Source organism: Pezoporus flaviventris, unplaced genomic scaffold (assembly GCF_033815535.1).
Source record: "Pezoporus flaviventris isolate CSIRO_AGI_PZ_B2104156 unplaced genomic scaffold, CSIRO_AGI_Pfla_v1 ptg000140l, whole genome shotgun sequence".
In the NCBI taxonomy this organism is placed as follows: domain Eukaryota; kingdom Metazoa; phylum Chordata; class Aves; order Psittaciformes; family Psittacidae; genus Pezoporus; species Pezoporus flaviventris.
Genome location: NW_026892688.1, coordinates 699,547 through 803,536, shown reverse-complemented (window position 1 = coordinate 803,536; position 103,990 = coordinate 699,547). Strand labels below are relative to the sequence as shown.

General features: G+C 39.9%; 3 protein-coding genes across 13 annotated transcripts; 1 reads left to right on the top strand and 2 right to left on the bottom strand.

Moving 5' to 3' along the window:
• Positions 1 to 16,257: 16,257 nt before the first annotated feature.
• Positions 16,258 to 22,096, bottom strand: MACIR (macrophage immunometabolism regulator). 3 transcript variants are annotated; one of them, XM_061479050.1, is made up of 2 exons: positions 22,062 to 22,096; positions 16,258 to 18,634 (listed from the first exon to the last, which is right to left on the bottom strand). In XM_061479050.1, the coding sequence occupies exon 2, from the start codon at positions 18,611 to 18,613 to the stop codon at positions 17,990 to 17,992; it is 624 nt and encodes a 207-aa protein (XP_061335034.1). In that variant the 5' UTR covers positions 18,614 to 18,634; positions 22,062 to 22,096; the 3' UTR covers positions 16,258 to 17,989. The 3 variants fall into 3 exon arrangements, with proteins under 3 accessions (XP_061335034.1, XP_061335036.1, XP_061335037.1); XM_061479052.1 differs by lacking the exon at positions 22,062 to 22,096 and adding an exon at positions 21,654 to 21,713; XM_061479053.1 differs by lacking the exon at positions 22,062 to 22,096 and adding an exon at positions 19,579 to 19,657 and having other exon boundaries at positions 16,258 to 18,631.
• Positions 22,097 to 28,313: 6,217 nt separating this feature from the next.
• PPIP5K2 (diphosphoinositol pentakisphosphate kinase 2) lies at positions 28,314 to 77,175 on the bottom strand. Of its 8 annotated transcripts, none has more exons than XM_061479042.1 (31): positions 77,081 to 77,175; positions 64,830 to 65,228; positions 63,228 to 63,423; positions 62,412 to 62,502; positions 61,479 to 61,564; positions 59,981 to 60,135; positions 59,492 to 59,593; positions 58,043 to 58,204; positions 56,821 to 56,942; positions 55,162 to 55,263; positions 54,533 to 54,619; positions 53,536 to 53,615; positions 53,349 to 53,454; positions 52,189 to 52,274; positions 51,408 to 51,533; positions 51,179 to 51,300; positions 49,579 to 49,761; positions 47,859 to 48,000; positions 46,547 to 46,770; positions 45,048 to 45,175; positions 44,742 to 44,856; positions 43,311 to 43,418; positions 43,108 to 43,224; positions 42,211 to 42,384; positions 39,695 to 39,868; positions 38,391 to 38,463; positions 36,275 to 36,394; positions 35,346 to 35,408; positions 31,342 to 31,473; positions 29,845 to 29,973; positions 28,314 to 29,135 (listed from the first exon to the last, which is right to left on the bottom strand). In XM_061479042.1, exons 2-31 carry the CDS (start codon positions 64,971 to 64,973, stop codon positions 29,032 to 29,034), a joined length of 3,753 nt encoding a protein of 1,250 aa, XP_061335026.1. In that variant the 5' UTR covers positions 64,974 to 65,228; positions 77,081 to 77,175; the 3' UTR covers positions 28,314 to 29,031. The 8 variants fall into 8 exon arrangements, with proteins under 8 accessions (XP_061335026.1, XP_061335027.1, XP_061335028.1 ...); XM_061479043.1 differs by lacking the exon at positions 77,081 to 77,175 and adding an exon at positions 76,528 to 76,551; XM_061479044.1 differs by lacking the exon at positions 35,346 to 35,408.
• Positions 77,176 to 81,870: 4,695 nt separating this feature from the next.
• On the top strand, positions 81,871 to 92,742 carry GIN1 (gypsy retrotransposon integrase 1). 2 transcript variants are annotated; one of them, XM_061479057.1, is made up of 8 exons: positions 81,871 to 82,014; positions 82,246 to 82,391; positions 83,256 to 83,449; positions 84,525 to 84,830; positions 85,564 to 85,752; positions 85,849 to 86,016; positions 86,614 to 86,902; positions 87,278 to 87,967. In XM_061479057.1, coding segments are annotated over exons 1-8 (1,353 nt in total). In that variant the 5' UTR covers positions 81,871 to 82,012; the 3' UTR covers positions 87,337 to 87,967. The 2 variants fall into 2 exon arrangements, with proteins under 2 accessions (XP_061335041.1, XP_061335040.1); XM_061479056.1 differs by lacking the exon at positions 87,278 to 87,967 and adding an exon at positions 91,628 to 92,742 and having other exon boundaries at positions 81,872 to 82,014.
• Positions 92,743 to 103,990: the final 11,248 nt, after the last annotated feature.

Genomic DNA, 103,990 nt, shown 5'->3' with positions numbered 1-103,990 from the left:
TCACTGACAGCTTGTATCATTTTGCTGTAGATCTCACAGCTACCATGTGGCCCAGCATGTGTCCCTCATGTCACCATGTTCCCTGTGCAGGAGAGGATGCAATGTCACATGAGCCACTTTCCTGTTGTCTCCCTGTTACGAGCACAGACCACAGAACTGCACTGTCAACACTTCCCACACAAGGCTTACATGCTGAGGAGGTACAGCAGGAACATCTTCCCTGCACTAAGAAAAGCTGTCAAGTTACCCTTCCTTACCATGCATCCCACCAAAAGGCACGCAGTGACCTTCTCACATTTGCACTGATAACAGCAAAGCTGTAAGTGGTTAAATTAGCTGTAAAGGACTTCAGGGGTGTGCTTGCTTAGGCATTCAGACATAGCATAGCAACACAGCTATGAAGCTGTGCAAAAAAGCTATGCCCAGGGCACAAAAGCAAAGAGCATGGCCCCTGGGTAGCGACTTCTTGTTTCTGCCTGGAGAAGGGAGAAGATGTTAAATTCAGTGGTAAATCTTTCCTCCACTTTATACCAGCAAAGAAAAGACTTCAGTTATGAAGACCACAATTCTGTGTCTAATGGCACCTGACACTTACCTACCTCAAGTAATAATTACACAGAGAACTCTAATTACATCTTTGGAGACATAATTGGCCTAAAAATAATGGTGCTATTTCAGCTGGAAGAAATGCTAAATCAAAGCAGCCAAATTAGTTGTGGTTTTACAGATGATTAGTTGTGAGAGAAGGAGTAAATTTGAGCATACCATTTTATGCAATGTATCCGGTAAAGACACTGTAACACTGAGCATGAGTAATTACACAGCAGCCTTAAGCAATAAATGATCAGGGAAATAATCTAAAAGATTACAGTGCTGTGGGAGAAAGAGTGATATTTATTACAAGATGAAATCATTCCTTTTGGCTATTTTAAATTTAACTCACTTATTATTTACCATATGAGGATTTTAATTCTGTTCATGCATGTATCTTCTGTTTGTTAAAAAAGAAATCAAAAAAGAAGTGTGACAAATGAGATAGAAAGCATTACTAGGAAGCTGTTGAAAACAAAAATTCTGATTTCTGATATCCAGGCCTAAAGACTTCAGGCCTTTCTAGCGGACCAAACTTTTCTTCACATCTAATCAGTCAAAATAATCTTGACCTTACTTGTATGTTTCCTTAATGCTCCTGATTTCTAGATTAGACAGATAGAAAAGAAAGTTGAGAATCCATCTCTGGTATCTAAGATGTTAAGAAAGTCAACTTCCTACTGCCTAGCCAAGCCACAGAGTCTGGGTTCCCCCTCCCTCCACAGTTTTAAGAACAGAAATACATTCATATCAGGAATTCTCCAGCCTTCATTAAATATTCTGCATTCAACCCCCAATATCCAGGAAAAACATTTCAGTTGGTGACCAGTAGTTCATTTAACAATCCCACCACAGCACTATACCAGCTACGAGGAAGAAAACTAACTCTATGCCAACTAAAACCAGGACAAATTCTATTAATTCTTCATTGCCCTATATATGAAACTTGGATGCATGCTACATCCAAGACAGAGATTGTTTTAGTTGAGTTTAGATTCAATTGAGAAATAGCTATATTGTTCTGATAATAGCTATACGTTTGAATATATCATTTTGATGTACAGCTCCTTCTTGGTTTGGAGCATGAATGCTATGATTTTAATTCCACAAAGAGAGCTGATATGGGTTGTTATTAAAACTAAATAACACTATAACAGACAATGCTGACATTTCTGACATTTCTGGTGAATGAAGTTGCCAAACCATTATCTATCATATTTAAGAAGTTGTGGCAGTCAGATGAAGCTCCTGCTGACTGGGAAAGGGGAAATATAACCCCCATGTTTAAAAAGGAAGACCTGGAAAGCTACAGACCAGTCAGTTTCACCTCAGTGCCCAGCGAAATCATGGAGCAGATCCTCCCAGGAACTCTGCTAAGGCACATGGACAATAAGGGAGTGGTTGGTGACAGACAGCATGGCTTCACTAAGGGCAAATCATGCCTGAACAATTTGGTGGCCTTCTATGATAGGGCAGAATGACTGATATCATCTATCTGGACTCATTTGACTCTGTCCTGCATTATATCCTTGTCTCTAAACTGGAGAGGCATGGATTTGATGGATGGACCACTTGGTAGATAAAGAATCGGCTGGATGGTCACATTCAAAGAGTTGTGGCCAATGGATCAATGTCCAAGTGGAGATCAATGATGAGTGGTGTTCCTTCAGGATTTGTATTAGGACTGGTGCTGTTCAACGTCTTTGTCAGTAACATGGACAGTGCTATTGATGCACCCTCAGCAAGTCTGCCAACAACGCCTAGGTGTGTGGTTTGGTTGATACACTGGAGGGAAGGAATGCCATCCAGAGGGACCTCGACATGCTTGAGACATGGCCAATGCCATCTTCATGGAGTTCAACCAAGCCAAGTGCAAGGTCCTACGCCTGAGGTGGAGTAATGTCAAGCACAGATACAGGCTGGGTGGAGAGTGGATTGAGAGCACTCCTGAGGAGAAGGACTTGGGGGTGTTGGCTGACGAGAAGCTCAACAAGAGCTGGCAATATGCACTCACAGCCCAAGAAGCCATCTGTATGCTGGGCTGCATCAAAAGCAGTGTGACCAGAAGGTCAAAGGAGGTTCTCCCTCTCTAATCCAGGGCTAAATACTTCAATTTTCAGTCTGAGTTCAGTTTTGCTAGAAATTCTAAGGAAGAGACTATTTTCCTCAGACTGAGGTACAATTCCCCTTTTCTATGCCAGGGAGATTTGATTCTGTCCCTCAAAGTACCCTCACCATCAGAAATGAGAATGCTACAGTTCTGATATAGAAAGAATGCAAAATACCCCAAATACATAATCTCAGCTCAGGTGTAAATTAAAAGATTTGATTAACTAATTACAACACCTAAGAGGAAAAACAGACTCAAAAAAAAACCCCAACCCAGCCCAACCCAAACCAACACCAAAATCAAAAACAGAAACAAAAAAACCCATGAACAAATGAAATTAACTTTCTAGAAACCTACAACAGAAGAGGTGCTGTACAAACATGTCAAAAGAGATAATCCCCTTAACCAAAACAGAGGTTATAACTGCAGTGAAAAAGAACAAAAAGAGAAATAAAGCCACAGAATATGCTTGCAGATGACAAGAGAAGTAAACTGGCTCTGCTGACCTTTGCATGGGCAAGATTTGGAATAATTAACTACATGTGATCTCACTCAAGCTCAGAAAAAATAGTACGGCTGCGTTCATCAGCTACCTTAGTAGGACTTGTTATTTCAAGCACAGAATTGGAACAGAGTGGTTAGGTTCACATTTGGTGTACATATCAGGATGATATCATAGTAATCCATCACACTTCTGTTTCACACCTCTCCTGTCAACAAGTGACATGATTTCTGCAAGACTATGTAGGTGATAGGGTCATAGGCAGAAAAAGAATGCATGCAGCTCTGCAAGATGCCTCTCCAGATCATTGCTAGCTAGTTCTAGAAATTCAGTTACATTGACACTCAAACCACACTTTTGGGGAAGTACCAGAGAAAACTTACGATTACGTTTCTTCATTGTGAGCCTCTTTATCTGTTGTGCTGACACCTGCTCACTCTGAGTACCATTTTAAAATTTAGAACACACATGGAAACATCACTTAAGCTCAGTCAATTTTGTTGGGGTTTTTTTGTGCCTTAATAAGCTTAATGGAGCTGTTCAGTAGCATGACACAGCAAAAGGAACTTTCACAACAAGGTGTGTTTTAGCCTGCATTATTGCAAAAAACAGGGAGGGAGGATAGCATCTAACAAAGAGACAAGTTTCATACCATCAAAGCAGAGAAACTATCCAACAAAATTGCAATTATCAAAAATCATGCCTGCTTTGGCCTGCTTCTTGGTAGCTATCCCTAAATATTATTTGCTCTTAATATCCAAATAATTTACAAATTTACTGGAATAACTGAACACACTATCTAAAGGAGGGAATGTTATCATAACTCTATGCCTTCTTATAAACCTTTCTATACAAAAGCCCTAGGGTGCTTTTTTTTTACGTTAATTAAGCTCCCATTCTGATGGTTGGTACATTAAATATGACACTAGTTCTTTATTTATTTACTTTGTAGATTTACTTGTGTTAAATATTTACTTAAATATAGCACTGAGAATCAAGGTATGTTGTGAAGAGTTTAAAATTCAGGCTCTGATCCTGCAAGATCACCCTGTCTCTCTTAAGGAACTTGTTAGTGGGTGAAAACAGAGCACTTCTTCCTTCATTTTTGTAAGAGATCACTTTCAGCAATGTTTTAATTTAAAACTGGTAAATTCAGGCTGAGCTAGCAATTAGTTTGGAGAATGCCTAAAGGCAATTACCAGTTTGGTTTAAATTTTTTGAATAATCATTTCTTGTCCTTAATTTCTCTTCAGAAAAATGTTCCTTTATTTTATAAACCTCAACCACCATGCCAAAAAGCAAGGAAAAAATACCTCCAGTGAGTGGGTTTGGGGGCATCTGTATGGTTCCAAAACATAAGGAGAACCTGGGACTCCAACTTTGCTCTGAAAGATCAGTTTTTCAGCTCAAGTCAATTACAGTTTTTAGACATGAATGGCTAAAATCACCTGATTTGCACCCATTCTTTGTATTTGGACCTGCTAGTTTTAGTGGGAACAGAAGGAATTCATATCTTTTAACGACAATCATTTACATACAGGAGTAATGGCTAATTTCACATACATTTGAAATGCTGGCACTTATCTTCAAAGAGATTTTTTTTTTTTTCATAGGATTTGGAGGAAATGACTGAAAGCAAAGCAATTATTTCAGCAATTATTTACAGAAATTATTGTGACATTTAATTTCCACAGAAAGTAGAATAAATTGTAATATCCTCTGAAACCAAGCAGGGCGGTTGCTAAGGCTGCACTGAAAATAGCAGGCTTTTTCAAGTTCCCTCTTGATTTAATTTTGTCAACCAAGAAAACACTGGTCTGTCAATAAAATTGTATCAAATAGCTCATTTCTACAAGTTTCACGGTAAAAAATATTTTGTTCTTTTTTTGTGAAAAATTATCATCAGTAAGCACAATTTTTATTAAAAGGACCAGAAATATGAGCAGAAAATTCTTGCAAATGTGCTTTAAAATGAATAGTAACCAGATGTCAAATAGAATAATTGAAAGCAAACTCATTGCATTGATTGCAGTCTCTCTCTTTTTGTTATGAATAGGTGGAATACTGTATTCTTTCCATAGCTACTGGAGTGAAAATCTATGAAATTGTTATGTTCCTGTTCTTTTTTTTACTTTGGATTCCTATGAAATCAGGCTGAATTATAATATGAAACAGGACCACAGAGCTCAACATTTTCCAGCTATTTTATTCTGCTTAAAGCATTTCTGCTGTCAGCAGGTGTAAAATCTGCTGCCACAGAAAAGCATGGAAAAGTTAAACATGATTTTCTAAGATTTAACATAACTTGCATGTAAATGAGGCCGTATCTTGTGAAGACCTCTCTGTGCAAGCAGGGCTCAAACACCCGCCATGCATTGTGTCCACAAAAAACAGGCTGGAAGTGGAGTGCCACTTTTCATCCCTTTGTTCAGCAAGAAAAACAAGAGAAGACAGAAAGGAAGGAAGAAAAAATGAAAAAGCCCTCTGACTTAATAAATTCTTATACTCAGCATTCACATGATGCTAGTTACCCTAGCAACTGCCGTATCATGTGGGACTCCAGTTTGCCTCCAGGCTCCACAGCAGATTACAGAAATTTACTGGCTTTTGATCTTGAGAAATAGTTTACGTTCACACAAGACAGACACACATATACATCAGAAGATTGATACTCATGCAAGGAGAATGTTTATATTTCTAAGTAATTATCTGTGTACTTTCTAATTTTACTACTTAGTTCTGAAACCCTATCTGAGAGTTGACTGTCTTATTTGTTAACTCTGAATTTGAGATTAACTTAGTGCTCTCTTGATGAAGAGAAAAATAGCACTAATTGAGATCATCAGGGTAATGGGAAAACAGGAATTCCAAATAAACCATGGAAATAATATGTACAGAGCTGTTGCAGAGTACAAATATATGAGAGTGCCACCTGGTCCAAAAGATTTTTTCCATAAATCCATGTTTCCCCATATAGTTCTATCTAATTACTGTAAGTGATCAAAAATTTACAGTATAAAATCAATACTAGGTTTTCACTAACTTTTTAAAAATACTCCTTTTTATTTACAATTTTGTTGCTATTAAACTTACTGTTCTTCACTTATATGGCAACAGCTAAGACTGCACAGACATAACTTTACATCTATCTCCTCCACTTACTCCTGCCTGGCAAAGCAAATTTTTTAAGATACTTAACCACATCAGACAACTTTGAAAAAAATGCTTTTACTGATCTCCTTTCCTTCATTTCTGCATTTGTCTTTCATGTGATACAGATGTATTGACAGTACTCTGAAATTATTAACTTACATTAGGTCATGTTCCATAGATGCATTCACCAACTTTTTGTAGCTTATATATTGCTGATAAGGGAGTCTGAGTATCGTCTGCCTTCATCTAGACACAACCTAATTGCAGAATCTAATGAAACCAAAAGCAGAGCAATTGTAGAACCCATAAAATTAATTTCCACTCTTTTTTTTTTTTACACAAATTTGACATTAAATTTGAAACATTTATAAAATCTGAGAACAGTTTAATGTGGTACATAGAACATCCAGAATCTACACTGAAATTAAAGGAAGTGGTGATGGTGGTGAAGTCCCCTATAATAAACTCACAAAAAGATGACTACTTAATCTAAATATATGTTTGAATAAATATAAAATATAATTCAACTTCATTTGACTTTTTATTCAGTGCAACCACATTTCATTATTAATACATTTTTTCCTCTGTGTGTTAGAGGTAACAAAATCAATTTATTTAATGATATGGAAGAAAATAGAGTAGATTACACTTACTTGCAGTCCAACACTAACCAAAATCCACTAGCATCTTTGCTAGTAGCAACTTTGCTATTATTTGCATAGCAAACTTTTCTGACCTTGTCTCATAAAGCATTTCCAAATTCTTTCTTCAGGGATTAAATATCAAAGAGAAAATAATATTAAACCAGAAGTCGTGAAAGTGCCTCGCAGCAAGGATTAAGTAATAGAAACACAGCTACTAAAGTACTAGAGGCAGTTTTTAAGGTCATCAAAGCTAAAAGAGTGAAATGATAAATGAGGCATCAGAACAGCAGCTACATGTAGCAGGGGCCATGAGTTTCAGAATCTGGGGTTCCTGGCAATAACTGCTATGCAGTGACGTGGACAGCTGGACTGACCTGACAGCTTGCTGCTGCTGAAAGCCCCCGTTTCCCCCTCCCAGCTCCCTTTGTTTTTTCACTAGCTCTCACTGGACTCCACTGCTACCTGATCTAAGCCACCACAACTGCAGGAAATGTGCTATTTTTATTCCTGGATCTATTTTGTGTCATTCTAGCAGGACACAGCAACTCATAGGTGATGGAGCAGCGTGACGGCTCACAGAGAATGAGCAGTGGGAACATAATGAAAGTGCCAGTGAGTTCAAATCTTAATCCATGAGACATGCTAATCCAAAATAAATAGCAAAACTCGCAATTTTCATCATTTTGGTAGCATAGAACACCAAAACTTTTGTGTTCTAAAAATATTTTTAAGCAGATAGGTGTAAAAACCAACCAAACAACTTTTTAAATTTAGAGTTAGCAGATTAGTGCTCACTTTCATTTGTAGGTGTTCAGTCCAAATATAAATTAACACAGGATACACAATGAAACAGTATGTCACACAGGAAATGTTCTTTAAAATATTGCTGCCTCCTCCCCATAAGCAGAATGTGAGCTTGGAAGTAATTATTACATGAGAATTAGCCAGAAGAGACTGTCTTTAATCTTAAATTTCATCCTTAAGTCTATGCTGTCACAGTAGTTTCTATATAATGGGAACAAGTTGTTTCTGAACAAGGAACCATGCCTCTAGCCATTTAGTATGCAGACTGCACTACCATGTAGCAAGCTCTTGGCTACATCTTGTTCTGCATAAATATCAGCGCAATGATTCAAAGAAAACTAAGTAAACTAGACCATGTGCAGTCCCCTGTTCAGTCTATGCTGCATGAGTCTAAGAAGGCACAAGGGCACAATGGTTAAACATTTAGTTCAGCTGAACATGCATCTCGATCAGAAGTTATGGATCTGATACAGATATTACTGGGTGATATATTAAATTCAGAGTGGACGTTCTAATGGTCTCTCACATTCTGAAGTCCTTAAACTTGAGAACTGGGAAACAGCAAATGTGATCTTGAAAGTTACCTTTCTAGGCTGTCTCAGAGAAATTGCCCTGTAATACAAGACTTCAATTATTTCTTGTATCTTTATAAAAGCCTTCTCCTTTTCAGGATCATCCAATTGATTTCTACCTTTTGCTTATTCTTTACATATTGGGAACATAAAAAGAAAAACAAACACAATATTAATTTTCCAAAACCTGACCATAGACTTCGCTTTCTATCAGCTTATATTCACACTGAGCAGCCAAGTCACATACACCCTTCATGGATAGCTACCAAAAAAAAGTATTTGCTTCTAATAATTACAGTTAAGAGTGGCCAAATTTAGCATAAAGTTTCCAGTCATAATTACTTTTGGACTGGTAACAGGACAAGATGAATTGCAGTACAAGAGAGAAAAAATCTAACTAGGAAAGGAAGAAATAAATCATTTTTTACCAAAAGAAGTTTTACCAACCCAAGATTCAAGCCAATAGAAAACACATTTCAACCCACAAACATATCTTTAAAGTCAATCAAGAACATTATAAAGTGTTGCAAACCGCAGATTTACTTTCAACAGGCCAGCTTGCATTAACATGTTTTATCCAATATGTGTAATAACAATTATTAGTTGTTCTCTCAAGAATATTTCCTGCATCTTCATTCACTACCAGAGTTCAAGGTGCTAAGTGCAAGTAAAGCTTCAGGATGTTGAAAATAATTTGACTGGTTAAATCTGACATGAGAAAAAAGGCACAGACTAGGAGCTTTGTTTGTCATTTTCCATCATAACCTCCAAATTGCACCTGACATTAACAATTACCTTTTTCTCATAAATTGTTATCATATCATTACAAACATTCCCAAAAAGATTTCTTTTTTTCAGCTATAGAATTTAGTCATGGTTCATGTTAATTAGAGATGATCACAGAATTATACAACTTTTTAGTTTTCCAATTTCAGGACCAGGTTTGCATTTGATAGTGGGCATTTAATCTTTCAGACATCTTATAGCATCCTGGTGATACCACCTTATCTGGATGATTAAGGACATATTTCATCTTCTGAACAGTCTCAATGGGAGCTCAGTCTCAATGGGAGCTTTAACTGGAACAACAACTGGCTGTGTTGAAATTGAACAAAGTGAACAGCTTGCTGACCTTCCTTCTGCAGGAAATTTAAGCTTTTAGCAATTCATCAGTCAGAATTACTACCATTTCACTCCAGATGAGGATCAAATATGAGCTTCTCAGATCAAAGGTACAAGAAAACTTCTCGTTTGTGCAAGTAGAATATTACAGATAGATACTCCTTTTGGTTTATTTTCCTCAGTGGTCTTTGAAAGATACCTTGGGTATGTCCTGTGGTTTCAACTACTATCTGGAGTCGTTGCCATCTCTCCTCTGATTAATCACATACACAATTACTGCTTTTTTTTTTTTTCCTGGCAGAATGTTTATAAATTAGTATTAAGCATTAACTGCTGTCAGACTAAGGGCTTGTCGTCTTCTCATGGCTCATTGTCAAATAATAATAAAAAGCCACCAGCCCCTTCAAAATTATTTCCCTTGAGCTCGGCAAATCTCAACTGAGAATGTTTTCCAAACACATTCGCCAAATAAGCCTTTTCTTCTTGAAAACTGCCCACTTGAGACAATCTCTTCATTCCAAAATTGTCTTGATTTCTTTAGTTCCCCTGAATTAATCAGTGAAAACTCCACATAAGTGGAGATGGGGAAGCAGGTGACTGATTGAAGGTTTGACATCAAAATTAACTGTTACAGCTTTTTTTTTATGAAGTCCAGCTCCTCTGTCATTAAAACCAGTGGCTATTATCCCATTGACTTGAAGGCTAAATCATACAAACAGGGAACATGCCATCATTTACATGCATTAAAAAAAAATAAATCTTTTTGAGGCCACTGCAACAGTGGTTTCAATATTGATCAACATTTTGGATTACTCTGCCTTTGGAGATATAAAGCATATATTGTATTTCAAGAGTGGGTAAGAATAAGGTTTTTTTCTCTTTAAGTTTTTCAAAGTCTAGAGCTAAGAAGACAGAAAAAGAGTCATATCAAGTGCATCTCTGGTCTTCTAAAACTGGAAGGCAGATATAAACAGCCAAGTATTGTAAAAATGAGACCAGCATTTTAATAATAGTTTGCATTGGTAATGTCTGGTTTTCCGCAGACATTTTTGAACTTAGCCACATAATCCAGTACAACAAGGGTAACCCTGAAAAATACAGTATGGGATCCTCAGTGAAATTTTGTGTTATGATTTGCTAGTGGCATTTAGGTGCCAATGTCATCATTCAAGGGTGTAACTAGTGCCAATGGGAACAGCTGTTTGCTTCACCATCAATAGTACTGCCTGCAAGACTTGGGACTTCTCTGGAAGCTACTGAGAAAAATGAAGACTTGGTTAGATTTGTAACATCAGTTTAAGAAAGAATAAATTCAGGCCTTAGGTTGTTTGTTTTTTTTTCATTCCATTACAATTCTGAATATTCATTCTTCAAAATTACATTCCAAGATAAAGCATCCTAAAATTCATACCTCTGAGCAGTTATTACAAATCCCACAATTCACCATGAAAATTCCTCATTTATGCTCCTTTCCCTTCACAGCCAGATATTTACCCCCCTATGGCGGCTGAAACACCCCAGGTACTATCAGAATACCTTGGGATGTAAGCATGTGACAACTGATCTAACTGATTTCATAAGAAGGAAATCTTGAAAGCGCTAAGCATCCCTATGTTTTGAGAGATGAGCCAGCAAGAGAAAAGACTGGCCTTGTTTAACAGACAGCTTCAGCTGGAACTCAGGAAAAAATGTGAGTTTATGACTTTGCAAGAAGGGGCAAGCTATTCCGAGAGGACTACAAGAATGCTGCGAAGTTATTCAGGGAGAAAATTAGAAGGCCCAAAGCCCAACTAGAATTAATTTGGCTACTGCCATAAAAGACAATAAGAAGTGTTTCTATAAATACATTAACAACAGAAGGAAGGCTAAGGAGAATGTCTGTCCTAACCTGGGAGGTCCTGGTTGACTGAGTGTTAGCAAATGTGATGCTCATCTATAAGAGGGGCTAGAAGGAGGATGGGGGAACTACAGGGCTGTCCCTCTCTCCTCACTGTAAGGGAAGATTATGGAGCAGATTATCTTGAAAGCAAATGCGTGGCACATACAGGACTACCACGTGATCAGGTCCAGTGAGCAGGGGTTTGTGAAAGGCAGGTCCTGCTTAACTAACGTGATCTCATGCTATGTCAAAGTGACCTGCTTCTTGGATGAGGAAGAGGGTGTGGATGTTGGAGAAAGTGGCTGCTCACATCTTCAATAGCTTTACTGTTCTCTGGATAGAAACCTGTCTGGGTGGCCAGGCCCAGAGAGTGCTGGTGAATGGAATGAAATCTAGTTGGTGGCCAGTCACAAGTGGTGTTCCCCAGGGCTCAGAATTGGGGCTGTTTAATATCTGTATCAATGACCTGAATGAGGGGATCGAGTGCACCCTCAGTAAATCTGCAGATGACACCATGTTGTCTGGGAGTGAGTGTTGATCTGCTTGAGGGTAGGAAGGCTCTGCAGAAGAATCTAGACAGGTTGAATCAATAGGCTGAAGACAGAGGTGTGAGGTTCAACAAGGCAAAGTGCCGGGTCCTGCACTTGGGTCACAACAACCCCCTGCAATGCTCCAAGCTTGGGGAAGAGCAGCTGGAAAGCTGCTTGGCAGAAAAGGACCTGGGGGTGCTGACTGATGGCTGCTGAACATGAACCAGCTTGTGCCCCAGGTGGCCAAGAAGGCCAACAGCATCCTGGCCTGTATCAGCAGTAGTGAGCCCAGCAGGATCAGGGCAGTGATCATCCCCTGTGCTGGGCACTGGTGAGGTCACACCTCAAATCCTGTGTTCAGTTCTGGGCCCCTCACTACAAGAGAGACATTGAGGTGCTGGAGCGAGTCCAGAGGAAGGCAATGGAGCTGGTGAAGGGCCTGGAGCACACGTCTCATGAGGAACAGCTGAGGGACCTGGGGGTGTTCAGTCTGGAGAAGAGAGGGCTCAGGGGGGACCTTATTGCTCTCTACAACTGCCTGAAAGGAGGTTGGAGTGAGGTGGGGGTCGGTCTCTTCTCCCAAGTAACAAGCGATAGGATAAGAAGAAACAGCCTCAAGTTGTGCCAGGGGAGGTTTAGACTGGATATTAGGGACATGGAAAGATTTATCAAGCACTGGAACAGGCTGCCCAGGGATGTGGTAGTCACCACCCCTAGTGGTATTTAAAAGACACATAGAACATAGAATTATTTAAGCTGGAAAAGACCTTTAAGATCATCAAGTCTTCGGGAGTGTCACATCCTTAAAAAAAAAAAGTGCTGGGGACATGGTTTAGTGGTGGACTTGGCAGTGCTGGTTATACTTGATCTTAAAGGTCTTTCCCAGCCTAAATGATTCTGATTCTATAAGAAGCAAGTAGTCCAGCCTTCTAAAAATACCACTGAAATGTTAAGTTTTGTTAAACACTTGACTACATCTGAAACATGGCTGCACCTCACAGATTGGAACAGTCTTTAGAAATCGTCTTGTCCCACCTCTGCTCTCTGGAGTGATGAATGAATATTTTGCTGTTTACAGTTCTACTTCAAATCTTCTCAATCAATAGGACTCCCACTGTTTACATGGAAGTTTTCCTACTATTTTAGCTGATAGCCCCCACCAGCATTTCCTCCTCTGATACTTTTTTCTCCAATTATCTCTTCACCAAAAGTAATTCTGAAATATCAGTTACACATTGAAGCACTAATAAAATTTAAAGATGATTATATTTTACAGAAAACATTAATGTAGATGGATAGGTAGATATCTTGGACAGAGTCAGTTGCTTGGAGCTGCAGCTATTCTGGGTATCTCTCAATTTCCCTTCATAACAATTGGAAAATGTTTGACCCAATTAAAATAAAAAGTTGAAATCATTGAGCTAAGGCAGAAACAAAATAAATCTTACATTTAATGCATTTTTCTCTCCACTGTATCCCATTCATTCATCTTAAAATGTTGGTATTCTGCCATCCAATATTCCAGTGCACTCACCCTTTGTAGCTTTATCCAATTCCAGACGGTAGGTCACACTGTGAACTACACTACACTATTTCTGGCCCAAAACAGACTTCTAAAAGCATCTCAGTACCTAAGGCTTTTGACATTTTTTGAGTTTCTGAAAAGTAGGTTAATGTAAAGCACTACAGCAAATCATGGCTTGCTCTATTTTTCATAGGGTCCAAGCTGTTGATGCTGTTCTCAAAGTTCTTGCATGTTTTAGCACTTCTGTCTCCTTCACCTTCACAGAAAGGTCATCTGGAGCTTCAGCAGGCTAGCAAAATGCCAATAACAAATGGGGCAATAATCCTACCAGACACCACGACATCATAGTTGGCATTTATAACAGAAAAAAATAAAGAAGCTTGAAGATTTTTTTTTTTTTTTAAACTGAAAATAGTATTAAGGAAACATCACAGACAAAAGTTTTCTTCTTGTTCAGGCAGCCTCCTAAAACTTTGCTTTGTCAAAGAACTGTGAAATCGCACCATCTACCTATTGTCACTGTGTAGAGCTGCATAACATCACAGAAACACCAAAGGATTTTATTCCCTCCAAACGCTCTTCTAAACTTAGATTTCATCTAGGTTTGGGATTATGAAAAGTGTATATACCCAGCCTTGGGCTCCTCCTTTCTACCTTCACTGCAGCCAAGCTCTGGTCATACATACTGCTAAAATGTCCCATCACCCTCCCTAATCATTCAGAAATATGGACAGCTGCTTTCTAGAAAGATTTGAGACAGCACACCATCTCCTTCCATGACTTTTCTTGTTTTGACACTGAAACCATACAGTATTTCACTCTTCCTACTCTTGCAGCACTGCCCCTCTGGAGTTTTCCAATTATTTCGCCAGCCTTTTCCCTCATATGTTCTGGTGAATTCTTTCTGCCCACTCTCCACAGAAATAAAAGCACTGTGGAAAGCCCTTCTTTTCTGTCCTCTCCCCGTTTTCACTCCCAACCAACTATTTGATAGCTAAGATCAAGCACATGCAGAGAACAAGTCTCCTAAAATTGGATGGAATGTGGTCATTTAATATCCTTACCTTCCCTTTTGAGTGCATGTCAATCAATCCTGGATTTTTCCCCACAGGCTGAGTCTTCTTTCCTTATCTATTCTAATGTGGCCTAGATAGTTGCTCTGTAGGTTTGTCTTGATGTCATCCTCTACCACTAAACTACTGAAGCTAAGCCTAAGTTAAGGAGGATGTTAGACAGACTAGGTATTGAAACATTAGGGTAACATTTCCTCTCTTGAGGCATCCCACACAAATGCACAAGATCAGGTTTAGCACTTAGCCCACTGGAGCAGTAGCACTGAATCTTGACTACTGCCATCCAGAAGTAGCCAAACACAGCAACCAAAGGCATCTTCTGAGGGAGTACCATCATTAAGAATGACCCCACATTACAGAGGGGGAAAGGAAGGTGTCTTTAATATTAGCATTGTAACAAATCTACCTTTTCAATTTTAGATCTGCATTCTTCCTACAACAGCTTAACAACTTACATTTCTGCAATGTACCTCCACTATAAAATTAGTGTTCCTCACAATTTTTTTCTATTTTTTTTTTTTTTTTTATGCTTACATTCTCCCTGAAGATCCTTTCTTCCTATTGCTTACTTTTAGTACTGTCCTGGGTTTAGCAGTAGCAGTCAATTTTTCTCCTTCTTGGTAGCTGGTGCAGCACTGTGTTTTGACTTTCAGCCTGGAAACAGTGCTGATAATACCAATGTTTTCAGTTGTTGCTAAGTAATGTTTACCCTGACCAAGGACTTTGTGAGGCTCATGTTCTGCCAGGGAGAAGGGGAAGCCAGGAGGAAGCAGAGAGGACACCTGACCCAAACGGACCAAAGAGGTATTCCATACCACAGCACGTCATGCCCAGGGGGGGTAACTGGGAGTTACCTGGAAGGACACGGGGTCTTCTGGGTTGGACTCGTTTCTTGGGGGGTGCTATTGTATTCTCTTCCCTTGTTATTTTCCCTTACCATTGTTGTTGGTGGTAGCAGTGGTGATTTGTGTTGTACATTGGTTGCTGGACTGTTCTTGTCTCAACCCGTAGGAGTTGCACTCTTTCGATCCTTCTCCCCCTCCCTCTGGGAGCAGGGAAGGGGAAAGCCCACGAAGGGGGGGGGGGGGGGGAGCCTCGATTGCTTCCAGCCTGGCACCACTCACTGGGAGTGAGTGAACAAGCTGTCTGGCTAGGGTTTAAACCATGACAAGTACACATTCCTCTTTAAGATGAAGTTTAACACTAATAACTTGACTCCAGAGAGACCACCCCCCCCAAACATCCACAACATCAAAATTTCATTATGTTGGATAATTTGTTTCAGGTTCTTTGGAACCACCAAAAGAGTAAGAAACAAGTTATGTTATCAATTAACAATTCTTTGCTTAGTCTGTTATAAGTAGTATAGCATAAGTAGCATTTCCCATATGCTATGAGAGCTGCAAGTGTGTATGAGTTACGCAAACAATATCACCATGTGTAAGCACCTTCATGAGCAAACCACCAAAGAGATGAAGTACCAACACACATTTTATGTTTGAACTTTGCTAGCTATCAGTCTCTCTATTGGTGTAGCTTTTCAATTATGACACAGGATGGCCCTAGAAACATGCACAAAATATTAGTAACTGCATGCCTCATTTCCTGAAACAAAATAACAAACTTAAGCATCTATTTCATAGACACCCAAGATCTCCACTTTAAAGTTGTTTTTAAATGATGCCTGGTCTAGAGTTGTATTTTTTAAATGTCCTCTCCCTCCTGCACAGCAAAACATTCCACAACAACAGGTATTTATACCACCCTTTTTATTTTTCAGCCAGAAACGCAGTTTTACAGGGTATTTCGTTAAACATTGGAGTTTATTTCTTAAAGAAAATCCCCATCTCTTTGGCATCTGACCATAATCTGTTTTTCAAACTAAAGACTATATAAGAAGATTTTACTTTCAAAATCATTGTTCAATACATTGAGTTTACACTTGTGTTGTTAGCTTTTAAAAAAACACATAGGTTTGTTGCAATGATTTAAAAAACCTAAAAAAAAAGATAATCAAACTAGCAAAATGCAGACTAATGGGCTGCCTTCATTTACCAGCTGTGGAATGACAGAATGAGGACTCCACAGTGCATGCACTAAGTAGTGCTTTCTATTCATTCTGAATGATAAACAAACAAATATTAATTCTACCAGAAACAACTGATCAAACAATTTATGTTTCAAAAAATGTGATCTTATTTTTAAACTACTTCTGAGAGGTCATCAGCCAAAAGCTGCACACTGATTCAAGTAAAAGATTGCACCTAAAATTAAAAACCCCTCTAAAAACTATTGCTCCTTTTTAAAGTTACTACGATGTTTTAAATACATCTACGAATACAGCTGCCAAACTGAGTTTTACATCATGACTGGATAAAAAATTCTTAAGTAACATAAGTAAGCCAGTGTATTCAATCTACTGAGATAAATAATCCAGGATTATCTCTTAAAAAAAAGCAAACAACAAAAAGTAAATCAAAATCGGCTTTCCAGATCTCTAGTGTTCAGTGCTTCAAATCAACTGCACTTCCAAAATAATGAAGTTATTTAACATCTCCTGTTACCATGCATGATACTGAAATCACAGGTTAAAAATCAAAACCATTACTGACATATCAAAGCAGACATTCCAGTTTATTTACTGGAATCTGCAGTGAATCATTTTTTGTGCCATAACAATGTGAAAAAAAAATCCCACTTACAAAAAAAAATCTTTACTCCCCAAAAGATTTTTTTCTAATGACTCAAATACTTATCCTGAACAAGTTTTATATAGAACAGAGGAGGCAAAGCAACTACTTCCACACAGAAACAAAAAAAAAAAAAAAAAAAATCATTTAATAGGATTCAAGTAGCAAAGGTTTGCTCTGAGTTAATCTCACCCTCATCACCATTGTAAGTGCAGTCTGAAAATGTTTGAACTTAATTGCTTAAACAGAAGTGATCTTATTTAACCAAGCTCACTTTCCTCTCCATGTGAAAAGAAAAAATAAATACGTATGTTTTACTGTAGAATACAGGAACAGAAAGTCAAACCAAAAAACCTCCTAAACTTAAGCACTTTTCCAAGAGCAGTTTCTAACATCAGGCCAAAATCAGCAACAACCAAGCAGACATCACCATTTTTTCAGTGTTAAATTACTGGAAATACCAGCTCAAACTGTTAAAAAAAAAAAAACCAATCCCAAACCCCACAATCAAAAGGTGGTGTTTTTTTTTTTTTTGTTAAAAGGTGTTCAAAGAAAATATCCACCAGTTGAAGTCAAATTTGCATCAGAAGCTGCTTTCTTAGGAAAGATTTCTCCCTCCACGTATTTTTAACACATTGCCATTTCCAAGATTCTATTCAAATATATTACTTTCTGATAACATTTAGCTGATACAACCACATACAATGTGGATAGTCATGTACACAGTACAACAGTGGATTTTTGCAGCAACAGAAATAACAAGAAATCGGTTCTAAATTCAAGTTGATGGTAGCTCATGTGCTATTTCTTGCAAACACACGGTCCCCTCTGAGGTTGAGGTGTTGGAGCTGGTATTGTAGCACTTCCGTGTCAGCAGGTTCCTTAATGCTCATTTTGTCTAAATTGAGGTAGTCCAGGGATTTCGAATGAGCCCATTTACCTTTTAAAAGGCAAAGAGGCAGGGGACCATGAAGTGCCTTGTAAGGTTCATATGGTAAAGCCTTAGTGCATTTATCCCCTGAGCTCGGCATCCTTCTCCTCCTCCTTCCATTTACTGCTGGGATCTCATATGGCTGATAGTACCTACTTCTAGTTTTGTACAAACGGGAGGAACGTGTAAGTCCTGAATCAAGCTGTTTGGAGTGCAAGTTTGGCCCAGATTCCCCTTTATTCTCTTCACTTCCTGTACACTTCTGGGCTAATTTTAGCAGCTCCTCTCCAGTTGTGAAGCCGACCAGGTAGTTAGAATCCATGTGCAGGATTTGATATCCCGCAACTGTCCGTCGCATTGGTGAGCAGGGGGTACTGGAACAGCGTGGCTTCTCTGCTTCCATCCTGCCCACAGGACTCACTTCTGCAAGAGGCACAGGAAGGGTGGATATGGTAGTTCTGGACTCTCCACTTATGTCAACTTCCATTTTAAACACAATGCTATCCTCCTAAAAATAAAACAGATCTTGATCAGAAATAAAGCTTTTATGCAACACAAGGACTTGAGAGAGGACTGCAGAAATGAGATTTTGTATTACCCAGAAGTTATGACTGATACTTTTCTATCCAGCCTTGCTTTATGTTCTACAGGTTGATAGCAAAACTGACAACAGCTTTTTATCTTAGGTGTTTTAATAAAAGAAACCATAAATATGTTCCCGATATTCTCAAACATTAAAATTGTTCTCGAGTAGTACTGTACCCAAAAAAGAAGCTTCTTCCCACTCGATTCCTTATAGCCCCTCACTATAATAGCAATTTCTGTGTAATCAACTGTGTATTTTTGCTATTGACAATAGTTTCAGTAAAAAGAGCTTTCAATAAATGTGTTTAAAAGCTACTACCTCAGTCAGGCACAACCACAGACCAGACCTGATGCTCACCTCTTACAGATGTGAAGAAAGCTTGCTTTATATTCCAAAAATGGCATCCTGGCTGTTCAACACCTGTCCTTATAGGTCATCAGCAAATTCCCCTTTCCCTCATCCTATTTTTTTAGTCACAATTAACCAAAAGCACGCACACTATTTTATTCTAATGTATTTCTAACACAGGAAACAGCATACTGGTAGTGTTTAATGAATAAAGCATAATATTCTTATAAACATCTTAAGAATAACCAGTCTTCTGAATCCTATGGTTTTCTATTTCTTTTGGAAACAGACTATTTTGCCAGGACCTCATAGCTTTGTACTTCCTCACAACTCTTCCAAATACATTGTCTTGTGCCTTTACAGATACAACTGTCTGCCACAAAATATTACCACCTCTAAATGGGAAAGGTCAGGTCACTATCTCAGCAAGTATATACCAGTGGATGCCAGAACACAGACAATGCTTAATTATTTTCCTTTTCTTGTTTTCAGCATCATCTACACCATTTCAGTGACACAGCCTACATCACAGAAGAGTCATGGGGCAGTGCTGTCATGGAGCAGGATCATCACAGATAGAGCAGGGTTGACACAGACAGGTAGAGCGGGGTTGCCATAGGACACATGCTTGGTAGCATCCTATACTGCCATGTCTGAAAAGACAGCTCTGCAGGTACTATTTTGAAACTATTAACCTAAATAATAACAAAATTATACTCAGCCTTTGACTAAGGACAGCTATTAAAAGAAAGACAGTGGTTAAAAAAAAGACCTACTCCAAGATATCAGGAAAAATAATCAATGCAGCTTAAGTTTTTTGGGTTTCTTTTTTAACTGAAGCACTTTAAATGACTAGCTCTTTGTCTCAATGCAATCGGCAGCAGGTATTTGGGTGTTTGAAGGAAAGGTGTCTCATTCACTAACACCATCCACATTGCCGACGGTCAAACTTACAAGAGTTATGCATATAATGGCATTAAAGTTGTGTTCTCTGCTGCTTTCTCAAATGCTCCTTCCCATACTTAAATACTAAAATGAGTGTTTAAGTGTAACACAACTACAGAATAAAAATTAATAAAAGCCAAACAGCACATGCAGGTACAGTAAAACTGAGTTAAATTTACAACTAGTGAGAACAGAAAACTTTGTTCTGGAATACTCAGTTCATGTGACTTTACCATAACATACTGCATTTGCATGTGATTATGCATGCCTCATGGCAAAGCCAACAGCATAAGGCTGGTCTAAAATGAGCAGATTATGAAGAAAGCCATACTACAAAGTAAGCACTGTTATGCAAGAACTTAATTTCAGCAACTGTGCTGCCACTGCCTTTGTTTCAAAGACAGTGTGAGAATCACCCTCTTCTGTCTTCATTATTCTAACAAGTCTTATTTTTTTCCCTTGAGGAAGAGTGCAAACACACCACGTCAGGCAGAATATGGTTCAAAATACACCAACAGCAGCAGGGTGGTGGGAGGAGCAGTTTTCAGTAATGGACGCGACTAGGAAAAAGGATGAAGAATAGACTGGGAAACAGGAAGATGAATCAGTGCTGCTCACTTCTACTCCCTGTGGTAAAACAAGGCATCAAGTGTTCAGTCTTCACTACACTCCTCCTGGAAATGCTCTAAGGACTCTTACTGTATTCAGGACAAGCTCTGTCAGAAGTCGGCCAATGACTGGCACAAGCATTGAATGCTCTTCCACACCACAGACTCTCCTCCATCACTCCCACTGAAGTCTGCGCAACTTCAGGCTTCTGCCATCAATTCATTTCCACATGTAGCTATACAAGTATGTGCAGTGGCTTATTGCCCCACTCTAGTAAGCACACTAACAAGGAAAGACAGAATCATGTTCATAGGAAATACCTACCAATGCACATAATTGGCTACTTCCTTTGAAATAGGTACATACAGACTCACACTTAGGCCAGCTAAATTCCCTATGTAAACCAGCATGCATAACTTACATAGAAAGAAGTTAGGACTCAAGACTGTTTTCCTATGCATCTGTAAACTACTCAAAACAGCACCCCAGCTGTTCAGATACATTCCCCAACTACCTTAATATGCAGAGACAAAACTGGCAAAACACACCTGCCAATAAACCAAAGCAGCTTAGGAAGCATCTTACTCAAGACAGTAACACTAATGCAGTCAATGTATATCATACATACTACAATCTCCATTTAAACAGAACCTTCAGCTTCTCTTTACCCTTCACTAAAAGCAAGATTTATTACAGAGAAATACAAAGCCACCCCTACAAAGCTGGGCACTAGTTTGTTACCATCAGACAAGTGCAGTAATAGCATATTCACGTTTAGTACTTGCCTCAGAGTACCAAGAACGGCATGGCCACTGTTCGTGATTATAACCTGTAACTGAAGAGAGAGCTATGAACGACTGCGCACCCAGTTGCTAGCGGCGCACCGTTACTAGCGGCTAGCACGGCAAGCGCCCCTGAGCAGCCCCACTGCAGGCCCCGCATGACAATTCCACTAGCTTCCTTCCGCGGGCGGGTACCAGCGCGAACGCCCCGAGTCCCTCCTGGCCCTGCCCGAACAGCTCCACCACCGTCAACTTACCCGCACTGCCTCCTCAGCCGCTACCGACCAAGGGGCCCTGCGCCCCGCGAGGCGGGTAGAAAGGAGCTCTGCGCCAGGGCCTCCGCGCTGCGCTCGTGGGGGAAGCCCCTTCCCATGAGCCCTGCCGCGGCCGCGGACTCGCAGCCCAGTCGAGAACGGCCCCGCACCGCTACGCGGGGCGAGGAGAGGCCCCGCCACCCGCGGCAAGGCCGGGTCGGGCTGCTCCCCGTGACCCCCACCCCGGGCCCCGCTAAAGGTGCCGGCCGCACCGCTCCCACCGTGGAGCCAGGGCCGGCCCGGCTCCCCCCACCCTGCCCTACGGGCACCGCTGGACGCACCCGCCGTCCCTGTTCAGGTGCCCGCTCCGTGAGGCGCGGACAGACCCAAGGCGCCATCCCCGCCTCCTACCTGCGGCGCGGACGGAGCAGGAGAGCACCTAGTGCCGCCCTTCACTTCCCTTTCCTTCCCTTCCCGGCCCGGCCCGGCCCACGCGCTGGGCTGGGGCACGTCCCAACGGCAGCGACAACCCCTCCTCTCCGAGGGCCGACCCCTCTCGGGTGGGACCGCCCCTCGCGTGATGGTGGCTGGGAGGAGGAGGCCGAGGCCGAGGCCGCGGTGGCGGTCGGGACGGGACGGGACGGGACGGGACGGAACGGAACGGAGCGGAGCAGAGCAGACCAGGGCCGTAAGGGGAACGGCTCAGAAGCAGAGTTTAGGATTGCTCGGGATGTCGGTGTTCACTGCTCTGTGAATGTTGTGGGTTTTCCTCATTTCTCTTGTAATACTTTCAAACTTATGGCGGTAGAATCAACACAGAATGGTTGAATGGTCTGGGCTGGATGGGTCCTTAAAACTCATCCAGTTCCAATCCCCTGCCACAGACAGGGACACCTTCCACTAGAACCGGTTGCTCCAAGCCCCATCCAACCTGGCCTTGAACACTGCCAGGGATGGGGCAGCCACAGCTTCCTCTTCCTGGGCAGCCTGTGCCAGCGCCTCAGCACCCTCACAGGGAAGAGCTGCCTAAGAGCTCATCTCAAACTACGTAATATCCAATATCTAGTCTAACCCCCAGGAGCAGGACAGGGGCCTGGTGTCTCCACACACCTCTGTGTTTTCCTGTGCTTGGCTGGGGCCAGGGCTGCACTGGAAGAGGCAGGAGACTGTAGGTGTCTGGAGCAAGTGGTGGACATTGTCTACCTGAATTTGTCCAGGGTTTTTGATTCAGTGTCTCACAGCCTCCTCCTAGAGAAACTGACACATTACGGTGTTGACAAGCGGTCTGTATGGTGGTGAGGGAAATGGTGACAAGCAATACCCCAGGGGCAACCTGTTACTGGTGGGTCCCCCAAGGGTTGATAGCGAACCAAATACTGTTCAGTATCTTCATAAGTGATCTGGATGATGAGATCAAATTGTAATCTGATGAAGTTTCCCAACGGTACCAAAGTGAGTGGGGAAGTGTGCACTTTGGAAGGGAGAGTCAACCTGGAGGTTGAGCTGGATAGGCTGGAATAGTGAGCTGACACGAACCTTATGAAGTTCAACAAGGTCAAATGTAGAATCTTGCAGATGGGTAAACATAATCCAGAAGTGAAGCACAGACTGCGACCTACTTGGGTGGGATTCATTTCTGTAGAAAGGGACCTGGGGGTCCTGGTGGACAAAAAGCTCAATGGGAGTTAATGTGTGCACCTGCAGCAAAGAAAGCCAACAGGATTCTGGGGAACAAGGGCATCAGAGATAAAGAAGTCATTATCTCACTCTACTCGGCGTTTGTCAGTCCGTGCCTGGAATACCGTGTTCAGTTTTGGTCCCCACTGTACAAAAAAGATGCGGATAGGCTGAAGGGGGTCCAGAGAAGGGCCACTAAGATGATTAAAGGACTGGGAAGCCTGCTATATGAGGAAAGGCTGAGAACTGGGTAGGTTCAGTCTTGAGAAAAGAAGGCTCAGGGGAGACCTTGTTACCATGGTCCAGTATTTAAACGCTGGCTACGAAGAGGATGGAGACTCCCTTTTTACAAGGAGTCATGTGGAAAAGATGAGGAGTAATGGGCACAAGTTAATCCTGGGGAGATTCCAACTGGACATAAGAGGAAACGTTTTCACAGTGAGAACAACCATCCATTGGAATAGTCTCTCCAGGGAACTGGTGGTTTCCCCAGCATTGAATACTTTTAAGATTCAGCTGTACAGGGTGCTAGGACATCTCATCTAGGTTATGTTTTGCCAATAAAGGTTGGACCAGATGATCCTTGAGGTCTCTTCCAACCTGGTGTTCAAAGCTGCGCCTTGAGAGTTCAAGTCTTTCTGGATCCCTGTGCAGAGGTGACTTTCTGGAGTGCCAGGCAGTGAGCCTTGTTGGCACAAATATCGTCTTAACAACCATTCCACCCAATCTGATACTCTCTGGTTTAATAGTCTCACATGTTTGTTCACTTTGCATGCAACTACAAGAAAGTAACAGTAATATCTCTTGGTGACTTTCTCTTCACTGAAATACCATCTATCTCTATCCATATCCTCTGTGGCATTTCCACATCTACAGAGTTTGGACACTGACTAGATACAAACCTTTAGTAATGGTTTTGCCAACAACCAGTTAGATCACTTCCCTGTTTTATTTTGCTTCTTGAAGATTGTGCAGAAGTGCTATTACTGCACCGAACTTTGCAAACAATTGCCTAACTTCCCTCCTGCAAGTAAAAATAAAAAGGAAGAGAAAGTGCAACATCATAGCCCCTGTTTTTTTCCTCTCTCAAGAATAGTTTATTGTGAGCTGAACCACACAGCTGGTATTTCTAATCCCCCTGCAGTAGAGTTGAGCCAGCTTTTGTTCCCGAGTCTTTAAAGACTCATTCTTAAATATATAGCTAAAGTTTATTACCTTCCTTGGAAATGTGTAGATGTCCTCTGTACACAGACCATGCTCTGGCCTCCCTCTGGTCCTAGTGCCCCAGAAGGCTGCAGGTCACCTTGGTCCTGACCTGCAGTAAAGGGTGTCAGTATTAAGTATGCACCCACACTAGCCAGACTAGCTGCTCACTGTGCATCCAGATGCACCCAGAATTTGCATTTCTTGGAGATTCTCAGCCAGAACAAGCAGAAACAAAGAACAAGGGTTGTTTAAGGAATTTTAACTACAGTCTCTTTAGCTCTGCAAGCCCTTGAGAGTTATTGGTTTTGCAAGTTCATTAAAGTGTTTTAAGAACTGAATTAGTAGGCCTGGTACAGAAAGTGGAGAATCTTCCCCCCACAACTTCTCCATCTTGTTGTTAACTGAGTTGTCAGTCAGTCTCTGAGATGGATTTTCAAGCTTGACCTTGACGGAGTGGAGGGACAGGCAGCAGTGGTGAGTAATTTCAGGAGGTAACAGATGCTTGGGGGGGGGATATAATGTGTTCTAGGTAAGTAACCGGTTAAAACATACTAAAACATGGTTTACAGGTTAGTGATTCCCCACTCACAAATTAGGTAACTTAAATTTAATGAACTGTAATAACAGCATTTAATAAACTGTAATAACATTTATTGCACTGACAGAATTAATGTGGTGCAAAATTGTCTTAAATTTCCATGCATCAAAAGAAAGGCAGATCCTGAAGACTTTTCCCAAATATACTATTCAGACACCACAACAAATATTTGAAAATAAGCCTAGATCTCCCTAAAACCATTTATGTTTTCCATGCAATAAGTAATGTCATCAAGATTTTCCCAAAACTGACTACTGGATTTCACTATTTTTCGCTGTGCTTTTAAAGTCATGCAAGATGTTACATGCCTAACAAAGGTACTTTTTTTTTCTTCTTTAGCAAGATTTTATCAAAAGACTTATTTTCCTTGGTTTTATATATTCCAGGCTTGAACAGTGGAAACTGCTAGGATAATTTAAAGCATTAATGAAGTCATTAAATCACAAGGGCTGAAAGCTGAGCAATTTAAACATTCTTTACTCAGTGCATTTAATTCCTCCATTTTGCGCACATGGATTTAATTCCAAAGCCTAATGAGACAAAAAAGATTTATTAAATACTCAGTTTCTTTTCCGTTATTATCTAATCCCTTATTAAGGATTAGAGCCATTATTCTGTAAATCTCTATTTTACTGCAAATCCATAACTGCATTCAGAATAAAATATGAAGTATGCATTGGGGTGGATGTATGGCCCTGTATGGATATATGGTGGGTGTATGGGGTGAAGTAGTAGCATAACTTTCACACTGAGAAAAAAAATAAGACTGGAATATTTTTATGTTAAAATACATAAATTGCCATTCACCTTAGCAACTTTTGCCAGCCAAACCAAATAGCTTAGTAATTTTTAAGATACCTTTAGAAGCTATTTGGCTAAATTAAAAGAAAATACAGTGAAAATTTATTTAAAACCTGAACAAAATGTCTGAAGTAGACCATTTACTAAAATCCCACCTTTATTTTTTTATATAGCAAGTTTAAAAAAATTATTTTAGTGAGTGCAGAAAGTATGCCTTAATTTTCTTTTTGGGCCAAATTCACTTTTTGCCTAATTAAGCTGATTTCAGTAGGAATTACAGCTACTTAAGCAAGGCTGAGTCTGTGTCCAGATAGAGTTAGTAAGCACAGGAAAAAATGTGAAAAAGATGATGGTTTTAGAGCTTTGTGTGTTGTGCAAATGTTCAGGTAGTACCAACTCTGATTCTGACCACCTGTTGTCAATGACTTTTGTCCCTTTTACTGAATAGAATGGAGATCTGTAAGTTTGGTGGAGAAAATAGCTTTGATGGTATTTCTATTCTACCTGGACATCAGGTTACATAGATCAAAAATGATGCACAGGAAGTGAATTTCTCAAGAACATGTTGGATAGAACATGCATCCAGGCGAAATAGCCTAAAATACCTCCCTTTTAGGCTATCTTGAGATACTCATGTAAAATATCAGAATTTCCTTTCTTTCACTTCTCATTTATCACTTGTTTAAAACCAAAGAATTTATCACTGTCAAACACACAATCCCTTTTAGATCAGAGCAATTATCACCAAATTAGGCTCTTTTAAGAGAATACACCACGAGACATAGTAATTTCCACACAGAAGTTTGTTTCCCTTTTCCAGCAACTTTATCATAGAAAAATATGCACTGATCTCAGTGTAGCTTGGATGAAGACAAAGAATAATTTCTAGTCAAGTTCAGTTTTGTTTCAGAAATTTGATTCTTCCACTGGTAGGAGATCACATGAAAATTTGCAACTTTTAGAAATTTGGACTACAAGGCTCTTTCCCCACCCATGGCAGGGGATTGGAACTAAGCAATTTTTCAAGCCCTTGCCAACTCCAACCATTCTTTGAATCTATGATTCAGCATATTACATTCATACATTATGTGGAATAGTGACAATTTTTTTCATCCATTCTTTCTTTTTTCCACGGCAAGTACATGTTAGAAGTGTGTTTTTTGTATCAGTGCAGACTTCAAGCTTCTTGTAAGGTCTTTGCCACAATAGCTTCTATCTCATATTTAGTGCATACACCTCCTCAAAGGCCCAAATTTCATGCCACTTACACACACTTTGATCTCTTAACGTATTTTTCTACAGTGTGAACTGCAAACAGAATTTAGCATATTTGCATATTAATGCCTTATTTATAAGTTGTTTTCCACTGAGATGACTGAGTCAACTACCCTGTACTTCACATATAAACTTAAAAGAGAACAAAATGGAGAGAAGTTGCCAGTGATTTTGGTTTTATTTAGGAGCACATGAAAAAAAAGTTATGCCACAGCTTTGGTTGACTGGAATGATACGCATACTTAAATTTTTACAGTATTTTCTTAAAAATGGTAAACAAGTGTACATTCAGTTGTGTGTAAGACCAACACTGTCAATAACACAATTACATTGCAGAAAATGAAATGTTTTAAGTATATAGCTGTGAAACCCTTCATATTTTTGGTATTTAACCAGCATTCTTAGAATTAGTCTGCTGAATCCATTTCACATGTGGTAAACACTGAAAAAACAGGCCCTGTGGCAAAGTAAGTGTAATTAAGAATTGCACTGGCTCTGGAAATGAGGAAGAGCCCTATTTAAAAATATTACTCAGAAGCTACAACTTGTGCAACTTACATGTGAAAGGAATTATATAACTTGCAGTTTATTACGTCCATTACTAATAACCAGCCACTTGAACTTGACAAAACTGGACAATATTTTCATACATTTGGGATAATTATAATAATTCAGTATTTTTTCATGCCACGGATAACAACAAGATCTGCTCAGACTGGATCATTACATAACCCAATAACTCAAAGTTCCGCTGACTTACTACTGCTTCTCACAGCTCTTATTTTTTTTTTTTTTAAATGGGAGCTGTTGTTAACCACCTAGATTGCAAGGCAGAAGTATGAAAATCCCCAGGCCATGAGGAATCCTGAGTATTTTGCAACAGTAAGTACTGAGGTCTGTTACACCATAGTCTCTCTCTACTCTGAAGGGATGATAACAGAGCATAGATGGAAGATTTACTATTTTTCATTATAAACTTACTAGAAGACCAGCTGTAACCATTTCTCTTTTTACAAAACCTGCTTTTTAATCAGTATTTTGCAGAAAGACATGGCAAAGCAGATAAAACTGTCTTTTTTAGTAAACATCAGAAGGACATGATAAAAACATATAAAAGACAGTTTTATCTGCTGGATGATATACAGGTACCCGTATACAAGCATGTATACTAAACAAGAAAAGAGAAAGTATATTTGAACGTTACAGGTCTGATGTAAACACAGAATAAAAATAAGGAGAGTGGAAAGTGACAACGCATTAACGCACTCCATCATGCCTAATTATTGCAGCATATATGATATAAAATAAGTAAAATGCAGAAAACATCTGCTTGACTTCAAAACCAGACAAAACAGATCTCTTTGGAAACACAAATAAAAAAAAGCTTCTAGCAAAGATGTGTGTTACATTTCAGTCCACAAAAGAAACTCAACAGGGAGATTATAAACTCCTGAAAATAGAAGTTTATAATGATAACAGGCAATGCCTTTATTACCGTGACATCAACAGAGCCACTGTAACACATACCACTGCATTGGTATTGTACAGGTTTACAGTAAATATCTGAAGACACTGAGAATGTTCATGTGCAGCATTTCCAGTAAAGGTGTGAAGTTCAAACTGATAAATAAACATTCTTGAAATGTTTTGAAAAATGAGAAAAGACATTTGACCTAAATATGTAGTGTGCACACTAGTTAACCATGTATAGCTTCTTAGGTGCACTTTGAACTACAGACATGACTAGCTTTTTAAATCTCAGTAATTTAGTTGAACTCACACTAAATTGTTTAAAAAGATGGTTCCAGTTTTGTCTTATCAACATCATTTCTTCTCAAAAAGAGTTTCACAACTAAGTTCCAGATCTAGCGAGGTCTCTTCAAGAGTTAGCTTAACATTAGGTACATGAACAGAAGATCCAGAGGAAGCTGTACAGATAAAGAAGAAAAGAGTTAGGTTTTACACCTAAGAATACCCATGCTGAAAAGCATCAAACCCAAGAAAAGTAAAAGTTACCTAACAGAGGAACATACACAAAGCCACAATGTATCTAATGAACCAGACATGCAATTGGATTTTGTTCTAGAGGCCCACTGGCCAGCACAAGCTTCCAAAAGCAGACAGTGTAGCCTGCCACTAGTATATTCATATTTAATATATATACAAGTGATTGTATATATATATACACAAGTGATTGAATACATCATTACGTTATTGGCAGCTTTAATCAGAACCTGCTTATAGAGCTCTATGGTAAATGCCCAGAAAACATCTTGGAAATTCAGGAATTTAAACAAATTTCCTGTTCTTGATTCACTTGGAGACAGCTGGAAATACTGTTGTACTTCAAAACAAAACAAAAAGCCATCCATTTTCAGGCCACAGAAATTCTCCCAGATACCTCGGAGGATAAAAGAAAGTAACTATTAACGCAGTTTTACTACTACAACTAATTGTGCAACACTGTTAAGTTCTCTGTGACCCGTAAAGTGATCCCATTTACATATACACAGAATTTTAAGAAATACCTGCCCTAAGAAATTATGTAATATATATATATATATATATGAAAGAATCCTACTGCTGGAAATAATTTAATCAAGTTAGACCACTGTGCCTCTGACAGAAGTTACTTACATAAGGTCAGTTTCTCTACTGCTTGCCTTTCAGGCACAGTTTCAAGTGGTGTTGGTTGAATTTTTGCAGGGGTGTATGTATTTAAAGGAATTTTTCTTCCTGAAACTGGAATCATGTAAGTTGGAGAAGCTGAAAAGTGAAAAAAAAAAAAAAGATACACATCATTAATAATGAAAATATTCTCACCTGAGCAAAATGTTTAAGATAGCAGCCACAGAACTGTTATCTGTCCACCCATACAGACGCTACAGTTACACACCCTGCAGCTCAGCCACCAATTTTTGACTCTAGGGTCAGAACTTCACAGCATGAAAGACAAATCTAACTATCTCCATTTTAGCTCATAAAGTGACACAAGAAATTCATGCTGGTAAGGCAGCTAAGCTGAATTTCAGTACAGCTGGCAAAATCACTAGTGCTACTTCTCATATGTTGAGGGCTGCACAGGAATAGGCATTTGGACTAAACTGGCATTTAAGTCCAAAATGCCTTTGAAAAGTGTATAAAATACATTAGTCTCCAGTGAACTTCCAAATGTTATAGGAAAGAAGAAGGAGAGCAGAGCACTTATGGCCTCAATTCTATCAGGTCTAATTTCCAACCACTCCTTTGTAGAAAGGTGACAACCAAACCACCGCAGAGGAATGAAGTATTTTTTTTGTCTTGTGCTCTCAACCGCTTGGAAGAGACACAAGCTTCCTAACAAGTGTAACAAAGCATTTTAAATTTAAACTTCAAAATACCTGTAGGCCTCCCTGGTTTCTTTAACATCAGTTTTCTTAAATTGCTTACCTGTCTTCTCAGAAATAGGAGGCCTGATTAAAATCTAAGATGTATAAAACTAAAGTAACAGAAAAAACAAAACCTCTAACATCTAGACAGATAACCTTTTTATCAAAACTATCAAGTACAAATTTTCTGATCAAAATTCACAGTGGAAAGTCATCTTCCCAGACATGCACATGGGTAGAACTCAGTTTGCCTTTAATTTCAGTATCACTTAAACATTAACCATACAGCACAAACTACTAAGAAACTAAGTGACTGCAAGGTGCACATCACAAGGTGAAACCCCGTCTAATATTCCAAGAAACAGGAAATAACAGTTTTAGGATGTAAAAGGCTTGTAAAAGGCAACACTACTCTGCTGAGGTTAGTGACACTACAATGGTACAGTATAAAGCAGGAAATACTGTATTCTCACTAAGAAGCATTACTGCAATGCAGCTGACAGGGTGGACAGTACAGAGAAAGTCTTAATATGAGGAAATAAACCAATTATGATTTCATTAAACCCTTATTTTACTATCCCAGTCAACAGAGACATTAATTAATTATAACACTATCCAGGCCACAAAAAATTAAAATTATGGTTTATGCACATATTTTATTTTTTAAAGCAGTATTCTTAGTTTACTTGTTAGCTGTAAGATACTGGAAAGATTAAGCAATATTTAACAGTTTAAAAGGAACATAATTACAAACTAAAATCAGTACATGTCTCCTGTAGATTTTCTCTTGATGGAGCAGCAACAGAGGCAAGAAATTCATCCACCTGCTTCAGAGACAAGGAGTTGTGTAGGGTTTCCAAAGGGCAAATAGAAGGCACCATGGAATACAATTCAAAGCCTGAAGGAAATATAATAAAAAAAACGGATTTCCAAACATAAGACACAATTTAAGCTACTGCACAGGCAAGTATCAATGTACAATAAAAAGTACTTATTTTAAATCAGCACATGCAGACACAGTACTCTTTGAAATCATGGACACTAAATTATAGGAGTTGGAACAAGATGTGCCAGTTTCCAGGACATACTAAAATAAAGCTACCATGTAACATAAAGTGGGATACAAATCTCATGTACACACGAAGTGTCTCCAAACATTACAACTGTGCTCCTCTCCCAAATCAGTTCAAAAAAGGTAACCTTCCTCTAAGACGGACTTAGTAAATTAGTAAGAAAAGAATAGGCAGGAAATGGTAGTAATTCTTGCACTCATTCTCATATCTGGCACAGCACTAAATAGGTAACTCATTCATGCAAGTAAAATAGGATGGCTGTGTTGTCAACTGTTAGCAGAAAAGAGCTAAAAATGCTACAACTTCCAAAAAATGAATTTGTAGAATTCACGTTCTATCATCTTCAGTATTCTGTGAAAACAAACTGTTGCCTTCAGTATCAAAGGAAAAACCACTGTTAGCACTTCTATACCTTGATGTTACATGTTTTAACTTTGTAAGACAGATTTACACCTACCTTTATCCATTTAAAAACAGTACTTAAAGGACTAGAAGTTTCATATATTAGAACAGGTAAGTATAGCAACCTAAAATCTAAAAACTTATTGGACTTCACTTTTCTAAATTAGTACTCATCATACAACAACCATGCATATCCATATTGCTAACATACTAAAAAAGTATTTAAACATTTCAGAAAAAAACGCTGAAGTTCTTTAAAGTGATGCAAGTTTGATAACTCAATGAATAACTCTTCATTCAACTGCATTTCAGAACAGAAAAATATGCCCATTAGTGTTTTCAACATACAGCTGTAACATTACAGATTTGCAATTCAGCATTGTAAATTTACAGTTGCCACATTTCTTTTAAGATATTTAAATGAAGAAACAATTGTGAATGAAATAATATTTAGAATTTCAGTTTAAAGCACATTTATTAGAGATAGCATTACAACTGTGAACTGTTCCCTCCCTAAAATTATAAGCATCAATATTCTTGTGATAACAAGTATTCCTCATTCACTTCCCATTTATGCTTTCCACAGAGGAGTAACTCAACAAAATTTCAACCCCCAAATGTCTGTATTTATATTTGGATCCACACTGGCCATACTCAAATGTGAGGGACAGTCACTTTAAATATAAAATCAACTGAAGTGTAGTTATGAGAGGTTCACTTGTATTACAAATAAAAAGTTGCATTTCATGGAAGCTTGTTTTCATGTACAAAAGAAACACCACCATAAACTTAATTTCTGTTTTTCTATAAAGGCAGTAGCTAAGCTTCAGTGTAAGCACTAAGATGTTTGGCATACATATTGATATCCTAAATAAGTAAGCATGCATGCAAAACGCAAACCCTTTCTTTGCATTATAGTAAAATGCAAGATTTCTCTTTACCCTTATAGAGAAGTCCCTATCATTTGAATGGGAAGTTATTTCTTCGATTTTGCAAAGAACGTAGTGGGATAATGTCAGATTAGCTTTTTAATAACTATTACTCTTATAGTGCAGGATTACAGAAAACCGGAAATTTCAAAATGCACCTATGCCCTTTAAGAAAAAAGAAGGGATGGGGGGGGAGAATTTTCTTCTTTCTGGAATTTCCCCTCCACGGGTTTTCATTCAATTTTGACAATTCCAATTCTGCTATCAGACAGCAGCAGCAGCAAAATACCAGCATGTTTGTATCTTCACATCTAAATGATACGACTTAAAAGATACCCTGGAAATCTACCTGTGATGTTTTATTTGAATATTTTAAGATAAATATTTTATGATCATGTATGAGAAATAAATTTGAATTTCAATGATGAGCTGCCTGACAGTATCCCTTTAAAAAAGCAATTTCCTGTAAAGTAACAGCCTTTGAGCTTTGGCTGTGTTTATTCTTAAAGCATTGTTCCTGTCAAAAGGCAAGACAATGAAAGGGTTAACGCAGCATCTCAAAAAGCCACCCTGCTATCTTACATTTAAAAGCTATAGAGACATACCACTGGAGCCTAGAAATTCCACAGAGGAAAGGGACCAGCACCTAAAGAGGTGTGGGTGTTCTGCACAGAGGCCCAGAAAATAAGGTAAAGCACTGTCAGAAGATACTTGTTTCATCATGTTCCTTGAACTAAAGATGAGGGAAGTAGTCTGAAATGAGTTAAGAGGGTGTGATAATAACACAGAAATAAGAAAAAATGGAGTGAAAGGGATAAGGAGAACAAAAATGATAATCCAGAGGACAGACAAAACAACATGAATATGTTTTTATGTTAATAAGAACTCTTTGAAACCTGCAATATAATTAGGTTTCATGGGAGCTTACACAGCATGCATTAATCTTGTAAAAGATGTGTGGTAGAACTACTGTATTAAACTCATCAGAATAATCAATGCATTCATTACAAGCAATTTAGATCCTTTTTTTAAAGAATGCAGTCACAAACAGTGCTTAATGGAACAGAAAGTAATCTTTACTAGACACGGATACTCAAATGTAGTTCTTACTTTCTGACTTTCGGATGTTTTGGAAATACTATTGAACTCAAATGGTTTGAGTCTAAAAATAAAAAATGGATTCCCATCTTTCTTATTAGAAATAGGATACTAGAACTGGCCTTTTAGATCAAACATAGTCTTAACTGTATTAATTCAGCGTTACCATAGCAGTTTCCCTTCAAGAAACACTGCAGTGCAAAAAGTCACTGTAAATTGCAAATGAACTTAATAAAAGGACTACTATGCCTCTCTGTAAAGCCAAACAAAAACCCAGTGTCTTTTTTTTTAATTTTGCTTCTAAAAGAAAGTATTTTTAATCTAACATGAAAATACTGATGATTTCCACCAGTTTCAGTAATACCACTAACACTGTAGTCAGCCCGCAGTCATGCACACATTAAAACTGCCATAAAGAAATCTGGAAAAGCTACATTAAGATCTGGTGGATGCTGAAGACAGAGTCTAGTTTTCATGAATGAGCCTATTTAATTGCATAGAAAGATAGGCATGAAATATTTTGCTGAGGAAGAGAAAGACATACCTCTGTCCTACATGTTCAATCAGACTTCTATTTGTAACTATGGTAGACTGAAGAGAAGTTGACTCTCACTCTTGAAGCACAAGAGGTCAATGTAAACAAGAGGCAGCTCTGTTGCTGTGATTTTTAGTGCTTAAATAATTTGTACATCTGATGAGCAGAGAAGTATGACAAGGTAAAGTAAATTTTTGATTGATGATAAATACAGCAATTTAGCAGGAATGGAACCAGAGCTTCTGCTTTAGCTTTTTAATTTATTACTATCTTCTTGAAGTGATGCCAAAACTCCAGTTGCCAATTCAGTGATTTACTTTAGAATCAGGAGACTCAGGGAAACAGCTCAGTGGGAGAAAGACAAAGAAGCAACAGCTATCAAGAAGTGTATGCCCAATAAAGATCAAGTTTAATCCTGTTTTTATCTTGTACCATATAGTCTGATCACACAAGAAATTGGGGGGAATAATTACAGAGATCATGATTAACAGCAGCTCTTCAGTTTTTTCAATGATTTTTTTAAGGAATGATTTTTGATGTATTTATACTAATGAATGGTAAAGAAGGGATTTAGGGTAGCTAATGATTACAAATATATTTGGAGTTGTGCTGGAAGTTAGGAAAAACAGACAGCTGGATGATACTGTACACCCCATATTTGAAATAAAAGTAGAAGGGATGAAGCAAGGAAACTTTTGATTTTTTTTGTTTTTAAAATAAAAGCAAAACGTACCATTGGTTGGGTGTCGAGCAAATGAGATAGAAAACCTTTTAACAGCAGAACCGCGTGTGGTGTCTGAGAAAGAGAAAAACAGGTACCTGAAATTTGTAACAGCTACCAAAAGAGGGAGATTTCAAAAAAAGGAAAGGAAGAAGAAAAAAAGATGAGAAGGTATTAGAACTGAGTGGCATGCAGAAAGGACCAAGGAAAAGGGCTAAAATCTAAAAAGATGTTAAAAAGAAGAAAATTTGGATTGTTGGCAACTACAAGATGTGTAATGAAGTGTATGAAAACAAGCAGAATGAGCTGGTGATTCTGGCATACAAGGTTATATCAAGGTTAAAGTCGAACACTGAGTAGTGAATTGCGGGGAAAACAGCATGAATACTGGAATACTGTTTCACCTCAGACTTTTAAAGGTCTACTTTGGCATCTTTACATTCTGAAATCTAATGAGAATTTCTTTTCTACCCCAGATTATCCAAAACTGAAAATCTCCTGCTCCTCTGCAATCCAAACCCCACCAGAAAAAAAAGATCAGGAATCCTAAAATTTTCACCATCAGTATTTAACTTATCATTTCTTTCATTCCTTGCATATGCTCCAAGTAATTTCATTTCGAGATCAATAAGTAATCATAGAAACCAAAGTTTAAAATAAGAATTTAAACCCCAAAATTTTAGTTTACTAAACGAAAAAATGCACTTGCTGAAATCTCCTGGCACACATTACAAGTCTGTGGGCTAGTGTTTAATTCAAGGCAGAAACAAGAATTAACTATGCTATTAAGTTAAACATATGCACGCTGTGGGCAATAAAGAAGCAATAAAAACTCATACAAATTAATACTAAGGCAAAGGATTCTAGGATTCCATTAAAATCTTTAGAAGTTCAATATGGCACATGGGTTTGTGCGTGCATGTGCGAGAGTGTGCACATACCATCTATGAAGCCAGAAGAAGTCAGCTTTTTACGATGAGTACGAGCATAATCCTGTAGGTTAGGTGCACTTGAAGAACCCCCGAGCACTGAGGTGCTAAACAGGCCCGCACAGTGAGACCCTGATGGGAGTTAGAGAAAATACATACAACAACCAGGTGTTTGTCCATTCACATTGGGGATGCATGCAGCATGCAAGGATATGGCTCTTACCACACAAAAGGCAGCTTTTTGGCAGTGCCTTGGACAGGTTCACAATATGCTTGTAATGTCAGAGTGGTACTTGTAGGCTGAAACTATCTTAATTTATTGTGCTTCTACTCATGACACAGCACTCTCTGCTATATGCAAAAAGAGAGGACTGGCTTTAACAAAGTGAGTTCTTGTTCTGTTTTCACTTTTGGTAAAGAAGAGTTACCAGTTAGCATCAATTGAAAAAATAACCAAAACAACAAAAGAATAAACAAGATGATGATGATAATGATGATGATAATGTGAAAGTTGTTGTGGTTTTAAGAGCTGCAGTTCTGAAACAAATATAAACTGGAAAAATACTGCTCATTGCATTCATCCAAATCAACCTTCGAGATGACAGGCTGCAATGAAGTCCTTATGCATTTCCACAGACTTAATATGGAAATGTTTCCCTTCTACCCCCTGCAAAATGTTAACCAATTTGGAAATACTCTATTCATATTTCAGCTGCCATCACTGACAATGCTGCAAACTGAAAATACCTAGAAGCTGATCATGTTTAGCTTGACTTCTTTTCCCATGAAGACTTGCATACATCTCCATGCAAGTGAGAGTACTTTTGTTACAACTCATACATTCCTGCCACTAGGATGGGAGTTTTAACAAATCACTGACGGACATAGACAGAAATATAAAAATAACTTTTACAGTCAACAGCCATAAATGAAATCTACCTAAAACGATGATCAAAATGGAAAAAAATGTTGCAACTTTTTTCCTTCAGCTTTTACTGCTAGTTGAAAGAAGTCATTTTTCACTCAGAACTTATCTTTTACAGTTTAATAAGTAGCAGCAGATTTTTTTTGAAAACCAACTATCTACCCAGTGATACTTCCTTTCACTACTTTTAACAAGGAGAAACATTACTAGCACATGTGACCAATCACAGCCAAATAAACTGGCACCTCGTCTGTGGCAAAAGCCTTCCACACCAAATGTATACCTTAATCTATGCACAGAAATACATCAACTTCCACAAGCCATACTGTGTCACACATTGGCAAAAGAAAAGTTGTTTAATTGTAGCAAGCACACAACAGAGAACGTGAAAAATATAATGAAAATCTACATGAAAAATATAATAGGGAGAAAAGTATCACAATGATTAGATGTACAAAAAATACAGATCTTTACAAAGAAATGAAAAAATACTTCTAAGTTTATGTATATAGCTTATGCTTTTTCTACACTTCATTTTTCCCATTAAAAGACACTTGCAGAAAAAAATGCAGTATTGATTTACAGTAGTGCACGATTTCATATTTTTGCATGAGTCATATATATGCCTATTTCAAAGAAGCAAGAGAAAATCACCACTTGAATTAAAAAAATTTTAAACAAATAATTCACTTATAGCAAGATTCATTCTTATGCTGAAAGGAAGAAATTGATTTTAGGAGAGGAAATGTATGCGCCCTCCTAGCCCCTCTCCCTGCCCCGATATTATCAAGAACCTTGACATTTCTTCCCCATCCCCTCCCCTGAATCAAACACCTTCAATCCATCAATTACCCACAGTAGGAAACATTAGTGTTCAAGAAAAGTGTTTTAACTGCTTCCAGTGCAGGCCATTTCTATCCAAAAGATTCTTGCAAAACCCCCAAAATTATCCTGTGTATCTGTTGCGAGTAGTACAGTCAGCAGTGTGAACAGTATCAATCAATTTGCTCTTTTCAGTTATAATTTTTTATAAAAAACTTGCTGCAGGAAAAAAAGTCCAGTTCATAGGCAGACACTCAGCATATAACAAATACTATTAGGTCCTGTTAACAAAAATGCTGTTCAAAGAATGTACAACTGTACAGAACAACAGGCAGATGAAAAGCTGCTAATACCGAACAAACTTCAATTGTAGGCACATACCTAGACCACTCTCTCGCTTTTGTTCCAGAATAGTTCTTGGTGTTCGCAAGTTACTACTGCTTTCTGATAAGACCTGCGCATAAAAAACAGAAAAATAAGGGAAAGTAGAACAGCAGTATGAAATATCCATTTAACTTGATACAGCAGCCTGTTTCAGACAGACAAGTGAAGTGTTAATAAGCTGTATGATAAGTATTAGTAAAAATATGTAAAGGAAACATGAAGGATCATGCAATGTCCCCTTCTGAAGGGAGTCCATTTCACATGAGTTCCTTGCAATGAAGTGGTGCAAAGCAAGCATTCAGAATGAGGAAAGGACACAGACCAAAACCAATATGAGAACAGACATTTGAGACGTTTTATTTCATTTTACCAAAAGCACTCTCCTAAACTGCGCCTGTATTGAAAAAAGGAGGGGAGGGAAAGAAAGACAGACAAGCCATTGAGGACACCATACAATCACTGATCCATGCATGGGCTCAATCAGTGTAATCTTCAGACGCCCACAGCCTTTACTGATACAAACTTTTCCTTTGTAAATAATTTTAGAATTTTCCACAATAAAAAGAAATTATGAAATTTTCCAAAGAAAAAGGATATGTTTTACAGAACACCATCCACTGCATACACGTAAACAATACATTGACATACTAAACTTTAGATCTTCACTGATACTTCAAAAACATTGAAGTTTCTCATTTTCCTGCCTTTCCCACCCAGGCATTTAGAAAAAAGATCTTCAAAATATTGTTCAAGTCAATGGATGATGTACTGCATTGGGAGTTTCAGATACCTCCGGATACAGATGGCAAGAATTATTAGTGCTACAGGTTTTTTCCCTGCAATAGTTAATACCAGGCCACTGAAAATATGATATATGAAAAACAAGTTTTGAATAGCAACATGATGTACCAAAGTATTTTAAATGGTATTGGTTGCAATTATTAAAAAAAATTATTTTCAATTTACCTACCACCAAATTAAGCAATGCTGTTTTTAAAGTCTTAAAGGACAACTAAACCAAAGCAGAAATCCGTTTCATTAGGCAGTAGACTAAGACTTTTTTTACTGTGGTAACATTTGCCATTCCTATAAAGAAACCAAATTTTTAGGAAAACGTGTGACACATTCAGTGGAAAAACATGCACTTGCTCTTTTTCCCCCAAACATTCTCAGAAAGTAATTTTAAGAAGTGGAAGAATTTGCTTCAAACGTAATCCATAACAAGGGATTAGATGTCCTTAAAGACAGTTGGTTGTTGCTTGTTAAACATAATAATGTTTAATGAAGTAAAGTTTAAAAACCTGTTGCCATGAGCCAAAAATACTGGATGTGAAAGCCAATGATTTAGGGGAGACAGGGGAAGAAGTGATTTGTTCCCCTGATCTGCGTCTTCGACGCCCAGTACCCACACCACTGGTGTAATGCAGCCAGGTACCAATACACTCTGGGCTAGACACACTCAGGGGGCTCTCTTCCTGGAAGTGAGAAAGGGGGCAAAAAACAGCAAAGCATGCAAAGTTAGATTCAACAGAGCCAAATGAACAGAAAAGAAAAAAAAACAATTTGCTTGCACCCTTTTATATACTGCTTTGAAAACTATTAAACAGCGAATAGGGAAGAGTACTATTACAGTATTAGGAAGCTATCAGTTCTACTTATGCATTTTCATCCAATTATATCTTTTAATGCAACCTTTATATCAAATTTCTGGTAGACTGATTATTAGATATGAGAGAAAAGTAACTGTTATAAATACGTGATTCAGACTTTTAAGAATTTCCCACGTTGGAAACAGAACATCTGTTATCCTTGACATACTGTTTAACAGTATTCCCCCCCTTCTAGGTACATTAAACTTTCCTATTTATTATTTAATAGTTTTCATTTTTAATCTATAACCTTATCTAGGAGATTTTGATTTTCAGCATTGCCTCTGAGACTCTACAGCTGACCCACTAGTAGCAGTGCCAACCTGACTAGTAGTTTTCCAACATTAAGAGCCCTAAAAATTATCTGATGGTGGATGCCTGTTGAAACTCCAAGGGAGGACATTGTCAGGCTGAGTCCCCCATGCCCTACGTCACTATGTGTTGTTAGCAATCAACATTATAGCAATACAGAATTCAATTTCCAATGCTGAACGAGCCTTACTCTTGTTTTTCTGTTACAACTGTGGTCTGTTTTCATGAATCAACCCCAGCTGCAGTCCTACTGTAAATATTGTTGACTATACCCCTGATGAAAACTTCCATACAATCTCACACCTGACAGTGTCCTTTCAAATTAACAGACATAGGTGAAGAGAGAATTGTCTGGTAGTAAAAAAACAAAACAAACCAAAAACAAGCCAAAAGGTTCAAGGCAGTTGAAGCTGCAATGGCTTTTTTTTAAACACTTCAAAATACCATTTGGTTTAAATATTTCAAATACAGGTTTTGCAGATTTCAGTAGGCCAGATGAAACTTCCAGTTTTACTTTTTTTCAAAACTAGTTTCTTAGTTTTTTATTTATATCTGCTCTTTTCTTCTGGCAAGTAAACAAGCATTGAATGCTGAAACATATTCCATCTGAACATGTATTATCTGAGTAGTCAAAATTTAGCAGTTTATGTTATTAGCACCTTCTGAAATTAACTTTTATATAATTTATAAAAATGGTTAAAAGCTTGAAGTTACAGACTATTAAGTTGTGTGTATGTGAACTCGTAACGAGGAGGGGAGTTTGCATGATCATAGTGAAAACAGCTTTTAAAAATCCAAGATACTGATGTTGTGAGCATTTGTTTATGATAAAACTTGGAAATAGAAAATGTAAGACATTCACATTTATTATCTCTGTTAATTTATGGAAGTCATGTGAGTTATACATATATCCTTACAGAAGGGAATCATGCATCTTTTTCTGTCCACATTACCAATAACCAAGTTACTTGCAAATTTCTAATGCTTTCATTGCATACAAAGAGCCCATTCCCAACACAAACAGGGAAGGAAAAGCTTTTGGTATGAATTTTCATTTCTGATGGTTTTAAGCAACTGCGAATGAGGTAATAAGAAACTGTTAGTCTGCTTCTAGCATTATTATCAAAGAGGTGCCACTATGCACCATGTGAAGCTTTGCTGCTCAATGTACAAATGGCACTGGTGATACTGCCATATGTCCCTGCACCTCTGTGACATTAAGGCCGTAACTGTGAAGCACATCTAGATGTTATGGCCTTCAGGACAGGAATTTAGACTGTTCAAGATGTTATCTAAAGAATTTATAACACGCAAACCCCACCCACTTAAAAAAAAATAAACAACCACCTTCCAGTTTATTATCTTACCTTAAAATTCTTGACAAGTGGAGTCACTTTCACCCCACATGAAAACAAATACAACACACAACATGTCTCACCTCCTGCACCTCCCCTACCACCCCCAATCCCTTTGATTTCCCTTTCAGCATGATCAGCCTGAAATTTTGCTTAATTCCTAATAGCAGCTGCCTTGGGATGAATACAAAAGCAATGTATGTTAGTCTGAAGATGTAGACTGACAAGTCTTCTTTTTCACATGCCAAATCTTCTAAAATGGCTTAAAAAGAAAAAAAAGGGAATAAATCCTACTGCAAACCAGTAATTTATTTTAAAAAATCTGTCATAAAAATTACTGCCATGGAGGATTTCCCTTAGAATAAGAGCAACCCTTTTGTGAGACAAAACATAATACTGGTTCTGTGTAATCAAAATCAGAACTACATTTGGTTTTGCGCTGTTAAAAATAAGCAAAAGTTAATTTCTGTGAAAGATATTATCTGGAACATAAACACTTACTTCAACAGAACCAATCTTCCTGGATCTTGGAAGGGGTGACTTTCTGTGTATGTGAATGGGGTCTGATACCATTGGCTTGAACATCATGACTGACCGATCTACTTCATCTCTTTTAGGAGCATGTACCTCCTCATCGCTATCGTTTTTATGAGAGGTTTTCTTCAAGCCTTCATTCTACAACCAATATAGAAATAATTTTCAATTTAGTTGTACAATTTGCAACATGTAGACACAAGTGGCTGTTAAATTAATCTTCTGCATAAACATAAAGCAAGCAGATTTAAAAAATACAGGTTGCAAATTATTTACTATTGAACAAATTGTTCTAGACTTTAATAATCTGTATTTGCTCCTAACCAGCCACTACCTATGATAGTGTGGTCCTAATTAACCTCACCGTTCAGACAACATATTTTACTCCAACATTCTGTTGGCCTAGTAATAAAATGAAGAATTCCAGCTCAGTTTTGCTTTCAATCATGTCTCAAAAAGCAGGTGGTAACTACAGACTTTCCCATACATCTCTGAAAATATAAATCCTTTCTCAACAATCTGAATTCATAAACATGCCAAACTACCTTATTTTGTTAAATATTCCTTTTAGTGACCAGAGTATCAGCTGGTGTGATGCTGATGTTGGCATTGCTTTTCTTACAATGTGTATTTTGTATTTCTAACACGAATTCTGGCAAAGCCACGGAAGGTCCAAATTACCAGTGTCCATTACCTCAGTGTATTTTCAACATGCAGTAATACACTGGGACTGCCTACATTTTATTGATATTTTTCTACCAAAATACGTATTTGCATTTCACCTAACAATCTCCCAATGTTTATTTTAGGTATGTCTGCATCCAGAAAAGCTAACTTTTGCTTTAAAGAATGTGTAACTGTTACCTCTCTGGAGGCAGGTCTGTATCCATATCCAGCTGGTAAATTTTTATCTTCCTCACAGCCTTTGGCTCCTGGACTGAAGTGCAGCTCTACATGAAAACGTTCTTCCGAAGATAGTTCCTGAAGGAAAATGATTAAATAGGTTTACAGTTTAATACTTAGCTTAGCACTTCTTGTTTTTGAAGATATTTATCCATTTTAAATACCTTGTTTGGATCTTCATAAAGCATGATAACAATCTGTGTCATGTAATTGAGTTCATTGACAACATTTAAATAATCCATAGCTCGTTTCCACTGTTCATCTTTTGATTCCTTATGAAGGAAGGAAAAAATATTAACAAATAAAAAACAGCTATTTTCTTTAAGAAGACTGATTTCCCTTTTCCCCCATTTACATGGATTTTACATTCACAGCAGAAGTACGACGCTTTTCACAGCTAAGATTAAAAAAAAAAAAGAAGAGATACAACCAGGGGACGAAAACACCAAACAGACAAATAAGCAGGAACTTAAAATTACTCATCAAATGAAAAGTGGAAGTCAGAACTTTTTGTATTTTACTTCAGTGTATCTTTCACGTTCTTTTGCCAATGATGATATATGTCTTGTAGACAGAGGCACTGTTTTAAACTCTCCTGATGTGAATTGTTAATTTTGCAATAAATTTATTTCAACTAGTATATTATAGAAAATGTTTCTAGATATCACTCTACCAAACAGAGTAAATGCAACCTTTTAGTATATAAAACATCCTAAGTTATATAAAATGAATATTCACCTTTTTCATACTCTAGAAAAATATATATTTAATAATTAACTTTAAAGAAAATTTAAAAAGTTTATCAGTCTAAAACTAGGAGTTTATCTGTTGTAGCATATGTCACAGAGGTCTGGGATTAAAAATGCTTTTGCCATTAGTGAGTTCAGTCATCCATTACCAGAAGCAAGTATGTCAATAGAACCACTTCAGAAGTTAGTATGTTAATCAAGCTTTATTTTAGAAGCAACTGTTTAGGCTTTGTGGTGCTGCACTTATCCTCTCCAAGATTTCAGTTAGGTTATTTCTGAATCTGGAGACCTTGTCTTTTTTAGTCCTTGTTTTCAAAGCCAATCATAATGCACCACCTTCAAGGTATTCTACAACAGTATAGGAAAGTAAGACAACCTACTTAACAGCAGAAACTTTGCACTACATTGAGCGTTATTTAAGTCAAGTAGGGAGGTCTTGACAATATTCCAGTGGTCAAAAAGAATAAGCCAGTTCAAGAGTGATTTCAAGAGAACCCTGAATGATAACTTGAAGGAAGTAACTGGAAGAATTATAGGTGCCAATATAAGACAAAAAAAAAAAAAAAAGCATTATCTGCCCTTTTCAAATCTCTTTGCGACCATAACATACACAGCCAATGGAACTCAGCATTACTTAAAGGACATGCTGATTTCCACCAATGTGCACATCAGCAATCTGAAATGTCTCTGCATATATAAAAAATAAAATGTTTGAAGAAGTGTGATAAATTTTGAAAGCACTTAAGAAAATTAAGCTTTCAGGGCATACAATCTTAGTAAGATTGAGTCCTTTTGTTTCCTCTCAAAATGTCAGAGCTTTAACAGAAAAAAAAATGCTCAACTTACATCACATAAGGCACCGTAACGAAGGGTGGATAACAGGGAGTGGACATGACTCTCGCTAGTGAAATACAGCCGTGTACGAACATGGCGTTCAGGGGACATAACACCCCTGGAATAACTTGAAAATAAAAAGAATCTTGTTAGACCATACCAAGATGTGTCCCTGTTTTAGAAATAGCTGTCAACAAATAAACTGTGCTTCTTAAATTATGAACTGGTAAGACACTTCAAATATAAAAGCTACAGAGTATCTATATTAACTCTTGCATAAACTAATGTAACCATGTAAAAAAAAAACCCAAAACTTACAGAGGGTGAAGCTTATTTACAGTATCATCATCTTGAGTTCTCTGAAGGTCAGAACGGATTTTTCTGACTAGAGGAGTGCAGTAACCTTTGGCAATCTCTAGTTTCTCAGCCTTAGAAATGCCGTATTCCTGTAAGAATGTAAGAACAAACTGACTTTTAAAATTCAGTTAAAGATTAAAATGCCTTTCCTGCTCAAAGGCTTGTGTAATAAATTTGATTAGTCATCTACTTGCCCTGGCTGCAAACTGTTTTGCTTAACATTTTTATTACACTTGATTAGTGACACCCCTTCAAGTAACAAGCAGTTTGCCTTTTTGCTGTTTGATTTGACACTTTTTTTACTAAGACACAGAAACAGGTTTTTCATTCACTAGTTAAAACCACAAAAGTGGATTCACTTTCTGGTATGATGGAACTCTCTTAAACAGAACATCTAGGGAATTATTCCTCCTCCCTGTGAGCTTCATGCTCTGTGCTGCACATAATATGAAAGTGCTCACAGAATTTTGATTGATCTGGTTACCCTAGAAGGCAAAAGAAGTACTTTCCCTTTGCATTTTGTAGGCTTATTAAGTTTTTTTCTGTTTGTCTTTCTTCACTATGTCCTCATTTTTACCCACTCCAACACTCTATTCAAAATTTAAGCTTAGCAGGTCTCCGTAACACAACACATTCTTTACTGCATTATTCTTTTTGTCCTCTTTGCTGTCAGGGAGCTTGAGAGATGGGGGAGCTCGAGAGATGAGGAGAGGAAGAAGTTCCCTCACTTGCTCTGTAAAAGCTGTGTAAAACTTGGATAATATCTCTCTTACAACAGTGCTCTGTAACTACAGGGGCACCTGGGGAAAGCTTTAGTCTGTTCTATCCTATTATCACAAAACAATTCTATGCCCTGCAGCCTACAATGTTTTAGAGATAATCTCCGTTTAACAGCCTGTAGTATATGGAAGTTTAACTGGCCTGCTTCTGGCCTGAAATTCTAGGAAAATTAATGTGCACGCTTTTATCAAGGAGTGTTACCATTCTGAAGCAGCAGAATGGCCTTTTAAAATTCAAATTACTTAAAACAAAGTGAAATTAGATAGATTAGGATTAACTCATTTGCAATGAGTCTTGAAATTTCTAAAAGCAGAAAGAATGAAATTAAATGTATTTTCAGAATACACTATTGTTCACAAGGACAGCACTTAAGTCTATGAAGAATGGCTCAGATGAACCACTTTCTTCTAATACACTGCATTAAAAGAGGCCAACATTTTCAGAGCTAAAATTGCTAAGAAAAAAAGAAAACCACTTTGAACACATCTTGTGAATTATGAATCAGATCTGTCTTAGAAAAATAATCAGCTTGCTAGCAGAAAATAAGACATAATGTTAAAGGCTTCTATTACTACAACATACAGGAAACTTCAATACAAAAGAGAGAGCAGACATTTTCACAAAATTTGAAAAAGCATTTACTCTGCAATTTATTTTATTTAATAACTGAAAATGCTTACCTGAGGGATCACGATGTCAGCCAAAGCCTTTGAAAGCCTGTATAATTCCATTGTGTTTTCTAATTTCAATGAGCCATTGTGCTGCACATCATATTTTATACAGTCATAAATATCAGGAATTTTGCTAATATCGTATCTTCCATTTTTTGTTTTAAAGTCTTTTTCGAGCTTGGACCACCTGCGCAGCATTAGTTCTAGTGTCTCACTGTGGTACAGCTGAATATCTGCACAGACACATATCTCATAATTAAAGGCCATCAAACAAAAGGGAAATTTTAATCATGTTAGTTATAGTTGAATACAGAGGGATAAAAAGGATCAAATATGTTTTTGAGCAGAGGGAACAGATGTGCATATAGTTCATTTTTACTACTGAAAGCATCACAGTCGCATGGCTACATCAAGATAGTGGAAAGCTTATCTGCAGAAGTGCACCACTGGCCCTTTAAGCAAAGCTTACAGCACAAATAGCATGTCCTACAGCACAGATAACATAAAAATATATTAAAAAGCAACCACAAAAAGTTGTAAGAAAATTTTCGGAGGGAGGAAAAGGAGCAAGACAATGTCTCTGTTTAATAACAGATCATGCATCCCATTTGTTTGTCCCTCCTGCGTGTGGTAACAGCAAAAGTCAAGAGAAGGTAAAAAGAACAGATTATCTCCATCCCAGGGCAGAGGATTAGATCAAATAGGCAAAACCCACTGATGCTATGCTTAGGTGACACTTGTCCTGCTCAGCCTCAGAACAGAAGTTGTTTGCATACTATACACTGCAGATAACACTGTCTGCAAATACTCCAGTACTTAGCTAGTACCAAAAAAGCACTGTGGTCACTTCCAGCTCTGGTCTTCCTGCATCACATTTTACTGCATCACATTATTGCCTGGTTCACCACACTTTATATTGAGCATCATTCTATGCAATACTACCATGCATCATACATCAAGCAACATATTTTCAGCAAAGATATTTAAATATAAAAATGTACCCATATAACTTAGCTTTAGTACCATCTACTTTTTTTTTTGTGGACTGCCGAGTTTCAAATAATTAAGACAAGAATTTCTGCAAACATTTGAGGACTAGCTTGAACTTCTGAGCAGCACAAAGAGCCCTTACCTGCAATGAGATCACATGTTCCTCCTGCTTTTTACTTTAAAATGGTGCATATGGAATCAGACTGAAAATCCCTATGCCATTGTTGATTAAGGTTCTGCTAAGAGCAAGTTTAATTATGAAAAGTTATGTTACAATTCTCTCAGGTGTAAGCAAGAGAAACTAAATACAAGTACAAAAATGTTTAAGTACCTGCAGACTTTGGATCTTCCATTCTTTGCCTGATTTGAGAAGTCAGACTCTGGATCAAGGAATAGACCGTGTCACATGTCTTTACAGGATTTTTAATAAGCTGCATTGATTTAATCAGTGAGACGCTTCCAGATGGAGTAAGCTGCAATTTGAGATAAACACAAAATGACGTAAACAAACTATCTAGATTTGAAAGAACTGGGGAGATAAGATGGAATATACTAAAGATTCCAAGTACTGGAGAAAAAGTATTCAAGCAAGCTGCTGTTAATTTCTGAACCCATCTCTGAATTATCTACTCCCTTTAAGGCATCAAGGAAACAAACACAAGCACAAACAAAAAGAAACCCTTTAAATTTACATATACCAAGAACATATGATATATCTCTCAGAACTGACTTAATTTTAGAAATTTTAGAGCTATCAAGTTGGGCGTTACCAAAACAATACAGATAATATCCACACGTAAAGTGAGGCTTAGCCTCATTTTTGAAGAAAAGTCTGCATAAACCAAAGCAAGAAAACAATTATAGTAAACAATAATTAATATACATAACACAAATACATATCTGCACTTACCTCTGTTTCCTCAAATGCACAGGATAATTTGGATATGGAAAACTTCTGCTCTCTACCTAATAGTAACTAGTTCCTGCCGCCCTATTATGACCAAGTAAATGAATGGGAAAGGTGCTGTGGCACAGAAAAAGAAAATAAAAATAGCAAAAAAACCCTGTTTTCACAAATTTCAAGTAAGTTAAAAAAAAAAAAAAATTATCACTTCATAATCCCAGAGGTTAGTTACTTTCAGTAACTGTCTTTGAAGAGTATGCTCTATTCATTCCAGTGACATTTCAAACCCCCTTATATTTATACAGCAAAAAGAACGGGAGAAATAAACAAATCCTTGAAAACCCATACCCTTTCACTTTTTCCAAGTACTGCTGAATCCACTGCTGGCAGTGGTTTGGATGATACTTTTCATACACACGTTTAAACAAATCCCATACAGTACATGGAAGATAGTAAAATTATTTTTCAGTAACTTGGTCTCAATACATTTTCAGAAATAGCAGTTTAAGCTTAAACCTCATTTGAGGACTTGTATTTCGTTATTATACCAGAGTAAGAGCAGCTGAAAGAAAGAGAAGTTTCTTAACATAACAAACATTACTCACGTTTAAAACCAAGAACAATCATGCTCTGCACTAAGTCAGAATAAACTCTATTAATTTGCACTAATTTAGCACATTAATTAGACATCTTCTTTCACTGATTATAAAGTGTCCTACTGGTTTTCAGCATCTTAGTATTCCTTGAGTTAAAAAAAAGGCTTTGTAGCAGATTAAACACTGAAACAACTGCAGTAGCCAGGCATTAATATATTTTGTAATACCGCACACTGTCGAAGTAAAAACAACAGAAAGTGAAAACAATATAGTCTTGTTTCTTGAATAATTAAAATATTTTTAATGGAAAAAGTAGGTTTTAATAATTATTTTAATGAAAAATATTTATGAATGAGGTCTCTATCTACTCCTATTTAAAAGTTTGCAGCTATTACTCAAATGGCAAAACAGCTCAAAATATCTAATATCACAATCGGTACAGCTTCCTTTGTAGTTCAAACTATTTCCAAGCACACAAGTATTTTTTCAAAATAGATACAAAATATCACTGCTCATTACTTTCACACAAGAATTCGCATGGCCATGCTAACCTTATCATAGTCATCAGCAGTAAATTCTCTGTCTCTCTGGAGAATTTCATGGAGTCTTGCTTTAACACGATGCTGACAGCTGCTTAAAGAATCACTGTCACTGTCCAGCAGACCATTCATATTAGCACTTTTTACCATCTGGACAAGAATAGGAGTCAGCTCTCCCTCTAGGGCCAGCAGTCCCTGAAGCAAGTAATACAATTAATCAGGCAAACAGATGAAAATGAAAATGTAACAGTATCTTAAAAATCCACCAGATTTAAATTCAAGATTATCTAACCCATAGGCATGTGATACAAACAGGGACTTGGCAGATAATGCAGATTATTTGCATAGAAATGCCCCCCAAAACACTGCTTTGCTGTGCAGGATTGCTACAGTTGGTGAAACAGTGATGGTGACATGTCATAAAACATGCTCCCCAGCATATTAGCAGTGCCAACACTCTTTCTGCGAGGTGACAGCTGTTCAGGTTGCTGGATGTACATGGTGCCTTCTCCCTGAGGCTGGGAGCAGCAGCAGCCTGACCTGTGGGGGACCTGCTCCTGCTCAAGGTATTGAGTCACCAGGTAGGAGCTATCAGAAGAGTCAGCCACCTGAACAGCATCTGGGAGGATAAATGGGAAATAGACAGGGTTTTTGCAGAGACCCTACAAAGACAAAACCCCAAACTTGGTGTGGCACAGAAAGACAATCAAAGGCTGAGTTGAACAAGAGGTGAACGGAGACTTCCAAAATGGAGAAGGCTGGAAACTTCTGTGACTTTTCTGGCAACAGAAGGGCTCTGGGATAATGAAGGAAATGGGGTGGTATCTGCTCAAGCCTGCTGACCACTGAGAAAGCAGGACAGATGGCTGGAATACTTTTGCGCCAACACATGCAGCATGAAAACAGAAAGAAAGAAGTCTGAACACTGGCAGAGCTTTAAATTTATTCAGATTACAGACATGTGGTTGTATAGTTAACACGAACAGAGTTTTGACTGGGCCTTTTTATAAGAGTAAGTAGCAAAAGGACAAGGGAGTATGCTTTAACCTGACAAAGGGGAGATTAAGATGAAATCTTAGGAAGAAGTTCTTCCTTGTGAGGGTGGAGAGGCCCTGGCACAGGTTGCCCAGAGAAGCTGTGGCTGCCCCATCCCTGGCAGTGTTCAAGGCCAGGCTGGAGATGGCTTGGAGCAACCTGGTCTAGTGGAAGGTGTCCCTTCCCCTTGGCAGGGGGTTGGAACTAGATGAGCTGTAAGGTCCTCTCCAATCCAAATGCGTCTGTGATTCTGGAGGTTGCTACTGGAAAGGATTAAGGTATATTGCTAGGGCTGTATAATTAAAATCTGTCTGCAACTGCTCAAAGAACTTAACATGCTTGATACATTAATTGTCTACTTCTTCACATTGAATAAATACTCCTTGAAAAAAAAACCTCAACAAAAAATAACTCTCCCCAAAAACCCAAATAAAAACACCACAACGTTTCTTTTAAAACCAAAGCCTCATTACACACTGTGGACTCTAATAATCCATAAATCTCTCCTAATCTTCAAAAGTGAAAACAAACTTGAAAACATAATTTTTAAAATTGAAAATACAACTTCACACTGTACCTTTGCAAAAGCTGCTGCAGTCATCTGGACTCGTCCCTCATCAGAAGCGTAGATCTTGAGATCGTGTCGGTAAGTGCTATGTAATCTAAGTAAACCACATCCAGGAAATCCAGCATAATCTCCTACCAAACAAACATTTTGCTCACTCTCATTTTGCACTTAATTATCTTCAAAGGTGTATATGCCATTCTTTTTCCTTTTTTTTTTGTTGCCATTGTTTTTTTTTTACCTTGTCCACCAGGATACATACACCTGAAAGCCCTTCCAAGCTCCTCTGCTTGAACCCTGCCTGCAGGGGTCAATTCTCCTCCCCATTTTAAAACCAGAAGCAGGGATGGCTCATTTCTTCTATTATCTAATTGTAGACAGAGAAAGGAGTTAAGTAGTAAAGTATATTCCTTTTTTTTTTTTTTTGCAAATGACAAAAAATATTCAAACTATGGACTTCAGTAAAAGATTGAGTCAACATTATGAATATTTAACAGCGTTCTAACATTAAGAAAATATTAAACTGGAGAACTAAATGGGCAGTTAGAGAAACCTGAAGTAGCTAAACTACAGAAAAAAATATAATAAAATATACTTAGCATGAAATCTGAAGCAAAAAGTAAATTGGGACAGGAAAAGTAAACCAAATTAGATATTAAATACCCTACATTTATTTCAGTCAATAATCACGGGGCAAAGTTAAGAAAAGTTTATAAAAGTTTTAAAGACAGTAAATGTTGAGTCATATTTTCTCTTCTCTGACCCAAACCACTGTTTTCTGGTGAATGACTGAGTCTTCTTTTCACCCTACTTTTCTGTTACAAAAAAGTAGTGTTAGAAGACAAATTTACTACAGTTTTAGCTATACAATTCAAGAGGCTCTGTCAATATCTGCCAATAAGAAATAACATTAATTGAAAATATATTCCTTTTTCTGACCATCAAGATGTCTTATACCACTAGTCCATGACTATTTAAATGCACACGATATTAAGTAATTAGGTACAAAAGTAATACAATACCTTCTTCTTCACTGGAAGTCTTTGGGCAGCCATGAGGAAGATACGTCAACTGAACTTTGCGATTTATTCCTGAAAAATGCCCATACCTGACGTAGGAAAATGAGAAGGAAATAGGCAGAGAAACATTTTACACATTTTCCTCCAGAACTGCTATGCTCCTGTAACCAGATATGCTGGTCACCGATCTGTGCATTTGACCACCATTTACTGAAGCAGCAATTAAAAAATAAACCTAACTCAACAAGCACAGTAAGACTACAGAAGAATCCATCATTCTGTAATAAGACATTTAAAAAATGCCATCTACTACTTTTTTCATGACACTGAACATCAAACGAAAAAAAAAGGGGGGGAAAAAGGAAAAAAAAGAAGATAAAAAAGGGGAAAGGGATAGGCAGGACAAAAAAAGGAAAGGAGGGGGGGAAGGAAAAGGAAAGGAGGCAACAGCACTTACAGATTACATGAGTAATTTATTCAGATCCACAACCACAGTAGCTATGACTATCCAGAATCTGATCTGGCAGTACAGATGGCTACTATTTTGTCAGCCAATAATTAAATTCTCAAGCAGAACTCATAAATTTCAATAACTGCCTTTGCCCTGATTTTCATTTTTTTAAAATGAAAGTTACCTACTACCATTTAGAACTCTGAGCCCCTGATCTTTTACACACCTTGAAGCCTTAGGGTTTGGGGTTTTAATTAGTAAATATTAATATACAAATATTAAATATTAATATATAAAACCTTATTTATTTGGAATCCACCAAGTCTGCTTTAAGTACACAGTGAAAGTTCCTATTGGCTTCACCAGACTTCATGTCACACACTGCAAGAAGCAGACCCTGCACTTAAATACTTTCATTTCAAAAACATGCAAGTGGATAAAATCTGAGATGAAAAAAGCAACATTTCACGCAGAATGAATACTTAGATACTAGATAAAGCAATACATTCAGTTAAGAAGATAAGGAGAAAACAGATGTTTCACTTCTTCATAATGTCAGACAGGACATCCTTCCTCTTCATAACCCTTGTGCTTGAATTAATATATCACTGCATACTTGATAACCATTGCAATGCAAGCACTAACTGGTCTAAAAGCTCAAAATAGCTGATGCAACTTTGTTGCTATGAAGCCTGAAAAATTAAACACTTACATTTCTAACACAGTCTTTAGCTGTTCAAGTTTTGCTTTACTTTCTTCAATTTCAGAATCGTTGTTCTGTCCAAGTTCTACAAGGAGTTGTCTTGCTATATCAAGCACTTCCTAAAGAAACAAAACACAGGATTTACTTAAATGATTTTCTATTTATAAAATACCCCTGCAAGAAAACAAAGACAAACTTGCCTGCAACTGTTTTGGTTTTTTCAGTTTTAGTTTTCCAGATTTATATCCATCACATTTTTCAAAAAGATCAAAAAACCTTTAAGAGAAAGAATACTGATTAAAAAACACAGCTAGGAAGTTAAAATATTACTTGAACAAGTGGCTCTTAAACTTAATAGTGGTCTGAAATTGGCACCTTTACATTATTTGAAAAGCATGCTAAAATCTGCCCTCCAGGTCAAACCAACCTTTATTCACATCCTATTTCCCAATAACGTCTGCAATACATTAGAGAGATAAGAGCACTTAAAATGTTCTTTTATTGCTCTGCTAAGTGCTAAAAAAAATATATATATATTCTTCATAGCAAATGACATAATATTCTAATATATAGCTATGTAAATTTCTAATCTTCAAGAATGTTCCTGAACAGAATCAAAAATATGAGATGAGCAGTCCTACACTTTTACAGCATGCACCTCTGAATGCAAGAATCTAGTCCCAAGACAAATAATTACTAATTACTTTTTTACTGAAATTGCATCTAATTCCAGGACAATTATATTAGGCACTTTAGGAATCCTAACATAAAGATGCTATCTACCAGAAACTGAGAGCCATCAATCTTTTAGAAAACTAAAAGTCAAAAAGGAAGTACAGCAGATGGCAGCTCAAACAAGCACAGTTATGATAAAAAAAGGCAGACGTCAATCATATGGTGAACCAGAAATATTCTCTGCTGCATCTGTAGAGACAAATGTATTTTTATCAATAACACACAGGATTGTTCACATGGCACAGCATGTGATGAAGGAAGTCTGCATGAGTAATTTGTGAGTCCTGTTAGAAAGAGAGGTGCATACTGGTTAATTAGCTGCAACGTAAGTTAGATTTAAACCAAAACAAAACCAACTTGTAAGATGCAACCCCTGCTCAATTCTTTGCTTGCACATCCACAAGAAGTGAGCTGGGCTCTAAAGCATCCAAACTAATTTTTACAAAGATTCTCCTTACCTCTGATGTTTCACTTCCATTTTCATCTTTTGTTTTGGTGTTCGGTCCCCATGGCGTATTACAGCTATAACACATCTAAGCTCCATCCTGCAATTTCAAGAGTTACATTTCACATGAGGGTCTTGTATTTAGTACTAAAACCACCACAAATTAAGACAATTGACAAAGTCATAGTTAACATGACATAATTACAGAAACGATGGAAGAATATGCAAGAATATAAGGTTAACTGAAAATGATGTAAGGTATAAAATATAAATACTGATTTTAAGACTCGGGTAACTATGGAAATATCTATTTTAAGTAGTTTTCAAAGCAACAATTTGAGGTTCATTAAATGAGAAAGCATGTTTATTAGAAGCACATATTAAGCTGGCGTTGGAACAATGATTAGCAGTGAAGACGCTATGCATAAGAGACACTACACTTGAAAATCTGCTGTTCTATACTCAGCTTGACTAAGGGTCAGAAACTGACTGCTGGCATAGCAATTGTGATTCCTTTCTTGTTTTCACCACACAAAATAAGCGTTCATAGGCCAAAGTGGGCACACCTTGTGAAGAGAAAAAAAATTCACACAAGTTACATTAGCAGTTTGCACAATCCAGATAGATTGACTATTTTCTTACATTGTTCCAGAGGTGGTTGGCACAATAGGAATGTCTTCAGCTTCCAAAGGAATTGACCATGGTATCTGAAACTGGGGAGCAAGTTCTCTCATTATGATATTTCTAAAGAAAGGGTTAAAAGAGAAAAAAAACAAGCCTAAGTTTAAAGCACAGCTTATACAACACATACAAACTCCAAACCAAATAGGTAATACAGACATGCATTTTTATCGATGTACTTTAAGAGTATTAGCAGTCACAAGTCTCTGAATTTATATTTTTCTTCTAACTGCATAATAAAAACCTACTTAAACAACAATTTAAAGCTACTACAACTGCTAAAGAGACAACATTAGCCTAATGTCCCTGGATTTGTAAGAAATCTTTTTTTGAATTCCAGTTCCTAAAATAGCTCCTTGGATCTGATTCAGTCTTGCTCATTTGAATATTCAGACACTTGAATCCATTACGTAACTAAAGTCCCTGGTAATCAGTAAGCCATTCTCGTCTGAGAGCAACTGGTATCTTTAGTGGCAATTACTCAAACATTTCTGCGTTAGAACTGGAAAAATAGGTATGATAACTCCAAAACTGCTTCCATCTACAGAAGGTTGTTAAATCTTGCTAATGTTCTGTTTTCCAAGTATTTCATCAAAATATACTGAACCTCAGATTAATATCTGTATAAGAAGCAGTAATATGGAGGAAAAAAAAAAAGTAACTCTCAAAGAGCATAAGCCAAAAATCTCTAAAAGGCTCAAAAAATGCTGCTGTCACTTAAAACTGCAATGTATAAAGTGTAACAAAATAAAGTGTAAAGAAGAAAAAAACCTTTTTTCAGACAATTCAGTAGCTACAACTGCAATAAAGAAAAATCAAAATGGGTATGAGAATTGTAACTAATTCAAAAAGTGGCATAAAACAACAGGAGTACAGTTGTTATATCTAGGATTTGAGCTTAGCTCTTCCTCCATTTAGTAAGATCCCAGAGCATTTGATAATACAGAAAGTCAGCTGTATCTCATTAGTATAATTTTACTGTAAAACCAGTTTAACTGGTCAAAATAGAACCAGCCTACTTTGGGGGCAAGGCTTCACTGGCGTAGAGATCACTACCCAATTCTGTATGATCCCTTGTTACACCTTTTTTTCCTTCCAGTAGCACAGAGAAGATGGTATGACAGAAGACACCTTGATACTATATCCATTTGGATTTACCAATATGAAATTCACAAATATAGAAGTACACACACAGCTTCAGATCAAGGGCAATGTATATTAATTTGGGCACATATTAAACAGCAGCAAGCCCAACCATCCAGTGGTGCTTCTCTACTTGGTGGGTAGGGAAGAAAGTTCTTAAAGCTCTATTTCAGTAATTAATCCAGCTTTTAAAATACTTATTCAGTTAGCTTTATGTATTCACAAAACACTCAGATATTTCATATGATTTTAGGAATAAGAAATTTAGTTAGGATTTATTATTATTTTTAATATTTGATATTTTTAATTCCTTACTTTAAGCAATATTTCAAAGAACTAATTTAGAAATAAGGAGTAAGGACATTACATATTTGTATTATATAATATATACGCAAGTTAATAGTACATTAAGTACAGTCACATATATATAGCAGAATTCAAAGACAAAACTCCTCAAATAAATCAGTAAAATCTTACCCCAGTATCTTAGCACAATCATCATAGTATTTCATAGAGTTTTTCACAAAACTGAAGCCATTCACATCGCAGACGTAGGACTGTCCATTAGCACGCAGCAAATCAAAGCCACAAACTGTTTGCTGGTTTTAAGAATAAAGTTTAAGTCATTGATCACCTTCCTTAGAACTTCTTATTCTAAACTAATTTTATATTTTAATATTGTATTAATCTGAAAACATGGCGAAATATGACAGATTTTATACTTGGTATCTTTTGCCAGTTCCATGTTAGGTTTGCTCATGCCATGCAGACATCTTCCTATTTTTAACTCTATCCCCAACTTGTTTTTTACCATTGCTACATATCCCTACCAATATCAGTATTAAAAGCCAAGCCTGCATGTGCCTAAACTTATCCTTTGAGATAGCATATGCAATGATAGGCCTACAAATTCCACATCTGACAGCTGTTTCCCCCTACACATATGGGTCACAGGCAGAAAACAACAAAATACTGATAAAAACATTTTTGTCCAAATTTAAATTTGACAGGATGATTTTGACATTGACATAATATTGACATAGTTAGGACAAAATATGCCACTTCAGCAGATTACTTTTTCAGATCCCCAAGCTGACTTTGCTAGATAACAGAGACTCACACCCTTGAGGCTTGAATGCCACCATAGTTACACACAGGTAATGAGACACACAGAAAGACAGCCTTTTAATAAGACATGTGAAAGGAGGACGAGAGATTGAATGAAATCTTGAACTAAGGAATCTTAAAACTATATAAAAATCAAAACTATCAAACACTTCAAATAAGGACCTGGTCATGCCAGTACCAAATTAACATTTAACTGGGCCCAATGTAAATACTAGGTAACAAAAGTTACAAAAATTTAACTACTGAAATCGTGTTTTGCTAACTGAGAAACCATTAACAAAATGTGTGAACATATGAATAGAACACATTGTGCGTTAGCAAAGCACAATAGCAACACGTGAATCCAGGAAACTTAAGCAACATAAGCAGCCCATCCAGAACTTTTTAATGCATTAAAGTAAGAATTCTTCTAGATAAAAAAAGGATGTGGAAGTTCAACTTTTCACCTTCCCAGGAGTTCTGCAGCAACTACCACGACTGACTCTGTGCTCTAAAACCCTATGGAAGTTTCATGCAATAAACAATTAATTAACACTAAATGTTTGATCAGATAGGAAAGTAATGAGCTTACTTTAAAGGCAAGGCATACTTTCCAAGCAATTAACTTCTCTCTTGCATTCAGGATGACTGGATACCTCACTTCTTTTCCTTCACTATCGCGTTCTACCTTGCCATCCAGAGCTGGAGACTTCCGGGCTTCAGCATGAGCATAATCTGGACCTACTGTGTACACCTTTATTGAAAAGCAGAAGCTCTTGGTTCAGTGTATTTCAATCATATTAGATATACGCATATATTTTGCCAAATTTACCTCAAATGCGGTAATGACTTCAAATGAAACTATCTGCTTTCATCGTTGAAAAGGTCACTCTGAAGTACCTTTTCCTCATTTATTGACTCATCATAAATTTCCCATTTATCCTATCATTTATTGACAAACTGGGATAAAGCAAGGGTAAACAGCTGGAGCACAGGTGAAGAAAAATAATAATTATAGAACTTGATTACTAAAACTGAATTTCTTAACTGTGATGGTACAGAGATAAAGAATAATATTTTCCTCTCATCTGCAGAACCTGAGAACAGGTTAATCTGAGAATTACTTCAGTTTATAGTTTGATTATGGAAATTGAGCTTCAGGACTAATTCTCTTAATTAAAAATATTTTCATATTTTAGACAGGACAAAATAAATACAAAGATGTGCCCAGTTTAAGCATTACAAGACAGAGGCTTAGGGCAACAACACAAGAGGGAGGTGGAGCTGCTGGAGCAAGTAAAGAGGAGGCCACGAAGGTGCTGTGAGGCTGGAGCAGCTCTGCTCTGGAGACAGGCTGAGGGCTGAGCTTGTTCAGCCTGGAGAAGGCTCCTTAAGGGGAGACCTTAGAGCAGCTCCCAGTGCCTAAAGGGGTGATAAAATCTGAAGAGGGGATTTTGGCAGGGCCTGTAGGGACAGAACAAGGGGAGTGGCTTTAACCTGACAGAGGAGAGACTGAGAAGAGCTCTTAGGCAGAAGTTCTTCTCTGTGTTTCTGGTGAGGCGCTGCCACAGGTTTCCCAGAGAAGCTGTGGCTGCCCCATCCCTGGCAGTGCTCAAGGCCAGGCTGGACAGGCTTGGAGCAACCTGGTCTAGTGGAAGGTGTCCCTGCCTGTGGCAGGGGGCTGGAACTGGATGAGTTTTAATGTTCCTTCTAGCCCAAACCATTCAATAATTCTGCGACTCTGTGTTTACACAGGACAGTATATGCTGCTCAAAGAACCTAATACAATACAAAAAAAGAGAAACAATGTGTTGGGTAATAAGCCTCTACCCCTTGACTCCTAACAACGTAAGCAAAGCTGCTCCAGATTACAAGTACTGTGTTTAGTTAGAGTAAAAATTATGTTCTTTACTTACGATCTGTACCAAAACTTCATTAGAAGTAATCCTTGACACAAAGCTATAATTTTATCTTTAAAACTGACAAGCTCTTGGAGGACTCAATTGTTCTAAATATAAGTAAGAACACAGAGTTGTCATACCTTCACATCAGTGCCATCTGTAGGCATGAATTCCTCATAAATATAGGAGCCTGTTTTTCTCACACTGCTTTCAGGGGAATAAACACTGCTTCTGCTGCCAATCTGAAATGAATATTTTTCTATTAATAAACTCATAGGCTTCTGCCTAAGAAACTTTAAAACTTCTTAAAATAACACACTTGTACTGAGAAAACCCTTCCTGTAACAAATGAAGCAAATAGGCTTTGCTAGTTCCCAAACAATTTTTGTAAGACTAAAAGTGCACTGATAGTGCACAGGCTTTTTACCTATAAGAATCTGCAGTGGCTGACAATCTGCTGCAAGGAATAAGGGTCTACATGTTTCCTTGACATAAGTCTGATCCATCACTGCTTCCACAAGCAGAACATGCCAAAACAGGTCCCAGGTAACATATGGATAGGTCAGACTTACTCTGCAATTATGTTAAGACATCTACAACTTTTTAATAGTTTAGTACAATAACCTCACCTTTCGAAAGAGCCTCTGGCTTCCACCTCCAGCAGACGTTGGATAATAAATGTAAACATTGTGGTCCTCAGCACTAACGGGCTTTTCTACAAAAGGCTTTTGGAAAATCTCTCCATTCACTTCCACATGATCTTCTCCCTCAATCAAGTTACATTCTGAAGAAACAGTGAAAACAACACAGTTTATACTGATAGAATGAAATGATTAAGAGACTTGGCTTAATTTTGTAGGTTGAAATAAAGAGACTGTATTACATTTTTGTTTCCTTGATTTGTTACTGACTGCACAAAGTGGTGATTGTGTGCTGAATATATCTGCAGTACCATGCCTATATTATGTTCCAGCATTTCTTTTGATTTCCTCAGACAGGAAATCATCTTTTAATGATGATTAAGCACAAGCTTGCATGGGCAGTATGCTTTTTCAACATGTTTTGAAGACAGGGGGTAAGGCTGTTTGTCTCTTTCTTCAGTGCCTTTCTGTGAAACATCAGGGAGATGGCAGATGGACAGTGAACATGGTGCAATGCCAGACACAACAGTACTTTTAATAGGTTGAGAACCACCTCCTACTGTCTGATGGATGCACCTTGCACAGAGGATTTGGTCCTCTTCATTACTGGTTGGCTACAAGGAGCAGCTTTCATTTGACTTTTGTAGCATAAACAAGTCCCTTTCCCCCTAGATTACGCAGACATTTTAACATAAAATCCCCACCTCTTATGAACTACACCACAGTAATACTTCTATTGTTTTTAATTTTTCTTCTTAGTTTTGTGTCTTGACCTGTCATTGTAATCTTCTATCGTTGATACAAATTTTCAGTTTAGTAGAAAAAGACATTAAGTTTCTTTTCAGGTACAAAAAAACTAATTACTGTTTATATTCAAGAGTGTATCATCTGCAGATCTGTCTAGACTAGGTTCCCCTGGTCTACAAGGGAAACAACAAAGGTGGTTGCTTGTACTTAGAAGGGAAAATATTCAATAGCCTAACTTGTTTCTGCCAATATTCCTTTCCTGAGTAAAATTACTAATTATTGTGGGTAATGCTGCTTTGTTTGGTGACATATTAGAATCTTAGTTTGAGTTTGGAAGCCCTAATATTCTAGTTGTTCTATGATGGCTGTAGGAGGACTGTGACCGCAGGCTTTGGAGTCACGCTTTTCAGATGCACACTTGTATTACCTGTGGCTGGGATGAAGTTAATTTTCTTCACAGAAGCTGGTCTGGTGCTATGTTTTGAATTTGTGACCAAAACAGTCTTGACATTTCGTTATTGCTGAACACTGCTTATACAGCCTCAAAGCCTTTTCTGTTTCACACACTGCCTCCAAAGCCAGACATAGGGCTAATCCACAATACTTTAAATGCTAGAGAAGCAAGCAACCTCTGCACGAATGAATTGTGTAGCAGGTGAAATTTAGCTTTCTGCTATGTATGTTCTCCAGTGGAAACAAGAAAGTGCTAATTGTTGATATTTTAGTCATCATTTTTTACCTTGGGGATTGTTTGGATCACGGTTCAGAACTGCATAGCGAGGAAGTAAAATGCCTTCAGCTTTAAGAATACCGTAAACTTCTCTCCTGTAAGAAAAGAACAAAGGTTGCACAATAATACAAATCCTGCCAGTGTTTGTATTTTACAGCCCATGAGTAAGGGAGGAGAAAAATACATACTTTTTTTTTTTTTTCTAAATCACACAGAGTAAGATTACATACATAATACCCATATGAATATAAAGCTTTAAGGGTCACTGACACAACTGTACCTTTGCAGTGATCTCATCAATACCAATAAAAATGTAGTTTGCTTTGCCAGTCCTCTCCAGTCTCCCACTGCAACAGCAATTTACACAAAATAATTTTCTTGTTAAAGGTGGTTACGAACATGAAGGGACAGCAACTGAAGGCATCCAAACCAGCAAGTCTGCTCACTGTTCAGAAGGCTCCAATGTTTATGTATTTTGCTTGCTATTGTTTTGTTAATATTTACTATGCATGACTGCAGCTCCAAAAAGAAAATTCACTTTGAGTAAGTACATGATCTTTGCATATGAAGAACTTGTACTAAGTATCCACTTAAGGGAAAAAAAGACCTGTAGTGAGTTACAAGAACTGTACAATGATAGGAGGTTGTACAGTTGCTACACATTTTAAAAAGTTTAAACCTTATTTGCTAAGCTTTAGACAAATGTATCACCAAATTCCTACCTTGACAAATCTACAGACAAATCAGTATAAAAGTGGAAAAAGAAAAAACATATAAATACATACCCCAGGAAACTATGCATACGGTAATGAAGGGTAACATTCACTGTAATTTTATTTAGACTACTGCACTATACATTGTAACTGCTGCTACGCAATAACGACAGATTTGTACAGTCTCCAACTTAAAAGTAGTTTGCTGCAAGTAATTAGTGTTACTTACCTGTCTTGTATGTGATACTGCATATTCAAGTCATTGATTATGAATGGCTTCCTGAGTTTTGCATAGGCAACTGCTTTGTCCAGTGGAAATCCTAAAATATTTATTACACCAAATAAATTAAAACTACAAGACACAACACCACTAAGAAGGCTGGAACCTTCATATCCAAGCTTTTTCCTTTTTTAGAGTACAACCAGAGATATAGCTTAAGTGGGAAGATGCTCCCTCAGCTATAGACATAACATCAGCTTAAGACAATCATGAGACTACAGCCTAATTTCAACACAGGCTGCCAAAAGTAGTGGTCCTGTCTCCAATTCCTTTCTCCTCTCTCCATGTCCTTCAATTCCACAGGGCCAGAACTTAGGCTTTTATTGCCTCTGCCTAGAAGTACAGCTTTTAGCTTCATCCAACAAAGATGTGCTATATCTTTGCTTTACAGCCCAGACCCACAAAACCTCCTAGATATTAGCACAGATGCATGAACAAGTGGCCAGAGACCCAGCACTCCTACTGAGAAAGTAGCATGCCATCACAGTTATTGGACCAAGTAAGTATTAGACCACTGTTTCCACTGGCTACATAAATATTTACCAATGAAATCGCTATCTTAAATACCACATCAGGCAGGACTGTCTCAAGCAATGAAAACAGTACAATTTAAAAAGTTTGTATTTTAAAAGTAAATCATATTATATTAAAAAAATTAATCACTTCCTAACAAAACCCAAAAAACTACAAGACAAAAAAAATACCCTCAAAATGGTTAAAGTATTTAGATGTCAAAGGAAATTATGGTATCATTAGCAGATTTACCTTTAGAATGAAAAGAAATGAGACAGTCGCATAAAGGCCACTTTTCTACTGGCTCATTCAAAATAACATCTTCTTCAAATATTATCACAGTTATGTACTTAAACATGGAGAGGCGTTCAAGAATTTCTTTCATTGGTTTGGACTTGGACTTTTTAGCCATTGAACATATCCCAACTGCAATTTGTCTTTCCGGTGGCTGAAGGCAGTGGGGAGGAAAGCAATTATTAAGTTTTCTCAGAACACAACAGGGTTTTTGCAGCCCAGTACTAGATATGATAGTTTCTGTTAAAATTCATGCACTACCTTCAGTTTAATATTTAATTGGGTAAATTGCTAGCAGGTAATAAAATGCAGCGTGACAGCATGCCACAGTGCATTCTTATAAAAAATACCTCAAAAAATGAAACTATTCAATTGCTCTACACTACTTCTTGTGAGTATTGTATCAGGAAAAAAATACACAACATCAACATCTAAGTCAGAAATGTCAAATCTGAATACTTATGGCTTATTCTGAAATAATCCAACAATTCATTTTTAACCTATTTAATTTTTCTATATCTACTTAATAGCCACAAGACTGCTCATCTTTTTACATAGTATTACAAGTAAGATATGAAAAAACTAGTAAACCAGAGAACACTATTCTATATTTAAGCTATTTTTTGCATAGATAGTTTCACTTTTCTTTTGTACAGTCTGTATTTTCTTTCCTATTATAAGCCTTGAAAAAAATTTCTTCTCAGTGGTGTCCATTAGCGCAACAGCATTTGTTTAAGAAGAAACAAACCCACCTCCCGACAATCCTTCATTTCATTTTAAGTGTTCTTTTAAACAGAAATGATAATTTTGCATTACTTCTCTGCATTTCCAAGTTACTTTTAATCATGAAGTGTTTTACTAACACTCACCCGCATTTAATTTTTTTAGACATGCCTGCCATCAGTAAAAATTTAATCTGACTATTCCTAAAGTGAAACGATACAGACTAAAAGAAAAGCAAAACACATCTACAAAAATTACATGACAACTCATGCATAACTAAAAATTGGTAAGCATAGTGCTAAAATACAATTCATAACACTCTGCAAGGATAAGAAACTAAGGCATTAGTTAATTTAGCATGCACTTTCTATACGCCAGGACAGAAGAAGAATGAAAATACAGCAGATCTTAATGAAAACAACAGCAAGATGAAATAAGAAATGTTGAGTTTGTTTAAACAGAAACATCAAAAGTTAACTTTGCAGCAATTGACAACACACACAGAAGAAAATCTTGATCATTTTTTGCTACTAATTATCCAAATAAATAAAATTAAGGCTTATGCCATCAAGTTTATTCACAGAATCCAAATCAAATCTGCAAAGCTGGCATGCCCTGAAACTCTGTATTAAGGTAAAGCACATCTACTTCAAAGTTCACAGTATACTTACTTTTCAAATGTGCTGCATTTCCAAACATAACTTACAGATTATTATCTGAATATGAACAGTTTTCCAATTTAGAACACCTTAGATTTTTGTGATTTAATGCCATTTCAAAGTAAAATAATGCTAGACAACACACAGAATAGTACACACATGCTCCAACAGTACATACAGAGTCATACTCTTCCTCCTCTTCTTCCCCATGGTCATAGAACTGCTCATAATCTGACGATCTGCCTGAATCCAGTAATCCTTCTCCATCTTCTCCACCCACAAAGAATCTAGGAGGATCATTCTCTGTTGCGTGAACAGACATGGTTTAAAGATCTAGAGAGATCTATGTAGAAACTGCAGCCACTTTGGCAGTGGAGATACTACTGGGCATGTTTCCCACTGACTCAGGAATACAAAAGTTCCCTGCTCTTTAATGTTGCTTGTGCAGCTTCGCCACTGTGATGTTGTCTGCCAGACGCCGTTTAACTGTTATCATCTGCTCATTATTGGTTTGAGTTGCTGCTCCAAGAAACTAACAACAGGCTACTGCTTCCCTGAGACGACAGAACTTTTTAACCTAAGACAAATATTAAAAAAAGAAAGAAAAACCACACTTAGTAAAGGCACATAAAAATTAAACCCTTCTCATTCAGAAAGTGTTTGCACATTTACATACCTCTGAGCAAAGCATCATAAGAAAACTCTGCATATTACACACAGTCTGCACTTTCACATTACACTTAGAGCAGGTGGAATAATTTCAAAGTATTTTCGAACTACTGATGCACAGTTTTTAGAAATAGACAATATAGCTCATGAAAGTCTGTCAAATGCATTTTTTCCCCTAACTTAAAAGAGTCACGTGAAAGTGAAGAGTATATTATACAAAACCCAACAAAACCCTTCTCTGATATATGTGATATTTAGCTCACCATCTCTGTCGCTATTTTTCCCCCAAAAGTTTCTGATCAAATGGCAATGGCAAGCAGACACAAATGTTAATGAAAACTATAAAGCCTCCATTAGGACTGTTCTTATATGGAAACCTCTTCTTTCAAAAACTGAGTGAATCCTCAGTGTGAAAGCAGGATGTATGTGCCAGCTTAATGTTTGCTCATTTACTTCCACCAAAGCATTGCTTTATTTTCACACTGAAAAACTAGTATTTACAGAGCTATGCACTGGCACTGCATTCTGTCAAAAGTAGTTCCAAGCACTACTGTACCAGTGAAACATATTGTACCCTTGCAACCAATTATTTGACCAAGTAACTTTTATACAGAAACAGGGACTCAGAGCTCAGTCTTCTGTTGCTTTAACTAGGTAACTGCTCTTGCTGTAAGTTGTGCATGGCTTTATACCTTTAATTATAATACATTATTGCTACTCAGAAAATTAATAAGCACTTACTTGTTTAGAAGTTCATTTGATCGACTGCTTTAGGTTGTTTATTAGTCAGATCATTATGTAAGCGCTACTCAACAATAATGTCTCAGCAGAATGAAATTTGTCTTTAAATGCCTGCCAAAATGACTTTGGCTGTCCTATGAACGAGGTGAAGCAACAGCAAATTCCCAATGGTGATTAACCATTCAGCTTACTGTGAAAGAGGATGGTAAACAGAACAAAAATTACCCAGAAAGAATCTGTCCTAAGTCAGAGAGCAGTAAGTTAAGCACAGGTAAACAACAGAACTGTTCCAGATCCAGAAACTCGAGGTGAGGTCCAGACAACAGGCACATATGGCACAGAAGATTAAAAAGATTCATTTCTTAAACATATTTGTTATGTATCTGCTTTCCCTCAATTCCACTAATGAAAAATTACTTTCCCTTAGAATATGAAAATGCAGCCACTTGTCCCTCAAGCAACAGGAACAAAAATGAAATTTCAAACATCTCATTCATCTTGCTCCCTTGAGAGTTAGAAATTCAGCATTAACATAAATCAGTCTTGTTTATGACAGGATGAAGAAAGCGAGCTTTACACATCCCATTTCTAGAAAGCTTCAGAAGGGCAGAGGTGATATAAGGAAAGCAAGTGCCTGGAAAACACAGGGTTAAAATACTTTTAACTTAACTTAGGTCTAAGATAGAGAACAATGTTTGTGCTGTAAGTCTGTGGTGTGGTAATAGAATTTAGTAGTCTTACTAACATGAGTGACCATCCTTCTAATGAGTGAATTATTTCTTACCATACTTCTAATTATCAGTTAGTTTGGAGACAGTGATTCCCGAACATCTGCTAGCTTTGGATACTCCTTGTCTGCCCATCCTGTTTTGCTTGTGATAAATTTTGTACGAAGGTCACACTGTTCTAAATCTTTGCCAGCCATCAGAAACTTACATATATGGCTGGTTTCAGCTAATTTTGTGATTACTGGGGCATCCAACTGTGCCAAAGGTGAAAAGTACACTGTGAGGAAGACTGCTTACTTTATCTTGAAGACCCCTGCCCACATAAGGAAGACTACTTATTTCATCTTGAAGACCCTTGCCCACGACCATCGGAGGGCAGTGCGCAAGCGCCCAAAAGGAAGAAACTTATGATAATGAGTACCTAAACTAATTGTAATATCCTCGCAGTTCTCTCTGGAACCTAATGAATAGGCATGTTTGTGTGTAATAAATATCTGCTTGCTTAACCCCTCGATGTGCAAGTTAGGAGGAAAGATCCCCCTTGTACCCAGGCCCGTAATACACATACCTGCTTTAACTCTTTGAGTTGTAGAGTCTGATTTCGTGCTTCAGAGGTTACTGCCAACATACACTGGCAACTAATACAGAACTTTAAAATGGTAGTAAAAAAAAACAAGCAAAAAAATAGTAAAGCCTGAAAATGAAGAGTTGCTCTTGCATCAGCTTCCCCTCCCACTACCCAAATTCTGTAAATTGGAAACAAGTCTCTTAACAGTTTTTTAAAACCTAAGTTTTTTTCATAAAGAAGGAAAAGAAATCACTTGAAACAGGCAAGCAGGAGGCCATGAAAAGAGATTTGTTAAGCTCTTTCCCCTACCTATTCCTGTAGTGCACTTTCTAGGAGCAGCAGCAGTTGCGAAACTTCTGTGCTATTAATGTCTACTTCTTTCATGAGTATCTCTGGCACTACCTGAATCTCTCAAACCTCAAGCGATTAGTTCTCAAAGAAAGTAGAAACCACATAACTAAAGACTGAAGAGAAAGCTCAACATATCTGTCTACAAATGACACAAAGATAGAACCTGACAAGATTAATTCCCTAATAATCCTATCTGAAACCTAGTGGTTTTCTACCCTCCTAACTCAAGAATCTGGAGAGTGCTGGTGTTATTGGTGGCAAGCAGACCTGCCAAGTGAAGCTCCACTTGCAAAAATAGACCTCGAGTCACAAAGTCTTGGAGTTAACAGCTAATTTTCTGTGAAATTACATTCACCCATCTGAAAGTGGAAGAATTGCTAGACTGCAACTCTGTCCTACTGTCACTGGGCCCCAGAGTTTACAGTTTGTAAAAATAAGACCAAAGACACAGGATCAAGAAGGACACTGACAATTTCCGAGCCCATACACTACTGCATGGACACCCAGAACTGCATATAAATTAGCATTCTGATAGCTGATGGTGACCAGCTTATATTCCAGACAGCATATGCTGTAAAATACTGTTGTAAGCAGAAATTTGAGCCAGGATATAATGAAATAATTTATTTTTTTAGAATAAATGCTTTCAGAGATGGGAATTAAAATTCTTTCCCCCAAAATCCTTTGACTACTATAAAAATTGAGGCATCCCCTTCTTTCTTGAGGTGTGTGAAATGAAGAGTCTTAGAAAAGAGACACAGAAAGAGAAATCTGACAGTGACAGCAACTACAGGAAACAACTTACACAAGTCTCCTAAAATAATCTACAGTTATCTGACATAAAAAATGCAGTAAGACTGTGTTTGAATAAGTATGTGGTTATCAGCTTGTACAGCAAGGAGAAATAATATATGGCAGAGCAAGAAGACGGAGCTGCCTTCCTGACCCAGAAGTACTGTCAATGCTGATGGGACACTAACACACTGTGCCCCATGCAGAATTCCATCTTGCTGCCCCTGCAGCTGGGAAGTCTTCCCAGTACTGTTTTTCTGTATTAAGAAGTGAGCATCAGCAACAATACACAGCAGGGATTACATCAGATCATACTTGGTGCGTGAGCATAAGCCTCATCAGGCAGTGAAGATTAGAAGGTAACATGCATGTCTCAACCACAGAAGACTGCTATGTAAGCAAAGCAAACCCCAAAACTTGGTGTTGGAACATACACTGACCCATTTCCAAAGAGACAGCATCAAGAACATCTAGGCAACAGTCTCCTACCGTGCAATGACCTTCACAGGTTAAATTGGTTAGACTATGTTCCCTTCAGACCTCAACTGTTACACAAGGCTTCTGTTTTACAGCTTACACATGGAAAAAAACAAGCCTCTGCTAGTTTTGAAAAACGCAATTTAACCAACAGTGTCAATTCTTAAAAGGACTTCCAACCAAATAGTGATCTGTCCTATAGATTCCTATCCATGACTACCACATGCTACCTGTAGGCAAAAAAACTGTTTAATTTTGCATTCTCCTTTTGAAATAAACTTATCTCAGTCTTCCCCTAACAAGTTAGATGGCCCTAAAATAGTGCACTGTAAATGAAAAGTAAAAATCTTACATTTAACTAATATTATTATCACTTAGCAGTGGAAGGTATACAAAATAACATTCTAAATACATAAAATGACACATAGACAAACATCATTAACATACATGTAGGGCTGTGTTCAGATAACAGATTTTGGCAGCCTGCTAAGCACTCCAAGCCCAGTGTTCCCTCCAGTGGCACACTACAGACTGTTTTCCTAACGCAACATTTCTCCACTTCCACAAGTATATTCTGACAGATTTCCACAAGAATATTCCAAAAGAATAAGCACAGACACAGTATTCACTAAGTGTTAAAAGTTTTCCTGCCCCCATTCTACATGTTTCAGCAGCTCAGGAATACAGCCCTAGCATTTCCTGTACTTACTCAGCTCATAAAGATTAGCATTCCTGTAACTGTCAGCAGCAGATCAGCTTAACGTAGCAGCAGTGGTCTAAATGGTTGTTTAAAAGGGGCTCAAAGTTTTAACAGCCATGTTCTGAATACTAACAAAGCCATACACATCTGCTGGATAAACAAAAGCATTTCATCAGATTTTCTTCTCTGTCATTACAGCTATCAAGAGGAACAAGTACACACTGCCTCTACTGCTCTCTACTGGAAACTAATAGAACAAAACTAGACAAAAATTGCTCCCCATCTGTTATCTGAAAAAAAAAAAAACCCCACCAAACCCCCCCCCCCCTTCCCCCGAAAACCCCACAAACCCCAGCATCTCATACACTAAACAGCTATAAAACATTTCTAAATCTTGAACCACTCAGGAAAACAACTTCTGGAAATGCCATTGTAACAAAATAACTACAAAACACTTTGTGACATTTACATTAGGGAACAAATAGGTAACACACAATAAGTGTAAGTGGTGCTTTAATAGCAATTTTTCAGGTAGTCTCAATGAGATGACACAAAGCTTTCAAGAACTTCCTGCTAGAACTGCTATACCAAACATTTTCATTAACTGTACATTTAACAGCAGAAATATTTGATGCACTCCGTCTGAGGCATTTTACTCATTTTAAAATTCCAGTTCTGCAACATGACTTGAAGTGTTAACAAACCATCAAAGACAGCCAGCTTGCTGGGTTGCTGGTGGAGCAAGAAGTATGGGGAAGGGACAAGGGGGAAGCAGAAAGAAGACAGGAAGAAGAAAGAACCAGCAGAGATCGAGAGCTGATGGCAGTGGCAGTGACCCTGAGCACTTCCTGTGGATGTGTAACACCTTTCTACAATGATTCAAAAACCTGATAATACTCCAGCTTTAAATGGGAGACTCTAGAACTACTAACAAGGCTCATGCTCAAGAACAGCATTTCCTCAGGTATGACAAATGACCAGGAACAGAAAGGAGACAGGAAAGGCAGAAAATGAAGGAAAGGATGCCAAGACACAGAAGCTGCTGAAGACTGTGAGAAACTCATTCATGACTTGTTTATTGCTTATGTCACACAGCAAGACATGTATCTCCAATTTACCTTAATATTCAATGTCTACTGTGTCACACAGTCAGCAATAGAAAACATTTATATTTACACACAGATGCTGTTCTATCATACTTGCTGAGAAGTGGTGAGCAGCAGCTGTCAGCCCATGAGAAGGACTACACCTAAAAAGAGATGTAGAGCAGCTTCTATAGTGAGAATATCCCTCAATCACAAATAATATTTACAGTTTTAGCCTGATAATACTTTGTGCACATCAACAAAACCAGAACGAATGAAAAGAAACAGTGATCACAGAAAATATGAAGGGAAATGAAGGTTCTCAATAACTACAGGGATTTACAAGGTCCAGTGGTATAACAGGCTGATTAAGAATTATGAAACCAAGAAAAGGCTTTGGCAGTTGTCATCTTACACAAACTTCAGCAACAGCCTTGTGAAATTTATTGCTGCCTTCTGCAGCTCAGCTCTGCTAAATAACGAAGCAAGGAACTGTGCCGATATACAGACAAACAGACACAGGCTAGAAAAGGTAGGAATGGAAAAAGATACAATTATACAGGCACACAGCATTACAGGAACTAAGTCACCTGCTACAATCTTGGATTAAACTAACATCAAGCTCTAGATTTCATAATATGCTATAATCTTCCCCCATCATAAGTAACCTACACATTAATACAAGCTTTTTCAAAGTTTCTTTCTCATCCTGTAAGCATTTTCACAGGAAGCCAGATTCAAGATTTAGTCTGCTCCCCCTCCCTCCACACCAGTCAAGACAGGTAATCTGCAAAGCACAACAGCAGACCATTGCACATTCCCCTCTCCACTGCCAGGCAGCATGGCATGGGCAAAAATTGGCAGGCACTCACACAGGGATTCAGTAAGTTAAAACAGTGCTCCTTCTCTTCTTCTGGGCCACTCAAAAGCAGCTGACTATCCACCCCAACCGGGAGGCTGCCTCCCAGACTTTATTTCCTGCTTTTAGCCAGCCACTTGGTTGTGCCTACAAGCCAAGCACAGTTCTCACTGTCAGATGAGGAGCCGTAATCTATGCTTAATGATAACTGTGAACCTACGAAGTTCTTTCTGTTTGCAGGAACACTGCAAATATTTTGTACGGTGTTCCAAAACCATTACTATGTGGTACTTCATGCATTATTCCACCAGAAAAATTACAGCAGTTCCCAATCCAGAACAGAGTGCTCACCTTTCCGTTTCACTCTACTGAGACTTGAAGAAGCATTCTGAAGAACGAAGAGCAGCTTTCCCTGTTAGCTAAATGTGTGTATTGGATTTACGTGGCAAGACCTTGGTAGCAGAGGGGCTGCAGGAGTAACCACTGTGAGAAGACACCAGAAGCTGTCCCCATGTCAGATGGGACCAGTTTCAGCCAGCTCCAAGATGGACCTGATGCTGCCCAAAACTGAGGCCATCAACAGTGCTGGTGGTGCCTCTAAAGTAACAGATTTAAGATGGGTAAAAAACACCGCATAGCAGCTGAGAAAGGGGAGGAAGAAAATGTTAGAGAAACAATCCTGCAGACACCAAGGTCTATGAAGGAGGGAGTTGGTGCTCCAAGCACTGGAGCAGAGATTCCCCTGGAGTCTGTGGTGCAAACCATGGTGAGGCAGGCTGTCTCCCTGCAGCCCATGAAGGTCCACAATGGAGCAGATTTCCCCCACGGCCCAGGGAGGGCCCCACACTAGAGCAGGGAGATGTTCCCTTAAGGAAGCTGCAGCCTGTGGAAAACCTGTGCTGGAGCTTCTGGCAGGAGCTGCAGCCTGTGGCAAAGACCCCATGCAGGAGCAGGCTTTCTGGCAAGACCTATGACTCTGCAGGGATCCTATGCTGGAGCAATCTGTTCCTGAAGGACTGCACTCTGGGGAAAGAGCCCACACTGGTGCAGTTTGTGATGAACTACTTTTAGTGGTATCATGCAAGATTTCTATTCTTGTGACTCATGTAGTGGAGGGAGAGGTACTGAGCTCTTGCCTCTGGGATACAGTGCTAGGACACCTGTGACTGGCTCAAAGCTGCATCATCAGGGGAGGTTCAAACTGAACATTTGGAAGCATTTCTTTACCAAAGGGTGGTCAAACACTGGAACAGGCTTCCTATAGAGGTGGTCAGGCCCCAGGGCTGTCAGTGTTGAAGAGGCATTTGGACCATGCCCTTCACACCATGCTTTAACTTTCGGTCAGCCCTGAATTGCTCGGGCAGTTGGAACAGATGATTGCTGTAGGTCCTTTCCAACTGAAATTCTGCATTGTATTGTGTTGTCTAGCCCATCTAAGAACTGCACCCTATGGGAAAGACCCACTTGGAGCAGTTCATGAAGGGCTGTCTCCTGTGGGAGGGATCCCACGCTGGTGCAGGCAAGAGCATGAGAAGGAAGGAGTGGCAGAGACAAAGCATTATAATTGACCAGTCCCCATTTCCCATCCCCCTGCACTGCTTGAGGGGATGAGGTGTAAGAGTTGAAAGTGAAGCTGAAGAAAGAAGGGAAGAAAGAAGAGGTGAGGGAAAGGTGTTTGGTTTTGATCTTTTTCTTATTTTCCATTATCCTAGTCCAGTTAACTGGCAATAAGTTAAATCTATTTCCCTAAATTGAGGCTGGTTTGCCCATGACAGTAGTTGGTGACTGATGTCCTTGTGCTTATCTAAACTGACAAGCTTTTTGTCATATTTTCTCCTTCTGCCCTGTCAATGTAAGAGTGATAAGAGTGACATGGCAGATGCTCGGTGACCAACCAAGGTCAACACGCGACAGTGCTCCAAATGTGTTTCCTGGGCAAAAACCTACTGCACTGTTACCTGCACCCCATCTTCAGCAGTAAAGTACAGGTACAGGTGCTTTTAGCCACACTTTTTTCAGCTTGGTGGTTAAAAAATTCTTCTGATAAACAGGGACTTGAAGCCACAGAGACCAAAGGGAACAGAAACAGTATTTCTCTTGTTCCCTTCAACTGCTCTAAATATCAGGCTACCATAATCCAATTTCATTTGCTCCACATACCATTAGTTTTCTTTAACATGGCCACTGGGTTTGTCTTACAGGACAGGGCTCACTGCTCTGGATTCCAAGAAGGCAGGCATCTAATGTGCAAAATCTTACCAGTGAAACATCTACATTCTCATCAACAGGAATCCAGAAATAGCCACTTTACCGGCATTTCCTACTGGAAGCAGTTCGGGTCAGTGCTGCTTACAGGGGCATTTACACTTCTTCAAATGCTATATAGCTAGGCTACCCAACTGCAGTTGCCTAAATCTTTTCCTGGAGATGTGAATTATTTTCCAAGAACTATGCCACCTAAATGTTTGTGCCTAAGACAGATTTCTGTTTGACCTTCCATATTACAGAAGTGCAGCACAGGGGACTGAAAACAGCTGAAAACATGCCATGTCAAACATAATTCTGTTAAGAAGCCAGCTTTTCAGTGCAATTTAGATTGCTCATGAACGAGGTTCCTAGTGTTAAAGCGCAACTGTTACAGCTTTCAAACAGTAATTATTTGGCTGATTTCCCTATGTTTGCTTTCTTTCCTGGTAATTATACAGTTAGTTATGCAAAATATTTCCAGTCATTTAGAGTTACGAAACTTGAAGTGAAATAACTTTACAATGCATCTTTCCCTTATCAAATTCTTTGCTCACAAATCCCCTCTCCCCCCCCCCCCCCAAATATCTCATGAGTAGAGATGTGAGTTTTCAGCACACACAATGACATCCCCAAACACTGCATTATTATAGGGCATCTTTCAACTCTTTAGCAGTTGAGCATAAACTATAAAATGAGACAATGCCACCCTTCAAAAGAACTTTCACAACAGAAAAACCTGTCTGATAAATATCACCGTCTTCTCTTCAAGGCAGTATTTCTTTCAACTACAAACTGACATCTGGCATGTGTCACAAACGTCTCCTGCACAGCCACAACACAGACAACCTTCACGTTCATTAGCCTCCAAGTTCTTTTCTAAATCAAACCTTGTCAAACACATCACACAAAGACATTTATATCTGTGGCAAGCCTGAATGTTTCAAGAATGGCTGGCTTCCAAACTTCTAGAGATCCCACTTAAAAGATATCAAAACAGCTTCTCCATGTTCTAACAAAGAACTTGTGACAGCAACTATGTAGAGATGAGAAAATCTTTGCAAAGATTGGAAAGCTTTTTAAAGAAAAAAATCTGTACCCAAGTGCCAGAAGAATGCCAGAAATTCTCTTCCACGGGAGAAAAAATAAATAAAAAAATCAGCCAATCAAGACAAGCCAACCAGTAAAAATTAAATAAAATCGTATTTCTCATATATTGAGCCACAAAAGAGGCATACTACATCAGTCAAATCCTTATGCCAAAACCAGCCCTACATAGCAAGAACAGATTTTGAATCAAAACTTCTTCACCAAAACAAAGGAAGATTCTATGGGAATTTTGATACCCCAGGTTGAAAAAAATTAAAAAAAATAAAAATTGCCTTGCTACTAATCAGAAAAATGATGCAAAAAGGATGCAGAAAAGATGGAAATGAAGCAGATGAAATAGATGAAGAGAAATAAAGCACTCAGAAAGAAAGATGCTCTTGTGAAACCCCACTTGCAGTCCTGTGTACAATTCTGGTGTCCTCAACATAAGAAGGACATGGAGCTGTTGGAACAAGTCTGGAGGAGGTCATGAGGATAGTAAGAGGTCAGGAGCACCTCCTGTATAAAGACAAGCTGAGAAAGTTGGAGAGAAGCCTGGATAAAAAAAGCTGTCTGGAGACCTCATAGCAGCCTTCCAGGATCTGAAGGGCCTATAAGGATACCAGAGAGGTGCCCTTCATCAGTGACTGCAGTGCTAAGACAAAGGGTGATGACTTTAAACTTTAACAGAAGAAGTTCAGATTAGATATAAGGAAAAAATTCTTCACTGTGAAGGTTGTGAGGCACTGGAACAGGCTGCCCAAAGAAGCTGTGAATGCTTCATCCTTGGCAGTGTTCAAGGCCAGGCTGTACAAGAGCCTGGGGTGACAGTGTAGTGTGAGACGCCTCTGCCCATAGATGACTTTATGGCCACTTCCAAACCTAACCATTTTATGATTCTATGAAACATAAAGCAGAAATAGTGTAACAAACAATTGTAAGGAACAGCTTTTCAACTTAGAGCACTAAATATGAGTGGTATAGATGTGAAAGGAAACCACATATCTCACTGTGGTTGCGATACCAGTTTTCCTGCTTGTGTGAGGAGAAAACAGGTACTACAGGGCAATCAACAAGTGACAAACCCCAGCATATTCAAAGTTTACCATACTCTGTGAAGTTCCCGGCTTCAGGAAAACACCATTACAACAAAGGGAAGTGTTACACAGGCCACTCTGCCTATACACCTCTCCCATTTCAGCTCCCTACAGGTTAATTTCTGGTTACTATATGTAACTGATTTTCAGCTCTGGGACCACTGCACTTTTTTTTTCTCCTAGCTTGATTTCAGCGTAGATAGCAATCTCCCTTCCCCCAGCTAATTTTACACCTGTAATTTATAATCAGTTTTACACCCCAGCTAATTCATCATCAGTTGTGGGATGTTAGCAGGGAGCCCGAACCCTGGTGGTTTGAGGTCATCACCCCAGCCGTTTATGAACGCTGCTTTTCACCCCATGAAGCATTCCACCGGGTTTCCGCTAGCGCAGCACGCTGCGAACCCGGGTCATGGCTGCTGCAGACAGATCACTGCCGAGGACGGAACGACCCGCGCAAGGCCCAGAGCGCTCACCGGCCGTGCCCGCCGTGCTTTACTGGTGGTGTCGCCGACACAGCATCACGCACAAAGAGGACTGGGCGTGTTCGCACACCCCGACACCGGAGCTGTGACTCCCACCTCAGCCAGCGGACCCGGCTCTGCTAGTCACGAAGCTCGCTGCGGAGCGGCCACCGCCTCACTCAACACCCTCCCTGCACCCCCGCCACGCTCCACGGCCGCCCCATCACGGCACCGTGGGCCACGGACACCGCACCTCCACTCGCTGCAGGGGCAGCTCCGCACCGCCGCTGCTGGGCAGGCCGCAACCCGAGGGGGCGACCCCTCACCCCATGTAAAATGGGATCAGTGCGGCAGGGGAGCAGCACCGAAACAAACTCGCCTCGCCTCACCCTCCGTCCCGGTGCCCCATTGAGGAGGAGCCACCGCCCCGCCCCCCGCCGCGGCACGCCCCCACCGCCACTTCCGGGGGTACCACATAGGTCCCAGGGCACAAAGGCCGTCGTAGCCGTTAGTCGGTGCAAAAGGGGTCGATGCTACGGCTGCTGGGATAAGGCTGCGCCGGTACCTGTGGTGGAGCAGTGCGTGCAGAGGGAGCCCCGGCGGCTCTCCCGCGGTGCTCAGGCCTCGCTGCGAAGCCGGGACGAGAGGGTGAGGTTCGGCGGCGGGGAGAGGGAGAGGGAGAGGGGGAGAGAGAGGGAGGGAGGGAGGGAGGGAGAGAGAGAGAGACGTGGGGAGGGAAAAAGATCGCGTCGACGTCGTTTCGCGCATGCGCAAGGCTTACCGCGCGAACCGCAGGGCAGCGGCAGATAGGGACTACCACTCCCAGCGTGCCGTACGCGGGCAGCGGCGATGTTGGCGGCCGTTGGCGCGGTGAATGCTGGGGGTTGTGTTGGTGGTAGGCGGGAGTGGGGATGAGTCGCGGCGGTATAGCTGTGCTGGAGGGCGTGCTGGAGGGCGTGCTGGAGGGCGGGCTGGAGGGCGGGCTGGAGGGCGGGCTGGAGGGCGGGCTGGAGGGCGGGCTGGAGGGCGGGCTGGAGGGCGGGCTGGAGGGCGGGCTGGAGGGCGGGCTGGAGGGCGGGCTGGAGGGCGGGCTGGAGGGCGGGCTGGAGGGCGGGCTGGAGGGCGGGCTGGAGGGCGGGCTGGAGGGCGGGCTGGAGGGCGGGCTGGAGGGCGGGCTGGAGGGAGGGGCGCTTCCCGGGAGGAAATTCTCTGGGAGGAGCGCCTTGTGCGGCCGTGGCTGTGAGTCTTTACAGCTCCGCTGTCGGCCTTTAGGTCCTCGGGTCTCCTGACCTGGTGTAGCGCCGTAGTATGCGATGCCGGGGTGTGTGCGAAGGGGCGGCGGGGGTAAGGGCGCTGTTCTAACGCGCTTTGCAGCGCCTCTTGGGCGGCGGTGTGCAATGCAGGTCCCGTCTTGACCTGGCTTTGCCCGTGTGGTCCGGTGTGCCAGCGGCTTGTTAGGCGCTGTGACGGTGGAGGTACCTCAGGAGTGGGGGTACTGTGAAATGGAGGGGGCTCTGTAAGGTATGGGTTAGTGTCCCAGAAGCTATGGAGGGGTGTGCGTTGAGTGTGACTGTCATACAATCGTTTGGGTTGGGAGGGACCTTCAAATGTCATCTAGTTCTGACCCTCTCCAATGAGTAGGGACATCTTCAACTAGATCTGGTTGCCCAGGGCCACATCCAGCCTGGCCTTGCATGTCTCCAGGAATGGCACATCCAGCACCTTCTCTGGGCAACCAGTGCCAGTGTTTTACCACTTTTATCGTAAACAGTTTTTTCCTTGCGTCCAGTCCAAGTCTTTTACTTTAAAACCATCACCTCTCATCCTGTCGCAACAGACCTGCTAAAAAGTCCTTCCCCATCATTCTTACAGGCGCCTTTTAAGACCTGAAAGGCTGCAATAAGATCTTCCCAGAGTCTTCTCTTCTCCAGGCTGAACATACCCAACCCTCTCAGCCTTGCCTTGTAGCAGAGGTGTTCCGTCCCTCTGACTATTTTTGTGGTCCTCCTCTGGACCTCTGTTTACAGGTTCCTGCTAGCACTTTGGTTAGGAAAGATGTATTTGAGGCTGCTTGGGGAATTCCTGTCTCTGCTAGGAATTACAAATAGAGGTAGGGGAGATACTCAAAAGCTGGATTAAAAAAAACCACCAAAACCAGCTGGGATTGTGATGAGCGAAGGCTTAAAAAAGCAAAATAGTAAAATGGCTAGCAAGTGTAACTGTTTTGGCTAAGACAAACCAAAGATCCCTGGTTACATGGAAGGTTAGTTATCTTTGCCAGATACTTTTCCTTGTAAAGCAGTATATTCTTTTCCAGCTTCAAAGGAATTAAGGATCAGTTGCTACTTGTGAAAGTGTTTGATTTTTATGTACTACCAGATTATGAGTTATCTGAGTTCTAAATAACAGAATGTTATTTTCAGTTCAGGTTTTTTAAGATTAGGCTAAACAAAGTATATTGGGTGTTGGACGAGGGAGATAGGGGTAAACAAGTAGGGACATAAGAAACTAAATACCCAGGAGGGAAGCTCATTTGATGCTGTCCTTCAGACAGCAGTCCAGCAGATTATTGATGCACTCTGCTGGATCAGGATCCTGCTAAATACATTAAATGTGTACTATATGGATACTATGTAAGTATTATTTCTTTGCTGGCTTATGAGTGCTATTTCAGACTTACATAGTAGAAACTGCCGTTGCAGGAATGAGCATAGAATTTCTGTTTAGCTGATGTATAAGCAGTGGTTTTGCTCAGGTGTATCTTACTGCTGTGCAAATTTGCTTTTTTAGAATCTAGAACCATGTACTATGTGGGGATTATTCACTGTTTGTGACAAGCATTCGACGAGCAAAAAGTACTGAAAGAATAAAGATTGTCCTGGAACATCTTTTCTTGCCATGTGTGAACATCTCTTTCAAGCCAAAATGGTCCCTCCTCCCAGTGGTTAGGTGATAAATCATACCTGGCTAGTTTTGACTTCTAGCCATGCTTGAGTAGCTGCAGCACAGCCTTCAGGATGTGATAAACACATAAATGTATCGGCTTTTGCGAATCATAGATGTTGCTATGTGGACATAACTGTGTGAGTTCACAATAACAGAAACAAAGCTCTCTAAGGACAGAAGATTAGACAACAAGTTGAAAATGGCCAGAACTCTTGAGCAAAATGGAGTCACATAGCAAAAGAATTTGTAAAGGTAAAAGAAAAGGGGGAGGGGGGGCTTGATATGGGGTAAGCTAGTGCCTGGAAAGCATAGGGTTAAAGTACTTTTAGCTTAATTTAGGTCAAAGATAAAGAACAATGTTTGTGATGTAAGTCTGTGGTGAGACAACAGGATTTAGTGGCCCCACTAAACATGAATGAATTATTTCACACCATCCTCCTACTTATCAGTTAGTTTGGAGACAGTGCCCCCTGAACATCTGCTAGCTTTGGATACTCCTTGTCTGCCTGTCCTGTTTTGCTTGCAATACGTTTTCATGAAGGTCACACTGTTCTAAATCTTTGCCAGCGATCAGAAACTTACATATATGGCTGGTTTCAGCTAATTTTGTGATTACTGGGGCATCCAACTGTGCCAAAGGTGAAAAGTACACTGTGAGGAAGACTGCTTACTTCATCCTGAAGACCCCTGCCTGCATGAGGAAGACTGCTTACTTCATCCTCAAGACCCCGGGCCACAATCACGGGAGAGCAGTGTGCAGTATGCCAAGAGGAGGAGACTTATGATCTTGGAGCTAGTTATAATATTCTCTGCCTATATGTGGGAATTACGAAATATTGCAATTAATGCAATAGTGAAAGTATATAAACCTGTAACAAAAGCTAATCAGTGCACCTCTCGCTACGCGCCAGTGCTGTTGCTTTTGCTTTATTGACTTTGTCCCTCAGTAAAACACTGTTATCTTGATTAGAGGAGTGAGCTTGTATTTCACAAGGAGGGCCCAGATTATAGCTTGGATGCACGCCCCTGGCAGATTAGATATTTTGACTGCTCTTCACCAGCACTGTTTAACTGTCAGAAACACTAGTTATTCAACTTCTCTGAAACAACAAAACCACGAATTTTACCCTGGCAGCCTCACCCTCCGTTCTGCTGTTACCCAGTTTACCATCTCGGTGGATTGCTTTGGCTTGTGCTATCAGATGTCAATTTTCAAGGAACTGATGTGCAAGCCAGGATCACTAGAAACATTACTATGTTCTGGCTCCACACCTTCCTTGTTCTGAGACACTCTTTCCTTGCAGGCAGGGTTGTAGTGGTGAAGTTTGTGCTAGATCTCTCAGGCATGAGAATTTTATTGTAAACACTAGTGTTGTATGACAGGAGAATTGGCTGGTCTTGAAAGCCAGCTCTATGGTTTGCAACATGAAGTATATTCAGTGGGGCAGAGGTCTTGCCACTGAATGTGAAGTTTCTGGCATGCATTTGAATTGACATACAGCAATGTTTAGCCCAGCTGTATATGTAGAATATAATATTCTATAAATAACATACCACATTTTAATTCCTGTGAGGAATAGAAATAAAATGGAAATAAAATAATAAAAAAATAAAATGGAATAAATAGAAATAAATAAAAGCAGGCATAATCATTCTTTAGAGCTCTTTACTTCCTTTTCACCCCCAAGTATAGTGAAGGTAGGTGAGAATCTCTAAATTGAAAAATAAACATCCTGACTTACACATTTAGTTTTCAAAGAACATCACTATATGAGATAACATAGATTCTGGAGTGACTGGATACTGTCACTTCCCAGTAATTATATGCCACTTAGCAGATGTAGCAGATGAACTGACTACTCCTTTTAGCAGGTGCTGTGTTGTCACACTGTCTAGTCCTGGGTCACTGGCAGGGTGGGCAAGAAATTTACCTAATGCTATGGATAACCAGCATTTACTAAGAAATGATGACGTGGTAGACCCCAAGCCTGATCCTGCTCTTGCAGCATCGGTTAGAGAAGGATCAAACTGCCATTCCATGTACATCTTTGTTGCTGCTACAGTAGATTTGGGGAAAAAAACCCAACCAACCAACAAAATCCTGAAATATTGTAGAGCCTGCATGAATAATTCTGCCTGTGAATATTTCTGCCAGTCATTAATTGCTGATTATTCTGATGGTGTCCTTGCCAGACCCAAGCATTTCCAGTACTAATGATGCATTTTACTAATGACATTTCATTTTAATATGATCAGGGAAGTCAGCCTGCATCAGGGAATGAATTGTTACCTTACATGCAGGGTCTGGTTTCAGACTTTAACTGTCAAATGAATTAATGAACAATATAAATTTGTCAGTTTCTGTCTGGGAGGTTGTTTCCCACCATTTGTTTATGTGTTGATTTGGGTTTTTTTTCCAACTAGGGTAGATTTTTGGACATGCTTAATTTCCAGCACGCCTCCTTTTGAGAGCTATCCAGATTTTTCTCTCTAGTCCCATTTCCTGCCCCATAAATAAAAGTGGAAGTCCCCATTGTTTGGAAGTTTTAAAATGTAAGTTGACAAAACCAGCTTTGCATAGAACAAAATTAGTGTGTCAAGCAGTGTCCTGTATTGGTTAGGTTGATAGCATGGAGATACTGCGAGCAGTGCAGGGGATGGTGTAACATCCCCTCAGACGTTATCTTATCAAGACACCTCTGAACTACAAGGAAACCAGTAAAAACTGAAGATGTGCTCCTCTGGCAGTTGCTCCATGTAACAGATAACGTGTATTTTGTTCAGGTTCTCAATGGTCCGTAGTGGGAAGAGTGGTGGGCTCCACCTGAAGCAGATTGCCTACTACAAGCGAACAGGAGAGTATCATCCCACAACATTGTCAAGTGAAAGAAGTGGAATCAGGAGAGCAGCCAAAAAATTTGTTTTCAAAGGTAAAAGCATTCTTTCAGACTACTTGGAAAATAGGTTTTTAGGTGGAGATTTGCTGATACGAGAAAAGAAAGAAAGCAGTATCTTGCTTTGCAGCATACTGTGGTTTTAATACAGAACTCTGCTCAATCCTAGTTAATATGTAACAGGATGTTTACAGAAACAGAAGCTTAATCTGCTTTAGTCATTTCCAGGTGGGATTTATTTATCTAGCTAAAAGCCAAACCTTGTTCTAGATACTGCGGAAGTACGTAGCTATTGTAATCCATAATGCAAAGGACTACAGAAAGGGAAATCCAGATCTGCAATGTTTGGTCTGGTCTGGAGGGTGCTCTGGCTGGGCAAGGATGTGCAAGGATGACTTTGCCATCTGTCATTTTAGAGCCTCCTGGCCCTTCCCAGCTTTATTCTTCCATGCAAAGAGGTATATGAACCTCTGTAGTCTGCTGTGCTCTTTTCAGTCCCATCAAACCTGACAAGGCTATGTATATAGAAAGCAGGGAGGAGTTAGAGTTGTGAATTGCAGTGTCAGATTGCTGGCAGGCAGACTCTAAACCCGATAACAAGTCCTATCTCTCCTTCCCACCCCTGGCACTAGCTTGTGTTTCAGTCAGGCTTCCTGTGGGAGCATTGTTTGCATTCTGACTTGCCCTCTTAGTGCCTTCTGTCCAGGCTAATAAATAAACAGAGGTGAGGCTTTTTGAAGGAAATAATTAAAAGTATTTATAAACAAATAGCTACATTCACACAGAAGTGAATTGAAGTTGATTTAATAAATTCTATACCTAATCATCCCCAGTAGTTCAGTAAACCAAACAAAAGACAAAGCACTTGCATATAATTTGCTGGTACTTTTCTTCTTTCAGGAAATAAATTGTACTATGTTGGAAAAGACAGAAACCAAATGCGACTGGTCATTATTTCAGATGAAGAGAAGAAAAAGGTGCTTGAAAAGTGCCATGAAAATGCTGCTGGCACTCATCATGGCATATCAAGGACACTAACTTTAGTGGAATCTAATTACTACTGGACCTCTGTAACAAATGACGTCAAGCAGTGGGTATGGTCTCATAGCTACAGAATATTTTTTAAATCTAGTCTGTTAGGGATGTTTTGTAACCCTGTGACTTGCATACAGCAAGCACCTATACTGCTTCATGATGAGGAAATGTAAGCTTACAATCAGACTGTAAAATGGTCTTGGCAGAGCACAGTGTTTCCTTTCTCTTTTTTTCTCTTACTACTGACCATGTAGCTTGCATATTGCTGTATGTTACCCAGTGGTGAGGAGCCGTCCTGCCTTTAAGTATGCAGAGCATATGTGGTCCTTGAGAAGAATTCTTCTTGCAGGTACTGTTACACATCTTTGTTGGGATGCAGTGTATCATCCTAAGGATATGTGCCCAGAGTGCCTGCTGGCACATAAGAATATGAAAATTTGTTCAGGACACAGTTAAACAAATCACTGCTTGGGAAAGTTCATTCTTCTCCCAAAGATACATGAACATGAGCCCCAGGCAGAATGTGATCCTTGTGGAAACTGTATGTAAATGTCCTTTACAGCCAAATTACTATTGCTGTCAGCTTGCTGCATCACCTGAATGCTTTGTGGTTCATTCACAACTGTAACATGAACTGAAATGAGTCTTTGCTTTCGATTCAGACTTGGGCAAAGGGGCTCTGTTCTGTAAGTAAAGCTGATCCATGTTATGCAGGGAAGATTGTGTATACTGCCAATGTTTTTCAGTCACGGCATACACAGTAGTACCAAAAGGGGAATGACTGGGACTTTGTTTTGATCCCAGCTGCTTGATACTTTCTTTAGTATTTACACATAGTAATGGATATTAAAATTTATACTGTGGCCTTGAAAGGGCACAGTGCTTTCAGGAAGGAGACGGTTCAGCTGTTTATTCCTGTATATGCCCTTTTCCCAGCCTTCGCTGTTGCTTGGCTTGGGTTTTATGCTGGGCCTGAAAAATCTAAGGGTAAAAAATAAGAAAAATGTTAAAATTAATTTGTTTCACATTGCCTGGTCTGACCCAACGTGCAGAGATTTATGGTCCTACTGATGATTGTCTTAAACCTTAACCATCACTTTTTATTGATAGCTTCTTCCCTGTTTTTTGCATCAGGTGTATGCTTGCCAGTATTGCCAAGCGGCAAAGAATACAGCCACCACAGCACCCAAAACACACCCTATCAAAGCGGAAGATCCATGGACAGCAGTCACTATAGACCTAATGGGACCTTTCAGTGTTACCAACAGAAGCCACAAGTACGTCATAATTATGACAGATTTGTTTACAAGATGGACTGTTATCTTGCCACTGCATGACATTTCAGCAGCTGAAGTTGCTAAGGCAATCACAAATGTGTTTTTCTTATATGGGCCACCTCAAAAAATGCCAATTGATCAAGGGAAGGAGCTTGTTCATGAGGTAATTATTTACGTGGCTGGTTTCTCCCTCTCTCTTTTTTCTTTTTTTTTTCCTTTCTTCCAAAAAACCCATATATTTTCCCCGGTAGTAAATTTGTAGTAAATCCACGTTATTCTTGAAAAAGACTGTAAATATTTTTTCTTCAATTAAAAAAAAAAAAAAAAGGGAAAATGTTAGTACATATAGAAAATGACGAACCAATTATTTGCTATTGTAACATTATGCAGTGTTTCCCAGGAATTTATTCTTTGAATGAAGAACAAAGCAAAATGATTGATTTTCTGGTAGAAGTAATGCAGATTTTGTCACTCAGTTGAACTGGCACAAGCTTCCACACTCCAACATGCTGTATTTAACAAGCATATTTAACATCCATATTGTCTGGTATAGAAGATAGCTAGGGGCATTTTTGACAGTGGCCTATAGTGATTATGATGAACTTTTCATACTTCTGTCCACTCACAAATGATGAATATGAGACTGCGATACAGAGGAAATGACAGATTGAGTTAGTAGTAGAAATGTGGTTAGAAACAATCAATTACTGTCTCCTAACCCATACTGATTGCTTTAGCTCTTACTTTTGACCCTGGACTGTTTGGTGGGAATATGTCTAAGACTTTAGCTCAGTCACCATCACATCAACAAAAGGGATGGAAGACTGAGTTTGTTTACTTAAACTGTGGTACAGGAGAGGGAAACCTTCAGTAATCATGTTCTTCTTCTTTTGAAGATAAATGAAGAACTGTTTGCACTGTTTGGAATGAAACAAATTGTGTTGTCTTATCCTCAGACAGATCACGTAAATGCAAGAACATGCAAAACAATCAAAGTTTTCCTTAACAAATACTGTATCAACCATCCAAATGATTGGGATGAGCATTTGTCTGCTATTGCCTATGCTTTCAATTTGACAGATTTGGTATGTCGATGTTCTTCTTCTTTTGACTGAAGTCCCCCAAAATATCTGCAAAGCTCTATGCTAAGTTTGCTTGCTTTCTGCTCCCCATTTAAATAGGAGACAGGTCAAACCACCCCATATATCCAAATGTTTAATCGTAACCCACACGTTGCTGAGCCAAGGAATATATGTATGGAAGGAGAATACAGTGTGCTTGCCAAAATATTTGAAGCAACTAAAACAGCCAGTCAAGCTCTAGAAGAAGAGAAAACCTCAGATTGCCAGGTAAATGTGTTTACTAATAAGAAGCCAGAAGGTAAAAGATAAAAATCTTGAAATATAATTAACCTTTAAAAGCAGCGTGGGGGGTTGCATGCTTTTTGGTGTTTCAGTTTTGTGGGCTTTCCCTTCCCTTCCCTTCCCTTCCCTTCCCTTCCCTTCCCTTCCCTTCCCTTCCCTTCCCTTCCCTTCCCTTCCCTTCCCTTCCCTTCCCTTCCCTTCCCTTCCCTTCCCTTTCTTTTCGGTTCAGTTTTTTTTTGGTTTTTTGTTTGTTTTGTGTTGTGTTTTTTTTTTTTCTTATGATTTCTACATTCCAGTGTAACAATTCCCATATGTATTAGGAGGGAGTAACCTTAGACCTATTACCAAGAGATTCCTATCTGACTTGGTGGGCTGTGTATCTAAGAAACTGAAACCCATTACCTGTGGGCTGTTGATTTATAAAGATGAATTCAATTTCTTCAGAATTCTTCAACCCCGCATATTGGGTTACACACATCCAATCCACTTAGTGTACTGCTTCCGCATTATTAGCTAGTTCTATGAAAACTCATTATTAGTTTTGGAAAAAAGAAAATGTGATTCATATATATTTTTCTGCAGGTGGAGAAAAACACTTCAGATGAACAGAAAATCAGTAACAAAATCACTGTCAAAAGGAAGCCAAAGCAGTTAAATACCACGCTACTTAAAGTTGGTCATGAAGTCCTCAGGCAAAGAAAAAACCGGTGGAAAGATGGTCATTTCCAGTCGGAATGGGTTGGTCCTTTCATTATAGATTATATCACAGATAATGGCCATGCAATATTAAGAGATGACACAGGATCCAGGTTGAAAAGACCCATCAAGATGTCTCACCTCAAGCCATACATAAGAGAGTCCAGTGAAAAAGGTATGTGTATGTGTGTGTGCGTATTTCATATATATGGAGAGATTTAACATTTTGATGTTGTTTTGGGTTTCGTTTGTTTAGGGTTTTTTAACTTTTCTGTCATGTCAGTTTTTAGAAAACACAAGCTTCTTTTTGATTCAGGATCCTTGAAAAGGAAACGAAGTTCCACTCTAATTGGCATGTGCAGTTAAGCTTTGGTTATTGAAAATGCATATAAACTGCATTGAGATAGTAATTTCTTCCATCACCCTTTAAAGCTGAGGGACTTGCAAAGCTGAGACTAATCCTGGAATTTCATGTGAGAAGGTGATACTTATGCCAGTCATCAATTACAGATTTCATAACCAAGATACTGTTTTCATGTTGTGTCTTGAGGACACTATTTTTACTGTTGGACAGTCACTCTGGCTTCCAGTTCCTCATTGAACTACTGATCCATAAGGAGGAAGCCATATACATGTCAAGCCTGCAGATAATCTCCAGCTGTTACAATGGCTTTAGTAAATTGTGTCATAGTGTAAAAAGTTAACTGTAGTTGCCTTTGTAGGATGACAGCATAGTATGTTTACCAGTAGCAAAGCAGTATGTAAACATAGAGTCTCTTTCCTTTCCCAGGAAGTGACTAAAGATCAGTTATCTGATACCGGCAAAAACTTCAATGATGAATGGTTATGAATACTTACAAATCTTAAAATTATAGACTGATATTCATATATATTTTCATTGTGTAGAGAGGCAAACCAGGTTTTTCCAAAATAATAGGTGTTTTTTATCAAACAGCCTAATAGCAATCAAGGATCAAGAGTATTATTTCAGGTGGATAAGAACAGTGAAACTGGGCAGTGAATGGCATAGTGAATTTCATCTGTTTTCATCCATAAAGAAACACATGTATCTTTGTAACAAAAGACTCCTCTTTATTAGCAGGGGTCTACTTTTTTGTTATCTGCAGCTGCTATGGTATAAGTCTGGTGGCAGATACATTTAATCATAACCCACGCATTGCTGAGTCAATGAATATACGTGTGGAAGGAGAATATAGTATGTTTGCTATGGTGTAAGTCTGGTGGCATAACCTTGGATGACAGCAAAGCATTTGTAACAGTCTCTGAAATCAAAGTGCAGAAAGTACGTCTTGGGTGAGGGTATTTGTGTCCTTGCCTCATAACTTTGTAAGTGCTACTAAAGTGTTTTGTTTACTTTGCACCTCACCAAATGAACATCCTGCTGATCCACCTGTAAAGAGGATCACTACTTGTGCCCCCAGGAAGAAGCAGCGGGTCATAGTAGTAGGTGACTATTTTGAAAGGCACAGAGGCACCATCTGTCAGCCTGACCCAGTCTTGAGGGATGTGTGTTGCCTACTGGGGCCTTGGATCGGGATGTTGCTGAGAGGCTACCTGGTCTAGTAAGTCCCATGGACTGTTACCCACTTCTAGTGGTCCGTGTAGGTGCCATCAGAAGCCTGGAAAGCATTAAGGACTACAAAGCTCTGGGAGAGATGATTAGGGGCTCTGGGGCTCAGACAGTTTTTTCATTGATCCTCCAGGTCAAAGAGGAGGACCTTGAAAAGTCCAGGCGGATTTGGCAGGTTAATAAACGGTTAGAACAGTGGTGCCATAATCAGGAGTTTGGTTATTTAGAACACGGGACTCAATTTGGGAGGCCAGGTCTACTGGAGGCTGATGGAGCTGCTTTGGTAGGAGGCTTGCCAGGCTAGTCAAGGCAGCTTTGAACTAGGTGTATTGGAGAGGGGAGCATCATTCCATCCCAGTACTCCCAGTCAGTCGCCAGCACCTGTAATAAATGCTTGGAGCGATGCAGAGAGATTGCAGCCACTCCAGCCAATGAGCCGGCTTCATTTGGAGCTCAGCTCAGATGCATCTGTACAAACACCCTTAGTATGGGAAATAAATACAAGGAATAAGAGGCATGTGCACGGCTACAAGGATATATCATTGGCATCACAAAAACATGGTGGGATGGCTCCTATGACTGCAATGTCAGAATGCAAGGTTACATGCTCTTTAGAAAAGACAGGCCTGGCAGACGAGGAGGGGGAGTTGCCTTTTATGTTAGGGATAGGCTGGAGAGTATGGAACTCTATCTGAAGATGGGTGATGAACCAACAGAGAGTTTGTGGGTCAAAGCGAGAACAGTGATGGGAGACATTAGTGTGGGGATCTGTTACAGGCCAACTGATCAGGAGGATTCTTGTGAATGAAGCGCTCTATAGACACGTAGGAGCAGCCTCACGTTCGCAGGCCCTTGTTCTCATGGGGTACTTCAACCACCCTGATATCTGTTGGAAGGAGAGTACGGCCCGGCACAAGCAATCCAGGAGGTTCCTCAATTGTGTAGAAGACAACTTCCTTCTGCAAGTAATAGAGGAGCCGACAAGGAGAGGTGCCATGCTTGACCTCATGCTCACCAGCAGGGAGGGGCTGGTTGGAAATGTGATGCTCCAGAGCAGCCTTGGATGCAGCGATTATGAGATGGTTGAGTTCGAGATCCTCAGGACAGTGAGAAAAACGTGCAGCAAGCTCACTGCCCTGGACTTCAAGAGAGCAGACTTTGGCCTCTTCAGGAACCTGCTCAGTAAGGTTCCATGGGATAAAGCCCTAGAGGGTAGGGGGCCCAAGACTGTTGGTTGATACTCAAAGATCACCTGCTACAAGCTCAGGAGTGTTGCATCCCAACTAGAAGGAAGTGCAGCAGGAGGGCCAGGTGACCTCTGTGTATGGATAAGGAGCTGCTGAGGAAACTTTGAGGGAAAAAAGAGGATTATAAAAGGTGGAAGCAAGGACTGGCGGTCTGGGAAGAATACAGGGATGTTGTCTGGAAAGCTAGGGACCAGGTTAGGAAAGGTAAGGCCCAGTTAGAATTGGGGCTGGCCAGGGATGTCAAGGGTAACAGGAGGGGCTTCTATAGGTATGTCACAAGTAAAAGACAGACTGGGGATAATGTAGGCCCCCTCAGGAAGCTCTTGGGAGAACTGGCTACACAGGATTTGGAGAAGGCTGGGGTTCTGAATGACTTCTTTGCCTCAGTTTTCGCTGCCAAATGCTCTAACCACACCATCCAAGTCTTGGAAGGCAGATGCAGGGACTGTGAGAATGAAGACCCTAGGCCTACTGTAGGAGAGGATCTGGTTCAAGAGCATCTTAAGAACCTGAACATGCACAAGTCCATGCGACCTGAATGAATTCCATCTGTGGGTCCTGAAGGAGCTGGCAAATGAAGTTGCTAAGCCACTGTCCATCATATTTGAAAAATCATGGCAGTCAGGTGAAGTTTCCAGTGTCTGGAAAAAGGGAACTATAACCCCCATTTTCAAGAAGGGGAAAATGGATGACCCAGGGAATTACAGACCAGTCAGTCTCACCTCTGTGCCTGGCAAAATCTTGGAGCAGATTCTCCTGGAAGGCATGCTAAGGCACATGAAAAACAGCAAAGTGCTTGGTGACAGCCAGCATGGCTTCACTAAGGGGAAATCCTGCCTGGAAAGCCAACCATGTCCTAAGCTTCATCAGAAGAAGTGTGACCAGCAGGTCGAAGGAGGTGATTCTGCCCCTCTGATCATGTGAGACCTCACCTGGAGTATTGTGTGCAGTTCTGGTGTCCTCAACATAAAAAGGACATGGAACTGTTGGAACAAGTCCAGAGGAGGGCCACGAGGATGATCAGGGGACTGGAGCACCTCCTGTATGAAGATAGGCTGGGAAAGTTGGGGCTGTTCAGCCTGGAGAAGAGAAGGCTGCGTGGAGACCTCATAGCAGCCTTCCAGTACCTGAAGGGGGCCTACAAGGATGCTGGAGAGGGACTCTTCATTAGGGACTGTAGTGATAGGACAAGGGGTAACAGGTTAAAACTTAAACAGAGGAAGTTTAGATGTAAGGAAGATGTTCTTATACTGTAAGGGTGGTGAGGCACTGGAATGGGTTGCTCAAAGAAGTTGTGAATGCTCCATCCCTGGTGGTGTTCAAGGCAAAGTTGGACAGAGCCTTGGGCAACATGGTCTAGTGAGAGGCACTGCCACCCATGTCAGGGGGGTTGGAACCAGCTGATCTTAAGGTCCCTTCCAAGCCTAACTATTCTATGATTCTATGTAAGCAAGATAGGCCCCAACCTCGTCTTCCAAAACTGAAGTATTAATGCCATTTTGACGGTTGCACTTCTAATTTGTCTGGTTAGACTGTTTTCATTTTATTTGAACTCATTTGGAAAAGTCAAACACTGTAACCATATTGAATAAAGAAAAGCTCAATAGTACTGTTACAATAGCAGTTGCCGTTATTACCTTTAAATTCTGTAAATCTTTTAATTCTGTTTTTACTGCTTAGAAAAGCTTTTTTGTGCTGCATTAAGATTTCCCAGCAAGATCTTGGAGTAGCCATGTTTCTCTCTGTAGGTGAAATGAAACAATCTGCATGTCCATTTATTTAACGTATTAGTTTGATAGGTAATTATGACAGATGTCAAGCTAGTCACTAACCTAGCAAAGAAAAACTCTAAAAAAACTCTGAAAACATTGCAAGCATTGTTTTGTGGATGTAATGAGATGCAGCCAAACATTTGGTGCTCAGTGAAATTAGAAAATACACTGCTAACACTCAAACATTCTTGTCTTTTTACAGACATTGTTTTAAAAAGTAAGTTTCCACCTGACTATCATTTTAAATATGGCTTGAAGGATCTGATTTGATGGCTGCTTTTCTTTTACAGACAACCATTACTTTTTACAAGGCGCAGTAGTTGTTGACCATGACTATATTGGCTTATCTGAAAAATCCTATAATCCAAGGCAACAAGACTCATTTGCAGAAGGAGATGTGATGTCTGCTGTACAAATGCTGCCTGCAGCCTGCAAAGACCAGGAGCCAACAGATGGTAAACATCAGTCTGAGCTGACAGAAGATCATTACATTGAATCAAACACTACAAAGACAGAAAAATGGCCTTCACCTTGTTTGACACTTCAGACCAAGATAGAGGATACTTAAGCATGGTCTTAAGTTACCTGTCATTGACAAACAGTTTGAAACTTGTGGCAGACTGGAAAAAAAATTCTTAGCCAAATCCACTTTCCTACTTTATGGATATTGAAGTATATCCATATAGAAGATACAGAAGTACTGCAGCTACCCACTGGCTAATTTGTATGGGTGTTAAGAAGGGATTGCTCTGTTAACAGAAACAAAGACGCATGTAAAAGAACATGTTCAGCTACTGTATCAATTTAAGAGCACTGTATGTATCCAGTAGTTAATTTATGTGGGTGTTGAAAAGCATTCAGTGACCAAAAAGCACAAGCACAGCCTAGTAAAAGCACATGTTGTCATCATGTATTTGAATTTCAGGTACAGTTGGTAGAAGAGCTGTTTGGCTGTACCTGACTGTTATCCTCACAATGCATCATTTTACTGTAATAACCTTTTCATTAATCCTTAGATAACTCATTTCTAATGTCATCTAAGGATTAATGAAATGTGTGTTGAAGATACTGTGGGGTGAATATAATCTAAGCAACTTGATGTAAATTTTACCTCCAGTGTAGGGAAGCTGGTGTCCTCCTTTTCCTGTTATAAAGAGAAACTGGTTTATGCTGAGAAGCTGCAAATATTGATTTCTGCAGCTTTTAGTTTGTAGTCTAACCCACAGCTCTAAGATTTCACGAAATACCAGAGCTGCCAAAATCAAGTCATGTAGTGTTCTGCACGTGAAAATGTGTGTCCCTTCAGCTGCTCCCACTTATCAAAATTCTGCTAGGGTAAGCAGTTTGAATTTCTCAAAATCTTAAGTGTATTTAGCATTAATTTCTGCTTTTTTCCCTCCAAACATCTGCTTTTTTTTTTGGCTACATCTTCCCATAGCCACTACAGGTTTGGAGACTTACACTGACAGTGGTCAAGGGAATGGTGAAGCACTGGTGTTACTTATTCTCTGAACTCCTTGAGTAAATTGTTAAGGGTCTGGACTTCCTGCTGAAGAAGATGGTATTTCAGCTGAACAAGAATTATTTCATGTGGAAAACTGATGAGTGCAAGTCAGTTCTTTTTATAGAGGACTGACACAAAAGAAGATAGCTAGCAGAAAACTGAATTTAGAAATTCACCAACTTCTATCTGATACTCATAGAATCATAGAATCAGAATAGTTAGGGTTGGAAAGGACCTTAAGATCATCTAGTTCCAACCCCCCTGCCGTGGGCAGGGACACCTTACACTAAACCATATCACCCAAGGCCTCGTCCAACCTGGTCTTGAACACTGCCAGGGATGGAGCATTCACAACTTCCCTGGGCAACCCATTCCAGTGCCTCACCACCCTAACAGGAAAGAATTTCCTTCTTATATCCAATCTAAACTTCCCCTGTTTAACCCGTTACCCCTTGTCCTATCACTACAGTCCCTAATGAAGAGTCCCTCTCCAGCATCCTTGTAGGCCCCCTTCAGGTACTGGAAGGCTGCTATGAGGTCTCCATGCAGCCTTCTCTTCTCCAGGCTGAACAGCCCCAACTTCCTCAGCCTGTCTTTATACAGGAGGTGCTCCAGTCCCCTGTTCATCCTCGTGGCCCTTCTCTGGACTTGTTCCAACAGTTCCATGTCCTTTTTTATGTTGAGGACACCAGAACTGCACACAATACTCCAGGTGAGGTCTCACATGATCAGAGGGGCAGAATCACCTCCTTCGACCTGCTGGTCACACTAATTCTGATGAAGCTTAGGACATGGTTGGCTTTCTGGGCTGCAAGCACACACTGCCGGCCCATGTTCATTTTCTCATCAACCAACACCCCCAAGTCCATCTCCGCAGGGCTGCTCTGAATTTCTTCTCTGCCCAACCTGTAGCTGTGCCTGGGATTGCTCCGACCCAGGTGTAGGACCTTGCACTTGGCATGGTTAAACTTCATGAGGTTGGCATCAGCCCACCTCACAAGCATGTCAAGGTCCCTCTGGATGGCATTCCTTCCCTCCAGCATATCAACCGAACCACACAGCTTGGTGTCATCGGCAAACTTGCTGAGGGCGCACTCAATTGCACTGTCCATGTCAGCGACGAGGATGTTAAAAAAGATCGGTCCCAACACCAACCCCTGAGGGATGCCACTCGTTACTGGTCTCCAGCTGGACATTGAGCCATTGACCACAACTCTTTGTGTGCGGCCATCCAGCCAGTTCTTTATCCACTGAGTGGTCCATCCATCAAATTGATGTCTCTCCAATTTAGAGACAAGGATGTTGTGTGGAACAGTGTCGAATGCTTTACACAAGTCCAGGTAGATGACATCAACTGCTCTACCCCTGTCTATCAGTTCTGTAGCCCCATAATAGAATGCCACCAAGTTGGTCAGGCAGGATTTCCCTTAGTGAAGCCATGCTGGCTGTCACCAAGCACTTTGCTGTTTTTCATGTGCCTTAGCATGCCTTCCAGGAGAATCTGCTCCAAGATTTTGCCAGGCACAGAGGTGAGACTGACTGGTCTGTAATTCCCCAGGTCATCCATTTTTCCCTTCTTGAAAATGGGGGTTATATTTCCCTTTTTCCAGTCATTTGGAACTTCACCTGACTGCCATGATTTCTCAAATATGATGGCCAGCGGCTTCGCAATTTCGTTCACCAGCTCCTTCAGGACCCACGGATGGATCTCCTCAGGACCCATGGACTTGTGCACATTCAGATTTTTAAGATGGTCTCGAACCAGTTCCTCTCCTACAGTGGGCACAAGGTCTTCATTCTCACAGTCCCTGCATCTGCCTTCCAAGACTTGGGTGGTGCAGTCAGAGCCTTTGCCAGTGAAGATCGAGGCAAAGAAGTCATTCAGAACCTCAGCCTTTTCCAAATCCTGTGTAGCCAGTTCTCCTGAGAGCTTCCTGAGGGGGCCTACATTCTCCCTAGTCTGTTTTTTATTTGCTATGTACCTGTAGAATCCCTTCCTGTTATCTTTAATACCTCTAGCTAAGTTTAATTCTAACTGGGCCTTAGCTTTCCTAACCTGGTCCCTAGCTTCCCAGACAACATCCCTGTACTCTTCCCATGCCACCTGTCCTTGCTTCCACTTATTATAATCCTCTTTTTTCATTTGAATTTTCCTCAGGAGCTCCTTATCCATCCAAGGAGGTCTCCTGGCCCTCCTGCTGCACTTCCTTCTGGTTGGGATGCAGTACTCCTGAGCTTGTAGCAGGTGATCCGTGAATATCAACCAACAGTCTTGGGCCCCCCTACCCTCTAGGGCTGCATCTCATGGAACCTTCCTAAGCAGGTTCCTGAAGAGGCCAAAGTCTGCTCTTTTGAAGTCCAGAGCAGTGAGCTTGCTGTACGTTCTTCTCACTGTCCTGAGGATCTCAAATTCGAGCATCTCATGAACGTTGCATCCAAGGCTGCCCTGGAGAGTCACATTTCCAACCAGCCCTTCCCTGTTGGTGAGCACGTGGTCAAGCATGGCACCTCTCCTTGTCAGCTCCTCTATTACTTGCAGAAGGAATTTGTCTTCTACACAATTGAGGAACCTCCTGGATTGCTTGTGCCGGGCCGTACTCTCCTTCCAACAGATGTCAGGGTGGTTGAAGTCACCCATGAGAACAAGGGCCTGTGAGCGTGAGGCTTTTCCTATCTGTCTGTGGAGTGCTTCATCCACAGGTTCTCCTTGATCAGGTGGTCTGTAACAGATCCCAACAGTAATGGCTCCCATAGCTACATTCCCTTTAACCCTGATCCACAAACTCTCTGTGGACTGCTCACCTGTCCCCAGACAGAGTTCCATACTTTCCAGCCTATCGCTAACATAAAGGGCAACTCCCCCTCCCCGCCTGCCAGGCCTGTCCTTCCTAAAGAGCCTGTAACCTTCCATTCCAACACTCCAGTCATAGGAGCCATTCCACCATGTTTCTGTGATGCCTATTATATCATACTCCCGTAGATGTGCACACATCTCTAATTCCTCATTTGTTCCCCGTGCTACGGGCATTTGTATAGAGGCATCTGAGCCGAGCTCCAACTGAAGCCAGCTCATTGCCTGGAGCGGCTGGGATATCTCTACATTGCTCCAACCATTTATTATAGGTGCTGGTGACTGACTGAGTGTGTTGGGATGGAATGATGCCCCCCCTCCCCCAACACATCTAGTTTAAAGCCTCCTTGACCAGTCTGGCAAGCCTCCTACCAAAACTGCTCTTTCCCTTCTTTATCATCAGACCAGCTCCACCAGCCCCCACTAGGCCTGGCCTACAAACTTGGGTCCCATGTTCAAGACACCCAAACCCCTGACTATGACACCACCCTTTTAACCATTTATTAACCTGGCCAATCCTCCTAGTTTTTTTAGGTCCTCCCCTGCATCCTGGAGAATTGATGAAAAGACTATCTGAGCTCCAGAGACCCTAACCACCTCCCCCAGGGCTCTGTAGTCCTTCTTTATGTTCCCCAGGCTACTACTATCTATATTCCTAGCACCCACATGTATCACCAGGAGTGGGTAATAGTCCGTGGGACTTACTAGAGTAGGCAGCCTCTCTGCCACATCCCTGATGTGTGCCCCTGGTAGGCAGCACACCTCCCTTGAGACAGGGTCTGGTCGGCAGACGAGTGCTTCTGTCCCTTTCAGTGTAGAGCCCTACTACTACGACCCGCTGCTTTTTCCTAGCAGCACCAGTAGAGATCTTCTTTAGCAGTGCATCAGCCGGCTGTTTCTGGCTCGAGTGTGTTTCCTCATTAGCCCCCTGCAGGACAGCAAAGCAATTCTGCATGGGGACAGGGGATTTAGGGGAAGTCCCTTGCTTTTGGTTGTCCTTTTCCTTCTTTTTGGTTTTTTTTTGTTTTTTTTTTTTTTTTTTTTTTTTTTTGTCACTAATTCCCAGCTTCCCAGGTTAACGCCGTCCTTCTTTCCTTCATGAGGTAGAGGTGAAGCTCGAGGCCCCTGCACAGTTTGGGCGTGGAGCAAACATTCCTGCTTCCTCTCAGCTTCCCTGACATCTCTCAGTCTATTAACAGCGTCCTTCAGCTCAGTCCCTGCTGCAGGAGGACCTCCACCAGGGCACACAGAGCGCAGCCCTGCCCACTGCGCACCCTCCCCTCCCCAGACCAGTGCAGGCACTCTCGACACCCCGAGCTCTGCACTGCAGCCTCCCCTCTCATCGGCTCTGTCTGCGTGCCTACGCTGGCCGCCGCCGGGGCAGCCAGAGCAGAGCTCCCGGACCGGGCCCTGCTCATACAACGAGTGCTCACCATCCCGCTCGCCTGCCCGCGCAAACTGCTTCGCCGCGCTCCCCGGGCAGGTTTTTAACCAATCAGGGCTGGTGCCGCTGCTTCAGGCTCCGCCCCCTGTGAGTCAGCTGCTCGCTCTCGTCACTGAGCTGCCGGCTCCTGGGCAGGTCCTGTCGAGGACTTGAGGCTCCCTCGGTGGGAGGCTCTTGTCGCTCTGAGTTGAGGCTCCTGGACGCTGATCTCCCCCCTGCTCCGGTGTTGAAGGAGTCCTCTCTCGAGCTACTCACCTCAGCAAGGTTTGCTGTGGAAGGTTTGCTTATCTTACTCTCTGAATGTGTGCATTCCATCTTATCTCTGTGCCGAATGTTTTGTGATTTGTAAACAAGTGGAGGAAAGTATTTATGAAGAGTTTTCATTAATCTTAAGTAGTAAGGTATGGTCCTCAAGGCTGATTAGGTTATGTAACTCGTATCTTTAAAAGGCACCACAGCTGTATAAGAAAAGACAGCCCTATAACAGGATCCTATCTTAAGATTCAAGTGAAAAATACCTAAAGCATTTTATGTCTTTTGAAAATCCAGTCCTGCATATAAATTTTTTCTGCTCAAGACTTTTTCAGGGAAAAGGTACTGGGGGGCAGATGGGGATGCTGGCTTAATGGCCTCCTCAAAGATGCACTTGGAGATGACCAAGCTTCATGTTGTCACTGACAAAACATGTGCGAGCTGAGAAGACCGTCTTTCTGTTAGCTGCAAGCCATCCTCTCCCCTGAGGACTGTTGACCTTTAAGTTGCAGACAAGGAAGTGGGCTTGGTGAAATAATTTGGCTTGTTTAAAATAGCTCTAGGAAATCCTGTCAAACTAGTTGCAGTAAGAAAAAAACAAACCCCACATATAAATGTGACATAACCAGTAATTGTTGATTTACTTATTTTCAACCAGTAATAAGCACTGTGGTTATACAGTATTTTTTCCCTGGACTAGTAGTTAAAAGACAGTAATCTGTTTGGGTGCTCTGTGCCTTGGACATTGGACGTTCATGTCATGATGGTGATGTGGCAGCCTAAATTGTTCCTACTCTAATCCTTAACAGACGTCCAGGCTTTTTAAGCCAGCCTCTCCTCCTCATGTACCTTTGTTTTTTCCACTATGATTGACTAAGTGCCATCTTCTGCTAGGATGGATTTGTTATATTGTGTGTGTGCACACATGAAATAGAGTGCATGCATTAAAAAAAGGTTGGGTAAAATGGGAGTGTAAGAGAGCTCTCTACAAGACTGTTTTCTGCTTTGTTCAGTGTAAGAGAAAACCAGTCCCTCTTTTTATTCTTATCTCTACTGATCAGTTCCTTATTGGCACACAGCACAGCAGAGCTGTTTTCTGGGGAAGCTCTGGGGCAATGGAAGTGCTGTGTACTTGTTATAGCTACACTGGAGAGAAAGAAAATGCTACAGTGACAGAGGAATGGGAAAGCCAAAAAACAGTTTTCCGTACTGTGTAATGCTGATCATTCAGGCTTCCTGGTAATTTTGATCTACTATATTAACAAGCAGACATTTGTGCCTCTTCAGCGCACATAAGTGGGCCTTCTCTGCATGTGGGGGAGTTTCATTGGAATACAATATACAGGTTTCAAACTAGCGGCATGAGAAACAGTCCATGGAAACTGAAAAATGCCCACCAGGAACCCTGAGACATTGCAAGCAGCATGCTGGGCTTTGGGAAGCTCAGAGATACCACTTGCACCCTTGCAATAGCAAAGCATTGTTTGGTGTATGCTTGTGACCATAGTGAGCTGTGACCTGCCTACATTTGGTCTGTATTTTAACCAATTTGGATACATACATGGATGTCCATCTTTACTCTTCACTGGCACAAAGGTTTGATTTATGATAGAACAATAGCAAACGACTATTTTGTAACAGAATTCTTAGAAATTCTGCTTTCCAATTGAGTGTGTTCTCCATCGTGGCAAGCTGTTAGCGGGGAGGAGCAGAAGGAAGTACAGCATGAAAGAAAAGACGCAGATGACCTTATATCACACAGAACTGTGAATGTTTATGCTTTGAGTTTGATTGCTCACTGTTTGATGCAGAACACAACAAAAACCACCTGCTGGTGGAAAGATGCTGTACTCAAAGTGTTTTACTGTGGAATGAAAACTTTTCACCTCTTGTTTGAATACTTCCTGAACTTTTGTAAAGCATTTGCCCATTCCATGTTAAGATGTTCTTGCTTTCCATCTACAGTGACTTCAAAATTTTTACCTTTTCCCTAAAACTGAATGTTCCCTGGTGGAGGGCACCAGTCTGTCATGATTTGCTTTTCACAGCAAGCAGTTAACAAACCTGAAAATACCACTTTTAAAAGTCATATAAGCTTCTTTACTCATTTGCGTAGGTGTGACATCCCTATCAACGACCTTTTGCAGCAGACATCATTACTCCAATGACTTAGTGTCATAGTAACTTAGTATTTTCCAAATGTGTAATGGAGTATTTTTGGGGATTACAGGGGAGTGGATGCTTTCAGTTAACTTCCTGGACTAGCAAAAAATGAAAGATGTGGGCTCTAGAGTCTCACAAGGTGGTGAAGACACAGCAGCAGTCAGTATCTGTTGGCCTGAGGATACACTGCCCACCTCTAAATTCTACAGAAAGAAATGTCATGTTAGAAATTACCAAGACTTTTAAATTAGAAGGCTAAAATCAAGACAAATAAACAGGATTTAGCAGTGTCTTCAGGAAATGGGTATTATGCTCTTCTATGCTTATTAGAATACCTGCTAGCCTGCTTTTAAATTTTGGTAATCAAACTATGTGGCTATTTGGAGTGAAAAGCACTATGCAGAAAGCTTTAAATTGAAAAGGAAGGCTCTTCCAGATATAAGTAACCAGACACTAACTTAATTTTAGAACATTTGATTCAGCAACTATTAATCCTGAGAGTTGCATTCCCCAGTCGCCTCCCCTTTCTTCCTCCCTACTTGTACACAAACAAGGACCAGATTTGCAAATACAAATTCAGGTTGCCTCATCTGCCTGTGTGTCCTGTTGTGATAGGCATTATTGCAGGCTCTGAGAATAGGTGCATGGGTTTATCTTCCCACAGGGCTCCTGGTTGCCACTGTGTGCAGTCCGTCTTATTGTGCAACAGTGACAAAGGTATCTGCAGGAACCTTGCTGCGCTGGTAGCAGAAATAGGTATGCCATTAAGCAAGGCAGGTTGTAGGGCATACATCATCCCCAGTCTGCAAGGCAGTGGTGTGCTGCTACAGATTGCTAGTGCAGTGGTCCACAGATCACTTGGATACAACTTTCCATTATTTACAAGGCATTACTCAGGTAGTCTTTTTCTGGGTGCTTGACAGAAATCTCTGAGCTTTCATCAGCAGACCTGCAGTATTCAGAGCTGCAAGTGGTGGCAAGCAGCAGGTCTTGAATATATAAAGCAGTATCTAAGTAACTGGGTTAGATAAGAATAAATCAGATTTCACAAATTCAGTACTTAAAGTGAGTTGATGCCTTTTGACAATTTATGCCTTTAATCTCCATGCCTCGCATCTTCCATCTGTGCAAAGTGAATAGCACCATGTCAGTTCCCAGACATACAGAAAAAATACTCATTACTTTTCCTGCAGTTGGCAGGCATAGTGGCAAAAGCTCCAATAGGAAAGTCCACAAGAAAATGAGTTCCATATTTGCACAGAATTTCAGTGATATGCAGTAAATAATTCATGGGCTTCCCCACCAGACTGATTGTGAGTGTTTGTCCAGTCAGAGGTATCATGAGTCACTCCCACAGATTAAAGCTGTAGGTAAAGGATAGCAGACTAAATAGGAACAGGACGAGATTTCACACGTGGTCATGGTATTGCGCTGGCAAACGTAATTTGTTAACTTGTGTAACTTAATTTCTTAAGTGTGTAAGTTCGAATCCGCAGACGTTTGGGATTTATTCTTGGGCCTACATCTGAGCCATGCCTTTCTGCAGTGCCTCCCTGCTGAGATGGTCGCATGGTGGCAGTCTGTCCCTGCAGGACTACTCTGCAGCACGGTAAATACGTGATGCTCTCACAAAGTGCTGCCCAGTGGTTTGTTCCTCAGAATCTGTCCTTCCCAAACTTTGTTCTCGGCAAAATTACCACTTGGTTACAGCTTTTGCTGTATGATCACAATTGTGGAAGCATAAATATGTGTCTGGGAGCAGTGTGACCAGCATGTGAAGGCAGCATGACTGACTTGTCACATAACTTACAGTACAAAAGCAATCTGCTTGTGCCATTAGGTACTTTATACCATAGCTGCCAACTGTGGCAAACATTCAACACAGCTTTGCAGCTTCCTAAGAACTGCCCACATTTCAGTACTTGTTAAACCTTGGTTGCTGTGAGTGGATCTCACATACAAATGCCATCCCTTCAGTTTTTTGTGTGTTTGAGCAGAGCCCCAGCTCAAGAACGCATGGCAGACTTGTGAGATTCAGCCCTCTTTGATGGAAGTAATTTTCTCTTGATCTGCAGTTTTAGGATGTGCTGCCATTGCTGAAAAAAAGCAGTAACAAACATGGCGGGGAGGATATCAAAGCACAGAGGAATGCAATGGCCAGGGCAGGGTTTTGCACTTAGAACCTACATGATAAGTAGCACCAACTTCAGCTTTTTATGGCTTAGTATATGGTTGCCTTATCCCCTTTCTGACCAAATTCTCAAATTCTAATTTGAAAAAGAAAAAGATTTAGGTTTCTTATACAATTCAGCTTGAAAAATAAATATAGCTGCTAATCAGTAACAATTTCCCTAGTTTGCTGAACCATTACCACTGACTATTCAATGGGAACAAATTGCTCCATCACATCTCTAAAATGGTATTTTTTGGCACAGTTCCGTAGAAAAAATTTGCTCTACATCTTATGTGTATTTTATTAAAAGCTGTACAATGAAATCGCACTGAGCTTCACTCGCAGGATGTCATGTTGTCCTGGGTTCAGCAGTAGCAGTCATGTTTTTCCTTTGTGTTAACTGGTGCAGTGCTGTGTTTTGACTTCTAGCTTGAGAACAGTGTTGGTGAAGCCGATGTTTTCGGTTGTTGCTAAGTGATGTTTACCCTGACCAAGGACTCTGTGAGGCTCATGCTCTGCCAGGGAGGAGGGGAAGCTGTGAGGAAGCAGAGACCGGGCGCCTGACCCAGGCTAGCCGGGGAGGTATTCCATACCACAGCACGTCATGCCCGGGGTGGGGGGGTAACTGGGAGTTACCCAGAAGGACAGGAGCTTCCGGGTGGAACTCGCTTTCTTGGCTGGTGGTATCGTATTCTCTTCCCTCGTTATTTTCCCTTATCATTGTTTTAGCTGATAGTAGCGGTGGTGATTTGTTGCTGGACTGTTCTTGTCTCAACCCGTAGGAGTTGCACTCTCTCGATCCTCCTCCCCGTTCCTCCGGGAGCGGGGAAGGGGAGAGCCCCGGTGCGGGGGGGGGGGGGGGGGGAACGGACACGGACCTCGTTTGTTGTCAGCTCGGCACCACTCACTGGGAGTGAGTGAACAAGTTACCTGACTGGGTTTAAACCACGACAGTTCTTTTTGGCGCCCAACGTGGGGCACGAGGGGTTGAGATAAGAACAGATCTGACTGGATTGATAGTCACTCGTCACAATGCTGATTTATTGGCTCTCAAGGTTGTTCCTCTTGATCTCACAGTTTCAGTATATCATATCTTACGTCCATCCGGTATTGGCTGTATTAGTGTTTTTCAAGTGTGGGGCTTGGGCTAAGGTTTTTATCCCATTGTACTTTATGGTAATGACTTGTAATACAATAGAATCATTGATCATGAAACTGATCTGGCTTATGTTCCCAGTGTGGTCACCACCTTTATACTTTGGGAGGTATATGATGGAGGTGCTTAGCAATTACACATCTTTTTTCTCCTTCTCAGGTGCTCAACCTGTGAAGGAGACATCCTTTTACCCTCCCAGTCGTCCCCCCAGACCATTTACATTTGAGAGTTTTGAATTTTTTGAATGGCCTTTTAATGCTGTTGAGACTTGTTTGCTGATGGTGATGGGAATCACCATGCTAACACGCATACAGAGTGTGTTTTGCCCACTACTGATTTCAAGAGTTAAGCAGATTCAGGTTTGGGTCTTGTCTGGGGTCAAACGACGATGTAGGAGGACCGAGAGATTTTCCCAGAGGCTGGACAGCCATGAGTGGCAGGGTGTGTGGGATAGTATGGGCAAGTGTCTAGGTCAGTGGGCCCCTCCAGTACTTTGGAATTTCACTACCGAACAACTGCAAAATCCAGGAGAATTAGTAAAACACTTAAATGAGGTGTGTGGTCATTCTGGCCATACCAGAGATGGACAAATCACGGCAACGTGCTGGGGCTTGGCCTATGCTTACAGGGCCTTGTTCAACACTATCCAGCACCTTCAAAAGGAAAAGAATGTCGGCGGATTTGAGGGCAAAGTGACAGTCGCTACTCAAACTTTGGCTGCAATGAACTGCGCAGCTACCCCAGTGGCAAGTACAGCAGCTGCTCAAACTTCAACTGCAACAGACAGCGTGGTTACCCCAGCTCCAAGCACAGCAGCTGCACCAGCCCCAGCAACAAGTACAGTCGCTACTCAAACCACAGTGATAATCACTGCAGCCAAACCAGAGGACCAATTCGTACCAATATCGGTTGCCCCTGTACGCAAGAGAACAAGCAAAAAGGAGGCAAAAAGGGTGAAGCGAGATGAAGAACCAATGAATTCACCACCCGGTCCAGAATCTGATCAGGAGTCATCATCACATGACGAAGATGAAGAAGAAGAGGTAACTTCTCGACCTCGGACCTCAACCGAGCTGCGGAATATGCGAAAAGATTTTACCTGTCAACCAG

What these genes read in the sequence shown, in the direction of transcription:
- MACIR (XM_061479050.1), bottom strand. Translation starts at nt 18,613, where the DNA reads ATGGAAGTTGACATAAGTGGAGAGTCCAGAACTACCATATCCACCCTT.
- PPIP5K2 (XM_061479042.1), bottom strand. Translation starts at nt 64,973, where the DNA reads ATGTCTGTTCACGCAACAGAGAATGATCCTCCTAGATTCTTTGTGGGT. An exon ending in ACCAAAACAGTTGCAGGCAA is followed by an intron (nt 53,455 to 53,535) that starts GTTTGTCTTTGT and finishes TTCTTTAGGAAG; the next exon opens with TGCTTGATATAGCAAGACAA. An exon ending in CTGCAGCAGCTTTTGCAAAG is followed by an intron (nt 49,762 to 51,178) that starts GTACAGTGTGAA and finishes TACTTGCTTCAG; the next exon opens with GGACTGCTGGCCCTAGAGGG.
- GIN1 (XM_061479056.1), top strand. An exon ending in CTTTCAATTTGACAGATTTG is followed by an intron (nt 85,753 to 85,848) that starts GTATGTCGATGT and finishes CCATTTAAATAG; the next exon opens with GAGACAGGTCAAACCACCCC. An exon ending in AGAAAACCTCAGATTGCCAG is followed by an intron (nt 86,017 to 86,613) that starts GTAAATGTGTTT and finishes ATTTTTCTGCAG; the next exon opens with GTGGAGAAAAACACTTCAGA.